The 121896-nt window shown below is 46.4% G+C and overlaps 4 protein-coding genes across 8 annotated transcripts; 1 reads left to right on the forward strand and 3 right to left on the reverse strand.

Moving 5' to 3' along the window:
• Positions 1-18510: 18510 nt before the first annotated feature.
• LOC146208476 (frizzled-4-like) lies at positions 18511-21064 on the reverse strand. The gene has a single exon (XM_084594022.1). The coding sequence runs from the start codon at positions 20781-20783 to the stop codon at positions 19044-19046; it is 1740 nt and encodes a 579-aa protein (XP_084450148.1). The 5' UTR covers positions 20784-21064; the 3' UTR covers positions 18511-19043.
• Positions 21065-38853: 17789 nt separating this feature from the next.
• Positions 38854-102806, reverse strand: LOC146208477 (ralBP1-associated Eps domain-containing protein 1-like). 4 transcript variants are annotated; one of them, XM_084594051.1, is made up of 22 exons: positions 102532-102805; positions 101961-102182; positions 97463-97586; positions 95233-95277; positions 94088-94188; positions 93409-93523; positions 92925-93110; positions 92726-92789; positions 92279-92427; positions 81380-81504; positions 73023-73079; positions 69137-69230; positions 63453-63512; positions 55353-55431; positions 53724-53872; positions 53299-53363; positions 52158-52268; positions 51814-51856; positions 51571-51614; positions 47510-47524; positions 45602-45717; positions 38854-42835 (listed from the first exon to the last, which is right to left on the reverse strand). In XM_084594051.1, exons 2-22 carry the CDS (start codon positions 102114-102116, stop codon positions 42664-42666), a joined length of 2070 nt encoding a protein of 689 aa, XP_084450177.1. In that variant the 5' UTR covers positions 102117-102182; positions 102532-102805; the 3' UTR covers positions 38854-42663. The 4 variants fall into 4 exon arrangements, with proteins under 4 accessions (XP_084450177.1, XP_084450161.1, XP_084450185.1 ...); XM_084594035.1 differs by having other exon boundaries at positions 72987-73079; positions 102532-102803; XM_084594059.1 differs by lacking the exon at positions 73023-73079 and having other exon boundaries at positions 102532-102806.
• On the reverse strand, positions 74618-77975 carry LOC146208478 (uncharacterized). The gene is made up of 2 exons (XM_084587281.1): positions 76342-77975; positions 74618-76305 (listed from the first exon to the last, which is right to left on the reverse strand). The coding sequence occupies exons 1-2, from the start codon at positions 77167-77169 to the stop codon at positions 75295-75297; spliced, it is 1839 nt and encodes a 612-aa protein (XP_084443407.1). The 5' UTR covers positions 77170-77975; the 3' UTR covers positions 74618-75294.
• A 76-nt stretch (positions 102807-102882) lies between the features above and the next one.
• Caf1-55 (chromatin assembly factor 1 p55 subunit) lies at positions 102883-121604 on the forward strand. 2 transcript variants are annotated; one of them, XM_084594073.1, is made up of 13 exons: positions 102883-103071; positions 103788-103917; positions 107353-107403; positions 107514-107608; positions 107997-108170; positions 111584-111638; positions 111836-111896; positions 111966-112058; positions 112156-112223; positions 112823-112949; positions 113439-113651; positions 115442-115552; positions 116928-117029. In XM_084594073.1, the coding sequence occupies exons 1-13, from the start codon at positions 103053-103055 to the stop codon at positions 117012-117014; spliced, it is 1284 nt and encodes a 427-aa protein (XP_084450199.1). In that variant the 5' UTR covers positions 102883-103052; the 3' UTR covers positions 117015-117029. The 2 variants fall into 2 exon arrangements, with proteins under 2 accessions (XP_084450199.1, XP_084450209.1); XM_084594083.1 differs by lacking the exon at positions 116928-117029 and adding an exon at positions 121330-121604 and having other exon boundaries at positions 102884-103071.
• Positions 121605-121896: the final 292 nt, after the last annotated feature.

Consider the following 121896-nt stretch of genomic DNA (forward strand, 5'->3'; position numbering starts at 1 on the left):
CGCAACTTCATGACGTCATCAGATTTTAATTACGAAAACCAGTTTTTACTCATTTTCGTAATGACATATATACGCAAAACATTAACATTTTATGTAGCTCGTTTCCATCAATTAATCCCTCGGCTGTTGTGATCACGTGACATGGGACCACTTCCGGAGGCCACATTTTCCTGGCCACTTCCGGCACCAGATCTGGCCCCTCGGAAGTCATCACATATTCTAATCTCACGCTCCCATATCTCAAAGGCGAAGACCGAGACGTCAGTTTCGTATAACGTCTGCATCACCATCACAACCCAAGCGCCACGACCATGTATCATTCAAGCAATAGATCTAAAATGTCAAAAGTAGATTTGAAATCATAGATTAGAACCAAATTTCTAATAAGTCAAATGATCCCCTTGTTAACGCAAGACTTCATGCTGATAAAATGGTCGCGCAGCCTCGCTATATTGAAGCTGCCTCGATGCATGATTTCGCGGGCTAACTGTTATTTGTGTCTAACCAATACTTTGCATTTCCTGAGTGCATGTGCACAGGTTTTTGAGGAGGCAGTCTCTACAACGAATCTCTAGATTTCTGCAAAATTGCACAAAACTTGTTTTTTCTTCTAGTAGAATTTCGTTCATGTCCCTATACCAATCTGCCCTCTCTATTCGTCCCCACATGTTATTGGCAACGAATTAAACGAGGCCCTTGGTGCCTTCCACAGACACAAAAAGAAGTTTAGCGTTTTACCGTATACCTCTCTTTCCTTTTGGTTGGATGGCTTTCCCTCGTCTCCAAAGACTTTTCAGTTTGTTAGCAATTAGACTTGTTAAAAATTTACGAGGGATTTTAGCGACTAATGTAGTGAAAGGCGAAATCCTGAGTGCCGCACTCTGCTACGCAAATGGCACTAATTAGTAATAAATAATTAATCATCAGGTAATTATTTAGCTATCAAGTAGGTAATAACACAATTAATTATTTATTAATTATCAAATTATATGATAATCGAGTAGTAATTAATTTATTAATTAGTGATTATTTGGTAATTAATTAGTGCTTGATCATTGATTGCCATATGGCCATATAAGGCACGCATTCGCGCATACTGTGGTGGTGCTCTGTGATTGGTCCAGACCTCTATGTCGTCATCCCACCTCGGCCGCCGCCGCAAAAGCGGGACACATTTTTTAATTCAATAAACTTTACTCACTCACTCAAAAGAGATGGAGGCTCCTGTCAGCTCGGCGATGTAGCCACCATAGCTATGTCGTGTCACTCAACCCGGCGACCAGTCACGGGCATGGTCATGTGACCTGCGACAGTCATGACCATGCATGTTTCGCTCACAAAGCCGATGTCAGATTTTATGGAGCGATTCGCTCTGTGTTCCAAGGTTTCGCGAAATATTTGTTGCATCTGATACACGTCACAGGGCTCCTCCATAGGAATTGCGAGATAAGCTCGGTAACTGCATGATTGCATGACACTGGGCAGAGCATGTCATCAGAACGTGTCTGCCCGAACTGTCAATCATTATTAAGAACACTGGTTCTAGAGAGAAGGTAGAGGGTTCGAGTCCCGAAGTATGGTGAATAGTTTGAGTTCCAGTAAAGGTCGTGGGTTCTAGCCCCAAAATTGTTGTGGTTTCAAGTGGTCAAGGGTTTGAGTTCCATTAGAGGTAAGACTGCGTCCCTGAAAAGATCCTGGCTTCAATATACGGTCAAGGCTTCGAGTTCCGGTAAAGATCAACCCTGGGTTCATGTTCCAAGAAAGATCACGGTTCCAAGTCCCTCGCTTGGCAGCATTAAGAGAAATACTTCCGCATTACAGCACTTAAACTGACAAGCGCACAAGTGTAAGGGGCCGAGTAGAATTGGTTCTTTGTGTTTCGTCTTGCTCCCAGTGTGCTGTTATTTGGGTATACGTGTACCCTTGGATTTTTTTTTTTATGCCACATCACCTGGAGAGCTCATATCATGAAGCAGCTCCTTACTAGTGCCTGCAGGACTCTGCTAGTGCCGATGATTTGCGTACGCATACAGCTGCCAGCAACGTTACTTAAAGTTGTAACGTTGGCTGCCAAGGAGCAGGGTAATTGCAGTAAAGTGATTTCTTGCTCCTCAAAAATTAGACACCGGTTTAGATTGAATTATTATACCCAGAAATGGTGAGAACAGGACGCACGCAAAGAGCTAACATGCTCGCTTGGAAATGTCGACTGTTCTTTTTCTACCCCTGTCCCAACTTCGATTTCGACTGCAGCTTTAGTTGTAGTTTCGACTAAACCGTCGACGCTGAGTTCTCCACAAGCTTGAAGCAACGCGAAGGCTGATGCCCTGTCCAGCCAAATGTACGGTAGCCTAGCCCGTCATTCGCAAACACTCAATGGAGGTCAGTGACATCGCTCTCAGACGCCGCCAGAGCTCCGCTCCCGTCAAACCCGGCACCCGGAATCCACAATCGCAGCACGGAAGCTAGGGACGAAATGCGAACGAGCTGCTCTGCCAGCGTAAAAACCGCGTGATGGTCGTGCCACACACGCACCCTATTCAACCACGAGCACGCACTTCTCTTCCTACGGACGGAGAAACCGTCGCTGTCCGCCAAGAGCCTCCTTCTATTCAGCGAACCGTGCCCGCGTTGCCGCGCTAAACCAAACACCCGCTGGAAGTTCTAGCACACACAGCTTCGCCTTCGCGTCAGTCAACGGCCCTACGCTTCCGATTCGCGCGCCGTGGAGAGGAGGAAAGCTTTCAGCAAGCGAGAGGTACGGAAAGAAAGGAGTGGGCGAGAAGCAGCCACAGCCTGTCAAATATTCCCCGCTGAGCAGAGGCTGGCGGCCAGCAGCAAGTTCTTTTCTAACGCAAACGGTTTCACGCCCGATCACGCGCTCGCTCGCTCTCTCTGCGTCCTTCAGTTTTCGCGCGTTACCGAACACGCTCTGCTGCGACGCGTGAGAACGTAGCGCGCGATTTCACTCGCACGAGGATCGCATCTCTCGCGCGACGCGGCCGTCAACACTAGCAGTCATGCGCCTGGAATGGACGCCGGCTCCACCCACGCTCGTCTTTCTGAGTGCATCGCAAACGCGACGCAGTGCCCTGAGTAGCATCGACTACAGATGCTGTTGTTGCGGCCTCGCGGGTGGGTAGAGATTTCAACGGAACGCTTATGACGAGTTCGTTTCTCACCGAGGAAGCGTAAACACACTGTGTTGTTCCTGCAGAGATACTTTTCAGCGTTCTCAGATGATGTTTAGCGTGCTATACTAGCTGCCTTTATGCGAACACTGGCATAAACAGGGCGCACACGACGGCTATGTTTGCAGGTAGCTCTCAAAATCCAGGTTCCTGCTTTTCGTGTCAATGCTTGAACGAAAACTCCGATATCATTTCCGATGTGATTCGATGACAGAATACCATTGGCATCGTGTCCCGTTCCCAAATATTAAGGTGTGACCTCCGCTAAGCGCAGCTCATGCGTCTCACAAAAAAAAACCACACGCCATAGCACGCTCTCGCAATAGGAGAGTACATCGAGTCACGCCACGGTCACCCCCCCCCCCCCCCTCCCCCTTTCCTGTACGTAACAGACCAGCGTACGTATTCCAAGCTTGTGACAAAGTGTCTTTATCTCCCTAACCTGTAGTCATCTGATTGGTGGAAACACCGGAACCGGATGTCACTACGAGTTCCGGTTTTGGTGTTTCCACCAATCCGATGATTCGATGCTACGGAGATAACGACACAAGAGTGTTAAAACAGTTGAAACTGTTCTCGAAGCTTGATAGTTGTGCGATCTGCGTTGGTACGCACTTTGTGCGTGCTTTTCTGCGCATGTACCCTCAGCTCTGATGTGCGTTTGTGGCGAGGTGCCACACTGCTATCCCGAGTGAATATGCCGAAGCTGTGCATGGGACAACCATTGGATATTTGATTAATGGCTAGCAGCAGAGGCCACATGTCTGAAAAAACTGTCCGTCTGAGGCCGCTGAGGAGCGATAACAAAGAAAGAAACCGAACGGAAGTGAACATGCAGGCAACAAGATTCGACCCACTCACTGTTGTGTTGCGAACATAGCACGCATCGCACTAAGCAAAAAAGAAAACCTCTGCGTTGAGGCAGGGTAATTTCCTTGGAAACAGGCGAGCGAGGCGCCGGGAGGAAGCAGTGGGGAGGGCATAACAGAGTAACCGCTACTGCTCGTGCGCAGGCCGCGCACTTAAACGAAAGCAGAGCAGCAAATAATAAAGCCATTAAACAATTCAAGAAAACATGTGAGGCAACCTACGCACCGATAGCATTACCGCTAGATCATTACCTTGGGATGGACCTATCAATTGCTTGTGATTTCTTTTTGTATCGATAAAGCTCAATACGTACGCAATCCGCATATAAAAATATCTAGAACTGCCCAACCTGCTGCGCTTTCCGAGAGTTTCACCTAACTGCAGCCGCACACCCTCAAATAAATGTTAATAAGCATTCAAGAAGCAATGGCGCGGGCATGTATGGACTTAATACGTAAGACGCGATACACTTATCTTTATAGCTCTGTGCCATCTTCCGCATTCATCGATTTAAACAGTCACATGCTCTGCCATTAGAAAGTATGCAATATCGCGAGAATCGGTGCAAGTGCATGCACGTACTGAGCGGCTTCTCCGTCAAGATCAGGCAACGTTCATAATCTATAAACGATGATCAGGTACAGCCCCTGCAACGGGTATTTCTGTTAAGGTCGAAGGTAACATCCCAAGCAGCCCTGATTCCCTAGAAGGCTGCTGTCCTTTTTAAAAGCTTTTTTTCTATGCTCATGGAACGAAATACCGTGCGCGAGAATTGTGCGCGGGATCTGTTCTCGCGCACGCATCGTATCTGTGCGCTGATGAGTCTAACGGGTGTATGAGGAGGGAAATTAGGAACGAAAACGATTGGCGGTGATTGGTAATGAATAAAATTTACACGATAGGTACCAACACAGTTAATGAATCGTAATGACTAAAAATGAATACGGAACGGCCAATATGTCAAACGACGACTTGCACTGACCGCAATTGACTGGAAATGAGTAAATATGCTTAGCTATGAGTGGTAATGGCTACAGTGACTAGGAATGACTCAGCATGATTAAGGAACGACCAATGTCAAACGACGACTAGTAACGACCGCAGCTGGCTGGAAATGAGCAAACATGCTTAGTTATGGGTGGAAATGACTACAATGACTAGACATGACTCAGCGTGACTACGGAACGACCAGCTGCAACTGACTGGAAATTAGTAAATATACTTAGGTATGAAGGTAATGACTATAATGACTAGGCATGGCTACGGAACGACCAATATGTCAAACGACAACTTGAATGACCGCAACTGACTGGAAAGGAGGGAACGAGGCAAACAATGAGAGGCAAATGATAGGAGAGGAAGGGTATAGGCTTTCGCTGTTGTCCTCTTAAAAGAGATCTATAATTTCTTTTACGATCGATTACTCGATGACATCAGCAGATGCAATCAAATATTAATTTCTCGGTAGTCGCAAGCGCTCTCCAAGCGTTCGCTGCAATGCGTGTAACTTAATACCTACCCATTTGTAAGTTCTTTTTCTTTTTTGTTTTGTTTCTTGAGAGTCGTTATTCAGAGCCTACCCTGTACCATCGTTGAACTGAACCCAATCGTACTCTTTCCGCTGCTCCAAGCCAATTAAGATCAGAATAACCGGAGAACCCCCCCCCCCCCCCCCTCTGCCCCCACCCGAGAAGAAATTTTACACAGGAAAATTTCGCCGAACCCAGTTTTTTTTTTTTGTTTGTTTTAACAACACGCAAAAGGTCCAAACAGTGAATGTGGTTCAAATGGAACCGCCCCCCCCCCCCCCTCTCTCTTTCTCTTCCTCGATAAGTGGTCCGCAATTCTTCCAATGCTGCAGTGAGAAGTAAAGAGAGATATGGAGAAAATTGGTGGACAGTTGTGTCTTTGCTCCGTCTAAAGCCTCTCCGGTCTCTACTACGCAAGAGCAGAGCGTTCACAGCTCCGGCTTTGGTCTAATGTTTTGCCAGCAATGTTTTCCACCTGAATACTTAACACACAGCTTAAGCCTGCGTAATGGAGGCCTACGTTGCAAAGGCGCTTTCCGCAATTCGACTCTCGCGCGCTTCTCCAGCCAGCGGATGGATGGCCAGTCTCCAAAAAGTGCACACACAGCGACACGGGCATGCGCGAGAATTCGACAAACGAGCCCCCCCCCCCCCCCCCCCCCCCCCTACTCTCACCAAGAAAAACACTTCTACTCAGAGCTCAATTTTTCGCGAGCAGCGCGGCGACTCACACTCGCGCACGAGGCCACGGAGAATAGCCTGCATATAAGTTATAACGTATACGACCGCCGAATGCCGCTGTCCATCCATCAGGGTCTCCTTCATCGATCCAGAGGTAACGATGCGGGGCACTGCGGCGGAAGAACTGGTGCCAGTCTCCGATACAGCGAAATCTACTTACCTGCCAGATCCTCGCGTGTAAACGCACGCACGCACGCATACAAACACACCCAAATGGAGCGACAAAAACACACGCACGCACCCAGTCCGGCTACCCCCTCAAACAGCAGTCGTCATGGCAAAGCGGGCACGGCTGCCACTGCTGCCCAATTTTCTCATGTGTTTCATTTCACGTAGATGGAAATGGGAGGAAGGTGGGGGCGAAGGAAGGAACGGGCCCCGGGCGACTCCGAACCAAACAAGCCATCGCTGGAGCAGCGGGCGGCGAAGAAAGCGAGCTTCAAAGACGAAAGAAAAAAGAAAAATCGCGCATCACGAGCATCTTCGCACGGATTTGGTAGGTTGGAGGGTGGGCGAGAGAAAAAGTCAGTGCGAGGTAACAAAAAACAAAACGACGTAACCAGAAAGAGGGAAGCCCCGCGGTGACGCGGCTGTGCCGCTCGACATTCGCCCTCCTTCTACCAACTATCCTCCTCTCTCACTAGGATGGCAGTAAACGGAGAGGCATCTCGTTTCTCCTGCACTTCTCTGAGTCCGCGAGCTGTTGTTGCTGCCTCTGCTGATGATGCCTTGCCTCCTGTCGAAAGGAGGAGGATGGAGGGGTGGCGGGGGTTCCCGCTCCCCCCCCCCCCCCCATCACTCGTCCTCCTCCTGCCGCAGCCTCTTTCTTTACATCTCGCCACGGGACGGCCCGTCTGGGAATCACCCCTCCGCGGTGTTTCCGAGAGAGAGAGAGGAGCGCGCGCGCTATGTTTTGGTTTGGAGAGAAGCTCTCAGGGAAGTGGCGCGTCACTCTTCAATGGAAAAGCGCTACCGATAGGTAGATTCAACCTGCTGCTGATGTTGACGATACGTGAAATGCGCCCAGAGGTCATTTGTGATCTGCAGGACAACTGGAACAGTCGAGGGGGAGACTTTCCGATGCTCAATGCTATCGGTTCCGTTTCTCCGCCGCTTAACTTGAATAAATTTTTCTAGGTAGAAAATTACGCTGGCCTACCCGTTTTCGAAGCACTACACTACAGCGAAGAGTCAAATCAACGACGGTCTACTTTTTAAAAAAGGCGGAAGGTTCGACACCTCATTTCCATGTGCCCGCATTTCATCAGTCAAGGGCTGCGAAGAGCTCGATTGCTGCCGGACCTGGAGCTGACGCGATTGCTCTACAGCAACTGTTTTAAGCAGTGATGAGCGAACGGAGAGAGTTCGCCAAACCATGCACTCCAGCCCATGTTACCCTCACAAAGGCATGCGAGATCGGGATGGTACCGAGGAGGCATCCCCCCATCTCCTGGGCGCTGTCTTTTTTGCAGCCGATTACGCACCATCCGGTGGACACGATCCGTGACAGAAAGCAGATCAGCCGCCGCACCACCCTCTTCATTTTCTTCTGGGGCCTGGGTCGTCGCTCCAGTTCCTCGCAAACGTCCTTCCCACTTCTTCGTCCCCCTCCCCCCTCCTTCGACCCACGTTCTCCGCACACCCTCAATCCCCGCCGTCAGTGCGCGCGCCACTCGAAGCCTGCAGCTCGCAGCGAAGGGAGCCTGTCTCGAAGTGGGGTCTCCGCCGCCGTCGAGGTCCGGAGAAGAGAGCGTTCCCGTTTGCTCCTTGGAAGCAAAACAGGCGGCCGGCGGACCTGCTGCCGGTCAGAGGGGGGGGGGGGGCGCAAGAAGGGGAAGAGGGTCCTCTCGAACTTTGAACGACCCTCGTATATCATCCGCTGCCTGCTCTTCCAACTGCTGCCTCTCCTCCCTCCGACGCAGGCCCCACTTCGAGATGCTGTGAGACTGATGGTGCGCCTCTTCTTGCAATGGGCTCTCTTTCTCTGGGACTGCAAGAGAGAGAGAGAGAGAGTCCTCCGCGCACGCCACCGTCGCTGATAAGGCTGCGACTCTTTCTTCGCATTTTACGGCCCGAAAATAATGCGGTCTCTGGTCGCCGAGCGCACCGCTCGCTTTGGTTTTATCTGCTCCTGCTTCTCTCGAGTCTCGCGACAAGTGCTGTGTGGGGACTCTGGCGACGGTTGGGTCATCGTGAGAGGAAGTGCAAACGCTTGGCGTGACGGGAAGTCATTGCGCAAGCGAGTGTATATATTAGCATGACGGCGGAATGCCATATTCGGCGGTCACGCAGTGCTTATGCTGCTTTATGAGTGCGGCTGTGCCAACAACGATTAGGCAGATTCTCCATGTGCACGCAAACTTGTCATGAGCGATTAGGTGACTTTCTGAGGGGCACGAGTTGAAAAATGGTGAGGCAGGGAAAGTAGCACACTTGCAAAGGAGGGGAATTGTAAATAGGCTTTACGCATAGCCACCTGATGTATTAGAGTTAATGTGCGTAAAGGTGGACTCCGAAAGCTCCTTCATTGTTCGGAGCGTTGTGGTAGCAAAAAATAACACACACACACAAAAAAAGAAACTGCAGAATTAACGCCGAGAAGCGCAATACATTCGCCGCTATAACAGCGAGTAAAAGAAAAATCCCACCGGAGCTCTAATATTCCTTATGGCAAAAAAAAAAATAAATAAATAAATAAATAAATAAAATCGAAGGTGCAAGGGAAACCCTTTTTTCATAGATCTATAGAAAGAAACAGAGAGCACGGCGTGCATGTTATCCATTTAGTGCATGAGTCAGAATGATACAATATTAAATATGGCATAATTTTTCCGAAAAGCTGCCGTTTTTAGCAAAAGAAAAACACGATTTATGACATTTTAAATGCGCCCTATACACGGAGGTTTTAATCCAACAACAATATTAATAAATCCAACACACACACAGCAACACCACTTCCACTTATCGACCATCCATGTACTCATTCCGCAAACTATACATTCAATACCCGAGGCCTCTCCGAATAATAAAAACTGACTGCACGCAACGTCAGCCCTCTCCTATTTTCCGCCAATCGTATCTAGGTTTCATTTTTTATTAATTAATTCATTCAAGCACTGGTAAACTGCACTGAACTGTGTTACATTTTGAAGTGTAGTACAAATCACTTACTGCCTGGGCAGTTTATGACACTGAACAGATTTACTCTGTTCAGTGCGACACACGGAATTAACCATAACCTCTGCGGTTTTCTCAGTGTCGAGTACACGAAGCCAGAGAATGAACACTACTAGTGATGCGAGTTGTTCTGATGTGCTTTTTGAGGAACCAACTGGCTATAAAAAAGTGGCTGCAGCTTTACGGTCTGCCACTGCCAGAAGTGCAAAGGCGTTCACTTGCACTTTCAGTGAATTCGCATGGATCAGCACGTGTGGAAAGAAGAAATGGAAATTTTGTGCTTTGCTTTTTCGGAACGTGATAAAGGATTGCTGCCTTACAGTGAATCATACCAGCTAGCTTCTTCTTTGCAATGGCGAAGAACATCACTCGATACGACGGTAATCAATTTTGGGCTTGCATGGATAAAGTGCACAACCGCCGCTTGCAGCATTTGCAAACGAGAGCGAGAGAAATGCACAGGAATAGCTGAATCCATCGTCCCTGCATCTTTCACCGCAACTTTATTCGCAGAGCAATGTACTTTAATTCACATTGAATAAAATAGTATGTAATTTGATCACTTGACGTGAAGGCGATCAACTTCATACTGACGCTGATTATATATCAAGGACTGACAACAGAACACACAGCACAATGTACCTTCGACACTCAAGGCAAAACCCAATACGCGAATGGACACGTAGCCGTCATTATCAGACAACATTAGATCGAAAACCATAAAACTTGAACGCACATAAATAAAAACAAAGCCCAAACAGGTCGTCACATATGTGGTAAATTCTCGTAGCAGGTTGCAGGCCCCTGCAACCTGCTACGGTTCTTTACTCTTATGTTTACCAAAGTTCCTACTTTTTCTTTTTCTTGCTTACCCCTTATTGCGTGATAACATTATGTCTAATGGTGTTCACTATTTTCACTTTAGACCAAGATGCTTAATAACACCACAAGTGAGCTCAGACCTTATTTTATTCAATTTATTTATATTTCTTTCAATAGCGTCATACATTTCATGCTCTTTGACGATTACCTTTTCAGCAAGGAGAGTGATGAAAAAAGAAAAAAGAACAGCATTATCCAAGGATGAGTGAGCGAGAGTTATTTGCTCTGCGCGCCGCGCACGGAGCACGCGTCAAAGCAAAGCCGTTGTTCCGGATCACGTAGCTCCGATAACTCTTCCCCATCGAAACCGAAACGTGCCCCAGTTCCTAACGACTGGCCTAGGAAGTGGCAAGGAGGAAGAGAGAAAAAGGTGAGAGAGACATCCGAGAAACAACTCTCGGGTCGCCATCGGCAACCGCCGGATTTGAACGGCCCGAACCTGTTCTGGCTTTCTTTGTTTATTTTATTATTGCACGGCGATGGCGAATACGTGGGGCTATGCACAGGTGTTAAATTCGAGAACATGGGCCATTGCTGCTTCGCCGCATATTTTACGCCTGGCTTTCTCAGAAGGCGTTCTTCGGCCGTGTGAGCCGATCGAGAAAAAAAAGCACACCCGTTACACGGGCTGGGGCACACACTTGGCAACGAACGGCACGCCAAGGACGTTCGCCGAATCCCGCGGTGTACAGTCTTTCTTTTAAAGCGATACCAGCGCAGCGGAGACTTTTCGTGGTAAACGCCGTTACTGGTTTAAGATATGTTCTGATATGACATATAGTAATTGATATGTACATCTACTTCAGTAAATTAGACGAGGATGGAAAGAGAATAAGAGATCGTGTACGCTTCTTTCCATAACTCACAGAATATGTGTCCGATAATAAATGTCCACGCAGCGTGGCGTTCATTCCCTGCAAAACAAGTCCGAGCTGGCAGACATCTAAAGATCATTTGTCTCCACAAGAAGCCACACGTAAAATATGACCCACCGAACGGAATGTCTTGTAGGTAGGACGTGTGACAACAACAAAAAAGAAGCCCGGATGGATTTCAGTAAAGATTAAAAAAGCCCTGCATGGGAAACACGAAAACAACGAAAAGAAAAGGCGCGAAGCCAGCGAAAGACGGAGAAGCATGACATATCGAGTAAGCATCGGGATCAAAAAACCGTGGAGCGGAAACACCCGGTAAGCAAAGTCAACAAAGACAGCGCGGAGGGCGTGTGCATAAGCCTCCAACAAGGGCTCGAACGCTTGCTTCTTCTGGCGGGATCACGAGGCGCGAACCGGGGCACGTACGCTGCCTCAACCCCCACAGACCGAACCTCCTGCCGGACTTCGAAGAGAGGGAGAGGAAACGGCTGAGATAGACACTATAGGTGCACGGGAAAGGGAGCAGGGAGGAAAGGGGGCTCGGACTCGCGGTCGATCGTAAATCTTCTATCTTTAGGGTTGCAATGTTTTGCAAACGCGAGCACCACTGTACCCCTTCTCCTCCTTTGCGAGCCCTCCTCGACCGTCGGAAGCGGCAGGCAGCTCCTGCTGTGTGTTCACAAACGTGCCCGGTATGTATACGTGCTCGCGCCCCTATCTGGTTTACCGTTGTAGTGTTCTTTTTGCCAAACTACCGTCGTTTTTGTTGGCGAGAGCGCCTGCGTTCCTGAGAGCCTGCGTGGCACTGTGTTAGAGAGAGGCAGAAGAAAGGCGATATGCATGTAAAGCGAGAAAGGAAATCAAGAGCGGCCGGGCGAGAAAAGGAAAGGTGGAGTAATCAGAATACAGGGAAATCGTAGAGGTTCGCGTGGACGGAGCAACACACGCGAAACAATTTGAATGCTCGCGCGGAAGAGGGCCGGGACTTGGATGGTTCAAACTTCAAAACCGACCACTTGGAAGCGGGGCCGAAGTTTTAGCGCCTTATCGAGGCCTGCCTTGGAATCAGCCGGAGAAAACGTGTGCGAATGCTGCTGAGCGGTCACAACTGAGAACTTAACAAGTTCTGGGTGGTGACGACACAGCGGACCGCTGAGCAGCCACCGTCGAGAGCTAAACCCCACAAATTTGTCACCGTGAAAAAGGGAAGGTGTAGACAGCTCACTCGGAAAGGCTAATTGAAAATGGTGACTGAAATTATACTTTTCTGGAAGAGAGACGCTTGAACATGATGTCGGGGGGCAGGCTTTGATCTACGTACTTTAATGTGAGGAGGAGATTGCGAATCGCATTGTACTCCACCACTGTTCAGTTCTTGTAAAGTGAGTTTGCAACGCCCCGGAAGTTGCAGCGCTGATCTGGACGTGCCTTTACGTAATATCTTAATAAGTGAATAAAGTCAACAACAGCCAAGTAGCGTCTTCTGTGCAATGTCTCAAGAGGCGTATTCGAATGCTTCGTACCAAGTAAGCAGCTGCCAATATGCGAAGAGCTCTCGACAAAGCCTGTGAGAAAGGCGCACTGCATGCAGCAAAGAGCGTATATTTGTGTGGTACTTCCCCCTCTCGCGTGAAGGCTGGCTCATTTCCTTATCAGGCGTTTGTTGGGAGCACCTATATGAGGCATTTTAATCTTTTCAATCTCCACAAGGTAAGGAGGGAACACCGTCTTGCTTTTGTACCTTTAAGCCAACTGTGTGTCGTAAGACTCGTGACTGCATCATTATATATATTTTAAAGTAAGTGTGGAGGGCTTTTCACCGAGCCTGCACATACTGGGCCATTGGTTAATAATCTGTTTACTGTTGTGAATGGACAACTTCTACCCAGTAGAAAGGTCTGTGTAACATATAGAGAACACCGACAAATCGCCACAAGCTTGTGTAATTCGTTCCGCCTTCTTGAAGAAAGCACCTTAATTGGAGCGGGTTAATCCTAAAGTGATGACTTTCAAATAGCGCCAAGCTGTACGCGTCTCACAGCGGCCGTATGTAGCCGGCCAGCCAGCTCGGGAGTGTTCTCGTCTACGCGTGAGCGAGTGCTTGCACAGAGGCAGCCCCAAGTAGAGCACGCAGCCCCAGCTGGCAGCTCGTTCTGGCGAACGCCTCTCTTTTCCAGAGGGCCGCTGAATGAGACGGCAACGCGCTCCGTCCCGCTGTCATATACAACACGCAGAAGGAAGGTGGCGGTGCGCGATGCATGTGTGTTTGGCTCGGTGAGACGGGAGAAGCCTTGAATTGCGACCGGCGCTTTCGCGAGGGCAGCAGCCGCCACCCCCCGACACCTTGTCACGGCGCTAAACGTGCTTGCCCTGCTCGCTCGCACACGCGCGTCAGCGGTTGCCGCAAACGAGAGCAGAGAAGAGTAGCGCGCACGTTCAAATCGCCTGAAGCCTTCAGGGGTCTTTAAACTCTTGCCGACGGGCTTGAACGCGAAATGGGAATGTATAGCCTCACGTAAAAATTTCCTGGCCAAATTTCAGTCTGTGCCGTGTTGTGAAGCCGCCTGTGACGCCACCTTGAAGAATTTTTATGGGGTGAAGAACACTACACCGTGGCCACCGGAGGCCCGACTACACCGTCCTGAACTCTCACGGCCTTGACCTTCAGGGGTGTCGTTATTTGCTTGCTACGCTGGATACGGATCAAAAGTCCGCCCACTACGCATGAAGATTTGCAAGGTGCAAAGCCAATTGGTGTGTCCATCAAGTATGGCTGCGGTATACATATGTGTATAGACCGTGAGCGCGCGACTGAGATGCGCAGGAAACCACCAAGAACCGTTTAAGTGTGGCTGACTGTCTAAATATATCCAAATTCGTCCCCGACTATGTTAGCATAGAAACACAAAATTCAGCTGCTGTTACAGGTTCCACTAATTGAGAGTAGATGTATAATACTACAGATATGATTTGTTTGAGGACAAAAGAGACAGAGAAGAAAGTGAGTGTTTGAATTAATTCGACATGGTGCACAGCATAATGTCAAATCGCCTGCATTTGCACGCTACAGTATGCTTACGCCAGAAGCAAGCTGCATACATTCACACCACACGAGTGGCAAAGCGCACGCAGAGTAGCGGAGTTCTTGCGGAAGGTATAACGGTTGTTACGCACAGAAAAAATGGCTCCGCGATGACGTTAGCCGTTCGTCTGTCTATTCTGAAAATTTGTTACGACGATAATTCTCAGATTTTTCAGCATAACGCCCATTCGTTAAACAGCTGCTTTACAGGCGGGCTCTTCAGTTTCTTTTTGTTGTTGTTTCCTGCGCCATTGCTTGCAACGTTGCACAGGCGAGCATGCCAGCAGGTAGCCAGATGATGCGATATATCAGAGGCCGCGAAGTTGCAACCCAAGCTGCAGTTCCGTGGAATCTGAACCGCGAAGCTGACATGGCGGTGGTTAGTTTTCCCCCCTCTCGTTCGTTTATCAAATAGGTTCGTTTATCATCCGAACTCGAGGAAGAGACACCACAACTCTGCCCTCACCGGAGCGGCCTTCTTACAGTGTGCGTCCCGTTTATAACCGCCCTGCAGACCTCCTCCGAGAAGACATTCAAAAGCGGGATCTCGCTCCGGACTCGTTAAAGCGTTGAGAAACGTCACACCCCAGTCGCATGGCGGGCACGTAAGAGTGTATAAAAGTCCGTGCACGCGGTCTCTTGCCGTCGCGACGGAGTGCGCGATTTCCGGAACTCGGCTGTTTGTCTCTTGTCTTATCATTCGCCGTATCGCTCGCTGCGTGCGCGCGTAATTTTTTCCGTAACTCTTTCTCTCCCTTCGCATTTGCTGGCGACTCCGCCATGCTTGCGTGCGTGCTCGCGCAGGTCCCGCAGCAGAAAGGGGGATGGGGGGTGCCTCGTAAAAGCCATACACACAGACTCGGCAAGACAGAGACAGTTAATCAAGAAAACAGCTCGCGCGGGCGCGGGGCTGCTACTAATGAGTTCGCGAGGTTCGAGACTGCAAAAAGAAAAAAAAAAAACACGCAAAAGAAAGAGGAAACACACACGACAGGGACAAAGAGAGAAGCATTTCCTTCACGCTTTGTTTAGGCTGGGGCAACAACAGCTGTTCGTTTTCTCCCCGCAGGCTCGTATGCAGCAGAGGGAGGAGACTGCCACTTGTCAGTCTCTGAGGCTTCCAAATAGGCGCGGAATTGGAGCGGGAGGTATTGAAACAACTAAACAAAAATGAAGAGAACGGAATAGGGAAGACACCGGGCTGTACTTTTAGCAGAGCAAAGATGAAGAGAAAGGAACAGGAAAGACACCAGAATCAGTCTTTCTCACTAGGCCAGGCAGGAGCGCGGAGAAGCGTGTGTATGTCTGGGAGGGTAAGGAGAGGGAGCTGCTCAGACGGCACGTATGTAAAATACAGCGCCACAACTTGTATCAGCCAGCCGTCTGCCAATCGGCTCATTCTCGCCTTGGCCCATTTGCGAGGGCGGAGACGAGGAAAACGTGATGGCAGAATCAGAGAAACAATGAGGCTTTCCGAATCGAGGCAAGCGCCCGAATCTTCGACAGGTACGTGAAGTGCGCGGGCGCGGTGTGAGCGTACAAAAGCAAACAAACAAGAAAAGAATAAGAAAAGTGCCTGTGTCAGGGAGCGAAAAGGGGGCGGTGGGGGGATCGCGCCCTGTACCTGCCAAATCATTAGCGAAACACCCTGAATGCTGTGAGATTTATGCAACAGTTAGCAGCGCGGTGGTGTTCATGAAACAAGCAAACAAAAAGTGAATACTAAGCGTCAACAGGGTACATCGCTGATCGAGGCGTGCAAAAGCACGGATGCAAACACGTCACTGCGGACGGATAAGAGAAGAAGGACGAAGTGATGATGGTTCTAAGCGTCGGCATATGCAACTTCGGCACCCAAACCAACGGGGTCTTTGGGAGGCGCGAACACTCGGCCTGCTCCAGAAGACTGAAACAAAGGGTGGGACGAGGGAGGAGAACGATATGAGGAGGAAGAGCGAGCAAAGGAGCTGTAGGAGGAACGCGTTCGCGCCACAGCGCTTCCTGGCGGAGAAACAAAAACATGCCGCCCTGACTGCGCGCACAAAACAAACAGCTCCGCCGGGCGTGGAAGTCTGGCAGCAGGCACCATCATTCAAAGGCAGAGAGCCGGCCCTGGAAAATCGTGCGGCTGTACATCACGGGCCGTAATGAAGGGACACCTGCCCGCGGCCCTTGCCACCGCTGCTCCTGCTGCTGCTACAAGCGCACACAGGCAAACGAGGGTGGTGAGGAGGAGAAGGCTTTTCCCGTAGCTGTTCTCGGTTCTAGACTCGTCTCGCTCGTTCGCCGGGCCGTGTCTTGAAAATTGCGAGGAAGAGCGATGCCGGGTCTGCCCTCAAGACAGCGGCGAAATGAGCCGGGACATACAACGCGTACAGGACACGGGACAGGGATCCCCCGCCAGTGTACTGTATGGGAGGTTGAGGCCATGTGCAGATGCAGCTATCACACAAATCGAAGATCGTAGTATGGAATAGAAGATGAGGAGTATCGCGCGGCGACATGCTGTGTGTGGCATGTACGCGAAGGAATAAATTCGTTATATGTAGGCAAATGCTACTTCTTTCTGCGTGGACTCTGTTTTTGCCAAAGCCTGTGGGTTGAGTATTCGGTGACACCGGCAACCCTTAGTAGGCTAGCTAAGTCGGGAAAGCCTGCTTGTACAGACTGCATCACCCTTGTGTAGAGCGCTCGAGCACTACTCAGCGGCTACTCATTGAAATCAACGAGAGCAGCTGACTGATTCTGAAGAAAGAGTCGTGTGTAACTTTCCTGCAGGCGTGTCTACCTGATGATGGTCAAACCCTTTGCAATGGTAGGCACAGCCTGGAGGCGGAGGCAGAAGAAAGATTAAAATAAAACATTGGCCCACTCTGCACTAGTGTTGCATAAGCTAGTGCGACGAAATTTAGCTTTGTTGGTAGAACAGTCCCTCATGCTTTCTACACAAGGGTGGCGCGACTGCGTAATAGCACCCTAAAGTGTAGTACCGCTGAACTTATTTCTAGCCCATCGTTACAAAATGCCATGTGGTACTCTTTTATAAGGTAAGCCTCCGCAGGATACACCATAATTCTATCTGCTTGTTGAGTTCGGTCTCACTGAAAAGCCTGTACACTGACACCCATAACAATGTGCGTGCACTCGGTTTTCTAAACTGGGAAAGAACTTCTAGCACGCGCCTAAGGCACCACGTACCCGTGTTATTGCTTTTGTAAGACTTCGCAACACTTGTTTCTTTAGAAAGCGCAGACAGCTGGGCGAACAACGAGCATCTGGCAGGCGCAGTATATGCGGACAGCTAACAAACACAGTCGCATCCGAATTTAGCGAGTGAGAGGGCCAGCGGCTACAAAGCTAAAGCTAAACAAGGCGCTAAAACTGGCACAGCTAAGCGCACGACGCCAAAAACCGCTTTTGGTCTCAGTCGAGGCTGCGTCTCGATGCATCGTGAATGCTAGGCTTACTGTGCACGTCATACACGACAGCTTGCAGTTTTCATCAAGTACCTTCAACAATGCTAACCTCATTTCTTCAGAAAGACCTGTTCATATATGTACTACTATCTTCGACACTACCTTTTTTGTACTGCGTTGGAAATTGATTCCAAAAAAATTTTATCAAGCCGTAAGTTGAAAATTTTCAGATTTAAAACATTGTTAGCGTGCCGTGGAAAACGTAATAAAACGTATGACGCTGCTCTTAAGCCTTGAAATCTGAGCACAAGTAGGCTTGCAGATTTGCTGCGACCTTTAATGCCAATGCATTTGTAAAGTATGCGTCGTGCGTTACGTGCCAATAAGTTGCGCCTTGCGGGAACCACAGAACACTAGACAGATTATAGGCAGAACTTTTCTCTAATATAGAGAAAATAAGAGGCTGATTGATTGATTGAACTTTTGCCTTCCACGAGGCCGAACCGCTTGTTGGTATCACGAAGTTACTGCAGCATTCCCCATCAGCAATGCATGTGTTCCAGATAGCACTGGCGTTGACTCTGCGCAATGCAAGTAGTGGATACATATGATTAAGCACCTAAGACACTAGAAAATAAGTCGTTTCTTGGCGTTAAACGAAAGTAAGCTCCGAGAATATTACTCGAGTAAACATAAACGGCAATCACACTGAATAAAAGATAAAAAAAAACAATGCTTGAGCAATTTTACTCTCTCACTGCATATGGGCGTCCCGAAATTCGAGTCACCATAGTGATGAGAGCAGAAACAGAAGGCCTGTGTTATATCAAACAGAATATATTTCGCTATAGCGAAAACGGTTCTGTACAAATAAATGCTTGAATCGGGCACAGCCCGAGCTTTGTGTGCGTTATGTGCTGTACAAGAATTTAGAACGCAAGTATAGATGTTTGATTTTGAAGACTATGTACAAATGACTATATACACTATGTTCAAGCCTGGTCCGCACGCGACCCTGATGGCTGAAATTCACTGGGAAGGCCGTGACACGGCAAGTTCTAAATGCAATAAGAGGAAGTGTGGGGGGTTCTCGCCGAAGCTGATATGTCCTCGTTCCAGAGTCTCTCGACGAAGCGCAGGCGAGAGGAGTCCGTGGTGATGATGAGTAATCCAAATGGTGTGCTGGGCACATCACATGAAAACAAAGAAAAAAAAACGCACTGGCATGACGATCTCAATGTTCGAGGATGATACGCAGTTCGCGGCGAGTACCACTACCGTCAGACGGTCGTCTCCGAGCCACCTTTGACCCTGAAGACCCTCTTGTGTTTGTCTGCCACTACAGTTCGTTTCAGCATGGGCTTCTGCTGCTGTTGCTGCTGGTAGACGTGTGCGGCGGTGAAGACGACCTTGTGCACGGGCTTGTGTTCCACGTACGGGGTCGTGGCGGTCCTCCGGCAGGCGGTGAGCGAAGCGCGGCTAGACCAGGTCCAGAACCCAGTGGTTATGCCCACAACGAGGGCCATGAAAATGCGCAAAGTGAACACTTCCACGTTAGGCCTAAGAGCCGACGCCGCGGCCTGCCAGGCGTCCCGGTACGAGTACTCGTAGATGTAAGAGGCCAGGACGCAGGTGGCCGGCACCATGTAGAGGACGGCGAAGATGCCCACACGCACCATGATGAGCTCCAGCTTGTCAGACTTTGGCGCATGGCTGAGTGCCACGCTGTCTCGCGAGCGCAGCATGATCACGAAGCCCCAGAGCAGGAGCAGGCAACCGATGCAGAGGTACAGGCCGGACGGAATCACCACGAATCCCAGCAGAGCGACGGTATTCTGGTTGCCCACGAAGCAGGTGCCGGTGAGTTCGTCGGCGTCAACGACCCGCATCACCAGGATGACAATCGTCTGGACGGCCGGCAGGACCCAGGCGAAGAAGTGGAAGGCGGTCATGTGCTTCTGCACGCGCTCATGGCTCCAGCGAAGGCCCGCAGACAGGAACCAGGTGACAGTGAGCACGACCCACCAAGTTGCGCTCGCCATGCCAAAGTAGTAGAGCAGCATGAAGACCACTGTGCAGTTGATATTGTCTAGTCCTTCCTGGATGAGGATGGACACTTCGTGCTGGCTGTCCATGTGACAGGAGACGCTCGAGCGGCCCATTAGAAGGCGCACAAAGTACGCCACGCTGTAGACGTTGTAGCAGCCGCTCAGGTAGATGATGCACCGCTCCGGGTAGTGGAAAAGGCTAGGGTCCATCAAGAAAGTGCCAAGTGTAAAGAGGGTGGAGAAGAAACAGACGCAGGCCCACACCGTGGTCCAGACCTCGGCGAAGTGCTTGTTGTCTTGCGTGAACAAGATGTCCCGGTCGCACAGGTGGGCGCATCGTTGCGTGCTGTTGATGTAGTAGAAGTAGCGCTCGCCGTAGTGGTACGCGTCGCAAAGGCCGCGTTGCTTGGGGCTTTGCGCTACTGGCTTTCGGCTCAGCCGGGGCGGCTTGGGCCGTAATCCCGGTCGGTAACGGTCGCTCTCGTCAGGCGCTGGGCCATCCATGCACATGTGCTTGTGGTTGTTCTGCGGCGGGAACTTGGAACAGTTCAGCGCTGCGGGCCAGGGGAATCCAAACTCCTGGAGCACTGGCTGACACCGGGACCGCACGCTCTCGCACAGCGGACGGCAGGGACCGATGGGCTGCGGGACCTTCTCCGTGCACATTGGGACGTACACGGAGCACAGGAAGAACTTGAGCTGGGAAGCGCAGCCGTACTGGACGAGGGGCTTAAAGGTCTGAAGCTGAAGCTGGGCGTCCTGTTGAAGCTCGTGGCCGACCAGGTTGGGCATGCCGGTGACGTTGTATCCAATATCCTTGCACATTTCGATGCGGATGGGCTCGCATATCCGTCCGGTATCGGTGACCGCGCAACACACGGGCAGAAGCAGGAGGAGCAGCACCACCGCGGCGGGCGCCGCTCGCTGCGAGCAGACGGCCGCCGAACGCCTCGGAGCAGACGACGTCGCCATGACCGCGCCTCGAAGCCAACTACTTGTTGCGATCGCTCGGCTCCTACTGATGAGTCGGACTACGATACCCGCCCGGGGTCCATCACAGTCGACACGCGGCACACGAATGACGGCACTAACGAGAAGACAGTACCTATACGACAGAAGCCCAGGCGCATTCTTCTCGAAACTTGCAGGGTTCCCCGCCGCGTTATCCTCGAGCAAGTACAAAGCTGGGCGGACCAATGAGCGCGTTCCTCACAAGAGGCTGCGAGAGTGGCGCCGCCAGTCTCCGCCTCACCTCCTCTCCACGCGCGCTTTTTCCCTCTCCTTCTGCGTTCGAGATTAACAAGGTGCGTGCGGGCGCGCGCGCCCTTTCCGTCTCGCCATTCCGCCGAAAGATGGCGCCACGTAGTGAACGACCTGCGGGACGCCGAGCGATTGCAGCGCTTGCCCCGGCATTTCCCTCTCACCACCTTGGGGCACGTGCTGCCGGTTTGGCGCGAACGAGCGCCTTCGTATTTTATTATATTTTTTTCTCGCAAAGGGGAGGGAGCGTTGACAGGCGTGGCGGAATGGAGCTGCACGGTGTTTGCACACGTAACAAAGTGGCGGCGCCGCACACAACGACCAACTCTTGTTACCCTGGGGCAGTGTCTGCGTTTAGATCATTTTTTTTTACCTCCTGCGCCGAGCGACGCCCTGTCGGAATGATCATGATGTGATAATCACGTACCTGCTGTAAAATATGCGCTTTGTCATTTCTTAAGCAGCCTGAGAGAAAGAAAAGGAACTAAAAAGGGTGTAATTTCTGTTACAAAGGCATACCAAAATTTTGCGATACAGTTCTGTAGTGTCACGACGTGTGCACGAGAAGCGTCGGGGACACAGCACTCCGAAGAATCTCGTCTACAACATATGCATCGGCTATATGCCTCGAACTTGGCAACCACAGCTTTAGTCAGGGACAATTACGCTTTTTTTCCACCTTTCCACGCCCTTTCTGTGCCTTGGAAGTTCCAGCGCTCATCTAAGATACGGATTAATTGCATAGCAAATAGTCTTGCATTTTTCTTTCAACAGTACTATAGAGCAATTCAGTACAATGCAGATAAATTTTGGAAAGAATGTATGGTACTCTTAAAGAACTCGGCTCGAAACCATTGGTGCTATGCAACATTATATCTCATACATACTCCAGCGCAGACAGCTATAAAAGTAGTTTATGCTTTTTGCATGTTGCTTTCTCTATGAAGTGGTACACCTCTATTATCTCGAGCAGAATCCGGCGCTCGAGGCAGCGGTAAGCTTCCCTCAACCGCTATTAAAATCAAAGGAGGGCACGTCCGCTTCTTATCTGCATCATAAATACATGCTAGTGTTTTAATACTTGCCGCAAAGGCAACATCCAGGATCCACGACTACGTACACGACCGCTTGTGTAATAATCGCTGACAGGGTTCGCGAACTAGCAAGGAGAAATTGCCCAGGAGCACGAAGGGAAGAGGCTAAAAGTCTAAAACAAGCAGACGATATGTAAAGAAAAACTGAGCATAAGCACAGGCATGACGGTTCAAGCCTAGAGTAGTCGACGTTGGAGAGGAGGTGGGATGGAGGAAGAGACTTTGCCGAACTGGGCAGCGCTCGAGTTGAGGCCGGTACAAAACGCCAGACGAATGCAAAGCAAGAGGTGTGTAGCAAGAGAGAAACAAAATATACAAAAAGGACAAATGTGATCGCAACGTTCGGAGGAGAGGAAGGGAGCCTTTATCGCAGGAATAATTTTCCGGAGCAGAACAAATACAGGGAGAAAGCATGTCATCATATCGTCCCTGACACTCTAATTACAGGGCAGCGTCACGTAATGACGGCGCCACGATGGCCGGAGGAGGAAGCAGAGAGGTGGGGCTCTTCTGGTCGGAGCCCGAGAAAATGACGTCGACGGCGAGTTGAGTTCAGACGAGCAGGAGCTGCATCCAGGGAGAGAAAGAATGAGGAGAAGGATGCAACCCCGAACTCAAAAGTAACTGCCGCGACCCACACACACACACAAACGTCTACATACACGCCACCCCGCCGGGGTGGCGCAGTGGTTACGGCGCTCGACTACTGTTCCCAAGGACGCGGGATCGAATCCCGGCCTCGGCGGCAGCTTTTCGATGGAGGCGAAAAGCAAGGCGCCCGTGTGCTGTGCGATGTCAGTGCACGTTAAAGAACCCCAGGTGGTCGAAATTTCCGCAGTCCTCCACTACGGCGTCTCTCATAGCCTGAGTCGCTTTGGGACGTTAAACCCCACAAACAAACCAACCAACACGCAAATCGCGGGCGAAATATGCGGACCCGCATCTTCAATCTGTTTGAACGTGTGCGGCTTGGTGGCGCCATCTATCGGGAAAATGTCGAGGTAGCGAGCAACGTCGTCGTCGACACGATCCGAAATGTCGGCACCTTTGCTAGCACTCTACCCTCACCCCGATTTTGCCCCTCTTTCCTAAAATCTCTTGGTCGCCCTGGGGTACCCTGGGCCTTTCGAAGCCACCATCGGCGCTCTCCACCCACCCGCGACGTTCTGGGAACGGTTACAGGGGATCACCCAAGAAGTTTGCGAGGGAGAAAGATTGAAGGGCACAGGGGGAATGAGCCCCCCTCCAGGCCCCGCATGGCGATACCTGAGCCGGATTCCCCTCTGGCAGCAAGCGTCCTTGTGGGCGCAATCGCATATTGAAATACAGGGAAAAAAAAAAAAAATCTGGTTTAACTCGGTTAATCACGGAATATTGTGCAGTAGCAAGGCGTTTTGACAGGATTATGTTTGCTGTGCCACAATTATTAAACGTTATTTTGCTGTGATAATCAGGCGACCATGCTTCCAGACCACACATTGCATGTGCTTCACAGATATGATCTTAAAGTAATGCTTTCATTAGCGATGACGTTGGATACGAATCACACTTTGTACGAAAGCCTGAGCGTTGCTGCTGCTCACGGTACATCGCGCGCACCTTGTTGAACACAACCAGCGTTCCGTTGAACGCATCGAAGTTCACCGGTGTTCTGAAAAGCGCAGTGTCTGTTACACTTGTTTCTGTAGACATCGCAAGTCCCTTGGAAAGGTCAAAGGTCAAATCGGCTTCAGACATCCTGTTTTTGCGAGAATGCGGGTAGTATTGCTGTAGAGCGCCACTTAGATAAAGACAAAAGGGAAGACATTAATGACAAGCATGTTTTTTTTTTTTTTTTGTATTCGCCTAAGTCGTGCTACACGTTCATCTCAAATTCTCTTTTGCGTACGTGAACTTGGCTACGTACTCGCTTAATCACAAATCCCCTAATTTGTATCCTTATTATCCAATACGTAATTATTAGCATGCAGCCGTAAGCCACCAAACTATATAAAAGAACACCCGACGTGGACGTAAAGCCCTGTATGCTTTGCCTGGGGATAAGCGTGGATATCTTGCTGGATAAAGGATGACGGTGCTGTCTGAGTTGGCGCCCTGCCAGCTCGATCATGCGGCCTCGTGACGTCAAACACGCCGACTAATTACTGCTCGGCCATGTCACTTGCCGGAGGCCCACTCGTGATTTTTTTTTGCTCTCAGTGCTTACGCTGGCGCCGCGACGCCAGATTTTCTAGAGAACAGCGCTTTGAACGCTGCTGTATTAATAAGGTGAGGTTTAGTAGTCACACTTCACGTAGAGGGTGGTCCGCTCTAATTAAGATACTGTACGAACATGGATCAGCGTGGCGGTGTTGCGCGGAATGCCAGCGCATCCTTCGCGGTCGCGCATCAAAGCGAAGACGGGAGCGCGTCGTACTTGCTTTGCAGTGAAGCCAACTAATAGCACTCGAGAGAACCGCTAGTGCGTTGCAGGAAAGCGCACTTCATTAACTGCGGCGCGCGTCGTTAGTTGGGCGTACAGCTGAGCAGCCGCTCTTATCAACGCCATAATCCGAGTTAAATGCATGTTTTGTTTCAGGGCTAGGTTGACTTGGTTTATACGGTTTAACGTCCTAGAGTGACACGTGTTATGCAGGACGCAGGGCACAGGGTAATTCAGACCACTGGGGGACTTTAAAATTCACTGACATTGCGCAGCACACAGGTACTGCATTTCACTTCAATTAACAAAAAAATGAAACGCAAAATGAAACTCTGGTCTGTCGACTGAGTAATCGGGTGCCTTATCTACTGAGCTACGGTGGCGGTTTATTCTAAGGATCTGGCCACGCTGTGCAATTGATGAGGGTAAAAGATCAACAACGTATTGTCTGCGCGCGCAGTCTAACGCGGGTGGCTTGTTTTATGAAAGCAACTGTAATTAGCATGCGTACAAACACCGCGTTGACCACGCTTTTCTTGCTCAGAGTCGTCACATTATTAGTTCAAAGGAGCTCGCGGATCGTTTCATGAGACTTCGAATTCTATCACAGATCTTACGGAAATCGCCAGCATTGGTTATGAGTTTGAAAAGACGTCCTAAAGCGTTTACTCCATTCTGTGATTTCTTTTCTTTGTGTCTGTTATTGCTTTTATAATTAATCATGTTTAACAACAATTGATTTTGTTGCAATTCCATGTGACCAGTCGCAGGACCGCATGCAACCGCAGCGCTGAAAAGCCTTATAAAGCGTTTTGATTTTCTTTGCTGTGCCGCTCACCTCAGACGTTTCGATGCCCTCCCATGACGCTTTACTACTGGCAGCTTATTCGCTTTCTTCTTTTCTGCACAAAGTGGAACTTAGCACAAAGCGAAGGCAGCAAGAACTACAAGGGCGACTTCAATCTAGCAAAATAAATTTGATTGGAAGAAGAAGTCACGTTGTCTCTGAAACCAACGAAAGCGAAGAAGAGGAGAAGCCTAAACGGAGCTAGTCGAGAACAAAATAATAATCTTAAAATTTTGGGTTCCCGTGGGTGCTTTCATACAGTTAGGCATAAAAAAAAAAAAAAAAAACTGATTTCGTTTGCTGTTATCCTTGGCCAGTGGAGCACAGAGGCCACCGCGGACTGCTGTTACAAAAGTGCTGTCTGTCATTTTTTGTTTTATCCTTGTATAGATGGTGAATTCTCGGTCTCTTCGACTCTTCGATGTTTCATACGCACTGGTAATAAAGTACATATTTAGAAAGCACCAAATAAATACTTCACAGTAGCGACAGGAGCTCAGTTATTGCATTGAGTCATTGGTGTTCACCGTCCTGTCACAGAAATATTTGCTCGTCATCCAGCTAGTCCGCAAGTTGGAGCCCTGGACTATGGGCACCGACCATTTAGCTCCTGCTAATTATTATCTTTAATAATGTTTCCTCTCTCTAAGACGGATTAACCGGCTTGTTGGTCATTCATCGTGATAAAACCGCAGCTAGGACACGGACAAGGAAGGAAACAGGCACTGTCTATCTCTTTAACCAAATGGCCAGTCAGCCACAAACCCCGAAACACCTGCTGACGACATTTATAGTAAGATATAATCAAATAAAGGACACCCGTTGCTAACTGTGAACCGTATTACCAGAAGTATCTATTATTTTGCCGAACAGTACACAGATCCAGTTCTTGAGATCTGACAATACCAAGCCAAATGCATTAAAATTCCCGATCTCATAATTGGGTCTGATGGTTGCCTTTTTATTTCGGCAACAAGAAAAGCTCTAACGAACTACTTTCTGGACAGAACACTGACCAAAATATGTCATGAGATTATGGCGGAGATGAAAAGATCTTGCCTCATATAGTACAGATCGAGCAGCTACAAGCAAATAAAGGAGGCTTTACCATTTTAATTTACCATTAAATATCGTATAAAAGCAACTGAGGCGTTATCTAGCGGAGAAGTCCTATTACTTTCAGTGTAGTACCCCACGTGACTACATGTCAGCTGAATATCGCTGATTTTCATAACTGCACACCGTTCTTTTTTCTTCTAGGAGTGCTTGTCATAGTTTATTATATTTTACGCTCTCTCTCTAAAGTGCATCCTTAAATAAAAACCACACCTCCTTTTGCACCGCGAAGTATGCTTTCAGGTTCTGCTTTGCAGGATGCCTTCCATACGCCTCTGAAAAATCGCAGGAGCAGAGGCTACACCAAACGGAAGTCGATTGAAGCAAGCAAAACAGGCCTTTCGGGGTGTCTACGACCAAGTCCTGGTTTCCTCGTCAAGCGGCAACTGATTGTAAGCATCTTTCAAGTCGATAGTGCTGAAGACTTCACCCCCCTTTAGGTTAGCGAAAATATCCCGTATTTTAGGGGTACTACTCCGCAACGCATGCAGCATTTGCGGTCACCTTAAAATCGCCACACAACCGAATGGAACCGTTCTTCTTGATAACGGAAACCAGGGGCGTGGCCCAATCCGCACTGTCGATAGGCGAGAGAATGCAGTCCTTAACAAGTCGATCTATTTCATTAGACACTTGCTCCTGCATTGCACATGGCACAAAACGAGCTTTACAGAAACGCGGTTTCGTATTCTCATGCAACCGCAGATGAGGCTGCGGGGCCGAGCCTTAGACCTGGTGTAAACAGATCACTGAACTCTTCTAACAGAGCGCTAACCGGCGGTTGGTGCGAAAAATCTTGCTCACCAGGGGTTGCATCACTGGCAGTGCTGAGGACGGGTCTTCCGCTATGCTCAAATGGCATGATGATGTCGCGTCCGCACAAGTCCGGGCCAGCGCACTGCAGCACGGTCAGCGTCACTTCTAAAGTCTTTCCCGCGTACGAGACAGAAAGCTTGAGCTGGCCCTTCACGGGGAGCTTGCCCAGAAAGCAGGACAACTGCAAAGACGTCTCGAGAAGCGCAGGCCAGACATGCCGATACTTGCAGTATGTTTTTCACGTAATGATGGAGACCGGCGAGCCTGTGTCTACTTGCATCTTGATCGGAATCCCACTCCAACGGAATGTGCGAATAATGGGCCGGTCAGGTTAACAGATGCAGTGTACAAACTAAGCAGACAAAGCTCGTTGCCATCACTCGATGAGGAATGCTCTTCACAAATAGCCACTCCTGGTTTTTTCAACACGCACATTTTGGCTAGGTACACCCTTTACGTCGGCAGATAAAGCACTCCGCCCGGCGAAACATGCACCTTCCTGGCTTGTGCTCAGTGCTACCGCAACACGGGCAAACGTCATCTGGGCTTGGTTTAGATACCGTGTGTGTACGAGTTTTGTGGAAATATACGGTTGGCCGTAGCTTGCTCCTCGCGGCATTGATATTGCCATGATCTTTTGTATTATCCATGTGGTCCACGTTAAGGGCTGCCATCTCTGCCGCTAATGCTATATCCTCGGCTTCTTTCAGTGTTAGCGATCGAAGCTTTTAACAAGAGTTTCCGCTTAACGCCGGTGTCACGCAAACCGCCAACAAGTCTGTCTCGTAACATCCTGTCCCTTGCATCGCCAAAGTTGCACCTGCAGGCTTGCTTTCGAATTTCGGCAATAAAGTCCTTCATTGTTTCGTCCGGACGCTGGTATGCTGTGAAGAACTTGTAGGACTCCACAATTTCATTGCCATGCGGCGCGAAATGCTTAGTCAGCAGCAGAACCAGCTGCTCGTATACGTGAGCTCTTGAATCTTGACCGGCGCGCAATGCCCCGCTATTATGCCAACTGTTGCTGTACTTAAAGCTGCCGTTAGAAGAGCCCGTCGTTCCTTCGAGTCACCGATTCCGTAAGCTGCACTATAAGACTCCAGACGCACATGGCAGGCTTCCTAACTGTCTTCTTCGTCGAAATCCGGCGGTCCGGCGTGGGCCGCCATGGAGCAGACAGTGTCCGGCTGTGGGCAGCCTCCTCGCCACTGGGTGAATCGACAAGTGGTTGGCGAGGAACGAACAAGCTTTATCACGGTGCAAGACACCGCGAGCTTCATTAAAGGTTAGTAGTATTTATAGCAGTTTGGCTAGCCACGTCACCGCAGCTACTGCCGTTAACATGTGGCTTGGCCGGTATCTCGGTAGATAAGCACGTGTGCATGCTTCCCAACAGTAACAAGATTTTTGCCGCCCCGGTATCTGCTATCTCAATTCCTGAAGCGCCTGAAACTGGGGCGGCGGAAATAAAGACATATAGCGAAGAGAAACCGAGAAGAAATGAAATAGGTAAGCGACAGGGAGAATGGACAGGGTAGGATATAACTTAATATATCTGTAAAAAATAATACACTGTGCTAATGAAGACGACCCGAAAAACAAGGCAAATCAACTTGGTTTCAATGTTCAGCAAAATAACCGTAATGAAAATATTTGCAGCAACTGCTAACAAATATATTAGAAACTGGTTTCATTTAGTTTATGGGGTTTAACATCCCAAAGCGACTCAGGCTGAGGTACACTGTAGTGGAGGGATCTGGAAATTTCGACCACCGGGGGTTCCTTAATGCGCACTGACATCGCACAGCCTACATACGCCTTTGAGTTTTATAGAGGCGATACTTGCGCAAAGGCGTCGGTGCGCTGTGTGCTATACTTTTTAACATCAGGATTCGGGGCATTTGGCGGCACTTTTAAATGCCTTGGAACACTTCTCCGCGCTCCCAGCTGCATGGGTTTGCTCCTCACATTGTGCATTATTTGTAAAGCGAAAGCCTTTCCAGGCTCATGTTGACGTTGCATTCGCCGTATATATGTTCGCCGCGTGAGGAGGGGTAGTAAGAATTAAAGTAAATTGTGATAGCCCCATGTAAAGAGTAAATAGCGATAATAGTAATATATAGCGTAGTGTATACTAACAACTAATAGCGATATTTACTGATAGATAGTGATAATTAGTGATAGTGAAGATTTAGACATAGTGATAGTGACTGGTAGTGACCGACAGTCATAGTGATATTTGGTTATAGGGATGATATATAGTGAGAGTGACAGATAAGGACGAATAGTGATAGTTAATGGCAGTGAACATAGTGATAGTTGGTGATGAGCGCTTAAGTCCTTTAATTTCGAGGTCCAGGTAATTTCAAGGTGAAGTACAGAAATAGGCACGAAACAGAGGTAGAAGATAAAGAGTACAAGAGAAAGAAAAGGAGGAAAACGCTTTCGCCATAGCTAAGTGTAATCCCATAACTTTTGGCCATGAAATAATAAAAACTTCAAGATTACTGCAGTAACCCGTGTTGGAGAAATGCAAAGGCACCCTTATCACTAATTTCCTCGCCACTAATTCTCTTATCACTAATCTACTTTTCAGCTTTATCCCTTATCATTAATCTATTTGACTAATATATTACCACTATTCATGTTATCACAATTTGTGTTTCCATTTTCATTAATTTAACAACGATGCGCTATCACCAGCACATTTTAGCTTCAGGGTTTGGCGACACAACATAGCCCATTAATGCTTTCGCATTAAGGATCGATTGTTCGGTTTACGTAACCCCAGAGTTCACTGATATCCATGGCAAAAAGACAGCACGACACTGTGTTCGTCTTTTCGCCCTCGTTTACCATGAATACTGACCAATTTGCTCAACTTCTCACGTTAATTCACTGGTATCGTTCACTACACGGGCGTCTTGCGTTTCGCCTCATCGGAATGCGGCCGCCGCGGACGGTATCGACCTCGGGTAGCAAGATGTACCGCTTCAGAGATGGCATTGTCGGTCAAGTGAAGCTTTTAAAAGCTTCTAAGATACAAAGATCGCAAAAGGAGACTTCAACGCATGGAAGTAGTATATTGTATGGCTAAGTATAGCCAAAAATGTTTTTTGGAATGAAGTTGTGCAACATTTTCAAATGTTTCCAATTAACGAATGTTTCTTGTTTCTAAGAACCTCCTGTAACATGCGCAATACGGAATTTAACAAACAACAACCACATAGTAGCGATAAAAAAATAAAAAAATTTACAAGATTGCACTTAGCTTCGGTGAAGAGGTAAACAGCGAAAGCATTTTCTTCTTTTTATTCCTTTTGTACCTTTTTCTTTACTACATTTCTTATTGTCTCTATACAATTGACATCTAAATTACCTGGACCACGAAATTAAAGGATCGACTTAAAAAGAAAGTCTACTGCCGGAGACAAGTATAAAAATATTGGCACATTCTGGTAGATCTTATCACTTGGTGGCAGTATCGAGGGAAGAGTTCGCGGTTTAACAAGGGATTTACATTTTAAATTGATCAGGAAAGTCAGGTGGATGGATGGATGGATGGATGGATGGATGGATGGATGGATGGATGGATGGATGGATGGATGGATGGATGGATGGATGGATGGATGGATGGATGGATGGAATATAGGCGCGTCCCCTTTGAAACGGGGTGGTAGCAGTAGCTATCATGCTCATTTTTCTCCATATATCTTAATTATTGATTTAGAATTGTTAACTAAACCATCATTCTATTTTATAAATTTTGCTCCTACATTACTAACATTATGTCACTTCTCTGCTTTTAAGCCACCAATCTTCCAGCCGTTTTTTGCTAGTTTCCACCGCCGGTTTATTCACCCGGCCACTGTTATCTCTAAACCCCAGAGCTTCAGGAACAGTGATTGCGCCTGCATCAACTTCCGGATGGATACCATTGCATTCGAGTATAATATAGTCAATTGTTTCACTGGAGTTTCCACATACAGCACATGCGTCATCTCCATTGTTAAACTTCTTTTTGTAGCTGCGTGTTCTAAGGCACCCTGATCTAGCTTCAAAAAGTAGGGCACTGCCTCTTGAGTTATCAAAGAAATCTTCCTTCCTGATCTGCATTTTCCACTTTCGGTATAATTCCACACTCTGGTTTTTTTTTTTTTTTTTTTTTTTTTTTTTTTTTTAGGTTTTAGCACAAGGTGGCGCCATGCTGTGTCCTTTAGTTGCTACTAACACCTCATCTGTTTGGTGGCTATGTCACAGCGTCATACAGACATATATTTGTGTTCACATCAACTTAAAGCAGCCTACATTTTTCTCTTTCAATAAATTATAGCCACTTTTATTCTTTAAGCTTGCCTAATTTGCTCTTAAAATGAGTTCAAAACAGAAACCACACAACCGAAGATGACGCCATACATGTAGCACCGCTGTCATCAGCAGCCATGCTGTAGGCAAAACAGTTGGTATCTGCTGTAAAGGTCACCGCGGGATTATTTAGTTCATGAATGGAGTGGTCGAAGAATTAGCCATCGCACTTACCTATCTGACAGCGATTTCGGGGTCGCTGTCAGAGATTCGCGCAAGGTCATAAGAATTACGACAAGGGCAGAATATCCTTAGAACCGCGCCGAATAATCAATAACCTGAAGCGCTCATCGGGCAACAAGGTCGATCTAGTTGGTTCCCCGCACGCATAGGGGACGTCTCTCCGCATCTCACCTAAGGCTTTAATCTCACCAGCCTCAACGATGTCGCTCACTCCGTCGCACGAAGTCTCCCGTGTCGGAGAGAGAGCCATAGTGCAAAAGGGGGAAAGACAGGCTGGCGAGCTACCTGACTCGCCGGATCGACATTCCCTCCGCCTAGCATGCCTGGATGCCATTACAAACACATATCCAAACCCGCTACAGTATAACAGCATTTACCCCGAAATATATATGACACCAACACACACAAGGTCTGCAAGACAAACATCCTCACTTAAACATATACTTTGGGAGTGTAAGGCACAACTGACTTGCGCTAATCCCCAAACCTTCTCGTCAAGGTGGCCCGTCGCTCTACGCAGCTCCAGCCTCAACGACCAACTAGGCCGTCCAGCAGGCCCTCGAGGCGGCGAGCATTGAGGAGCGCATGCAGGCGGCGGCGGACACTGTCGTAGACTACACTGCCAGTAGGGGTCTGTCATATGCTTGCCGAAATAATTGGAATTATTCATCTATAACCCAAAGTCACTCCGATGCAAGCGCAGCTGGGAATTTGACATCGCTGTAGAAGGAAAACCAGTTCCAAAGGTAGATCAAATCAGAAACTTAGGACTATTCATTCAGGAAAATGGATATAATGATGGAACAATCAGAAAGCTAGAGGGATTCGCCACGCAAGCCATTGGCTTATTTAGAACGATCGCGTTGAAAGGACGAGGCCAGAATGAAAGAAGCTTGCTTAAACTAACCCAAGCTTACGTAATAAGTCGCGTGATCTATGCCACGCCGTTCTTAAATATCAGGTTGGAGGAGAAGAGGAGATTAGACTCTCTCATTCGACGGTGCATAAAGAGGGCCCTGGGCACATCCACAGAGAAGCTTCTTTCTATGGGAGTGCATAAATAAAGCGGGATGAAATAGCGGAGGCTGTCTGAGTTTCGCAGCTGGAAAGATCAACTGGAATGACCATGGGCAGAACTATACTCGAAATCAGGCCTGCAGACAGATAGGGGACTACGAGAAAAATCAAGCATCCACAGGACTGCCGAGGAAATCTAATCATCCCTCCCCCCCCCCCCCTTCTCTCGTAACATGCATCCCATATTCAATACAGAGAGGAGGGTGAAGAGAGGAGAAGCACTAATCAGACGCTTCGATTCGGTGGACAGCAAGTCGGTTGCGTACGTGGACGTGGCAAGTGGCAAAACGAGGCTGGCGGTGTTCTCAGTGCCCCGGTATCAGCCGCCACCATTAAAAGCCGCAACACGGAAACGGCTGATGAAGTTGCAATAGCGCTCGCTTGCATCGGAACGCAAGCCAATTTCATAAACGGCCATTTGGAATAAACGGGTAGGTCTCGCCGAAAGCGGCAAGGATTCTAGCCAGTAGACGATTAAACAGGAAAGTTCGCTTAATTTGGACCCCTGCACACGCGTCCGTTCCTGGCAAGGAAGCGGCCCACGAGTTAGCCCTAGCTCTCTACTTCCGGGTAACTGTGGAGCCGCCCGACTGCCATACCGCCTCATTTGTGGTTTTGCCGTGGGCACCTAGTGCCAATCGTCCGACGGCTCTCTGATTTATTTCTAATGTCGACTGTACCTCTGATTTTAGGCACAAAACCGCATTTCCGAAAGTAAGCCCGGGCACCATAATTCCTTTCCAAATAACCCCCTAAACCTCATATCTGTTGTATCCCCACAATGCCGTATGCTTCATTATCCCGGTATTTCTTCGCCATTTGGCTTTAAGTGATTGCTCATGCTTTCCAATGTATGCCAATCATTCGTTTACCCATACCCCGAGATAGTTATATTCTGCTCCTCTTGGTATTTTATGGCCTTGTATTTTAAGAGCCTGATCAGTTGAGCCATTGGAAATCATCAGACCCGACTTAACTGCGCTAAAACTGAAGCCTAGAGCGTCCCCTTCGTCTCCGCAATACGTAACTAGAGTTTGCAATTCTTCCTCTCAGCTAGCAGCACAATATCGTCTGCATGCATCAAACCGGGGAGGCGCCGCCTTTCCACCTAATCTATATGACAGGTTAAAAGTTAGGTTACTTTCTTGTATCCTCCGTTCCAGGTTTATCATATAAAGCATGAACCGCAGCGGTGATAGAGGACAACCTTGTCTTAATCCTTTGCATACATTGACAGCTTCCGTACTTCTTACCCTTCTCATGTAATTTCTACTTCGTTATCCCGGTATATTTACTGTAGGAACTCTGTTATCTCATGACCGATACCTTCTTTGTTCCACAGGAGTTCCCTGTTTACGTTGTCGAACGCCCCGTTTATGTCAAGGAAGGCCAAATACAGAAGTCTATTTTCCACTCTAGATATTTCGATGCATTGGGTAAGCACGCAAAGGCTATATCATCTAAGCGCCTACCATTTCTAAAGCCGTTCTGAAGTTCTTTGAGTATATTGTTACTTTCTACCCATGCTTGTACCTTTAATTTCACCGCCTGCATGGCCAACCTGTACATAACAGATGTTACGGTAATCGGCCCGTAGGATTTTGTGTATCCTTTCCCTTTATCAAATTCATTTTACTCTGCACTTATCTAATGTGGCACCCTCTGGGAGTGGTTGAAAATTCGTCCGCTACTGGTTGAAAACGCCCTTGGGAGACACAGCCGCCAGCGAAATGACGGTGGGTGTTCTTGACAGCTACCGCTATCTATCGCATATATCTGTCGCGAACATTAACCACACATGGCCTCCGAGATCGGCTACGGCTGCGCCGATCGGGAGGCCGAGAACTGCGCAAGTGCAGCTGGGGTTGGTGGTTTGTTTTCAACCACGGGAGAGGCGCGCATGCGCGAAGCGGCCTTGTGAGAAAGGCGAATTCGCAAGAGGTAGCCGCATCGAGATCCCAAATCCGACATGGAGGATATATATATTTGAAAATTTTCTTTCCGTGATTGATTGAATGTCCTTTATTGAATGGGAAGGCTCATGGCCATGGATGGGGATAAAGGGGAGTAGACATAATCTTCATTGTTTATTTAGGTCGTCACTCGAATCACATTGCTCTAACCAGGCCACTAAGCGAGCCATACTTGGCAAATATCATCTGTGTGTTTGCATCAGTTTCTAGAAGGGAACGGTAGTTCAGGCGGTAGGGTTCGATCTCGGGGCGTCCAGTAGAAAAAGCAGGGCATTCCCAAAGTAAATGAGATATGCCGCCGCAGGTTAGAGTCGTACAGTGGGGGCACGTAATCATTTTCTCTTTATAATGACGCCAGCGGGCCATAATATGTGGCGTGTAAGCCGCATGGGCGATGAGCTTATTCAAAAAGACTTCTTGACTTGGGGTGAGGTGGGTTCTTCTCGTAAAAGGTGGGTCTGGTGTGGCCACCTGCATGCGATGCTGACTGAGGCTACGAAGACTGGTCCGAGTATAGTGCATAAGGGCAAGAGAAGGGGTGAGTAGCCCGCCCAAGGTCGAATAAGGATGAAGCAAGGGGGGTGGGGAAGTAAATGTGGACATCCCACCTGCCAAGGCAGCCGCGGCGTGTGCCGCCGCATTGCCCCCTGATTCGCCCGAGTGACCTGGGGTCCAGTGAATAGCGACAGTTCTGGTCGCGAGTTGGTGGCGTTTAAGGAGGCGCTGTATAGCCGTAGCTGTTGCATCTTGTGAACCCGGAGTAGCGATTTCCTTGTAAGCTTCAAAGGAATCAGTAAGAATACGTAGTGACCCAGTTCCGGTGCAAGGCACTCCTGACAAGGCTCCCCAAATCGCGAGGAGTTCAGCGTGAAGAGGGGTACCCTGAGGTAGATGGCAGGCATAAGCGCCTGAAAGGGAAGGGTTGTCATCGCATACCCAGGCCATAGATGCGAATTCGCTTGTAATGGATGCGTCGGTGTATATGTCAGTCGTATCGGGGATTCGCTCTTGTCGGTGATGGGCAGCTAGGAGCTCCCGGGGAATGACAAAATCGCGGTTTATAGGTCGGCGATGGACGCGTGTGACTACTGGCATCTCCCAAGGGGGAAGTGATGCATATAGGGCTGGTGTTTTGTCGTTACGCTGTTCATCCCAGGCCAGCAGGCGACGCCCCTGGACAGTGTTCTCTAGACGTATTCGATGACGCGTCTGTGACTCGGTAACGATGGTAGTGAGCGGTGGAAGAGCGGCCAAACGCTCAAGTTCGGCTATAGGAGTGTGCTTAGGTAGACCGGTAATAGTGCGCAGTGTAGCGCGATGAAGGCGTTCGACCTTAGCGAAGTCAGTCTTCGACAGTTGGAGGACCGGTGTACCATAGAGGATTTTTCCGACCGCCGCTGCTCTGGCCATCGCACGGCAGGCATGCTGCCGCGCACCGCCATGCCGGTTGGACAGGCGACGAATAGTATGTAGCAGTGCTGGCCAAAGGCGTTGTAACTGACGAACCCATTTCTGGGGGCTGTTGCAGCTTGATATGGGCAGGCCAAGAATGCGGATTTGCCCATTTGAGGAGGTGATGGTGTTGCCTCCGATGTGAAGATGGATCTGCATACTGGGGTTGGTTTTATGTTTTCCGTCGATACTAATCAATTCTGTTTTATGTGGTGCGAGTTCGAGGCCAATTTTGGTTAGTGTATCTTCAAGACAAAGAAGGGCCGCCTGAAGTTCAGTCTCCATAGAATATTTGTCTACGTAATCCGCTGCCTCAGTCCAGACGGTAATATCATCGGCATATATAGCGAATCTTGCGCTTGTGCTGATTTCCAGATTCTCGGCGACGCGTGTCATGGCCAAGTTGAACAATATGGGTCCGAGAATGGAGCCCTGAGGTACACCCCTATCCAAGTAATAGGTTTTGGGCACCCATCCCGGAGCTTTGCCATGTAGCTGAATGGGTCTAGATGTCAAAAAATTGCGGATCCAGATTTGGGCACGATTACTAGGAAAGCGTTTGGCGAGTTCCTCCAGGATAACCTCATGGCGAACATTGTCAAAAGCTTTGTGTATATCGACAGCCAGGAGATAGTCAGGTAGCGTTTTACGATGAGCTCTATTCAGAACTCTTCGCAAAAGCCAAAGGCAGTCATGCGTTCCAAGGTTAGGGCGGAAGCCGGCTTGAGCTGGATGAAATCCAGGACTGACGTATTCAATGTAGTGACTAATCCGGGTATGCAGCAGGCGCTCGATGAGTTTACAGAGATGTGAAGTCAGTGCAATTGGACGCAAATTACTAGGAAGTCGAGGGTTTTTGCCAGGTTTAGGGATAGGAAGAATAAGAGAAAGCTTGAGGTTATCCGGTACCGTTCCGGTCTCCCAGTAAGAATTAATGATGTCGAGAAGGGCATCCTGGGCTGCCGAGTCGAGATTGCTAAGCTCCTGCCAACTAACTCGGTCGTGCCCGGGTGTGGCGCGAGCTCGGCCTCTTCCGAGGGCTGCTTGCAGTTCTCCCTTTGAGAATGGGCGATCCAGGTCTGGATCAGGGTTTCCGACTGGGAAAATGGAAACTGCTGGTGGAGGCATTAGGCTGGCGTGTGGGAAAAAGGTGCGTAACATAAAAAAATCGCCAAGGTGTTGCCTTTATGTGTGCGATGCTCGGCGGATGAAGCCAGCACTAAAACAACAGCAAAATTATCTAGTTCTTTTGATGGAGGCGAAATAAAATGGCGTCCGTGTGCTATGCACGGGCACGGGCTTGCTACTGGCTGTGCAGCTGAGCCGCCTCTTGATTGATTTATAGGAAGGGAAAGGCGCGGTAACTGTCTCACTTGTTTTTTGTGGACACCTCAACCGCTTCCTGTTGTGGCTGTAGGAAGAAGGAAAAGAAAATGCACGCGCCTGCTACTGGCTCTGTAGCTGAGCCACCTCCGCTGCCTAATAATTTAATTGGTTCACGGGAAGGAAAAGGCGCAGCATCGTCACACTTGCTCCGTGGACACCTGAACCGCGCCGTAAGGGAAGGGAGGAAGGTGGGAGTGAAAGTAGAGAGAGTGAAAGGGGAGCCGTAGTGGAGGGCTATGGAGTAATTTCGACCACCTGGGGATCTTTACCGCGCGCTGACATCGTACAGCATACGGACGCCACTTCGTTTCGCTTCCATCGAAACGCAGCCGCCGTGCGGGCAGAAGACAAAGTAGAGAAATAAGAAAAAGATGGAAAGACGCGCGCCGCAACAGTCGTCGTCCGCCACCTGTGCGGGTGCAATAACGGCCTACAACATATCAAAATTCGGTGGCAGGCTAGCCCCGCCACAAGCGGTGTTAACCTACCAGAGTCAGCCCCATAGGGCCAGCAACAGCCACCCTTCACTACGGCACGCCTTCCTTTCCACTATCGCTCCCACCTTCCCTTACGGCGCGGTTCAGGTGTCCACAGAACAAGTGTGACAGATACCGCGCCTTTCCTTTGAACCAATTTAGTTCTTTCGCGCAATCTATGTGTCTGCTCATATTTTGGTTTGGTTTGTGGGGTTTAACGTCCCAAAGCGACTCAGGCTATGAGTAGAGATTCCTAGTAGAGGACTCGGGAAATTTCGACCACCTGGGGTTTTTTAACATGCACTGACATCGCACAGCACACGGGCGCCTTGCTTTCCGCCTCCATCGAAAAGCGGCCGCCGAGGTCGGGATTCGAACCCGCGTCCTTGGGAACAGTAGTCGAGCGCCGTAACCACTGCGCCACTCATATTTTCTAATGTATAACACATTGTTTCATAGCTGGAACACAACTTAAATTTGGTGTCTACTTAGACGCTCCAATCCTGAAGGGCAAGCTGAGCATCAGGCACTGTACAGCTGTAACACCAGAACAATGCAGCCAAAGGTGCAGCAAATGCATGAACAACTTTTTATTTCCATACCTCAGCTCCACAACCACAAACACAATGACAACTTTTCATTTTTTTTAATACCTCGCGAGATCATAAATGGGCTCTCATTAGCTTTGCTTGGACAAGAATCCACTTTTGGCGTGAAAAAAAGACTACCTGCCGGTATGCAGTAGTATTCATTTGAAACACCAACGAGATCTGCACACTACTGAAGCCGTCTGTAGTATTCTTCGCAGGCAGGCTTAACAACAGATTTCAATAATGCAAGAGCCCCGAGTAAATGAAAAAGTCGTGAGATTGGTAGGCTGTCGCCACTCTCGAGAAAACAGTCGCACCGATGCCCTCCGACTACTTGCGGAGGCATCGTCGCCGTGCGAAAGCTATGAAAAATATCTGCTTCTAAATGGCATCGCCAAAGTGGGTGCTCACAGAGCCTGCATCTTAACATTTGAAGGGCTTCACACATTGTTGCTAGTCTTAGCTAGAGGAAAACTCGGCACCGGTTGTTAACCAATTAGCATTTAGGCGAAACTTTGGCACGGACCTGCAAACATTTCGCGAAATTCCTCGAAAGCAGTCTGTTTCAAGTCACTGCCAAGGTGCACAGTTAATAACCGGGTCGATTTACCTTTCCTCCAACCACTTTATACATGGGCAGTGCCCATTTGCGTGATAACAAGCTGCCGGGGGGGATATGACAACAGGGTAAACATCATGCGCTGCATGCCATATGTAAACGAAAATATTTATACACATTCATACATATGTATATATATATATATATATATATTTATATGTACCACTTTACAACCTATATGCACACCAACACAGTTGCATATATGCCACACAGGATGGAGGCCTGCCTAAGGTTGCTTTCTTCATCATCTTCCACTTCATTCTTTTTTTTTTTGTACAAGCCTAAGTTATGTACATATCACTACTCTCTCCGGGAGCACGCCCCCACCCCTTTGTAAACCTTGTGCACTGGCAAGGAAAACAGTAATAAGGAGATTTAAAATAGGGGGACCCAACAGATTAGAGCGGGGCGACAATGTGCACATGCGGAGTGCTGCAATGGATAGGCGATGTATGCAGTAATCACTATCGGCATGCACACTCGTGCCCCACTATTACCCTATTAGATAGGATCCCCCTATTCTAAAACTATTTTCTGACAAGAGCACTGCCCTTCAAAGTGGCACTTCTCATCAGTCCACCATTGTACAAAGGTGCCAAACGAAAGCAAGCAGGCAGTGGCATGTAAAGCCAGAACCAGCAACCAACGGGGCCCAGACGGGTTGGCATCTCGGGACTCTGCCATTGAAGCAAGTGGATGCAATAGGTGGATCTTCACGACAGTGTCCATGGTTTTGGCCCCCAAAATTAAAAATATTATCGAAGTTTTGCAAGAACGGCTTCTCTTCGATCGTACGATCTTGGCCGAAACATGCAGCATCTCTACTCACTGCCTCGCAGTGCTCTGAAGTTTCCCCGTGCATGGGAGGAGCAGCACGTGCGATACTGCTGCTGTTAGCATAGTACACCAATTACAGTGCACAAACAGCCAAAACATTCAATGATGTCAGTTTCACCCTGGGGGAAAAAAAAAAAAAAAGAAGACGGATAGACTCACGTCAAGCAAGCATTCATACATATTCAGCCCGCCGAGAGCAGTACAGCAGTACAGCAGCAGATGTTTAACTGGTGCTTGCGGGGCTTTACTTTTATAACGAAGAAAGTTAAAAATACAAGACATCCAAGACGCTACTACCACTCTTTCAATAAATAACACATTTAAAATCTGACAGCACAGACCAGCCTGAAAAGTAGAAGTAGAAAGGGCAAATTCAATGACTGAAGGAAAGCTAAGAATACAGCACTGCAAGCCAGAAAACAATGAAAACAGTGCTCCTTCAGAGTCTCTTATCTTTCATAATCAAATCAGCAGCAGAAACGCTATTCGATACAAAGAATGCACACAGATCAAAAGAGCGAGAACATGAAAAGATTAAAAGGAGCCATCCAGCAGCAACTGAACTGACACTAACTGGACAAAACTGAGCTAACTGAACTTGTCATACATTAAAACCTAGTGAAAGTTAACTTTAGAGCTGCTGGCACTATCAGCAGCAAAAGCACTAAGTTCAGTTTGCCCAACCTGTGTGTAAACTGCAAGCCACAGCTCAAAACCACACTACAACAGTCAGAAACTAGCACAAGACCACAATTTGAGGATTCTTGAATCCATATACACCACTAGCTTTTCAACAAGGCTCACTGCCTCAGGTACATAAATATCTGCTTTAGAGTATGCTCAAAAAAAAAAAAATGCACGAGCTTGAGCTGAAAGCTCTAAAACATCAGAGGGGACAGGCGGCGTATGCCATAACTAACATGCTGTGATCCTCCACGGCTATAGACGGTCAAGTGGACAGACAGGACAGGTAAGCCACTCCAATGGAATCACCAGAAATGTACAGGTGAAGCTCAGAACAACAATGCAGTAGTCCGAGAATTATACTGCTCCTCTTTTAGATCTCCTCACCCACTTAGCTTCTACAATCGCAAAGCACTGCATTTGCTTTCACTAAGCTCCTTGAAACTATGAGATGACACACATTTCTCATGCCACACAGGCCAAGCATCACATCAAAATCCCATGCACATCTTGGAAACTACTGCAGTCATATGTAGAGTGATGAAAGGAATTCCGGAAAAAGAAGTAGCCACATTCTAGGCAATATATACAGCATGGTCCAGTACAACAGGGTTTGTGTATAACATTTGAAGATGACTTGCAAAGCATATAAACTGACATCCTCTTTGTCAACGTTCATGAAGTAGGCGTAATGCAAAAGTAACCCTTTATTAATTTTTGAGGGAAAGCCAAATGAAAATGGTGCAAATCAATACAGGGTCCTGTGGGTTGCCACCATGTGTACATCCTAATGGACCATGCTGTACAAATGCTGCACAGAAGCTGAGAATACAGCTTAAAACACTCATTTTGTTCAATGAAGACAGTTCTGTCGATCGTGAGCATATCAGACGAGCATAAACACCTTATACGCATCCCCCAAAACAAACTAGTTTCAAGATGGAGCATAAGCTGTGAAGTGGATTTTTTTCTTTCGCCCCCAAATGCCACATGGCCTACAAATTTTCCTCCTGTGTGATTGCACTCTAGATGCAGTTGTGTCTATTATTGACAAAGATGGCATAGAGCAAAAGAGGGGGGGGGGGGGGGGGGGGATAGTTTTGGAGATGACTGGTGGCAAAACACATACCACATGCACACACAAAAAAAACCTTTTTAGGCCAGCTGCCAACACCACCACTAGCTTGCAGCACACAATGAACACGAACAAACCATAACATGTTACCAGCAAAGGAGCGTAATTACTAAAAAAAAAAAAAGACTATTTTCACTTTTCCTCCCCAAAGAAAGAAAGAGAAAAAAAAAAAAAACCACAAAAAAAGAAGCAAAAAAAAAAAAGAAAAAAAAGGAGAGACCAAAACGACACAAAGACAAGATGCTCACAAAGCCATTGACTGAAGCACACAAGCTCAAAACTAAACGACAACTCCGACCAGCAGCAGCAGGATACAAGTGTTGCTTTTATTCAACCGCGACAGACCAAAGCGTGCTCTGCAGGACTTCGCTGCTGCTTTGCTGGCGTTGACGTCAAATTTTTTTTTTTAATGAAAAACAAAAAAATGATTTTTTTTTTTTGTCAAGCGAAGTAGGCAAACACGCGAGGACAAGGTGAGAGAAGAAACGTGGGCGCGTCCTCGAGTGTATTGCCTGCCTCATCAGCAGGAGAAAGGCTTGAGGTTCTCGAGCTGAATCTCAAGAGAGAGGCGCTCCTCGGTGGCCTCGACAAGCTCCTGGTTGAGCTCGCTGTTGAGGAGCACTAGCATGTTGTTGCGCTCGCGATGGGCCCGCACCGCCTGCTGCAAGCCATACTTCTCGTTCGGAATGGTCCTGGAAAAAAAGAAAGAAAAAAAGAACAACACAGCAGCGATGGAAGCCAGGATCCAAACAGCAGACACTTTATAAATTAATCATAATCATCATCAGCTGGACTACACCCACAGCAGGGCAAAGGCCTCTCCCATTTTCCACCTTCTTAACCCGGTCATGTGCTAGCTAGCTGTATTCACTTGACCCCTGCGAACTCCTTAACCTTAACCACTCATCTGACTTTCTGCCGCCCCTTGCTACGCTTCCCTTCCCTTGGTATCTAATTCGTTACCTTTAGCGACCATAGGCTGTTCTCTCTTCGCACTGCATGCCCTGCCCATGGCCATTTTTCTCGATTTCAACTAGAATGTCATTAGGTCGAGTTTTTTCGGAATAACTGAACACTATTAATTATGCCAAGCAAAAGCAGGTTGCCCTTGGACAAGTTGTGCGAAGCCTCAATAAGATGGGCATTCAAGGACGTGCACCCCTACGTGCGTGCATGAACTCATTGCGATTTTGCTTGTGACAACATATCTTGCTAACAAGCCTACTACTTTCCGTAAGAAATGCACTCAACAAATTTCTGTAGATTTATGGGGGGTGGAATACGTGGAAGTATATAGGGTCAAACTTTATTCTTCGGTCAAAGTACCATAATTACTTGTGTATCACCCACACCAAAAATTGAAAAAAGAAAAAAAAAAAAAGTTTAAAAAGTGGGGATGCTGGGGAGGGGGGTTATCTGCAATTTTTTCCAGGGAGGTAGGGGGGGAGCAGACTTTATGACAATGAGTGGGCTCCTCGTGTAGGCCGCAATCCCCATTGTCATCCACGCTTGTCAAGCCGATAAGGAGCCAACAAAAGGCATAGCCAAATCATCATCCATAGCATAGTCTGTTTATTCTCAATGTCATTGGTCACGCTTTGTTCAGCCAGCGGCTGTTGGGCTTTTTGTCAGGTGCAGTTTCAACACCCAGTCAACCCAGTTTGCACTGTTGGCCTGCTTTGTTTTGGAGCCACGAGTGCGACTCGGCAGACAACCTTTACACCCTCACACCCACGGGATGTAGGCGAAGGCCTGATCTCTGCTCCGCCAGTAGATCGTGGATGTGTGGAAAGCGATACCGACCGACTTGGTGCGTAAGTGCTTCAAAAAAATGTGCCATCAGTAATAGCTTGTATGGTTCCGAGGACAACTACATCTTTGAGAGCGGAGATGAAGCCTCGGATGGTAGCAATGAGAGCGGCGACGATTGAGAATCGGATAACCAGTGAGGTTGTGGCGGTCGTTTGGATAAATATTCTGAAAATGAAATGATCACAGAGTGTGCAGGTGTATCTTTCCATTGCTAATTTTTTTTCCAGATAAAACACGCGAATTATATGTGAGAACTTTTTAAAAAAATTTTTTTGTGGAGTTAAAGTTAGGGGTGCGGGTTACATGCAGGGGCAGGTTATTGTGAATAAATACGGTATCCTGGTAAGTTGGTCTGCTCTCATATTCCGAAGAGAGCATCTTATGAGCAATCTTGCAAAAACATATTCACTGCGAAACCTGCTCGCATAGCCTTTAAAAGCAGAGAATTAGGAGTTTCCTTGTACTCGGGGACGGCAGAGCCACGGAGAGCACCTTCAAAATGGCACCAAAACATTGGAAGCCACTTCTCCACGTCTACGTTCCCTAATAACAACAGCCTGAGTTGCCCTCCTTTTGCTACAAATTTTTTATCAAGCTTTATATAGCATACGTTGACTTATGGCTGTAAGGCCTCCGTTGGGAAGCGAGCCTCCAGAAGGGAGAAGGCACGATACCCTTACCAGAGAAAGAGTGTTGCTGTTCTAGTTTGATGTAATTTGCATTGTAATTGTATATCTCGATTGGACAAGTGGACATGTTAAGCTGTAAACATATTCTCTGCTATCATCATTGTCAAGCACGCCTCCTGATCTTTTTCCAAACCGAATTATGCAACTGGAAGGGTTTAGGAGCCTTCTGTTAAGGGAAATAAATACCTTAAATTCTACACCAGCCTTCTTGCTATTGTAAGGTTCGACCGTCGCACAGTCTGAAATGCCTCACAGAGCCACAGCTACAACTTTTTCAATGGGTATCAGCCATGACCTTTGCCTCCTGCACATGCTGCTTTCTCAGTCGCTTACTGAGTAGCCGGACATTCCCTATGTACTCATGAGGCATGTATACTCCGCCTTTGTGTATACCCTCCGCCCCTCACTCCCACACAGGCGCGCGCGCGCACGCACGCACGCACACGCACACACACTATTTCCTTGATTTCTTTCTTCTTTTTTTTTTTTTTGTATATACAAGCGACGGTAATGTGTGAAAAGTTGATACCCACTCATCTGATCTTAACTTGAACAGAGATGGCTGCTCTGCCCAGCTCCGAACTGCTGCAACCTTTGCTTTCATTGTTGCCAAAGGTATTCACTGATTGCTGAAGGTACCATACAAGTTCCAAACCATTCCTTGCAACACTAGCAGCGAAGTTGACCTTATTTTCTCATATTTGGCTCCTATATTGGATCATATTTGGCTGAAGAGTAGACCAAAGCGCTTAGCAGTAAAAGCAATTGATTTCATTTCCCTTTATCGATTGTAGCCACTGTAAGGGGACAGAATGTGAATAATAAAAACCAATGAACACACTTCAGTTATCCGACCAATTTCAAACATGTCGAAGGGAGACTGTGATGAGCTTCCATCTGGTTTCTTCTAGAATGGGGGAAAACAATAAAAGAGAGAGAGAGATAAGAATGGCTCACTTCATCTCGGAGGCTGCCATGGCGGGAGGTGCGTTGCGACGTTTCTTCTCACTGGTGTCATCAGTCTGGTCGACTAGGAGCATCGCGCTGTCATCTGTGGGAGCGGGACTAGACTCCTGTGCATATGGGAGGCAGAAAGGCCAAGCCTCAGAGACTTCACAGGTGTAACAAAAGCATCATTTGATGCGTTTTTTTTTTATTACGAAAGCATTACTACGACAGCCGAAGCAAGACCTCGGGTGGCCGAAGCTACGCCGTCAAGAGGCGTGAAGAGGCCTCTTCGAGCGTAGCTACAGTCTCCTAAAAAAAAATCAGCCTGCCATGACATCTGACTTCACGTTACACTTATGCCACAGGCAGGAGCTGTCAACTCGGGTCGCTCCTGTCATATGGGAGGGTGGTATCAGAATCAGCCTGCCAGAACTGTTTGCATTCTCGTTACCCCTTCGACACGAATGCACGTCCATACGGTTTGGTTGAAGCGTGACTTTATATGTGGGCTGGTAGTTTATGCTCTCGCATAAACTAAAAGGGTGAGCTAAAAGGTGTGCTCTCGCATAAACCTTAAAGGGTGAGCTTAAGTGTCCCCAATAATGTAGCACCTTACACTGATAGGGCGTGATAGAAGAATAATGTAACAGGCAAAACAAACTTCCGTCGTTGCTTTTGCAATTCAACTAGGGTTAACCAGAGCTAAACCACAACTAATTTTTTTTACATGTGAACAGGGCATGCAAGAGAACCATGATCCCAAGAGTTAAGTGTGCTAACAACGACGCACTACAACTGGATTTCTCCATTCTATCTTAATGAAGGAGGAATAAAACTGCTACTAGCTTACTTTACTAAAAATGACAGCACAGCAGGAAAAAAAAAAAAGGCTCATATAAATGCCACAATTAGTACAAACGACCCTGAGAGCTTGTGCCTGGCACGCATATCCTTCTAATTTCTTTTCTTTTTTTTTACAATGGTTTTACGCAGCCTGACTAGGCAGCATGTAATTGTCCCTACTCTCGACAACACTTCTGCGATTTCGACAGTGCTTCCATGCCAAAATAGCGCTGCACGTGAAAACTGTGCAGATCCCTTCATATCCCCAGAATCAGCTTTTGAACGAAAGCAGATAGAGAATTTAATATGTTCCACTGAAATATCACAAAATTTTCCCATCTCAAGAGAACTGCTGGCATTCCACATTCCTGCTTCCGTGGATTTGAGTTAAAAATTCTCTCACATCGTATCGGGCCTAGACGGTTACTATAAATCCCCATCTCATTCCTAATGCCTACACATCGGTACTGAATACTCACATTTTAAGGAACCTATAGTAAATTCTGACTTTCCTACCATGTAGCATAAAAAACCAGAAGTTATCAACCCACCGTCACGTCATTTTGACCTTTGTCCAAGAGCAGTGTTTAAGCCATAATCTGATTTATTAAGACCAACGTGAGGTTAAGACCAACGTGAGGCAAAGCCACATAGAAGCAGCTTCCTTCTCTAATAGATTTTGGAATTTCCCCACAACACCTTCTGCCTCATGATCTTAAAGTGTAGCACGTCAAATTTTCCCAATAGTGCGCGCAAAGCAAATCATTGACAAAACAACAGAAAATCTCCACTTGTAACTGAAATGTAAAGACAACCATATCTAAGGCGCTCGTTAAGCAAATTTACTGCGATGGAAACGGTTTCTGACAGCAGTGTTTTTATTTAAGACATTCCATAATTCAAACTTTCAGATAATTCAGAAATTATTCCCGACCTCTTGAAGGCTAGGTTAGTGATATTTTACTGTATTAAAAAAAAAAAAAAGTCACAGGGATGAACCTTGCAATGACAGGCTCAAGCATACACACACACAAACACACACGGACACAAACAAGAAGAGTCAACAGTCATTACCAGGTCTTCAAGGAACTGAAAGAGGAAGAGGAAAGAAGGAAGAATTTTGTCAGGGCCCGTGGGCAACACTGAAAAATAGAAAAGTTGACGAAGACTTCTGCCAAAGTAGGCAGCTATTTTCAAGCAAACGCATTAGGTCTCAAGTCACTCCCGGTTAAACCAGTAATAACCGCAAACAGAAAATGTTGAGGCAAGAAATGACACAAGCAATTCTGACCACGAGCAAGCCATGCTTATATGATGTCAAAACAACAATGGCCATGGAAGCAGCAAGCCGTCATGCTCAAAAATACGACTGCTACATGTAGTGTACGGCTGAAACCGTTACACATGCTTTAAGCAGATTTGCAACCTTGAATGACAGTGAAGATTATGGACTCTTAACAAAATTATACACGGTTCCAACCATTTCATCTTTTCTTTTGAACTTCAATACAACGATCACGACTATTAGGAATTAAAACTGAGCTTCAGTGAAAAAAACCCGCGATGCAACGAGGCAACACAGCAAAAGAGATCATCGTTTGATTCGTTGCCTACTGGGGAAGATACACGCTCTCGATGGTACGGAACCGAACTGCAACGCAAAACGGCAATGGCGCTCAGTGTTGCTGGCACAATAGACCTTAAACTATTAGCAAATGCAACAGGAGTCATAGCAATTGCAAGACTTGAAGTGCTTTGCGACAACATGCAAAATAAAACTCATTTACAACACACTGCATCGAACTTAAGTGTTTAACATTAATGCAGTGCTAATAATTTCGGCAGAGCCAAGAGAGACATGCATTTCCGTTTGTGCAAAGGCTTCACATGATGAGTGCCAATGTCGCGTTTACGCGAGTTTTCACATACATGTAACCAGTGGCGTCGCTAGGGTCACTCGCACCCGGTGCGGAGGCGCAGCCCCCCCTTCCAACACACACACACACCCGTATAAGTACCAAACCGCAATTTCCTTTCTACCTCCTCTGTCTTCAGGGTTTGCTTTGAAGTAAAGTTCGCTCTTCACTCAACCACACAGTGCGAGCGAAGTGACATTTTTTTTTCCTTTTTCACACTTAGGCGCAGTGATGTCGTGCCCCACGACTGATAAATCAGCAAAACATCACATCAAAAGCCCAAGCATAATGGGAATTAACAGAAAAACACTCTTTCAGCTTGCTCTGTAACTGAGCCCGTTCCTCAAAACTTTCAATGCCGCGCGTTGTAGTTAGGTCTCAAGCAGAGCGTCTTTCACATGCCACATGCATAGGTGAAAGCCTCGTACTTTGTATGCTCTACATGTAACTTTTCTCCTCTCATTTCCATCAAAAGGTTCAAGCTGACTTTTGCATCCAGACTGCAAAGTTACCAATGCACACTAATGCCATAAAAACAAAATATGCGCGATACGGCCTTGTGGAGCTGGGAGACGGTGAGCGTCTCCAGGCTCATTTTTGTTTTAAGCTTTCAGTTGCGTTTCTCATTTTAACAATGAATTTGCCTTTTTCGGAAAAAAAAAAGTAAGAACTGCATAATGTACTACATGAGTACTCTTAGGTACATTCACTCTCAATTCCCCTTTTAGAGCTCCTGACCTCGCATAAAGGTGCCCATTCTCATTAGTAATTTTTTTTTTCTAGTCAGCGCGTAGTGATGAGACTTGCCATTCCACTGAGCAACAGGCATTCCGTGCCTTTTGGCATTTTGAAAGTATGAGGCAGATGTGTGACTGGACCGAGGAGCGAGAAGGAAACAGGACATAAATGAACAAAAAAGAAGCAAAAACCGCCGGCAGCGGTCCGTGCTTGGGAAAGGCGAATGAACTGCACATACATAAAAAGAGACGATTCGGCCGCAGTTGGGTGTCACGCTCCCGCGCAGGTGTTTCCGATGGGTATCGTGTTAATGCTGGCCTTTCCAGGGTACACGCACGTACACAGGCTCGGTCCAACGTTAAAATAGCGTTAAGTCTCTAGCATATAAGGCATGAGTTTTCAAGTACTCCTAAGAAGAGAATAATTAGTTGTACGAGAAGATCACACTTGCCAGCCAGTGTCTCAGCGCATGGAGGAAGAAAAAAACTGGAAGGGAGCGTCACGGCAGAAAAGTGAAGCCTAGTCATAAAAAATATAATGGAAAGCATCATGGGAAATTAGCCGTCACGTGATACGGCAAGCGGTAGCTGGTGGTTTCGTTTGCGGTTTCGCACGCTTCGCTCTGAAGGAATGCCTTCGCGTGGCCTTCGCTACGCGACGTCTGCGCTAGAAACCTGAAGCGCGCGCTGCGAGCAGGCGAAGGAGAACTTTTGAGTATCCTGTTATGCGCACTCCTTGAGAAACGAAATGTTCGTTCGTCAGGGCATGTGCATGTGCATGTATTGTTCGAGACGAAAATCGTTTGTTTCATTTAGGAAATGCACACCTCAAATACATATTGTTATGCTGAAGCCAGTTCCCCAGGCATATGCATTAAAGTGGCTGCCAGCCGGCCATGCCCTGGGCCCAGCACAGCGTCCTTAACACTATGTCGAATTCGTAGTCTCCTTGACGGAACGGAAGATGAAAAGGCCACCTGCAGTTCTCACCAGTGTGCATATAAACACTGAGTACAATGCAACAATTGTACACAAAGTAACGTGTTACGACGAGACGCACAACTTTCGGTAGTCCACTACAGTAGACTTTCCGCTGGGGCATTCAGTCACAAAAAAATACCATGTACCCTGTGCTATTGAGTCTGGCAACTATGTTGTCTAAATTCCAAAGAATCATTGCGTGCAAGAGAGAGAAGGGAGCGGCGTCAGAGGAGGTTGGCTTGCGGAGGCTGCGCGTGCTCCCTTTTAGTTTTTTCTTCCTCCATGTCTCAGCGGCACCAATGCGCGCCTTTTCACGTCCTCACATAATTAATTTCGCCCCCCGCCCCTTCCTCCCTCTCATTGCCCAGCTGCAAACCTCCTGAGCGCTCCACTCGGTGCGGACCGCACCCCCCTCGTGACGCCACTGCATGTAACCCTGCCTTTATGGCTGTATTGAACAGTTTCTGAATATTTTTAACGAATGCATTTGCACACGTTTATATATATTGTTACGAGCGAGGTTTTATTGGCTGGAGGACGAACGTCGAAAAGCCAGCTGTGTCCACTTGCGAATCCCAGCACGAGCTGCTTCTTTGTCATCCTCATCTTCCCTTGCCTCTAATTCTAGGTGCCCCAGTATCAAATGCAGTTTGCCGTAAATCTGGTGCACTGTGCTAATGACTGCCAAGCTGTGTCCACTTGGATCAGCAACAGCAAGCTTTCATACCACAGCTTGCGCTTTAACACTTTTCAACGGCGCCACAGAAGATACAGCGGCGTCAGCAGTTGGTAACCGGGTGGCTGAAAACCATTAATGCCTTTCACGCCCATTCCAGAACCTGTGGCATGGTTGGCTATTGCCTTCGAGTAAATATCTAGCACTAAAGTCGGCCGTAGTGGTGGAAAGTGTTAAAGGACAATGGCCCTAGTCAAGTCAGCGCCTGCCTCTCGTCAGCTGTTTGGATGCGGTGAGCAGGGCAACGCCTTTTGCTCCGATTAATTTCACGAGACACCACCGTAACGCGGAGCAGCTATCTTGTTGGCCGGCTGCTATTGTGTGCTGGCAGTTTTCTGCAGTCTACAAAAATCCCCAAGTGGCTTCAAAAAGGTGCTAAAAAAGAAAACCTCAGTACAGTTGGCCTCCTTACACAGCAGAACTCATGCCTCTCCTTTATGAAGTTTTGCAGAAATTTCAGATTAGAAATTTTGGCCATATAGCACTATGTTATGAATTTTTTACCTGTTCGCTATGACGAATTTTGAGTACCCCTGCCTGGCATCTAGTTTGCTTGATGACTTTTTTCCAAGTTAAAGGGTCAACAGTAATGTATATTGGCTTTGAGATTAATACTCAACAGTGGGTCCTTCACCAATTCACTATGGCAGGACCCAGGCGTCGGTTTAAATTATCTGTCAGCAGTTAAAAGAGGCCTAACTGTCCAGATTTTAACACAGCGTGAAGACAGAACTCTGGAAAATAATAAAACCTCAAAGTTCATACCTCATCGGAATACTCCGAATCCGATGAATACGGTGACGCCAACACTGTGGAAGAGAAAGAGAAAGAGCCAGTACTCAAGAGGACGAACATTTCTCTCTTTTCTCCCAGAAAATTTAAGAGTGCAAATAACGAACGAGACAACGCAGCTAGATCAAAGCACAAAACGGCAAGAACCGCAAAGCTCCACAGAACGGTTCCAATGAACTTGTATTATCTCTACAAAGCGAGGGACTCCATACTTACCCTGTTCGGCCGAAGGCTTCTTGTAGACCTCAAACGCACCAGGCTGTTGGAGAAGGGAGTGAGAGAGAGAGGCAGGAAAACGGCACTTTAGCTCGCTTGGCAGAAGCAACAAATGGAAACCCCAATGGTGAAGCAACCCAAAGCGATTCTCCCCTTTGACAAAAGCACGGCAAAAAGTAGGAGGTCAATCTCGTGCAGGCATACAGGAGTAGACTACAGTAACGAAAGGGGAGTATTGAAGGCAGCGAGCCTTGCTTTGTGAAGAGACGCGAATGACATGCATCACAAAGAGCACAGGCAGGTAGGTGGGGACGGAGATGGTTTGGGGAGAAAACTTAGATCACCTGAAGCTGCTGAATTGGACCACTCGTAACCTCGCTGCGCGATTCAGCAAAGTGGTCAAAGTCGGCAAAGTCCAGTGCTCGAGGGATGTCTCCCGTGAAGCTCTTTGTTGCCTGAAAGAGCATGCCCCGATTCTGACACACACACGGCATATGCACAATAGGAACACTTGAAGAAGGGCAAAGAAAATGAAGCGAATAAACATTAAAATGGCTGCTCTCACTCTTTCCAAGGAGGAGGCTGCTACCGTTTACAATTAGTGGGCTGGTTTTGGTTTTTGTGTTTAACGTCCCAAAGCGACTAAGGCTATGAGAGACGCTGTAGTGGAGGGCTCCGGAAATTACGACCACCTGTGGTTCTTTAACGTGCACTGACATTGCACAGCATATGGGCGTCTGGCTTTTCGCCTCCATTGAAAAGCGGCCGCGGGGCCGGTTTTCGAACCCACATCCTTGGGCACAGTAGTTCAGTGCCCTAACCACTGCGCCACCCTGGCGAGACTGTTTACAATTAGTGGCAAATTGACTGTTTCTATGGCAATGCCCTGGAGTAGCTCGCTCGATGGATACAAACAGGAACTCAAACCTACTACCTTCACAGCTAAAGTGGCAACGTGAGTGGAGATGTTTGAGCGTGCCAGACGTTACACATGGCAAAAGTGGCAAGGTTCACGCAATACTTACAGCCTCTGGAGCGTCTTCTTCATTTCCTTCCTGAGAATCGCGTCAGAACCAACATGTCACAACCACCACCATTAACATTTAAAAAAAAAGTTATTATTGGCAGTAGCTATATGTGAGAGATAACGCTCAGCAGCTGACAGCACTGCTACTGCTGAATGCCATTTAAAGAAATCCTGAAGCAAGCATAGTTGAAGAAAAGTCTGGTGATGCATAGTCAACAGCTTCACGTGGCAGTAAGTCGTTCAGACACTGAAGACATACCAGCAGCAAGTCTTTGAAGAGAGAGAACTGGAACAATTGCTTCTTTTCCTGCCAAACTTTCCATTTTTATTTTAAGGAATGCAAAATGTCAGTTCTGGACCCCTTCAAACCCAAACGCAGAGGTGTACGGGCCAGAGAGGGCATGGTTTATCTCAGTTTCAGAATGACATACTAGTGGTCAAAAGTCCTGGTAACATACGTTTCCTGGAGAGACCCTTGGAGGAACAGCGGGCGGCGCTCCCAAGTTCTGCGGGTTTGCCTTGCCTGCAACGTATGCAAAAGCAAAAAATATTTGCCACATACACTGGGAAAGCCTTCTTTTATATTTTTTCCTACAAGCAGAAACACACACACAGGTTTTAGGAAAATATTTTTTTCTCCCTCACACACCGCAGTTCAGGCAACAAATTTTTCTGCACTCAAGTTAAAAATCCTAAACATACAAAAAATTGCAAATTAACTAACTGACCTGGAAAATCTCACACCCTTCGCCATTAATATCTTACTGGTATCCATTCACATCCCTATTTCTTCACAAATTAGTGAATTTAATGCATTATCGAGAAAGGCCCACTGACATGCAGTGGGCTCTACGCCGGCTTTGCTTGGATGCAGATGGCTCACCGAGGCGGTTCAGGTCGAGCGAAGAGCTGCGCGTGTGATTGCGCTTCGGCCTGGGGGGCGGAGGAGGAGGTGGCTCCTTCTTGGGGGGCAGCTGGCCCTGGGAGCCCACAGGCACCGCGCCACCACCTGCCGTGGCACCCGAGAAGGAGCTGCAACGTGACGGACACAGGCACGCACCAAAAATACCTTGTTATAATTCAGATTTCAGGAGACCCAGGAAAAAGTCTGAATTATGTCTAAATTGACGAACGGTCTCACCAAGCACGCGTAAAAGTTGTTGGTATCATTTGTTGGTGCCCTTTAACTTCAATATAACAAACAGTGATATTACAAGTTATTGGATGAAATGAAGTAAAATACACGCTTGGTTGGTCTATACATTATTTCTATGGGAATTCTGTCTGTATAATGAAACAAAAAGTATATATAAAATTTGACATCCGATCGGTTATAAGAAAGTAGTTCTTTTGCGTTTTCATGGCTCAAAATATGTGAAGGAGAGGGAAAAATCTTCACAAAACTCAATATTTCGATCGCTTGAAATGCCCACAGCAGAAGTGCGTTCAAACTGCTCGAGCGCTGCAAAAAAAAAAAAAAAAAAAAAAAAAAAAAATCTAGCACCGATGGCAGACCAGCCTGGCAATCTGGCATTTTTCCTACTCGAGTGTTATTTTTGCCCTTTCAACACGAAATGAATTTTGATTCGAAAATTGTGCATTTCTGCACCTGTGCTGCTCGAGTTTATTAGCAGACTTGTTTGCAGTAATTTGCGCACATACTTTTATACTTTTAAAATGAATATCGGATATAACGAACAAATTCTCGCGCCGAATGCTATTTCGCTGTAACCAGCTTCAACTGTATCATAGTGAATTCTTTTGTCCTAAACGGTGGCAAAACAGCACCAAAAGCAGTAAAGGCATTTGTGGCCTGCTCCACAGTGAGACTTGGCGCTAGTGGGTTCTTACAAGCGTCACCTTCACGTGCGAAGCTATTCACAAAGAACCCACCATTGCTGCAACAAAAAAACGACATCAAAGCGACATGGTCCCACAAATGAAGATTTCGCGAATACCGAAGTAGAACATGTATTTCATTTGCTTCCTCTGCCTCGCGCGTAGCAGCAGCAACAGTCCTGTGCACTAAGCTGAGCTAATGCTATAGCTCCAGCATTTCAGGAAGTTGAGGAGCTCCTGTCCCTTGCACCAAACAGCGCCTGTTAGATAGTACGCAATCAAGATGCCTTACCTTCGTCTCAGATCCCTCAGGTTTGCATGAATAGGGAAGAAAATTTTACACGCTTTCAAACTTGTAACTATGGACACAGACCATGATGGCACGTAAACCTACAAGCATTAGTGCATGCATTAATTAAGCATCTGAGAACTGTTTGCTTTTTTTTTTGTCTGATTCTCTGTTCCGTTTTACCCCTACGCTGGCAAGCGCACCAGTAATAACGGGAAAACGAAGCTGAAATTGCAAAGTCAATTCGCATAGCTTCTAGAAATTTTCCAAATCAAGTTTTAAATAACAAGCCCTGTCTCAATTTACGACGGTGTCCAATGCAAATGCTCGCAACGAGAGAGCCAGCAGTATCCCAGATCTAACGAATGTTAATGAGTCGCTCACTTGGCAGCATTGTCTCCGGAGACCTCAGTGGTTACCACGTAGGCAAGTGTCTGCTGGGGAGCAGTAGGCACAGCAGGGCCTGCAAGAAAACGCAGCAGCAGTGTACGGCGAGAGAAACCTAACAAAGCGCATTTATGCATGGACCCAACAAGAGCACAGCTATAATGAGCAGGGTCCTCCAGATACAACCATTCAATACAACCAATTAAGCATGGATTATTGCATGGGTCATACGAACCTCTGTGACCGAATTTGTTGAAAAAGCTTCGAAGGGTTGCATAACCAAGCATTGTACCAAACGTTGGCTTCCCCAACATGACAAACATTGGCCCAATGTTGCAGCAAGTTGGCAATGTACAGGCCCCATGTAGGCCCAAAATTTGTCAATATACTCCCCAATATTGGGCAATTGGAATGCGTTGCAAGGTGCAATTGTAGGAGCGCCACTAGGAGAAGTGCCACTTGTTAGGGTGCGACACGCCGCCCAGTAAGTGAAATGTTTAATTGACAGAAATTTGACAAATACATCCAGCAGTGCTATATTTTAGCATGAAACGCTCACGGGGATTCCTTGACTGCTAGATATAAGCAAATATTTGATATATGTGGGATTGACCATACGTGGTTTTCATTACAGCAAGCTAACTTAAGAGGAGCGGCCATCGCAGCCACTACTACGAGCTCCATCAGAGATAATAAGTTCACAGACTGGCAAGACACTAGGACACCATTTTTTTAGGACACTGTTAGGACACCTTGCCTAACCTAACCATGATCCCTAAAGATATTTATTCTTTCAAGTGGTTGGCAAATAGCTGTAGCAGACACTGTGCTCAGCTACAGCGTAAGGTTCAGTGGAACCACCGCGAAGAAGTGACGTTTGTGCCACTACTGAAACAAGCTTGATTTAGCGACCCTCAGCTTATTTCATCTTTTGCTGTATGGCTTGGATGATGAAAATGGGATTCTGCATCGACTTTTTTGAAGGTGTACCGGTTCTGGAAAAAGTGCTCAAGGCATCAAAGCAGCTCCAACATTGCCGCCGTTGCGTAGCAGCTGCTCCCAAAAGCGTCAGCTCTGAATTTGGCTGCTTATGCTAAGAAACGAAAATGGATGGTTTTTCGAACATAAGCAGACAGCCTGAGTGTGGCATAGCTCGTTTTGCGGCAACAACACACAAAGCCACAATTCCTCCTGCTACTGCGGCCAATTGATGAGTGCTCCGGTGTCTCTAAAGTGACCACAGCTAACATGACAGCCTTTGCTTCAGATGAAATGCAAACCTGCTTTTAACGCTTCAAAAGGGACTTTTATTTTCCATGTACAATAACACCTTCCTTGAGGAGCACCATTAAAAATAATGAAGAAGGTAGTGTCCTGTTGTCATTGCACTTCACTAATTACTACAGTCAAACCTCGTTATAACGAAGTCTCCCTTTGTGCGTAAATTCGTTCGTTATATCCGATATTCGTTGTAAAAGTACACACAAATTCCTACAAAAAAAAATTCTGTTCATAAACCCAAGTAAAGGCTACCCTAAAATGGAAAGCACAGAACTGAAAAAAAAAAAAAAAAAAAAGAAAAAAAGAAAAAAAGGAAAAAAAAAAAAGCATTTTTTTTTCTTTAAAGCCACGCGAAACCTTACCTTTAATTTTGCACTGCCAAGCAAAAATGAGCCCACAAATCGGGATTTAAGCCACGCAGAACTGATTTATTTAAAAAATGACGTAATCTTCATTTGGCGGCACTTCACACTATTCGATTAATAAATTTCTCAACGAAATCGACACTGTGCAGCGCTTTCCCAATGTCAGCTGATTTGACCACAGGTAGGTTCTCAAGGTACCTTCTCAATTTCCTCGCCATATCGGCGGCCTCGGTGCTGCTGAGAGCTCGCTCTTCGCCTTCTTCACTCTCATCGCTGCACGAAGCATCATCTGTAGGAAGCAGCTGATCGACAATTTCTTGGTCGGTCAATTCGGGCGCCACAGCCAAGTTGTCATCGGCAGCAATAAAATCCTTGAAGGTAACATTCGGAACCGCCAGTTGACGCCATGTCGTCTCGTCGAAATTGTCCGCTTCACCTTCAGAATCGTGGGCGTCGTTGGGCTCAGTCTCGCTGGTGGATGGGGCTAGGCCAGCATCAACAAAGCAATTTCTTATTGTCGGCTGTGCCACTTCGTTCCATGCACCGTACAACATGTCCAGCGTAGTTTTGAGGCTTATGGCCGTTGATATGCCCCTGTCTATGTCAAATACGAGCTGCGTAACCAATCGCTTTCGGTAGCAGCATTTTAGTGAGCGAATGATGCCCCTGTCTAATGGCTGCAACACTGAGGTCGAGTTTGGCGGCAAAAAAACTAGGCGGACTGCTTCAAGTGGTACAGACACCTTATGGGCAGAGCAGTTGTCCAATATAAGGAGCATTTTCCTGCGCTGCTCTGCCATGTCTTTGTCGAAGGCCTTCAGCCGTGCTTCAAAGAGTGACGTCATCCACGCCTTTTTGTTCGAGCGATAGTCCGCTTGGACATTCCGGGCGTTGTGCAGGCACCTGGGGCGAGCAGATTTACCAATAACAGTTAGCCGCTTTTTATCTGACCCATCCATGTTGACACAAACAACAACGGTGACGCGGTCTTTGCTTTTCTTGCCTCCTCGGCACAGCTCGTTCTTCGCAACGAGTGACCTTTCCGGGAGCAGCTTAAAAAAAAGTGCAGTCTCGTCCACGTTGTAGACATCGCGCATCTCGTAGCCATCCAGTTGCATGCGGAAGCTTTCTGCCCACTTCTCGCAGTTCTCTACATTGACGGCTGCTTCTTCGCCCGACAAGGTGTGGCAAACAATCTGGTGGCGGTCTTTAAATCGCTGCAGCCAGCCACTGCTTGCATAGAAGTCATCGTGGCCTAAGACGCAAGCGAGACTTCTTGCCTTCATTTGAAGCACGGCACCAGACACAGGCAGGTTGCGCGCTCTAACGTCCTTGAACCATGCGAACGAGGCATCTTCAACATCCTGGTGGTGACAATACCCGACGCGCTTCCTGTCGTTCTTTACGGTGCCTGTAGAGTGCACGTTTTCTATCTTCTGCCTTGCGCTCAGTATGGTTGACAGAGTGCTAGGCGAAACGCCGAAGTCTGCAGCAATCTCTTTCTTCTTGCGCCCGCTGTCGACCGCCCTGAATATTTTTATCTTTGTTTCAAGAGAAACTGCTTTGCGTTTCGGCGCCGCCATGCTGCAAGACGACGGCATGACCTCGAGGAAAATGAGCACACGCGCGGGTCGGCAAAAAGTAGGGGCAGGGGCACGCGGGCGGTGGTTTGATCACGTGCAGGTCACATGCCAGGCAGCCGTTGATGCTAGATTCACTCGCGGTCCCTAGATGGTGTGGCGTGCGAAAGCGCGGGTGATTCAAACACATTTTAGGTGGAGGCGACACGGGCGGTGGTTCGATCACGTGCCGGTCACATGCCAGGCAGCCATTGATGCTAGATTCATTCACAGTCCCTAGATGGCGTGGCGTGCGAAAGTGCGGGTGATTCAAACACATTTTAGGTGGAAGCGATTGATAAAACCAAAATTTAGCGTTTTGAAAAAAATTTTTTTTTTTGCTTCTTTGCGGATTTTGAGTCGTGTGAATACGAAATATGCTTCGTTATAACCAATTTAGTGTCAAATTTTCAGTTTTTCATTTCGTTATACAGATAGAACTCCCATAGAAATAAAGCACAGCCAACCAAACTTTGCTTTTACTTCGTTATATCCGATAATTCGCTGTATCCGTGTTCGTTATAACGAGGTTCGACTGTATTACCATTATTACAGTAAAACCTCCTTATTTCGGATCTCACGGGAGTGAAAAAAAAATATGTTCAAATTATCCGAATGTGGAATTATCGAATGAGCAACAAAAACTGCATGTGAATTTTTTGTTATTGCATACTTTTACTTCGTGAAGAAGTCAGTAATGCTTGTTTGCTTTCTCGCGGAAAGCTGGGCAGTTAGGACCAGTTTGCGGACATGGGATAACCCTTCCAGGGCAAGCGTGTTGCCAGGAGCTTCATAACAGAAGCCCTCTAAAACTGCGAGCACCTCCGCGACTTCTCTAGCAGTACGATGCACCAGGGGCTTCTCACATGGGCCGTTCTCATCAAGCGAGCCCTCATCGTTGGACGCCTCATCCGCCACACCAAAGCCATCACTGATTATCTATCATTGCTTAACTGGCCAGCGACAACAATACAGTCATTGATGGAAGTGTAGTTGGCGAGATTCGCTTTGGTGGGAAGAAGCAGGCCGACGAATGACTCATCGTCGTCATCTTCCTTTGCTACTGGCACTGCAGGCTCTAAGCTTGTGTCAGACTGCACAAATCCACAGTGCCTAAAATAATTGGAGACTACTTCTGCTGGCATGTGTGCCCACACGTGAGCCAGAATATGTATGGCACTCAGAAGCGTGATGATGCACACTTGGTTCCGATCCATGCAAAGAAACATATGCTCTAGCGCTTGCTTACAATATTTTTTTTTTTACATACTGGATAACGCCTTGATCTATAGGTTGAAGTGCGGCAGTAGTGTCAGGAGGCAGAAACACGAGCCGGATCGCCTGCAGGTTGGAGATGTTGCAGTGCGCGGTGCAGTTATCAACAACGAACAGCACCTTGCATTTCTTCGTGCTGAAACATAGGTCGAGGTCCTGGATCCATGCACGGAATATCTCGGACGTCATCCAAGTTTTACGATTTACTCGGTAAAAACATCTAGGCTTCCATGCCTTGCTGATGACCAGAAGTGGTAGGTGCTCCATGCCCGTCATAATGGCTGCCAGCAGCACGGTCACTCACTCCTTGCTTCTTTTTCTGCTGCTGCACGTATCCCCTTTGAATGTGTCGTCTCAAAATGCTATGAAGAGCGCAGTTTCGTCTGCGTTAAAAACGCTGCTCGGGTCGTAGGCTGCCACGTGTTCTTTAAGCTGGATGTTCTGCCAGTCTTTAACCATGTTTTCGTCCACTTCTCCGCTTTCACCGCAGACGGCTTTAAGGGGGGACGCGACCTTTGAAAACCGAAAAATCGCGAAACAGTCGATTTTTGGAAGATTGTATATTCTGGTAGTATGTCTTATAAACTGCCATTTCTGTAATTATCAATGCCCAACTCGCCGTAGAAATACTCGAAATTAATTATTTAACAAGCGGCGGCAGCCGCGGAGCAGCGAGCAAGCGCCGAAAATTCCCTAACTTGGCGCGTGTGCCATTCCTCTCCCGCCGAACTGAGCGCCGCCATCTTGGTCTTGTTTTGTTTGTGAATTCTTGCGCTTTCTTCTGCCACCCTCAGCGGCAGTGACGGCAGCGCGGTCGAGGCGTGGCTTGCTTTCGATTGGGAGTCTCGTGGTGGCTTTCAAGTTTCCCGCGCTCGAATTCAAGGCTGCGATTGGGCAAAGCACGCGCTCCGCGAGAACGCGGGGGATCGGGCGACTACTATTGGCTGCTGCGGCCGCTGACGCGTCGGTCTCCGCCGGCTACCTTCCCGCGTCGTCTGCTACGGCTCTTTGCTTGCCGTCGTTGTTGGCTGTCTTTGTACTTCATGCGTTCTGTTCGCCTTTCACCATTTTTGCTATCGCCGGATTTACGATCTCTCGTAGTGCCCTCTGAACGGTTTCGTGCAACGTGTTAAACGTTGCGTGGTCGCCTCGAGATGCGACACGCATTCAGTGCAGACTTAGCTAGCTGCTCTCTTTTTTTCTTTTCTTTTTTCCCCCGGCGCTTATGCCGCGGAAGATAACCCGGGAAGTCGCTTGTCGCGTTTGGGCCGCTCCTCGCTCCTCCGGCGAGATGCCACGAGAGATAAACCGGGAAACCGCTTGCTACGTCTGCGCCGCCCATCATGCTAGGGCGAAATGCCGTGGGGGAATCGGGAATGCCGATTGCCGTGGCTTGCAGAGCACAGGATCGACGGATCTCAGCATGTGGAAAGTGGTCCGCGGCACCAAGGCGTTCGCTGTAGCCGATCGGCGGAGCGCCACAGCCCTAATGTATATTTTGACGGTCGCACCGGACTTGTTCGTGATAATTGCGAGTGTTCGTCTTAAGTGGGGCCGTTATAAGTGGGCTCGACTGTACCTGAATAAATTTTTGGGGGCAAGGCAAGCCCATGTATTCAAAATATTATGTCTGGAATTTGACATAATTAATTTGGTTAATCAACATAGGTCTAATTGATAACAAAAAATCCAGTTCTGTGCTAATTTTCAGCAAGAAAATTTAGGAAAAGGGCTTTGTCTTGCCCTGAGGAACCTATCTAGGAATCAGCATGACAAATTGCACAATGCCAGTGCCTTTAGCAATTTCTCCAGGCTTGATATAAAGGACCTATTCGAACCAGTTTGGTATGCTTCTGTAACTTGAGAACTAGCGTGCACAATTCTATAAAACTTGGTGGTTTTTCATTTGTTAATGTCATGAGCCTGTCTTGAAAATTTCATCATTATAACTTGAGAAACAAAAAGTTATTGTTCTCTCAACCTTTGAGAGCAGTTTTCTCAGAATCAATTTTTTGCACGGTGTGGCTGCTAGGGAAAGTCATAGCTCAAGAACCGCTTATTGGATTTTCATGAGGTTTTTTTTGTTACGTACCTAAGTAAATTTCTGAGGGCAAGACAATTAGTTTTTTTCAAAATATTTCATGTGTAATTAGGGGCAGTCAATTAAAATATCGTTAAGTAAGTTGTAAATTTTAACACTAAATTTGGGGCTGTACTAAAATTTTTCAGAGAGGAAACTTGGAAAAAGGGAATTGTCTTGCCCTGGGGAAGCTATGCAGGAATGACCATGACAAATTTCACACTGCTAACACATTTTGCAAATTCTCCAGGCCCGCCCCTAGGGACCTATGTAAACTATCTTGATATACTCCTCTAACTTGAGAACCGATGAGCCCAGCTCCATGAAACTTGGTAGTTCTTCAAATGTGTCTACTATGAGCATACCCTGAAAATTTCATTCAAATACCTCAAGAAATAAAAAAGCTGGTGTTCAAGGGTAGCCTCCCCCCTTAAAAGCAAGGCCATGCCTGTATTTAAAAAGTGCAAACCAGCCCTCAGAGGCCTTGAATGAATCAATAATCATTTGGAGGGTGTAGGTCTTGGCTCGTGCCCAGGTCACCGGTCCGCTTAATGGGAGCTTCGCATCACGTGCAGCAGCGATCCACCACAACAATGCATCCTCCAGGGGTGGGTGGACTGCGGTTCGTAAGCACTTCCGACTTGAGTGGAACTTCTCACCTCCAAAGCTTAAATTATCTGTGCTTCATTCTTGATGTACATTCATAGAGTGCTTCTTTTGACACCGAATTGACGCATCACCTGTTCTCTGGAAGTGCTGTCCTTCAAAGCTTTAAGGATCTTCACTTTCGTCGCTAGATCTTTAGCAGAGTACTTTGCACGCTTTTCCGGCACCGCCATCACAACAGAAAGCAGTAGCGCCGGTCGCACTACCAGAGTCCCCGGGCACTATATATTTCACAAACGGACCTGGCACGAAGCACCTCACTCCGATCCCACTATCCAACCTTCCAAGTTCTCGTCACCAAAGAAACTAGAGAAACTGCAGTAGTGAGCGCCACCTTTTGTATGTTAGCGGAATGCAGTCATGGATTGCTAGATGATGGCTGTAGCGACGCGTGCTCCTAAAACCCACTTTTTTTTTAGTGTAGAGTAGCGCCGCCTCCTGCATGTTTATGAAATAGCAGTTTCCGGTGTTTCTGGTCCTTGAGGAATGATGGACGTTGTGATGCGTACTCCGGAAACTAATTTCCGCGGCGGCCTTGGCCTGTCTCCAGTCCGAATTAACTGCTGCGTGCGCAGTTTAGCGCCAAATTAACAAGTGTTTGCTGCCATAGACCTACATACATTTTTGACGATTGGGAGTGAGCAGGACAAATTATCCAAATTAATGGATAATTTTAATGAATCAATGGACAACAACAAACAAATTGTTCAAATCTAGGTAAGCAACCTATTTTTCTCATAAGCATGGCTGCTATAATAGAAGAGAAACAAGTGCTCCACAACATGCTCCATGTAATCATAAGCAAGCTCACCAGAAAGCCTTTTCACAATGTTTTTCGGCGCTCCACCAGACCTGCAGTCACCACAAGCATCTGAAAAACAAGAGACAATAAATCTTTATGGGGGGTACTCTTTTTTCCCCCGTGGTTTTGACGTGGTGTGGCCATTGTACAGGACCAGCATTTTTATAAATAAAGTTATTCTGACGGCGCGGACCCGATTGGCCATTTTTTATGAAGCAACATGCACGTTTACGACGAATTAGCGCAGGCACACTAAATCCTTCCAATAAAGAGTTCATTGAATGTATGGATGATGCAGTATATCTTCGATGATGCGCTCCCAGTTCATATGATTTTTCGTTTCATACACTCAAAATTGTGGGCAGTAAAACCACTCCCAGTTCATATGATTTCCCGTTTCATACACACAAAATTGCGGGCAGTAAAACCGCTCCCAGTTCATACGATTTCCCATTTCATACACTTAAAATTGCGGGCAGCAAAACCACTCCCAGTTCATATGATTTCCCGTTTCATACACTCAAAATTGCGGGCAGTAAAACCACTCCCAGTTCATACGATTTCCCGTTTCATACACCCAAAATTGCGGGCAGTAAAACCGCTCCCAGTTCATACGATTTCCAGTTTCATACACTCAAAATTGCGGGCAGTAAAATATCTCCCATAGAGTTACATCGCTTTTCTCCCAGTTTATTTGATTTAATTAAAATACCGCTAGCCCCAAGGTAAGAGCCATGGCATGGTTAATACGTTCCCGGATAACACGATTTGCCGGTTGCTACGTTCGCACTTTCGACAAACTGAGGTCGTATAATATGTTGTGCTATCAACCAGGCATGTGCTAACGAGCGCCGCGACATAAAAAACTGATCAGCGGCGCTCACCCGCCACAGTTGCTTTCCTGCAGTGCCTGGGTGTATACGGGCGAAGCATCAATAAAAGGAAACAAGTCAACATATGAGGCGCCAGTTTTCGCGGAAGCACGATTTCATGAGGAGAAATGCGGTGGCTTCTCTGTGGTGCCTTAGAGGCACAAGGGTGAACCATTTGATAACTACATCTTTCCACTTGCGTAAGAGCAGGCCCAGTTTAGGGGACGCAGCATGAGCAAAAACAAAATGGGGTGACTAAGCTGGCTTCTAAACACGTCACTGGTGTAAGGAAGCGAAGCTATCCTGGTTCGCCATTGCCTTCTACGAACTGGATTTGTTACTATATCTAAACCGTGCTTAGGAAGATGCAAATACGGACTAAATGATGCGAGCTGTGCATAATTCATGTCTATAAATGCTAATTACACTTTTTTGCTGTGAAAGTCTCAAATACCTTTGCACCTCATTCCAGAATTAAAATTTTCAAAATCAGGTGGTTCGGATCATTTGGCAATTGTGCGAAATGACTTTTGTCAAATTATTTCTCACGAAAAAAGCTTTTCGATGATGTAAGTGCTACTTGAATTTTCTGAGGAAGCAAAACCTGGTATAAGAAAGAATTTTTTGTAATTATTCATGAAATAAGGTACAATGAGAGATATTATTTTAGAACATTTCACTTGCATTGTTCCTTCACGTGAGTTCATGAATGAAGCAATATAACAATTTTTCGCATTTTCTTGGGTCACTAAAAAAACAAATGTTGTATTTTAGGAAATTTCTCACATTAACCTCAATAAATCCTAAATGATTTTTTTTTGCTTTCTGCCTAGTTGCTGCAGTTAATCAGAGCTTTTGGATTATACCAGCTGGGAAAATCCGCTTCAAAAAGTGACTACTATTTGTATGCATTTTTCGAGTGATGACGATGATGAGTTGAGGCTATTCCCCTTGTAACGGGCGGCATATATATCCTAACCGGTTATATAAAAAAGAATAGATAACAAGAGAGAAAAAAAAAAAAAAGGGACAATCATAAAAAAAAAAAAGAAAATAGGCTGGATAGATGGATGGAATATAGGAGCCTCCCCTTTGAAATGGGGTAGTAGCGGTTGCTATCATGCTCGTTTTTCTTCTTCTTATATCTTAATTATTGTTTTAAAAACGTACTGTTGCTCTGCCATTACTGGGCCTTGGGCATCTCTCAAGCCATCGCTGTAGCTTTTCGCCCGAGGCCCATTTCCTGTATATTACTGGAAATAAAATTTTTTTCAATCATTTCATTTATTGAATTTTTGTTTCTACGTTACTAACTTTATGTCATTTTTCTGCTTTTAAGCTACCAATCTTCCAATTGTTTTTTGCTAGCTTCCACCACAGATTCATTCACCCGACCACTGGTATCTCTAAACCCCAGGGTCTCCTGAAAAGTGACTGCGCCTGCATCGACTCCCGGATCGATACCATCACATTCGAGTATAAGATGTTCAATTGTTTCTATGGATTTACCACTTACTGCACATGTGTCATCTTCATGGTTAAATTTCCTTTTGTAGCTGTGTGTTCTAAGGCACCCTGATCTAGCTTCAAAAAGTAAGGCACTGCCTCTTGAGTTATCAAAGAAAGCTTCCTGATCTGCCTTTTCCACTTTCAGTGTACTGTTTCTTTTCCATAGAATTTATCCAATTTTTACCTTGTTGCACCATCTAGAAGCAGGCAATAGAAGCTTTCTGCTATTGCCGTCTACGTTTTGGAAATCAATTTTTCTATTCTTGACCTTAATTAACTATACGCTGTTATATCTCAGAACTTTTGCTACTTCAAGCCTTCAAGTAATTTTATTTTCCAGGTGATCACGCATTTATTGAAAATCTGAAAGCTTGAAACTTAGGCGCAGTTTCCTTAATGGCCGCGGGCACCGCCACTATTTGTATACACTGAATTTTTACCAATCAAAACTGCTGTTCTTTTTTTTTTTCAATATATGGGCCCTATGGGAAGTTTCGCAACTGGTAGTATTGAATAGCTCTGGTGTTAATGGCCGTCAAGAACGTCAAAAGTTTACTGAATATTAAAAGTGCACTGATGCCAGCCTCAGAGCACGTGAGCCACCCACCCCGCAAACAGTCGAGCCAATCCGATCTAATATGACGGCGCACGTGCTTGGCTGCTCAGCCCGCTGATCGCTTTCGCTCTGGTTTATGCCGGCGCGGTTATTCCTGCTTTTTGTCGAGTACTACTCTCACGCCATACTTCCGCATATGTTATTGAGTACCCACCTAACATGCGTATTGGCTCTCTTATTGTGGCAGCTCAGCCATGCGCTGGCGTCAAAGTAATATATCGCTCCTCACCTTGCGGTGCGACCGCGCGCTGGCGAGACAGCACGGAAAAAAAAATTAAAATAATCTGCATGAATAACACACTTGCTCTGTGCCAGCTTAAAATGAAAATGCACTGCAGAATATATTGTGCGATTTTCCCAGACTTCGTGACATCTTTGATGGTTTCCCCGACATTTCACCGATTTTTCCTGGTGCATAAAATTTCCCTGACAATTCCCAGTTGCTGGACACCCTGAAACAGCACCCGCGTCAGTAAATCTTTCTCAGCAAAACTATTTCGTCGAAAGGACTTTCATACACTTGCCAACCCACCCAAGCTTTTTCAGAAAAATTCCTGGCAATCGGTTTTGAGGCCTCGGAACGCTTTTCACGGTATGACCCAACAATAAGGGTGCACATTCGAATGCACTATTTTGAAGACTGACATTAAGGGGAGACGCGGGTCTTAAAACGGTCGAAAATGGTCAAAAAGTCGATTTTGGGAAAAACTCATTTTCGGAAGGTTTATCCTTTCGAGCATCTACAGTAAAATTATTAACGCTGAATTCGGTCGGGAAATGCGATAAAATCGGCTTTCAAAACACCACGGCAGCGACGAAATGGCCCCGAAAAGAGAGACTTTGTTCGAACTTCCCGCGCGCGCCGCCGGCGTTGCAGCCGGCCGATCGCCGCCATCTTGGGCTTGTTTTGAAGCTGGTTTCTTTGTGCGCAATTTGAGCTATCTCAAAATGGCGTCGCTCAAGCCGAGCGGCGGTTCGGGCCGGTTTCCCGAAGGCCGTTTTCGGGTCGCTGATTGGCTCGCACGCGGCGCGCTTCGCGCGCGCGCCGTTCTGCGCCTCCCATTGGCTGGTGTGACCGTCTACGTCATTTTTTTTTCTTTCTCTTGCGTTCGCCGCTGTGGCTGTCGCTTCGTGCGCGTCTGATTTTGCGCTCGTGTTTCTCTACACGCCGTGTTTCCGCCTTGTGCCGGGAGTTTCTCTTTGCGATCGAGATGCCGGGAGACAGTCGATTGAAACCGAGCACGCAACGAGCTTTTGGAAGCCGGAAGAAACGTCCGTGGAACAAAAAACAGCAGGCAGCGGCCACCAGTGCGTCGCCGGGGCCTGCAGTGCCGGACTCGTTGGATCCGCCGGGTACATCAAGCACGCTGCCCGATGACGGCACCGCGGGACCAAGTTGCAGCACGAATCGTATCTCGGATCGTGGTACACTTCGTGTTGATGCTGTGTACTATTCGTCGACCGAGCAGGCGCAGCGTGTTGAGCGATCGGCGCAAACAAAGTCCGTTCTGTCGGAAAAGTCGGCAACCCAGCGCAAGTTTGACCTTCTTGGCGTCAGTGTGGATTACCAGACAGCTGATGCCGGTACCCAGTTCGTGATTGTGGACTTGAAGGTTTTGAACAATTTTTTCGCGCAAGCGAAGTGCGGAACCTGCGGCGCAGGAAGTCTGCGTTTGAGCAAGGCAACAGATAAGGAGTACGGCCTTGCTGTAAAGCTTCTGCTTGTCTGCGAAAACTGCGATTTCGAACAGAAGCAGTTCTCTTCCCCAAGAATAAGCGAAGCAGTTCCCTTCCCCAACTGTTTGCCTGGTGGAGCTCTCGTCTCCTTGGCTCCAGTCCTCACTTTCACCTCAAAAAAAAAAAAAAAAAAAAAAAAAAAAGAGAAAAAGAAAAAGTCAACCCCTAACTTTTGAAAGTAACCTCTATAATTTCATCACACTTACACATTCGACATTTTTTTTTTTAATGTTTCCTTGGATGGAATAAGACACTTTTTGTTTTGTTTTGTAGGGAAACTGATAGGGAACATCTGAGTAACATCCGTTGTCGAAGATTCTTCCCAATATTTTCTGCACTCAGTGTCAAAACTTCAAATGAGTTTTTCTCAGCTTCATGTTTTTTGGTGACATGACTAGCCTTACGGAACTTTTCATTGGGTTTTTGTGGTGCAATTTTAATAAATCTTATACCGTTGAATTCAGAAAGGTTTGAACTGTGGAGCTATGCTATTTTTATATTGCTAAGTTGAACATATCAAATTTATTGAACAATAATGTCAGCTAATTATATTTTCGAATTGTGGGGCATCTACATAATTGACTATTTTTATACTGTGATGTACATCAATGATAATATAAATAGCATAGCTCCACATGGCAGGTCTTTGGCTACAACTACATTTTAATCGGAACGAAAAAATATTGAGGGAAACTGTCCTAACGACCCGTAAGAAATTACCAAATTAGGCTTTGGTTATTTCCCAATAACATTAGAACTAATTGAGATAGAGTAAAACTAATTACATTTTTGAAAACAGGAGGAAGAAATACATATACACACCCAATTTCGTTATTATATCTCTAAAAATAAAAATTTTCATTTTAAGACCAGTGTCTCCCCTTAAATGACAAAAATGTGGCGTGAGTAACACAAGCTAACATGCACGGCAAGGATAATCCAAGCAAGGATAACTCCACCTGTAGGTAGGCCTGCCTTGTCCTGATCGTTATAGGGGAGGGCATGGCCGTCGGGCGACACACGGCGAGCCACAGGATGAAGAATCCTGGGATCCTGCAAGCACGCACCAAAGGTCAGAAGAAAAATGGGGGACTAAGAAAGACAAGGTACCACCCGCAACACTTGTCAGCACTCTTCCCCACCACCCAGACAATTGGGGAGGCCTTAGCCAACTACTACGGTAAGATGATCAAGCAAGCCCTGTACTCCTTCAAAACCAGACAAAGAGTGTTATTGCCTAGCCTAATACCGTATTTACTCGCATAATGCTTGCACTTGCGTAATGCTTGCAACCCCTACAATGGCCATCCAAGATTGCATTTTTTTCCTCGCATAATCATAGCACCACCAATATTACCACCGCGAGAGTCGTCTGCTAGTAGTAGCAAGCACCATCTTTGGAGCGCTACTTGAACCTAGCTGGCCTAGTTGGGTGCACGCACTGCCAGGCGGCGATAGAGGTGCTCAGGTAGATCATCATCATCATTATAGGTTATGCTCGTAGTCGTCGTTGCCACTTTGAGAGGTGTCTCCGTGGCACTCTGTGTCTCGTCATTGTTGCTTCGCTACATCTGTGTTACTTGCTTTGTTCCACTGTCTACCATGTTGTTGGTGCCGCATCGCATTGGGGTAGTACACAGCTATACAGCTGTTTTTAACACTTTCCTGTGCACACCTATTCCCATCAATCGCCCGTCATCGATGGTTTCACGATTCAAATTTTCCCGCTTTCGAAGCGCTCCTGACAAGTGGCATCATCCAATAGGAAATAGAGGAACCCTTCTTTCAGTTTTGCTTTTGATTTCATTTTTCCGCCCTGCCGCACCCATCTATCCAGATGGTCGCCAGTATAAAGTGATCGGAGCTCTTTGTTTACATCATGGCGTTGACGTCGCGCGTTCCTGCTGCGCGGAAATGGCGCGGTTCCGCGCCGATTCCGCGCCTCTGAGAGCTCGTTTTTGGATGCGAACGGCAGCAGTGATGACTCGGAAGACAAATTCAGCTCTTCAGACTTTGGCACTGACAGCAAAACTATATCAAACCGACCCAGAACATCGACAGCCATGCCTCGATAAGTTTCGCATCCACTCCCCAAAAATTTCTGCTTTTGCTGGGCGTTGATTGGAAGAGATCACTGTTCTGAAGGTCACAACTGTTATCTGCAGGGTGACACCTTTTGGGCAATATTACTTGCCGCTGGCAGCGCAGGGAGTAGTGTTTTCCACTAGAGGACAGCCAGGGGTCAACTCAGACTACTGTTTTCTTTCCTAACTCAGGGAATACTGTACACAGAAAGCTAGAATTTGCCACAATATTGCATTGGTCCCTGTTGTAAAAAACTTATATTTTGAAAACTTTTTTTGTTTTATTTGTATCAAGAAACATTAACGCTTTTGTCTGTTTATATTTTTTTTTAACTAAACTTTTCTGCTGATATTTTTTTTCATCACTTAAAAAATATGTTGATCGTCGTCACTAATACCATTGTTAAGAGGAATTCTTCCTCTGCAATCTGATACTAGACACCAAGCAAAGAAAAAAAATAATATTAATGACACCACCCCAAAACCGCCCCTTTTCCCGAGGACAGGAAAGTGTTAAGCTGAAAACTATCGAGTATGCGCTAGAGCATGGCAATCACACTGCCCATAAACACTTTGGCATCAACGAGTTCTGCGTAGCACGCTACTGGAGACAGTGATTGCAGTATCGACACGGACTGGGGTCAAGTCTCTAATCGAGAGTAGAACTGTACGGTCAACTGTGAACATTATACCATGGAACGCGGGGAATGATGATGGGGCTGCGTGCAGCAAATAAAGTGCTTTAGCAATTCGAGCTTTTGGCGACCCTGTCAAGTGCTGCTTGAAAGTAATAAAACAGCTGAGGAAGCTATAGATCTAACTGCTTGGTTCTTGACCAAAGGTTTACTAATCCAACCACAGCCTCAGCGGCCTCACTTTGATGAAGGCAGAATACAAAAGACTGGTTATTCCAGAGCCCTAACCTAAAAAGCTTCCGATTATAAAAGTCCTTAACGTGACATAACATTACTTATTTAATACAGCAGCAGCTCTGGAAGTGAGTGAGGCTTTCAAGCTGGTTGTGTTCGGCTGCCATTCCTCACCCACGCTCTCGAACTGCTGTGCTTCTTTCAAAGCCCTTACTTGGTTAAAGAAGTTGATGGTATTAGAAACTATAAGTAGAGAGTGCATTTAAACTTGACACTTAAAGAAACAGAAAAATGCCCACTGTCCCAGTAACAGCACATGCAAGCACAGTTCAGCCAAAACAATTGACTTGCAGACTCAATACTCCAAGCATGTACTAAAGCGCTTCAATCAACGCTAGCACTGTTCGAGACTACCACCACTACAGCACCTCATTGACGATAACTTGGCAAGCATACAATAAAAAATAAAATAAACAAAAACCACACCATGACAAAACAAAAAAAAAAGTAAAACAAGGGGTGCTTAAATTCATGTAACCATGGCAACCTGTTGCATACAGAGATGTCCCATGTTAAGCAGAAAAATAACACAAGCTGCCTGCAAAAACTACACAGGCACAACAGACAAGAACAGCACAATGCAACACAATGAAATGAATCTCACCTAATACCTCAAAGAAAAATAGTCTCTGAAGCAAACTTGGCTGCATTCTAGAGATTTGTTTCTTTGAATCAGTCAGCTAAACACCTTCTTTCAAATGAAATGCTGCTCCTACCCGGTGAGTGAAAAAACATTAGTAGAGAGCTAAGTTAGCTGGCATTTAGCACGCTGGCTTCACCGCGTTAAAACAGCTTCTGTTTAAGTGTGACTAACCTGAAAGCTGCTGTTAAAGTGCTCAAGCTGGACAGACACTTTTTGTCCCCTTTCACTCCATTCTTATTCATACCATTTAGGAGGTCTGAACACCCTCGCCTTTAGTTGCTTCACATTTGTTACACTCCTGCCTACAACCACTATTCATGAATAAACGGGACGGGTTATTGGCCATAAATGTACTGCTAGGGGTGCCGTAGTGGAGGGCTCCGGAAACACCCTCGCCTTTAGTTGCTTCACATGTGTTACACTCCTGTCTACAAACACTGTTCATGAATAAACTGGGATGGGTTATTGGCCATAAATGTACTGCTAGGGGTGCCATAGTGGAGGGCTCTGGAAATTTCGACCACCTGGGGTTCTTTAACGTGCAGTGACATTGCACAGCACAAAATAATCTTTTGCACTTCTGCATGAATCAAGAGCATTGACATGCTCATGTGTGACCATATCAGCAATATTACCACCTGGTGTCATCAAGGTGGCACCTGGACATGATGAAGTTTTGAAAAAGGAGAAGAGGACTTGCACACTCTCGGAGCTGGAACAGGTCCCAGCGTTAACTCGCCCTTATTGCAGCGAGACGCTCTTCAAACCCGTTCCAGCTCCGAGAGCGCGCGAGTCCTCTTCTTCCTTTCATAACTACTTCATCATCTTCAGACGTCACCTGATGACATCCCCCAGGTGGCAATATTACCCTGCAAGCACACACTACAGGCAAGACATGCGCAAAAGCGCACCAAGACATATTCCTTCTTTTCTTTTTTTTTTTTTTTACATACGTTGGCATCTATGCCCAGATTCATTCTATCACAATAAAATCAGCCAGGTTTGCTCAGAAAAAATAAATAAATAAATAAATAAGTAAAAGGGGGCATGCACTACACTATGCTTGCACCCACAACACTGCACAGGCAAGCCACGTGTATGTGGTGGCCAAAGATAAGAAAATGCTGATAAGAAGCACAGAAGAAGCAGCAACCTGTTCAACAGAGGCCGTGGAGAAATCGAAATTCACCGGCTTCATGCTGGGAGATGACACAGTGCTAGTAGGGGAGTCGCTGAACTTGGTCCACTGTCAGAGGAGGAGGGGGGTTTCGGGGTAGGGGGGAAGGGACGAAGTGAGAGCACACTCGGGTCTGGCGGCCATGCTTGTCAACTCACAACAAGCGCCACGCAACTGCGCCTGAATGCAGCGGTTAATCCGTGCTAGCACGCCAACCACACTGCCAGTTATGGAGAAGAGTTTAAATGCTTCCCCTGCTCTCCATCTACTGGCTAGTTCATAGTTAATGGCACTCTCAGTGGCAGATTGCGACCGATACCGGGTCACGTCTTTAGTATTGTAGCTTTAGTTTGTCTTTCGTTTGTAGCAAGGAATCCCTGCTAAAAGAGAAAATGGGCAAGTCAGTAGGCATTGAACCTTTAGATGTTGCCCAAAGAGTTTCATTTACATCTGGCAAAAAATAAAAACAAAATAAAGAGCTACCAATTTGAGCAAGCCTGATAGCACACAAGGAACCGTAAAGTGCCCCTCACATTAAATTCCACAGCAAATAGCCAGCACATTAGGCGGGGAAGCATTTACACCCATTTCCATTACCAAAGGCAACATTCAGTGAACTCGGGCAACATTAGGGATTAAAACACTGTAAAGTAAGTCGAGGATGCATGGCTCCCTAAGCAGATCACGAAGTAAGCCGGTATATATCAGCAGTGCTAATATTATACACAACTGCAATGCTCCTCCGACGCATGGCAGTCATTCCATAATGGAGTGCAGCTTTCTAGGCGGTTCTGTCCAGAACGCACAGCACTAGTTTACAGGCTCCTTAATCAAGCCCCTCATCATATTTAAGTAGGGAAATAAGTCCATATATGCAAGTTCCTTAATTAAATTGCAGAGCTTATGGAACCTGTGGCACACACTGCACATGCCTGCTTTTATGCACAAAGTTAAATATTAAGCCCAAAGCACACAATTAGGTAGCAGGCAGCAGCACAATTGCAGCAGACATCCAATCAAACTTATGGTGACGAGGCACTAAATTTAGCAACCACTTTTAAAAAAATTCTTCCTTAAATGGACCTTGCAACACCTCTAATTTTTAAAGTTGCAAAATCTGCCGAGTATTTAAAGCCACCAACATTAAATCCTCTGCTTGTAAAGTCTCTCAAAGGTGATTTGGTTTGGTATACGGTTGCAGTCCAATTAGCTTGTGACTGACTCTCACTGAATGCAAACGTAGTGAGAACAATGAACGACAGTGAACAGTTTACGGGCAAGTGCAGCTAACCCGCATTTTTTCCACATCCGTTTTACACACATGTGCGCCTCTCTTCTTCTGACCTCTCTGAAGCTTCACTCGGTGACAGGTGGCGACAGCTATCAAACGCGCACCTGTCATTTTGCATTCACAGTTGGTGTCTCGTCGAAGCGGACTGTGGAATCCATGTTGTTCTTTTGAATGAGTTTTCCAGCTAGCAGACTCATTTTTCATAAATTCTTCGAAAGCAGTACAATTTGTAAAAAAAAGAGAGAGAGAGAGAGAGAGAGAGAAAGAAAGAAAGAAAGAAGAAGAAGAAGAGGAAGACTGATTCAAGGTGGGGACCTGATGCACGGCTGCCACCTTTGTTACAGGTACGCACCAGCAATGAAACCTTAAGGGGAGATGCTACTCGAAGAGACTTTTTTTTTAATAAGGGCTCTAGAGCAATGAAATTTTCTGTGCCTATAGAGTTTTTCTTGCTCTTTCCGAAACACCAATTAGTTTTTCTGTAGCCTCAATAGTTCTTATTCAGTATCCCTGAAAAGTGGAAAACAATGGGGTTATTGTGCATACTTCTTTACATATAAATGTTTGCAAAGGAACATTGAAAGATAGCTTATTCTACTGTACAATAACTGTAGAACACCGAAAACTAGCCAGGATTTTCTCGTAGGAGCAGCCAGTATTAAAAAAAAAAATTGTAAAGTTACAGTGCTTCAAATCCATATGCTTCCAATTAGTTAGCTCCAATTAGCATAATGATATCTAAAGTATATTGTGATTACGAATAGATACCGGTGTGCAGTATATTCTAAAGAACAAGTGTGCCAAGTTTCGTTGTAATAACTCTGATAGAAGTGTGGAAAAATGTGTGCACAAACATTGAAAATTCCCAAAAACTGCAAAAGGAGAAAACAGCAATTGAAAGTTTGAAACCTGTGTATTTACTGAAAAACAACTGAACGCGCTTGAAACTTTCCCAAGATGAGAAATGACCTGTCCTGCTAATGTCCAACACCACTAGAACTGGCCAGCACTGTATGTAACACCCTCACGGTCCTTGCGACTTGAGTCTTCAGCACGAGCCCTTTTTGCCATACTGCGACGGTTGGCTCGTGCCTCAGCAGTCTGGCGGGCGGACATCTTTTTTATCCGCCTCTCATTTCTGGAGTCGGTGAGCAAGAGGAGCTGGTAACCTGGTAGCACACCAAGCTCCTCTAACACTCGCTCAAAACTTGCATGCCCTTCATTGAACCACAGCACTGCAAGTGCTGTGGCCATCTCAACAACCGTCCGTGATGTGAACTTGGTTTTCGGGCACAGCAGCCAGATTCTGCTGTTGAGGGATTCTGCCGCATTCTGTGTCTTGCCTTGGATGCAGCGGGCCAAGAGCTTCACATCTGTCAGCCGCTTGTAAATTGGCAGCACTGCCTTCCCCTGGGCTTTCGTGAGGAGAGGTGTGTGTTTTGGTGCTGGCTGGCCGAGGGCTTCAGCTCGCCTGTGCTTGCACCGCGACTCGGGTCCCTCAGGGCAAAACTTGTGGCTGCTAGCCCCATCACTTGAGCAAGAGTGGCAATAACTTGCCCATATGGCAGAATACATCTTCTGAGTGCTACCTCGATTGCTGGTTACAGCTATCTTGTAGTACGTCTGTAACTTCATCACAGCTGAGTCCTTCAATTTTTCTCCTCGTGGTAGTGGTGTTTTTAACTGGCGGAGGGAACTTCCAAGACGTTTGGCGACATGATTTGTACAGTCCTCCTTTTCAATGTTTAGGGGAGCATAAATCAGTGCATCACAAACGGCAATGTAAGCTTTACTGTCTCCATCACTTAGAAACTTAGTGAAGTGGAGGGGCGTTTCGTAGGTGAGAGTTTGCTGCCAAATCCTACGTGCTGCCTCTGCTTCCATGGCATGTGAGGAACAGTCAACATTTTTTTCACATACCGGGCCATGGAAAGCCTGCCAGATTTCCTCCTCACTGGGCAGCTCTTTGTGTCGGCTACACCCGTGGCAATAATTTGAGAGTACCTCAAAATCAAGGCAGTGGCAATAATTTGAGAGTACCTCAAAATCAAGGCAGAGTCCCGTATCTAGAGAGACCACAGTGCCCACTCCATTGTGGCTTTTATGCCCTCTTTTCTGCCATGTTCCATCATACGTGACTGCTACCTCCGTGCCACCAACTTCATTTTTCGTTATTTCTCTGGCCTTCCCCGGGTTTCTAACAACAGCATTCATGGCAGCTGCATGAACCTTCTTTGTGATGGCAGTAAAGGATTTGTGGTGCATCGGCTTCGGGAGGCCTATGATGACACAAAAACGCACCAGCTGCTCATACCCAGCTCCTATTGCGCGGGCAGCTACCACTGCCTTCACGTTTGTGGCGAAACCATCGCGCGAGCTCCCGCAATCGAAGCCTTGGTTCACACTGGTATCAGCGTTTGCTGTAACTCGCCTTGACGTGTATGATGACGAGAGAACAGTCGCAGGGCACTCAGCGTTCTCGCAGTGGAGTTCAAGGAAGGATGACAGTCCCTTGCGTTTGCGCACCGGTTCCCGCACAGCGAGTTGACATTCGCGACATTTTGGGCAGGCCGCACCGCTCACTACTGCCGTCAGCGCAGCAATGTCGCACATCACAACACTCGCAGAGCCGTTGTCGCTTCTTCTTTCCTCTTTTTCAAAGAATGCGATCTTCTTTTCGAAAGCGCTGACAAAATTGAACGCGGTGACGAGCTCGTCAGATGGGCTGTCGTCGTTAGGCCTAGCAGGTCGGGGATCGGCGACGCTTCCTGCGAAAGTCGTCCTCCGCTTCGCCTTGCGCCTACCTTTAAACTTGTGCTTTGTGCTGTACTTCCGGTCGCGAAAACTGCGCTTCTTCGGACTGGCCATTTCGCAAAACAAAGCTGCAGAAAAAGAGATATAACAACGAGCGACGGGATTGCGGCCTCGCGCGATGATGACCTGTCGGCAGACTTCACCACAAAACTCCGCGCCGCTGCCGGCGGCGACCAATGGCGGCCCCGAGATCGCCCCACGTGACAGCAAAGATGCTTGGAAGGGCCTGCGGAATTCTTGTTTCTTTTTTTTTTCTTTCCAAGATACGAAACTGGCGGCCGTTGCAGAAGCGAGACTACGGCTAAGCTACCTCCACAAGCGATTGCAATGGCGTGCGGTGAAGCATCCCCGAGATCTCAAGGCTCAAAGATAGCCAAATTTCGCGCATTTCTGCGGATGTTTGAGCTACCGTGACCAATTTGAAAACATTTTTTACTAACTTCTAGCGCGGACTTCACTTTGATTCTTGTAGACAAGGAAGCAGAATGTTTAAAGGTTACAAAACAATCAAAATCAAAAAGTCGAAAATTTTGGGTAAAAACGCGATTTTTCGACCCGCACCTGTTAATTTCAACACAAAGAGTGTGGAAAGAATATGGACTATACAAACACAACAGCGCAACCATAATAATACTAAAAAATAGGTCTATCATCTCTGCACAGCACCCCGTTTTGTTACAAGCACACACAGAGATCACTCCCTGGAACTTTGCATCCGTAGGAAAGCGATCAACGGCATATTCCAGTTGGCAATCCGGAGCTTGCTTTTTTCAGTCCGCAGCCGAAAAGCATGCTTCAATGGTCAATCTGGATTTGAATTCACAGTTTTCGTTGTCGAGACCTTAGACTTCCCGTTTCTTCATGGTTTCATAGCCCTTCTTCAGATTGCCAAATGAAACACTCCATAAAACAATTGCTCAGGTTAATAACAAAGAATTAAAAATAAAATACTATAAAGTCTAAGTTATACAAATTGGATTGATGTGAATATCGGAATGATACAAATTCACGAAATTCCTCGGCCAGAGTGCAGTGTGTACAACGTGTAAAATTTTGTATGTTCCGAACACTCTTCCACGGCACTATGGATGATACGAAGACATGAACTGCGACGGCAACCTTGAGCACTACGCACATCATTGACTCCGCGCTTGCGAGCCGCGCTATATGAAAGCATCACGAGCGGTTTGCGGCGATGCATAGTCCGCACGGACCACACATCACTGGCTCTGCGAGCTATTTGCAGAGTCGCGCAGCCCGCATGTCGCCATCTCGTGTAGTGCTGCACGCAACGCGAGAAGTACAAGGAGGCAGGCGGACCGCACATCAACGCCATCGCGACTGTTGCCGCGAAAAGTATGCAGTGGCAAGCAGCCATGAATAGTGGTTGGCGGTGCATGCAGCAGGCGCGCATGAGCAGTCTGCAGTGCTACGCGGCCAGCATGTCGGCAACAACGCGATTGCCTGTCGCGATGTGTGCGCTGCAAGTGGTGGTGCGCTGTGGTGCGCAACCATAATACAGTGAAAGCTTGCTAATTCAAACTCGAAGGGGCCGAGAATATTGTTCAAAGAAAATTGTTCGCGGAGTTCGAATTAACAGTCGGGCACTGGAATGAGCGCCATTGTGGCCCACCATGCTGGCCAAGCCCATATGTTGACTCATTACCACAGTAAAGGGGGCTAGGCGCTACTGCACGTTTACGGAGGGAGATTCCGATAATTTTTGCAATCGAGCCGCAGCGGCGAATGAACGGGACTAATCTGTCAGTCACGTGCCGCAAACTAGAACCGGAATGCATTCGTGTGAGTAGCGAGCTTCAAAACATGTTTGTTTACACGGAAAAATAAGCGGTAATGTGCGTCTGGTTGCGTTTCTTATGCCACAGCTCCACAAGCATCGACGGCAGCTTGCCCAAAAGTTCCAGCGCAGGATCCGAATTCTCATCGGCGGAGAAGTATCGTGTTACGAGATCGAGCGCCGACGCTACTTCACATGCACTAGGTGGCACCGGACCGTTGCCTTCGTCGGACTCTCCAACGCTTTCAGCCATGTTCACCACCATCGGTGAGCCTTGTAGAGCCCACGCAGCCACGATTATATCCTCATCACTCAAGGGCAACTTCAATGGAGACACCCTCCGACAAAGCCGCGTAGCCACTCGAGCACGACGGAGTCATCATCAGACGAAGCCTCCGCTACCTCCGTGCTGCATGCTTCTGGGGCGTCATCGAAGCCACACTTGCGGAAACAGTTTTTGATAGTTTCCGGCTTGACGGTATTCCACGATGATGCCAGCATGCGGACAGCTCCAAGCAAATCGATGTCGTACGACTTGTCACTGTCCAAACAAAGAAGAAGTCTCTCTAGGAGGTGGCGCCTGTAAAGTGTTTTTAAGTTCTGAATAACTCCAAGATCCGTAGGCTGGAGCACAGAAGTCGTGTTCTTTGGCAAAAATGCCAAGCGGATTGCTTTCAGTCCACTCATGTCACAATGAGCTGTACAGTTGTCCACGAATATGAGAACATTCCTGTTCTGTGCAGCCAATTTCCTGTCTAGCTTGCGCAGCCAGTCAGTGAAAATTTCCCGTGTCATCCACGACTTTGTTTGCGGTGTAATCAACAGGAAGCATCTTGATGCCTTTAAAACAGGCTTCTCTGCCTTGCCGATCACCAGCAAGCGGCACCGTTCCGTGCTCGTCGCATTTGTGCACATCATGACAGAGATTCTCCCTTTGCTTTTCTTTCTGACAGCACAAGTGTCGCCTTTGTAAGTGACGGTCTTGTTGGGGAGCAAACTTGAAGTACAGCGCCGTCTCGTCAGCATTAAATACATCGCTGAGCACATAATCAGCGAGGAGTTCCTTCAGTTCGCTGGAGACCCACTGTCCACACATTTCCTTGCAGACTTCGGCTGACTCCCCACAAACGTTTTTAAATGTCAGCCCGTGACGTGCCTTGAATCACGACAGCCAGCCTTCCGACGCGGCGAACTCGCTGATGCCCATTTGGCTGGCAAAGATTGCAGCCTTCGTAGCAATTATAGGCCCACTAACGGAATGTTCCGGCTGCGAACTTCCTTTATCCATGCCATTACGGCACTCTCCACTTCGGGATGGGCCGACGTCCATTGCCTTTTGCGAGAGGGCTCCATAACTTCTTTATGAAAAGCAGTACTGACCAGTTCGTTGTTCTTGAGATACGTTGATAGCGTGCTCTTCTTGATGTCATACTTTTTGGCTATATCCGTCTTGGATAGGACACCAAGTTCCACCTCATTCAAAATCTTCATTTTCGTCTTGAGGTCCTTTGCTGTATATATACCGCGGTTTACCATGGCTGTCACGATAGACGAGTCGTCGCTGGCAAAGCGGTGAGGCAACAAAAACGGTAAAACTTGATGGACCGCCGCGGCACGAACAAATGCACACCTCGGACAACTGCGTTGTGCACACAATGTGACCGAAGGAAAAAGAAGAGGCTTGTCAAAGGCGCACCCAGCGACCACGGTGCAGCTAAAACCTGCAACAACTTGCACAGGACCGTTGGTGTGCTGGAGCCTGGCGGCACCCGGGAGGGAAAACCTGCTACGGCATGCACCGGAATGCTCGCTGTGCCTGTCAAGTGCGCACCTCGTCTCTGCCGCGCGGGCAGATCTGAATAATTTTGTTGCTTTGAGTCTTTAGTAATCTTTCTGCGCACTGTACACTGTATGGGCAGACTGCTGTCTATGAGGAGGAGCTGTGTAAGCCACGGGCTCCTAGTTCGAATTAACCGTTGTGGATATTGGCATGTTCGAATTATCGGACGTTTTCTCCTATTGAAATACATAGGGCCATGCCGGGACCCGAGCGTCAGTTCGAATTAACTGTAAGTTCGAATTAACGAACTTTTACTCGTTCTCAGCTGCGAACAGGCCTGCATGGCTGCCTTTCCCACGCTTCTGCATAATTATTTTCTTTCGTTTTGATGATACGAATGTTTTCCCGACCCCGTGAGGTTCGTATCACCCAGGTTCTACTGCAAAATTAGTAGCCCAGGAACACAGCTGTAAGAACACCATGCCCTGGCATAAAACACTGATTGCCGATAACCTCACTCACCACACAATGGCTAGCTAGCACAAGCAACTTTCAAGAGACGAGCATTCACACAACATGCAGCTCGCTCATCGCCAATGGAAACTGGTAAAGAAAGATAAAAGGAGAAGAGAGAGAAAGAGAGAGAGAGAGGGAGAATCAGAGAGCAGGGTGAAAAGCGGGCTCACTTCTTTGTTCGGTGGGGAGAGAGGCTCTTTTGAAGGTGGTGGCGTGTGGCCCTTGGGACTGGCCACGCGGACAGGCTGGGTGACAGGGGGATGCGGTGGCATCTGGAAGGCAGCTGCGTCCACCACTGCGACCAGAACAAACGGAGGACACATGCAGCCTTGGTTTCCGGAGCTACGCACAAAGTGCACCGGCTTGACGGACTGTGCACAGCTCGGCCAACCAATAAACTGTGAAACTTTTGCCGACTTTGCATGCGAAGGAATGCCGCTCAAATGCTTCAATGTTTTCGAACTACCGTATTTGCACGACTGCTAGTTGATATGTGACTCAGAATCGAAATCAAAGCATAGCACTGCCAGTTAAAGGAAAGGCAAAATAGATATCAGGGGAGCTATGATGTGGTTGCAATTTTATTGTGTGCACACTGGACAATTGTGCCTAATTGTTCAAACGAGTTTTTATTTTATTTTATTTATTTATTCTTTTACTGCACACACCACGCTCACAGGAGTGTCGGTTGTTAATGGAAGGGACGCTGCTCCGGTAACAACTGTAGTGGCACCTTTGGGGAGTACAAGAGCCGATGGAAAAGCAGACTCCGCTCGTGCATTCCTCAGCTTTGTTGGGGGGTCTGACTAACTGTTGCCCACCAACAATCATTATTGCGTGCTGGTTCTAATAAGCCCTTAGCACTCATTAAGGGCAACATTGAATCACATTGAATCAGCATCATCATCAGCCATCATGCAAGGTGAAGGCTTCTCCCATATTCCAATTAACCTGGTCCTGTGCTAGCTGCATCCACTTGACCCCTGTGAACTTCTTAACTTCATTCATTCACCTGATTTTCTGCTGCCCCTGCTATGCTTTCCTTCCCTTGGAATCCAATTTGTTACCCTTAGCGACTATCGGTTAGCCTCTCTTCGCACTACGTGTCCTGCTCATGCCCATTTTGTTTCTTCTTTATTTCCACTAGAATGTCAGTAACTCAAGTCATTTCTCTGACCCATTCTGCACACTTCCTATCTCTTAACATTACCCCTCCGTTTTCCGTTCCATAGCTCTCTACGCTGTCCTCAACTTTAGTAGAACCCTTTTCGCTAGCCTTCAATGGGGCCATCATTGCTATTGATTCCCCGCTGCATCACCTCAGTTATGAATGGCCATTCTTCTTTGTGGACGACTAACTGCTCTAACGAACCTGTTGTATTACCACGTGGTCTAAAACTTGCCAACTTTGACGAAGACACATTTAAATCAGTGGCCGTGCTCAGCACAGACAATTCCCAGCCTACCGCATGCTCAGAAGAAGATGAGACAAAATTTCTTGCCATGATTAACAAATCCCTGCCAACAAGTGACCGTCACAGTTAAGTGGAAGTTCTGGCGAAACATACTGCGGCTTTCGATTTCTCTCGGGACTCGCCACCACGGATTCCCATTTCCCGTACTCGGCACCGAATCAATACAGGAACTGCTGATCCAATCCGCCAGAAGCCTTATCGTGTATCCCCAACAGAGTGCCAAACAATCGAAGAACAAGTTCGTGACATGCTGCATAAGGGCATCATTCAGGAATCGTCTAGTCCGTGGGCTGCCCCTGTGATTCTAGTCAAAAAGAAAGATGGCACATGGCGATTTTGTGTTGATTATCGACGTCTGAATACTGTTACCAAGAAGGATGTGTATCCCCTGCCACGTATTGATGACGCCATTGATTGCTTACATTCAGCCTATTTTTCCTCAGTTGACCTGCGATCAGGCTATTGGCAGATCCCCATGCACCCGGAAGATAAAGAAAAGACGACATTCATCACCCCAGATGGGCTGTATGAATTTAATGTGATGCCGTTTGGATTATGTAACGCTCCAGCCACGTTCGAAAGATTCATGGATACAGTTCTGCGCGGGCTGAAGTGGCACATTTGTATGTGTTATTTGGATGATGTAGTGATATTCGGGAAAACTTTTCATGAACACAACAGTCGATTAGAGGTTGTCTTGGAGTGTATTGAGAAAGCTGATCTGGTACTCAATTCCAAGAAATGTCGTTTTGGAGAACGCCAGACTGTGGTACTTGGACATCTCATAGACAAGGATGGAATCAGGCCTGATCCGAAAAAGATCAAAGCTGTCACTTGTTTTAAACCGCCGAAATCGTTAAAACAGCTCAGGAGTTTTTTGGGGCTTTGCTCCTATTTTCGGCGTTTTGTTCCGAAGTTTGCTGATCTAGCATATCCCCTTACTTGTCTTCTGCAAAAAGATGTGCCTTTCAAGTGGACTGCCGATTGTGACTCCGCCTTTCGTCAGTTAAAGTTTATTTTGACATCAGGACCAGTACTACGCCACTTCTGCCCATCAGCTCCAACAGAACTTCACACCGACGCCAGCGCAGTTGGAATTGGTGCTGTGCTCATACAGCGCCACAATGGCGATGAACATGTCGTTGCGTATGCAAGCCGTTCTTTGAGCAAGGCTGAGCGTAATTACACGGTAACTGAACAGGAATGCTTAGCTGTTGTATTCGGTGTGCAACGGTTTAGGTCATATCTTTATGGATGTGCATTTAAAATTGTGACGGACCATCATTCCTTATGTTGGCTTGTAAACCTTCGTGACCCCTGTGGACGCCTTGCACGGTGGGCTTTGCGCCTTCAAGAATTCAATTTTACTGTGTCTTTTAAGAGTCGTCGTAAGCACGGTGATGCTGACTGCTTGTCACGGTTGCCACTTGAAACTACTGATTGCGACAATGAGGTCTTGGATGAATATATAGCTGCTATCTCTACAAGTTTCCCTGATGTTGGTGAATTCAAGATTGCGCGGCGGCACGACAACGAGTTGGCGCCGCTTTTTGAGGCAGCAAAATCCCAGAACCCTACGACCCCATTCTGCATTCGTGACGGTGTACTATACAGGAAGAACTACTCGTCAGTAGGTGCGCGGCTTCTTCTGGTAGTTCCTACAAGTCTTAGGTGTCAGGTTCTTTGGGTAATGCACGACGATGCCACAGCTGGACACTTGGGTTTCGCAAGGACATTGCACAGGGCTAAGGAACATTTTTATTGGCCGAAGATGCGTCGAACTACTCAACGTTATGTGGCCAGCTGCCTCCAGTGCCAGCGTTTCAAGCACCCAACCTGCTCACCGCCGGGTCATCTTCAGCCTATAACGCCACCACGAACCCCATTCGAACAGGCGGGAATTGATCTTCTAGGACCGTTTCCCCGTTCCTCCAACAGAAACCGCTGGGTCATAGTGTGCGTAGACTACCTTACGCGGGACTGTGAAACTGCTGCTATACCGTCAGCCACTGCTTCTGATGTCTCGGCGTTCCTCCTACGGTCCATCATTCTTCGACATGGGCCTCCTCCTGTGTTAATAAGCGATCGTGGCCGACAGTTTACGGCAGAAGTTGTAGAAGAACTTCTTCGCCTCTGCTCATCCCATTTTCGCCATTCAACTCCTTACCACCCACAAACAAACGGTCTTACCGAACGCACCGATCGGACGCTTAGCAATATGCTTGCAATGTATGTCGACTCCCGCCACAAAAACTGGGATGAAGTCCTTCCGTTTATAACATACGCATTTAACACTGCTAAGCACGAAACGGCAGGCTACAGTCCGTTTTTTCTTCTCTATGCACGACCTCCACGAAGCACTTTGGACACGTTTCTGCCTTTCTCACTCCCTGCTGAAACTTCACTAGCGCATACTCTCTCTTTGGCTGAAGAAGCTCGCCGACTCGCTAGACTTCGCACTCTAGCCTCCCAGGAACGCTACAAGCAACGCTACGACAAGAGTCATCAAGATGTTAATTATGTCCCTGGTGACTTGGTGTGGCTTTGGATGCCGTTGCGTAAGCGCGGCTTGTGCCAGAAACTGTTGCACCACTATACTGGCCCTTTCGTTGTATTGGAACGCCTCAGCGCAGTAAACTTTGTAGTCTCTCGCATGACCACCCAAGGGCGTCGTTCTCTGAAGACTCAAGTAGTCCACGTGGCCCGCATGAAGCCCTTCTATCAACGTGACAAACCTTGACTCGCCCGGCGGGCATTGTCTGCGAAGGGGGAAGTGTCACGAACTTCCCGCGGTCCTTATTGAAGGAAGATGAGGTTTGGCGGGATAAGCAGAAGAGGAGGAAGCTGGTTCTGCCCAGCTCTTGTGTGCTATTCTCTAGCGCAGCCTAAGATCTGTCTAAATAAACGTCGTAACACTATTATTCTGTGGTTCGAAGTATGGACTTTTTTCAGAGCTGGAAGCCATGCTTGCGGCATTTGTCCCTGAAAAAAGTCGCCTCCAGTGACATTCAGCATGGTCACGCAACAAGCCCGGACCTTCACTTCGGAAGCATCTCGCCCAGAACGAGGACAGGCTTCGGAGCCAGCAGGGTCAGGGTACTGACGTTTATGAGGAGGACTGGTTTCCTTCGGCGTTGGTATACCGATGCGTGCCAGTACCTGTCTGCACCACATAAAGAGAAAGTCCTCGCTTTTGCTTTAATTTATGCACACTATCAAGGGTGTTGGAAGTAGAATGACCCCATAATGGCAAAAGTATCCGCAACTGTAAACAGCGTGCAGCTATGAGATTTGTTTGTAGGCTGAGCTACGTGGAAGACAATGTCACTGTGGGCTAGTGGCAAAGCCCCAAAAACAAAATTATGCTCAGCTGAATATTGTACTGGCCTGTCAATAATCAATGTCCGGAAGGATAGACCCGATAACTCGCGCGGTGGGGGTGTATTGCTCGCCACTAAACGGGATCTGCATTGTTCATTTGTTAACCTCCCTTCCCAACTGGAAATGATTTGGCTTCGATGCACTACTACACAGTGGCGTCCGTGTGCTGTGCGATGTCAGCGCACGTTAAAGATCCCCAGGTGGTCGAAATTACTCCGTAGCCCTCCACTACGGCCCCCCTTTCTCTCTATCCACTTTCACCCCCACCTTCATCCCTTCCCTTACGGCGCGGTTCAGGTGTCCACAGAGCAAGTGTGACAGATACTGCGCCTTTCCCTTCCTATGAACCAACAAACCAAACCTCATTGGTATTTGTTACCGCCCTCCTAATGCTGACAGTTCTTTCACCCCCTTATTTCATGATGCCTTAAATGTGTTAACTAAAACATATCCACTTAGCCCTACCCTTCTCTTCGGTGATTTTAATTTTCCCACAATAGATTGGTCTAATCCCGCCGCTACATTATCGAAAAGCAGCCCGGCTAGAGATTTCTTAAACACGTGTATGACTTTTGGTTTAACTCAACTCGTCACTGATCCCACACGCGTTACTGACCACTCGTCCAATGTTCTAGATCTCGTATTAACAACGCATCCTGATAATTTTACTCCTATCACCTTGTTGCGCGGTCTCAGCGATCATTTGACGATACATACTTCTTTTTATTGCAACATACTAAAGAAACAGAAAAATAATAAAACACTTATGCTTTATGATAAAGGAGACTATGCCAGTATGAACCGTGAATTATCAGATTACTTCGACACCTTCGCTGCTCACTTTCCACTACATTCTCTCGAGTCAAACTGGCTACTTTTCAAAACAGAGATGCATCGGCTTATAAGTCTTCACATTCCAACCATTACTATATCAGAAAGAATAACATCACCATGGTTTAATGTATCACTCAAACGACTCAATAATAAGAAAAAACGCCTGTTCTGGTCGGCCAAGCTGTCTAACACCCCTGCCACACGGCAAATTTAATGTCATTTCCATCGAATGACATTTGTTCAAAATGACATTTGTTTGCTGCCACACAAGGAAATGTAATGACATTCGATGAAAACGACATTAGGCACCGAATGAGTTTGAGGAACTCATTCGAATGCGACTAACGAGGGCATGTGTTATCTCAACACCAGAGACTCAGCGAGAATATATAGCCAAAATAAACTGCAAACGTGCCGCAGGCATTATAGTACTACGGTGCATTTACAATTTTGTAGCTAGTCAATAAATTATGTGAAACATGCCAAATAGCATCGCGAAAAAAAAAAAATTGAACCCTCGCTACCAGCCAATCAGCCACCGTACTCAGCGCGAGCGGCAATGGCCGCGGCTGCGCAGTCCATGGGCGCAGGCACAGTGGTTTTCTTTCGCCACCGTCAGAAAACGTCAAAATCTGCTGGCCTTAAATAATACGCGGTTGGATAAAGGAACCTCCAAAATAACCTTTACTGAGGATCGGTGATAAGTAACCAGAGCGATTTTCTACTCGCAGCCCCGTAGCAGCCGCAGCGCCGGTGTGAGGCAGCTCATCCGATCTCGTGCTGTACGTAGTACGTAGCTCCAATGCTAATGCGTCGCCGAAATTACACCTTCCGTTTACCGTCAGAAAATTTATGACACCATTGAAATTACAGTAAGCAGCTCCATGAATAGGCAACTGACTATTCCCAACGCCCCGTCCGCTGTGGCTTCGATGCGAAACCGTTTAGGCCTATACGACGACCAGGGCGTAGCGCACAGCTAGAGCGCCGTCGTCCACCGCTCTCGCGGGCAGCACAGTTTCGGTAAGGACATGGGATCCGGCGCAGCAAGTGATGCTATTTTGTTGTCTGCTTTCTTGATGAGGCTGGGGTCCGGCATTTTTCGACGGGCATTTATGCCCAGCAAACGATCTTGCGATGACGAGACTCGACGGGGCTGTGGTGCGCTACGCCGTCGGGCGATACTCGAAAATTCAATAAAAGCGTCGTCGGTCAATACACTAGCCACTGCCTATTTTACGTGTTGCACTTGGAGTGTGCAAAATGTACGTTGTTGAAACAATGCGTCCGCTTTTCACACCCAGGCACCGACGCGTGCACGTTCCCTACCCTTTCGTAAACAAACGCAACCGACGCAGTCGCTAACTTCGTAATGGGTAGTCGTAATCAACAGGTTAGTTACGAGTCATGCAAGGTATAAATATGACTTTAAAGACTGCTTTCGTTCACAGCGCTCATCATTCTCTCAAAGGCGCACCAACATTTGTGTATCTATCGTAACTGCCATCATTTGCAAATGACATTAGCTTTGGTCATGTAGCAGCGCGTCGAAAAAATGACATTAAACTGAATGAATGTCATTCGGTGGAAATGACATTAATTTTCCCGTGTGGCATGGGTATAACTCTTCTTCCACATGGCAGAAGTATCATGCTGTCGCAAAAGAATACGACAAGCTAACCGCTCAGAATAAACGGAAGTTTTTTTCCACTACTTTACCATCTATGCTGCAGACTAACCCAAAACGATTTTGAAAAACCATTAGCCCTAATCAATGTAATGAGATTTCACTCAACAGTAGCTCTGGATCTCCTATTCCCGACACTGAGGTTGCAGATGTTCTTAACACAGTATTCAGTTCGGTCTTTACTAATGAACCCCTAGACAATCTTCCAGATCCATCATATTTTACGCACCCGCTCATGCAAAACATCACATTTCATCCCGTCGGCATAGTCAAGCTAACTGAGTCACTGAAGAACTCGTCATCTACTGGAGTGGACGGTGTCAACGCCAAAGTGCTAAAAAATACTAAACATACGTGTAGCCTGTTCTTATCGCTCATATTCCAGGAATCCCTGAACACCGGTTCGATTCCACGCGACTGGCAGGTGGGCAAGGTCATCCCGGTCTTCAAGAAAGGAAGCCGATCATCACCGAGTAACTACCACCCGATTTCCATAACAAGCGTTTCTTGTAAAATAATGGAGCATGTTTTATACTCGCATATTGCTACCTTCCTATCGTCCACTCATTTTTTTCACTCAAGCCAGCATGGTTTTCGCAAGAATCATTCCTGTGACACCCAACTGGCACTCTTCCTGCACGACTTACATTTAAACCTTGATCGTAATATCCCGACTGATGCAGTGTTTTTAGACTTCGAAAAAGCTTTCGATAAGGTTCCCCATGGTCGTCTCTTACTAAAGTTATCGCGCCTTAATATTCATCCATGTGTTCTGAACTGGATTCGAGGGTTTTTATCTAACCGTCAGCAGTTCGTATATGCCAATTCACACTCTTCATCCTTAACACCTGTGCTCTCAGGGGTACCTCAAGGAACGGTACTCGGCCCCTCCTTTTCTTGATATATATTATTGACCTACCGTGTAACATTTCTTCTCATATCCGACTCTTTGCCGATGACTGTGTCGTTTACCGAAGCATTACTAACTCCACCGCCCATCTCGCATTACAAACTGACCTTATTCGCATACAGGACTGGTGTAAAACATGGCTCATGTCATTAAATATTTTTAAAACCGTGTTAATGTCCATTCACCGTCGTCGTAATTACGTAGCGCCTAATTATAATATTAATAACCTGCAGATTGGAACATCAGAATCATTCAAATATCTTGGTGTGCATATCTCGCGTGACCTAACTTGGACCTGTCATATTAATCACATAATAAATTCTGCTAATTGTGCTCTAGGTTATTTACGCCGTAACCTTTCACTCGCTCCTCCCCCTATTAAACAGCTTGCTTTTCAAACCTTTGCGCGTCCCAAGCTTGAGTATGCTAATGCTATTTTTGATCCGCACCACGTTAATCTTACTAACGCCCTCGAATTGGTTCAGAACCGCGCAACACGATTCATTCTATCAAATTATTCCTACCACTCAAGCATCTCAGCACTAAAAGCTCGAATCAACTTGCCCCCCCTAGCCTCGCGCCGTAAGATAGCACGTCTTAACCTTTTTCATAAATTTTTCCATTCTTTGCCTCTTGATAACCCCAACATAAAAAGAGCCCATCGCATCGCCCGGTTCAGCCACAGTAACGCAGTGTATCCCCTAAAGCCCATACTGTGACATTTCAGCAGTCATTTTTTCAGCGTACTGCACGAGACTGGAATGACCTGCCCACCGAAGTTGCCATTATCATCAACCCACTAGAATTCAAGCGGAACGTTGCCAACCTTTCATCTTAACATTTTTTACCATTGTTTGCCAGATACCGTCCACTCCCTTATGTAATGTCTCAACCGAGACCTTTGAGGAAATAAATAAATAAATAAATAAATAAATGCGTCAATCACTGCGCACATGTCAGAAGGCCACAGAAAACAATTTAATATGCAGATCAAACCCGCAGACATATATATGGACAATCTTTTGCTCAGCAGGTCAGACGCCAACACGATGCCATATCGGGAGCCCCGCTGCATTAGCTGATGTTAGCCACGGGGCAGCAGAAAAGACAAGCTTCTGGCCCCACTGACTTGCGCGAGAATTTAGCGGGCGGCCAACGAAGATTCAGAACGTCTAATTTTCCAAATTTACAGATACAATTAACGAGGTTTTACTTCAGTCGAATGATATCCCCTTGCGTGGCTTCCGAGGCCACAAGAATTACTAAAAAATAACATTCCCAAATTCCGTTAACGAAGTATGGGACTTCGCCGGATGACGACGTGCCATGGGACCAAGACCTTACTGTATTTGGACGATTCTAATGCACATCTTATTTTCCGAAGCAAAAGCTTTTAAAAATACATTTGAGTTACAATCGGGCCCAAAACTAAAATTTCAAAAACTGAAAGAAGGTCAATAAACCATGGCTAGGCATTATGGTCGCCATTTTTTAACCTATCATTCGTTCCACTAGGATATTCTACTGGTGTACCCATAAGCTGTGTGCATTCATCTGCAGTGTCAAGATGAAAAAGCACCGCTTTCATTACAAGGCATCACTTAAGTGCAAAGTAATCCTCTTGGCAGAAGCAGAAGAGAACCGGGTAGCATCCCGTGTATTGTGTGCCCCAGAGACTAGTGTTCGCGAGTGGCGAAAATGAAGGGACCGCATTTTTAAGTGCAAAGCTTCACGGAAGGGCTTCAATGGCACACAGCGTGGTCATTTTTCTGAACTGGAAGATTCACCTGCGAACTACAATTATATAACCGCTTGGGCACATCGGAAACGATCTAAATTTCTATTATGGAATGTGCTATGGACATGCCCTCTTTCTAGAGCGTAGCTCATATGCCCCCGTTCAGCGGTCGAGCCACGTTGCCACTGTCGGAGCGAAAGAGTCACAAGCCAAGAGAGAGTCGCACTGGAGAGATTTTCTCGTAAGAGAAATTCTCTCTGGCTCGTAAGAAAAATAGTTAAAACAGGAGTTGTCGGGCTATTTGGTGATTGCCTGCAGAAGCCGTGAAAAAAAAAAAAGCTAAAAAACATGACGTACAAGAGAAGGACACACAGAACAGGACCGATTTATTTGGGGGCCAAATCTTTAAATAGAGAAAAGACGGTGCAAGTGTACAGGGTGCATACGTGTGCACGCACCTCATACTGTAAAAGACAGAATCCAAAAATGCTAATACTTTTCCTTTCCTTACGTTTCGGCATGCGAGAGCACAACTAGTCCAGCCTCTTCAGTGCTGAGGACACCATCCGTACTGCGTACCTATTGGCCACTTCCTTCAGGCCGCACACGATTTTGTGCATGCATGTACCCTCCGCACCTGCGCCACTTTTTTTTCTCTATTCAGGGGTTCAGCCCCTGGATAAATCAGTTTATAGTTAGCGCTAGTCCTGTTCTACGTGTCCTTCTCCTGTGTGTCATACGTTTCAGCACATTTTACCATGGCTTCTGCAGGCAATAAAGAGCTTTTTCCCTTCTTCTGAGGAATTCTCTGTTCCCTGAGAAAAAAAAAAAAGGCAACCATGCAAAAAGAGAATTTGTCACAGCCTACTTCGCTCGTTACTGTCCTTCCTATGCACACTTGACTTGCTGCTTGTAATGCAAAGAAAGTAACATTGACGAAGCAAGTTGTAATCCTTTGCCACTCTGTGCGTTTCTTTCTCTCATCCCCATTACCTCTATTTTGTTAGATGCACGTCTCAAGCTTGCTGGAATAACCCCTCTCACCATCGGGGCCCTTGGCCAGCCGGGGCACCAGGCACGGGGGCAGTGTGTCCGGAAGCTCGATGCTGTTACGACGCAGCACCACCAGATGCATAGCCGTGCAGAACTCCTCAATGCTGAGAGCCCCATCCTTGTCCACATCCGACAGTTGCCTACAAGGAGCAACGTCACAAGATAAGTTGCATATATATATATATATATATATATATATATATATATATATAATTGCTTTCAAATACTTCCTGGCATGTACTATATATAAAAACAAATCAACAGCTTTCGCAAAGCTACTGCTGCCCCCGTCTGGGCCATTATGCTATTACTTGAAACTGCTAGGAAAAACTAACACTATCAGTATACTGAAAACGTTTCCTTCTTGAATGATGTACCACTCTTTAAACAAGTATGAAGAGAGAAAGATTCGCAACGATAGCACCGGAGCTGACATACCATATCTTGGACAACTCATGAACAGGGAGCTTTGACTTCTCAAAGAACTCCTTGGCAACAGCACCTGAACGAGAGAAAAGGAGTGCAGGAATGACGTCAACACAACTGGTCCAGCGTGCGCCACAGGTTTCGTCCATAACCACGACAGTCTAGAGTGAAAGACTCGAGCGCATTTAATTACAGAGAGAGGGTGCAGTACCGGTGATCTTGCCGCGCAGGTCGGGCTGCATGCTCTGGAACTGGTTGGTGTAGTAGTCGCGCTGGTCCTGGGCAATGCTCCAGATGTCGTGCTCCTCGTCGCTCGAGTGCCGGTCGCTGCTGTCTTCCTCGTTGCCCAACAGCTGACGGTGCTCCTCAAAGTGGCTCCAGTTCAGCTGCCCATCACCTGGGTGACACCACGACCCTCGGTCACAGACCGACCGTGACCTGTCTGGATGGCTTCGCTGGGTGATCTAAACTAATATGGAGACCTCCCCTGTGGCACCTCTGACTGCCCACAGGTTGCACGGGATGTTGAACCCCAATTTTAAAATTGACCTATTTGACCGCACCCGACCAGATGGAACAATCGCCATCTCAATATTCCGAACGATTGGCACCTCCTTCAACCTTTAAAAATGTTTGCGTCGTTTTCACGCGACAGAAGTGCGGTTTGCAACAGAAGAAACAAAGCTGGGACTTACCTGTCTGGTTGAATTTGGTCCAGGTCTTGTCGGTGCCCGTGTGGATGTCGGGGGAGGAGTCCCGTGACTCCCTTGGGGGTACCTGGGGGTAGCTTGCTGTGGCCTGGCCATACGGCTGCATTGAGTGCGGCCATTCACGGCATCATCCCACCAACAAGAAAAGACGCTAGACACTAGCTAAAATTAGTACAGTAAGAGCTCGTTATTTCGAACTTCAAGGGACCAGCAAAAATGTTGATTTATCCGAAACTTCATATTATTGTTCAAATTAGTGAGCGCACAATGAATGCTTGTTGGGACTGAGCTAGCAAATCGAATTATCCAGATATCCAAGTCAGCCTGGGTTGAATTAATGGGCTTTTACTGTACAGCATGCTTTCTTGGTGAATTTACGTTTTGTTTGAATGCCAGCACCAATAGTACTACAAAATTGGCCAGAACTCTGAACCAGTGCCTTACATCTTATCACTCCAAATTTCGCCCAGCTATTCCCCCAACACTTTTTGCCAAAAGCTTCAATTCCAGTTCCCACAGGCTGTTATATCAGGAGATATCATACAAAGCCTCATATGCCTGATAATTTGTTGCACTAAAAAAACCAGAGGTATATTTAACTGCAACTGGTGCTCAAACAGTGTTACTAAGTGAACAAACAACCAAGCAAGCACCGGACAAGAACCTGATGTTGTGGAGACAGCTCGATGTCTTTCAGGCTGGGCTGCCTCCCAGCCTTGCTGTGGCTTTTTGATGGTGGCGGGGGCAGCTGAGTTGGGTGGCCCGCTGGACGCGTAAAAGGAAACATGCTAACATTAGTACCAACACATCCTAGGCCTGTTCCTTAATGCAGTCTTAAGCTGCATGACTGTCGCAAACACATCATGGCTATGGCCCCGAGCCTTAGAAAAACCAAGCATCTAGATATAGCGAGCAGGCAGCTGCCTAATGCTCCCATTCAGAGACGTGCTATGTAAACTATCAACATTTGAGCTGGATAATTTGGTTGTCCACAGATAAGTTCTGGAAACACAGCTAGTCATAGCGTATGGGAAAAAACACAAGAAAGAAAATACAACTGTCACATGACTACAGTGCTGCTCTGGCCGGCATGGTCTCAAGGACACCTGGGCTCACATTTAAAAAAAAAGTTGACTCAAGAGTGATCAGCGCCAGCCAGAATCCTTTCTCACGTAACATCCCCTATGTCTCGTCTTCCCTGCAGGTCACAAAGAGAGATACTAGTAATAGCACGTATATAAGTTACAGGAAATAACAGTCTTACTCCACGCTGGAGAGCATCTTTAAATCACGCTGGCCACTGGCTGCTCTGCATGCCCGAAAGCTAACTTCTAAGACATAAAGACATTTTGCATACTTGTGCCTTTTTTGCACCCTCCTCCTTGCATGTGAGCAGAAGAGCTATGCACCCCTTTTACCGTCCGCAAGTGATACCTCCACAGATGCACCCCCTGTGCACGTGAGGGTGGTTCCATATGGTTATAATGGGAATGCCCGAAGCTGCAAACTCACAACCGAGGCATTCTTGCACTTTTACCCTGAAGGACACCTTGCCTGTGCAAGAACCTTTACCACGGAGGAAAAATCGGAAAGCAATAAAGATGACTAAATAGTATACAGCATTGTACCCTTTGCTTTTCCGACACTATTAAGCATGAGCAATGAGTAGTTCTGAAAAAGAAAATTTGCTGTGTTTTGTATTTTGCTTGCTTCTTTTAATGTCATAATGTGTGTTCAAAAAGCCGTTCCCTAACTATCCCCCAGTGACAGAAGTCAAGAAAGCATAACTACTAGCATAGATTAACTCACCATGATCGTTGGGCCTGTGGAACCTTGGAAGCGGAACTTCTACACCTGAAAGGTACCAAGACAACTTCTGTACAAGTTAGAGTTTCGAGAAATGCTTGCTGTCAACAATGCGGCCAGAGAATCCTCGCTCTGGCCGCCTATTGAGACGTCACTTTGCAATTGCAGACTGAAAATGCACAATTCAAATTTCCTGCGCCCCGTGCAACTGCTACCGAGGAGGAAAGCAGAGAGAATCCTCGCTCTGGCTGTCTATTGAGACGTTACTTTGAGGAACCGGAGGCATTCAGAGCCACACGAGGGGGCTTTCAGCGTGCGTTGTTACTTCGTCTTGCGTGCATTGTGAATGTACAAAACATGTAAACTTAGTCTTGTGCGCCCGATACAACACTGCTCTGCGTGTGTTTAGATGCATGAGCAGCTTTGGCCGTGACAATGTCTTCCATCGTTTCTCGCAACGTCAGGAGCTCGTGGCGCAATGGGGCACTGCTGAGAAGAGAGATAAATTCAAGCCAACCAAAGAAAACGTTACTTGAAGCATTTTCGAGGCTGTGACTATGTGCAGTTTGTTCCTAATGCGATTCCTAAAGGGCTTTGTAAAAAAGGCATGGCTGAACCATGACAGAGCTTCTTCATTTCCTCGCACAAAAAAAAATCATGCGAGTTACCATTCCAAAGAACCGTGTTTGTTAAAGAAGGAAAAAAGCAGTAAGGGTTCCTTCTGGTTTTAGTTCCATTACTTTCTGATGGTTCAGGTCTCATCTGTACGTGATTTGTAGCGTTAAGAGTTGATTGTGATCTGTTCACTGAGTGCAATCTCGCAATGGGACAGGCCAACAACATCGGCATGCGCATGGTTGTACTTGCGTGTCTCATTTTCTAGCGTATAGATGCGCGGAGGCTTCTGCGCTAAACATCGCACAACTCATTAGCCGCAGGTGCCGATGATCCTTTGCGAGATCCTATCCCATACGGCACGTGCCTGACATGCTTGTAGAACACCTACGGGAGCGTTATTAGAAGATCAGGAGTGTACCGCTCAGCTGAGTATGGGCGCATGCAGTGAGCAAGGTATGGTTCGATGCGTTCAAGCAAGTTATCATCGAAGTCGTTATGTGAGCCTCGTGATTTTGTACCCATTGCTGCCTCATCATTTTACATAGTCTTTCTTGTCTTGTTCTGGGATGCAAATTAAATTAAATTAAACCAATGAAGCTCTTGTAAGAAAACACAATTCAGAACGTGCTTTTTTTTTTTCATGAAGGTATGGGTGCGGCGGAGCTACAGCTTGACTTTAAACATACGCCAGCCGTCAATTCACCAAGCTTATATTGTGAGCGTGCAATAAAAGGCAAAGGTTCTCTTCGTCTGCTGAATGTCCATGACTCAAGCAGCATTCTGCGCGGGTTTAACTTGGTCTTCAGCATAATAGCTCCGTCAATGCCTCGCATGCATCACAGAGCTTGGCAACCGCGCTTCGGTGGCAGCTGTGTACTGCTTCACCTTTTCCATAATATTTTTTGTTTCCTCAAGGTACAACGCCTGGCACTGAAAGCAGGATTTGGTACACCACGCGCCGTGGGCCCTTTTTGCACAACTTTTCGAATGGGGCAGGAGGCCCGAGACGGAGGTAGTCGGCTAGTGATTGCTTGTTGCCCTTCCTTCCCAGGAATACCAAGAAAATGCGCAGCAAGGTTTCGCTGAGGGTCTTGTAGTTTATGCTAATAATGAAGCGCACTACTTTTGAAAATGCCTTACTCTATACCACAGCAAGCTTTCAAGCAAGGCCTCCGCTCCCCAGAATAGAAGTGCTGCATCGTTTGTGGGCACATCTTGTATGGATACACGCAGTGAAACTCCCGATGGTCATTCGAGTGGAAATGGTCTGCCATAATGACTTTCACAACGCCGCAGGGAGCTGCGATCAGCACGAAGTGCAACGACGAAGCTGCATCGGCAGCTTCCCCGGTTCTCAAAATATCGTCATGTGACGTTTCTCACAGGCGGCGGCGCAACCTATGGTGAGCCCCGTTGCGAGAGCTCCGTATTTCTGCTTTTTTTTCCTGCCCGGTTTCAATCTGATATTAGAGTTCGCAGCATGAAAAAACTGCAGGTTTCAGCTGAGTGAGTGAATTTTATGGAATCCTGCCTAAGATCCTTTTCAGGCCATGTTCAGCCAAGACAAAAACATGCGAAATGACCCCTCCCGTCTTGACAAAGAAGCTTTGCTCACCCGAAGAGAAGGTGTCCATCTTGAGAGGAAGGCCTGCCTGTGCGGCTGCTATCAGCTTCATGGCCAGGTAGAATTGGGGACGCCCAAAGTGGCCCAGGCGCTTCGCCCCACACAGCTCGGTGATCTGCACAAACAGATCGGCCAAGCTGCCCCTCATCAAGACAGCAGTTGCCAGTGGGATTGCTCTCTTGTGGTGACTCACGTGGGCCGCAGGAAGATAATGAGAGCAAAAAGTCTGCACATTTTTAAGGTGAAAGGTTTTTTTGCTCATCAGTAGCATGCCCAGAAAGTGACTGTCTGTGGAATGCATGACCAAAAGAGAGATCCAAAGCCAATATAATGCAATCCACATAAAAAAAAAAAAGAAAAACAGTCCAGTCACGATTACTTCTCTATAATGGCTTTATGATATTGCAGATATTGCACATTAGTCACAGCCCAAATCCAAGGCACAGCCAAAAATCCAATCCAGATTCCACATAAGCCAACCGAAGCCAGCGCAAGACGCACCTGTGTGCACCCCTTGAAGCATTTTTTTTTCTTTGTAAGGACACAATTTTATTGCATTCCATTTGAGTGCAAGGTGATAAACTTAGGTAAAATTGGAACAAATGTCCTAACCTGCATGCAATAACCATTACTCAAAGATACGGCACAAGGGTATAGAAAAGCTCCCTTATGTGCTAAAGAAGGCAAGGGAAACAAACGCTGTGTCTCAGAGTAAAAAAGTAACAATAAAAAAAAAAAGAAACTAATTAAAGAAAAAGTTTATGATTAAAAGCACAAGGTAAATGTAGGTATCTTTGCAGCAGCTGGCCTCATGAGTGAACTGCAATGACGTGACAGAGATGACAAGTCCGATTAGTGTGACAGGAAAAGAAAGCTTCCATTCCTGAATCCAACTGTTTTGGCCAAATGCGCTTACTGCGGCCAGGAAATCATCATCATAGCCACAGAGAGCCAAACAGTCTATCCTTGCTAAAATTAGACTTGTATGAGATTGTGTGGAGTTGTCTGCAGCGTCCCCCCTTCAAGTCAACACTTAAGCAGCCGAGAAGTACTGCAAGCAGCCGCCATGCTGTGTTTTCATCCACCCATAACGTGCCTTATCACTCTGAAGTGCACCAAACACGAACACGGCGATACAGCTGGCAATGAGGCCCAAATTGCAGCTGACTGGACGAAGCTGAAAAGCACATATACAGCAAAGCAATTTGTAATTAACTGGTGTGTTCATACAAGGCGCGGTACCAGCCCAAGAGCTATACCAATGTGACTAAACCCTATTCTGATTGTCAGATCGGCTCAGTGAGCTCAGGCTCAGTTATGAAATTTCACCTGAATGGTGAAATATACTTCAGATGAATATATATATATATATATATATATATATATATATTTTTTTTTTTTTTTTCTGGAGGAGTACTGCATGGCACTACGTTTTTAATCGTTGTCCTCTTGCACATGAGGCAGATGCTATACCTGTATCTAGCTCAAGCTGTACCTTACTGGTACTCACCTACAAGGCAGAAACGTAAAGACTAACGACAAGAATTCAACATAAATTGAGGAAAATTCAGTGAGCTATGGAAACAAAAAGCACAACGTTAAGAGACAGGAAGCAAGCAGAGTGGGTCAGAGAACAAATGTGAGTTAAAGGCACTCAGTAAATAAATAACCGATTACAAGTATTATGCCCCCCCCCCCACGCAGTTCATGACTTCGCCGAATGTGCCAAATAAAGCTATCGCTGTGAAGGATAAGGGCTCTAAAGTAATGTTGCGCAAGTTGTCCATGCAAGCATTGAAAGTTTCCTTTATAGCAGCAATCGATAAACAAACAGGCGTGCGACTGCCTTGTGCGGGATGGCGCATAGCTACTCAGACATTCAGCAAACCAACTGCTTAATGATCGTAGTAAACTGTCAGTAAGACCCTTAGTCGAAAGCTTCCAGGTCAGTGGGAGGATAAGCTTTTCCCTTACTCACATCCCACTGTTCAAGGGACCCATGCCTTTAAAGCACATAAGGGTATAACCAGAGCTACAGCATTCACCTGGGTTCATACATCTACCATGCATTCCCTGGCCTGGGAATTTGATTTTAACAGCTTAATGCAATATGGCTGTCATATATGTTACCAACACGACAAATACTGTGCCAAGAGTGCAAGGCAGAGCAGATGCTTGCTAATTCCACAGAGGTGTTTGCAGTAACTTTACCTCTGTCCTGCTAAGTGCCAGATCTGAAGATTAACAAGGGGTTAAAACTGATCTAGGTAGTTGGTTCCAAGTTTATAGTTTTTGTGACAGATAGAAGGGCAAAACAACGCAGAAATAAATAACGAGACATTTGCATATCACCTAGCCTGTCACATGATCCCCACCACAAGCAGTAAATCTCCAACCTAGTTTCTTCTTTTTTCCCATGCATCTATTTCACATATTTAGCCTATACATACCTACCCTCATAAAATTAGAGGAATTAAAAGCTGCTACTAAATGAGCCGGGACATTTGCAAAGAAATGAATGGAATGGAGCACAAAAAACGTAATTTTGACTGTAATGTCCCATTCTCCATCATACGCAGTGGTTTTGTCAGCACAAAGCAACATTAAAAAAAAAAAAGAAATGAAATGACAATGTGGGTGATTCAGTTTAGTATGTTCGCTGCTTCAAAAGAATACTGGTGGCTCTATCTATCCTGACATACAATGCACAAAACTGAATGCACATAATGCAGTGCTTCTACAGCAAAATTTTAAAGCCTCTTAAGCTTACAATAGTAAGTACAAGAATAATAAAAAAGCAGTCTAAAAAAAATGGTCCACATGCAAGACACAGGGCCTATATGGATAAACTATGTCTGCCTTGAGTAAGGTTTACAGTTGCCTGTACATCTCTTCAAGCAATCCAAGGTTAAACCTGTCCCAATGATAAACCACACACGGAAGTTGCGGACTCTTAATGCTTTTAAACATTCCATTTTTTTACTAGGGTACATCTGCTTTCATTACTGTCACTGATATTTTATCTGGTTTGCTGTAACTGTAATTCATAACATCAAACAGCAACAGACAATAAAATGCCACTTTTGTTGTTCATGAGACTTTTTAATTTCAGCCGGCATCTAATCATATTTATCTATGATCGTTTTTCTTTGTGTTTAAGGTAAACTAATTCGCTATTATAGTCCCAAAATGTGATGCCTTTCATGGTTAATTTCAGTAGTCAATATGCAGCTCTTATTTCAACGTTTGTTTTACAATCATTTGCTCCCTATCTAGCGAACTACCCAGCAATGTGAAATTAACAACTTAAACTTAGTGGTTCATTATTAGTAAAATAACTTTTGAAATTTTCTTTTTTGTTTGTTTGTTTTTGCTCCTACTGAACAAATCCTTTTCCTTAAAAAAGCTGCACAGAGCTAAACATTACCTTATAAAGACTTATTTCTCATTAAGGGCAAAGAGAACAGAAAGGACACAAAGGATCTTGTTTTGCTACATGGCCATGGAGAGAAATTACACTGCGAATGAAATTCATGCTCTTAACTTACACATTAAAAACGCAATGATAAAAATGACCGTCATAGTGGCTTCTAAACTGCCAATTTACAAGGGTTTAAGCTTGCCTCCCCGTCCACATAAGGATGTGATAGAGAATGTTATATTTCAGGGGCTGTAAACATTGAACTGCAGACATTCACCAATGTCTCTTATCCTTTGAGCTTGCGAAGAACAGAAGCACGCCCCTTAACCTCCGTGCATATGTCCTGTAAGTTCTGTATAATAAAACTGTTCCTGCACGTCAAGGAACGGAACCACTTGAATTTACTGTCGGTGAAACCAGTTTGCCTTTGCACTTTCAGTTCAGAAAAACGGTTCACGTTAACAGGATATTTGCTTTCCTACCTCACGACACACAGATGTGGCTCACATTATAAGCAACACATTAGAAAACTGCTCCAAGCCACTGGTTATTAAAACGAAACGCTACGAGTGCGCAATGATTGGTTCCATGTCGTGCATTCAAGTGGAACCGAACCACCTCAAATTAGCATGGTTAAAAAAAAAAAAGGGGGGGGGGGGGGAGTGAGGGGAAGAGCCTGACCCCGATAGACATACGCACCAGAGACTTGCCTGCAACGCAGTTACCAGTGTGTAACTTTCTGGTCGGCGGAGACGAAGTAGAGGCAAACGTCAGCGCGAAACACAAGACTTGACGTAGCGCCGACGTCTGTCAATGCTGGCGCGGAGGGAAAGGTATCCGGTGTATAGTCTTACAATGCAAGGGTAGAACCGACCCGGCAGAAAGACAGTACTGGGCTGATATTCCATCCGTATGAACTGTATTCCGGGATGTATCGAAACGAGGAGATAAATACAGGCGGCGATCGCGCTTGATTAGGCGAACTGAACGCGCAGGTCATTGACCAAACAAGAATTTTCAATGACGAACTGAACAGAAACGAAATAAGGGCACTGCAGTCATACTCACCTGCTGCAGTGTTTCTGTAGGTAGCTGCGTCGCCAGTAGTAGTTCGGATGCTTTAGTACCAGAGATTTTTTCTTGTCCGTCAACGTCGTAAGCCGAGAACAGATCGCCGAAATAGCGCTGCTCGGCGTCGGTAAGTTTCAGCCCTGGGCTCTCCATCGCAGCTGACAGCTAACGTGTTATTAACGGCACAAGTACGCGATTAAAGACTTGCTGTCAGCATCCCTGAAAAGGATAGAGATGGGGATACGACGAATCATAACCGGTTACATCCAACCAGGAGAAAAAAAAAAACATCCTGAACAGCAAACGACCAGACTCTCTGCTTACATCTCGCCGCTACCCGTTTGAGTGCCAACACCTCATTCGTGAAGATACGACCTCAAAACTATACACGTAATGCTATAAGGGAACCGTTTCCTGAAGGCGATTTCGAGTCAAACACTCATATGGCATGACAAAAATAGTAGGCCTAGATATCCGGTCCCTGCCGGCTATTTGGGCTGCTGTGCAAGCTATCGCGAGACGCGAAGCACTACACACCGCGAGGCTGACTCAAAAAGAACATTCATACCTCGCCTGCCGTGGAGTTCGTCACCAGTTAGCCTTCCTTCCGAATTTCACGACGTAAAACGAGCACCGCGCGACTAACCCATCCTTCGTCGTCTACCATGCCCACTTCGGACGACATTCGCTGTAGTAAAAATTCATTTGTATTTTTTTAGTCACAGTTGTCGTAGAAACAAGAAATTTAAAACGAAAATAAACAATTCAGACGAAGCCAATGCGTCAATTATCTATTTTTTTACGCACATGTGATTAATAACTGGACTGATGAGCTAATAATGGCTAAAATCAACCAATCACGTAATTCATTTCTTGACCGGTTGGCGGATTTGGCGCGAGAGCCGCCGCAGCCGCTGGCTCTGCGCATGTCTGCCCTGCCGGCTTTGTTAGCTTTGTCTCGCCTCAGGTCGTCGGCGCTGTGGGCGCTCATTGAAAAGTTGTCTAAAATAACTCGTTGGGGAAATTAGGACCATTGATCAGCAACTGTAGAGCAATTCGTTTCGTCCAGCAGCACCTCAAGGCACAAAAATGGCAGACAAGGACGCCGGTAAGCTGAAAAATGCGTAAATGTCGCATGCTCGTGCTGCGGTTGTCCAGCATGGCTAGAATGGCTGAACCGGGCGATGTGTAAATTGAAAGCGAATTTACATATGCGGAATAGTATGTTAATTATCTGTGGACTGAGGCGTTGGTATTGGCTAGCATGTCTTAGGTTTTCGCAGAGTTTTAAATCATGTCAAAAGCATTGTAGAGCTTGGCGTGTCAACATTAGTATGGGGGTTCCGGCACCGATTAATTTGCGCGGTATTTGGTGTCGCTGGGTGATACTCTCACCCGCCATATTTTAAAGTCGCCTGGAGTTACTGATGTTGCTTGTCTTCGATACTATAGAGCTATTGCTAGTCACTGAACTGTAGTTTTCTTTTTATTCCTTGAACTGAAATCTCGCTCCGTGCTTGCCCCCTGTGGCAGCATTGTCGCGAGGCAAAGCTTTCGATGCCACTGCACCCATTTTGTGCGGCATTTTTTTTCCATAGCAGTTTCTAGTTACGCATGATTTCCCCATGAACACTATGAAAGAACAGCAGAGAACGTAGTCGTAACAGCCGAAACCAGTGTACCGTATATACGTTTTCGGGTTATATTTCTCGAAGTTGCTTCTAAGGTTGTATTGTCACCCGGTCTCTTACCTAATCTGAATTTGTAATAGTGAGCTGAGTTTTTTAATTCGTACTTTGGTGCTGGACCTTCTTTGCCCTTCAGTGGAAGAGAGGGTGATCAATGAGGAGTACAAGATATGGAAGAAGAACACTCCTTTTCTCTATGACCTCGTAATGACGCACGCTCTGGAGTGGCCCAGCCTGACGGCTCAATGGCTCCCAGACGTAACTCGGTAGGTGCCTCCTGTTTGTTGCTGCATTAGTGGCTCTTGATGCAGGAATGCACTCTGCGGCTTGCAGACGAGATTTTCTGTCACTTCTAAATTGTTTGCACCGTAGAGCTTGCTTGAGTGAAGAGAAAAAGTACCCATGTGTTGATTGTACTTAAATCGAAATGTGTGAAATGCAGTTTTAGAAATCTGGTTTTAACAGGAAAGGGTCAGTACTGTCAACATGCTCGCCACTGCTAGCCGGTTATAGAACTTGCTGTCAGATGAGATAAATAGTAGTAAGCAGGGCAGTTTGCATTTCTAGCTATTACTTCAGTGCCTGCACGCCTCTACCGACTGGGACGGTCCACTTTGTTGCCATACATTGGCTGCTGGTACTGCAGTTCAATGTTATACCTGCTTAAGGCACTTGGCTAAGCAGATTTCTTCACTGCATGCAAGGATACTTAAAACCGTGCATAAGTATTTTGAAAAAGCACCACGATCTTGCTACCATGATGGTTAAGCAGCACTTCTATCTCGCTGTCATCAAAACCAGCTTGTGATGCCTTCCAATCTAGCACAGTCTATAGGGCAAAATGCTCGTGGCGCACCACCTTTTAGAAATCAACTTCTATTTGTGTCTTTATCTAATAGTCCTATAGTTAAATTTGTTGAGATTGGGGACCATCTGCAAACGAACGGACTGACTGAACGTCTCCATAGAACACTACAGACATGATTTCCATGTACGTCGATGTTGAACATCGCACGTGGGATGAAGGTCTTTCATATGCAACTTTTGCATACAACACAACTGAACAGGAAATGACGCGTCTTGCTCCATTTTAGCTAGTCTACGGTCGTCCCATCGCCACAATATTGGACGCATGCTACCCATAGGTCACGGCGACGATGCCACTAACGCCTGTGCGGACGTCGACATATTTTTGTAGCAAGCCGAAAAAGCGTACCAGCTCGCACGGGGCCGTATTCAACATCAACAACACCGCGGTGCCAGTCGGTACAACCACCGGCACCGAGACATTCGCTATGAGCCTGGCGATCTTGTATGGGTCTGGACACCAGTGCGCCGTTGAGGACTCTCTGAGAAGCTACTTCGCCGTTACTTTGGCCCATACGAGGTCATTCGGCGTCTTAGTAACGTCAACTATGAAGTTGTTCCTCGGGGTCAACAATCCTCAATACGGCGGTCCTCAAGTGCTGAAACTGCTCACGCTGTGCGGATGAAACCTTACTATGAGAGGCAGTGATCTTTTGCGCGTGTGCAGCTTTGTGTTTCCTGCTTCTCCTGTGTGCATCTAGTTTGAGGACACTCCCAGCGTCAAAACACTGCTTTCGAAGACAGGGAGGAAATGTGTGGTAGTGTGTGGAACTGATTTGTTCAGTGTTCGCTGCCTTGTACTCGTTACAGTATTTTTAATTGCTGGTGATTTGAACACTAAGGCTGGCAAGGAAGCTAAGTTAAACATTGAGTGACCTTTGATCGCACAAGAATGCTCCATTAAATAAAAAAATGCCAAGTCGTCTGTAAGAAATAATATCGCTGAAAAAAGATAAATGTGGCCTTAAATAAATGGCTGGAAAAAAAAATTGGCAGATTTTTCAAGTAAAAATTGATGTTTAACCCCTTGGTCATAGTAGAAAGAACAATTTGGACTTTATAATCCAACAATTTTTCTCTGTTAACTTGCTAGCTTTGGTGGTCAGTAGCTGAGACCAAGGACGCGGGATCAAATCCTGACCTCAGTTGCAGCTTTTGATGGGGGGGGGGGGGGGTCCCTGCAGTGGCAGTGCAGCTTAAGAGCTCTTCCTTTATGGCATCTATCGTAGCCTATGTGTAAAGATAGTCCCTCATAGACTGCAGATGCCTTTGGGCACAGTTCGTTTGTTTTTATTGGAATTGGTGGTTTTCTAGGGGAGCTATTCACTGATAGGGTCAGATAATAACATTTGTGCTCACTTTAGCATGAAGGCATAGGTTAACTCTTTTTTACTACTGGAAAAGGGGCAACTTCAGGGCAATGTGGGTAAGAAAATTTATTCACCAGTAAGTTTAAAATAAACACATTTTAAAATCATAGTTAATAGAGCTGTCTTGAAAGCATGAAAAAAAAAAAAAAGCAAGGTACATATTGTTTCAGAAAAAAAAAATTCCTTGGCAAAATTCTAGAGGCTTCTACAAAATTTCTCAAAGATGTTGATTCAGTGCAGGCTCAGTTCGGTGTATGGGGTTTAACATCCCAAAGCGACTCAGGCTATTAGCGACTCTATAGTAAATGTCTCTGGTAATTTCAGCCTCCTGGGGTTCTTTAACGTGCACTCACATCCCATAGCACACAGGCGCCTTGCTTTTCCCTCCACCAAAAAGCGGCCAGTATTCGATCCAGCATTCTTGGGCACGAATAGTCAAGTGCCTTAATCACGGCAGGGTGCAAAGCGATTAAATACGTTTAGTTAGAAAACAGGATAACCAATAATTTATGCGTCACTATGTCAGAAGCGAGTATACAGAATTACAGAAATATTCATGTTACTCTGCATTGCAGCGCCAAGAGAGAAAACCTGGTCTGGTATGCTGATAAGCAAGGTCACGGATAGTCTGTGTTAAGTGGAGCAGTCACCTCTGTTTGAACTAAAAACGGACAAATGGACATCATCCTGTCACACAAAGCTATTACTTACATCTACTGAATACAGGGAGCATGCGCCGAATATTGATGAGAACACCACTGTTAGTGTGGAGGGTTGGTGCAAGAAGAGGACACCACCTTTGGATCGTGATTGCCATGATCGTTTTATGTTGGCAGGTTTCTAAGCTAGTTCAATACACCCTCAAGGCTAACTAAAAAATCCAAGCTGAAAACTGAACTGCTGTTCTTTTTGCTGTATAGTGAGTGGCGTGAGAGAAACAACTCTTACTGACATTCTAGTGGAAATTAAGAAGAAGAAATTGGAAATTGGCATGGGCAGGAAATGTAGTGCGAAGAGTGGATAACCGATGGTCGCTTAGGGTAACGAACTGGATTCCAAGGTAAGGAAAGCGTAGCAGGGGGCGGCAGAAAGTTAGGTGGGCGGATGAGGTTAAGATGTTCGCAGGGGCCAAGTGGATGCAGCTAGCACAGAGTCGGGTTAATTGGAGAAATATGGGAAAGGCCTTCACCCTGCAGTGAGTAATATCATGCTGATGATGATGAGTGGCGTTGTAATGGTTTAAGAAGATCAAAATCGACTTATTGTCTTTTCTTTATTGCTGGTGTATTTGTAACGTAGTCATCTTAGATGCATATGCTATGTTTCTCTAGGTGCTGAAGTGTTTGTCACTCGGCACTTCACTGTTTACCAATGATGGTCGATTTTTTGTGATGTCGTGGACGCCTAAGACTGCGTTTCCCGGCACAAAGCTCTTCATACAACATTTCCATTCCTCTTTTCCAGCCCTGAGGGAAGGGACTACAGCATTCACAGGCTAATCTTGGGGACACACACGTAAGGCCTTTCACTTTTAAGTCACTGAACGACCCGATTTTATAGACTAGCACTGCTAAGCTTGCAAGTGTCATGCATTCCACATGTATCCTGTCCTCTTTTTTTATCAGATCTGATGAACAGAACCACCTGCTCATAGCAAGCGTACAATTGCCAAGTGAGGATGCTCAATTTGATGCAACTCACTACGATAGCGAGAAAGGAGGTAAGGCATCCCCAGAACTTGACTTTTGTGGCACGTAGCATGCTGGTATTTGGAAAGAAGTGTTTGCTGGCAGTTATGATGTTCACTAAAACCATTGGATTTTCATCATTGATTCAAACTCAAATGAGATCTCCTATCAGACTGTAGAACCGTTCACCTTTGTGTCTTGAGAGGGCGAAGTTCTTTTATAATTCCAGCTTAACGAATGCAGTGTTCTCATGTTTGGAGTAGTTCTCCCACTAGACACATTGTTGCTGCTACTAATAATGTTCTAGGCATGCAGAACTGCCAGCAAAAGATTGTAGTTTAGCCTCACTGTTTTCTGCATCCCATTAATTGTGCTTGCATTACTTCACAAGCTCTCTTTCCTTTCTCGCCCATCCAACAGAGTTTGGTGGTTTTGGATCGGTCAGTGGGAAGATTGATATTGAAATCAAGATCAACCACGAGGGGGAAGTCAACAGGGCGCGCTTCATGCCGCAGAATCCGTGCATCATCGCCACAAAGACCCCCTCGAGCGATGTGTTAATCTTCGACTACACTAAGCACCCCTCGAAGCCTGGTAGGTACCCTGCAGCGCTCTGCTGAATAAGCCTCTACTTCCTCTTCAGATATTTTTTACACATATGGCTTGGAGTGTTATTTAGTTTTGTCTTAGCTCCATGCATTGTGTACTTGTAATTGCCAGCATCACCATCAATAGCCGCCCTAGCAGCATTAATGTCATAAGCTAAGCTGCAAATCAAAGCTAATTTTAAGCGCAAATTAGTATCTCCCGATATTTAGTAGCCATCTGCAGCAGCAAGTTTTAGTCATGTTTGTGAGTGCAAATACAGTCAAATCTTGGTGTAACGAATCACATGTGGTAGCGAAAAATCGTTCATTATTTTGAAATATTGCTGTAATGAAGAACTTGCAGTTAATAAGCCAGTGGTCAAACCTAACAATGAAAAAGACCTACCTTGGCAGTAGACACGCGAGCAGGCGCACAATCTCAAACGGAAATGTTGCACTCATTTCAAGCCTCTTTATTTTAAGAAATCAATTGCTTTCTTCTGCCGTGTGCAGCACACATGAGAGATTAAAAATGGTCATACGCCTTCCACTTTGCGCCACACTTCATCGAGTTCGTCATTGTGATGAACGATGAAATGAGGACTTTGTTCATGCGCATAAAAACAGAGTTCGATATGATCTCATCTTCAGGGTTCAGTGCCTTGAAGTTCGACAGTCCTGTCTTGGTCTGTCAATGGTCAATGCTCCTATGCCAAGTTGTCTGCAGAGACTGATTTGCTGTTTCCCTGCGTCGATTTTCCACAATATGTCCACGTTTTCCTGAAGTGAATGGTACGAACGACCGACCAGCAAATGACCCACAATGAAGAAAAATGGCAGGCAGCTAGGCTTTTGGCTGCTGCGTAATAAACCATAGCTTTGTGGTGGCGCTAGGAGCTGGCACTAGATATGCTGCTGATTGATGATGGTCTTCGAGGCATACACACAGAGACAGAAGTTCCTGTTTGACGCGAGAGTTGCGGCACTGTTAATTATACTTCACCCCGCCGGGGTGGCGCAGTGGTTACGACGCTCGACTGCTGTTCCCAAGGACGCGGGATCGAATCCCGGCCTCGGCGGCAGCTTTTCGATGGAGGCGAAAAGCAAGGCGTCCGTGTGCTGTGCGATGTCAGCGCACGTTAAAGAACCCCAGGTGGTCGAAATTTCCGGAGTCCTCCACTACGGCGTCTCTCATAGCCTGAGTTGCTTTGGGACGTTAAACCCCACAAACAAACAAACGAACAATTATACTTCGTTTCACAAGCTGTTTGCAGCCTTACAAAAGTTTTTTTTTTTTTTGTGTACTTTTTAGGTGCTATGTTCTTTCTTAGCTCTCCTTAAGGGGGGACACGGGTCTTGCGGACCAAAAAATCGCGAAAAAATCACTTTTTAGAAAATGTGATTTGCGAAATCAGTAGCTCTTTATCTACCTATCTGCTAAGTTTTTCATCTCTAGGGTTTGTATTTTAGCCACAATGCCAATTTATATAATCGATGTCGCCCAAATTTGGGCCGAAAACGACCCCCGAAACAACCATTTTCCGCGAGGCGTAGCTCCCATTTTGTGCGCGGCACCGTAGCCATCTTGGTCTCATTCGAAAGAGCCGCCTTTCGTCTTCAAATTGCCGCCTCTGCTGTTTACATTCGCCCATTGGTCGCATAAAAAATAGCAAAAAAGAAAACGTGGCATTTGCAATCCCATTGGCTTTCGGGGTGCACGTGACGATAAGGCGTCCCCGCATTGGTGGAGCTGGCTGACGGCGTCTGCTCGGCGCGCCCGAGCCGCGGGGAGACGGCGGAGACGTGACGCCGGCCGCGCTTGGTTCCGAACCGCGAGGTGCGTTCATGGCAAGAATTTGTGAAAAAAGTGAAAAAAATAGTTGAATAATCATCTCAAGTGATGCCCTGCCCCGGCTGTGCGCGCTCAGGCCGACGGAAATCGTGCGCCGAACGATCGTGTGTACGAGCCTGAAGTAGGCCTAGTGTGTTCCCCAGCACGGGGGACTGCTACTGCCAGCGGTCGCACCCGCCGCGACAGTGATAACGCAGGCCGCAGATGAGCAGAAAGATAAGCTCAAAACAGGAAAAGCTTGAACTCGCGCCAACTCCAGCAACGAAGCGGTAGACGGATTGTGTTCGTAGCGATGACGGCAGCGCGGCGGACAGTCCGCTTGGCGATGCGGAGTTCACGATCGTCAAAACAGTTTGCCGAGATTGGCGAAGCGTAAAACATACGGCGGCGATATTGGCATTTAAAAAAGTGAACGGGGATAAGGAATCGCCGTCAAACTTATTCTCCAATGCGTAAACTGCGGGACACGTCGTCTTCGTAGAGCTCGCCGCGCGTTTGCGCCGATCGGACCTCGTTCATAGTCCTTAGGGAATTCACTTGCTTCCAGTGCAATGCAGAGCACTGGGAAGCAGCAAACAGCTCCAGATTACATTTCTTTTCCGCAATAAACGTTCCTCACCGCGGTCTTGATGCGAGGACGTAGCAAAACGACGTACGTAAAAAAAAAAAAAAAAAAAAAAAAAAAAAAAAAAAAAAAAAACACGAAAGAGTGACAACTGAATGTGCTGCAACTGCAAATCAAAATGAAAGAGGCGACACTTGGACGTTGGAAAGCAAAGAGACTACATTCCTGGAGGTTTATAGCCATTTTAAATTGTAAACGTGTGCATTGCACCAGTGAATGTCTGAGAACAGAGAGGAAGCGTGCTTCCTCTGCAGCTTTTCAGACTGCAGCAAAACGAAAGCAGAAGGGCAAACCCAATGCAGATTACTGTCCAGGAGCCTTCTAGGCCACAGTGGCCTGCATTTCTACAGTTTTTGTTTGATTAAATTAGTGTTTGACATTGCAATTCGTTTTTTCCATTTTTCTCAAAATGAAAATTTTGCCTACCCTTCTATTTTGCGGGTGGCATTGTGACTCTCCTACTCGTTAGATTGTAATGATTTTTTTTTTACTGGCTCGTGAGTGTTAAAGGAACACAATAAAGCTATTATACAAGGTCTCAACTGCATGAAAAATTTTTAAACATAAGAAGATGTAGAAAGGGGGTGGTTGCACTTGTGAAGCTGAAACTTAAAACTTCCATAACTTTGGCTTGTAGTAAGGCAGGAGCGCAAAACTTGCTTTATTGTGTTCCTTAGACATTCAGGAACAGATCCATGTGCATTTTAGCAATTTCCCTTCTGTAGATATTTTTACAAGCTTCCCGCAAGTCTGGAACAGCAAAGTTGCTGTAACTACTCAGCAAATTTATGTAGAAGAAAACTAACAACATATTTGAAACCAGCACAAGAATTTACATAAACCCTGCAAATTTCATACTGACAGGACAAATATTAAGAAAATTTTGCTCAAGACCCATGTCCCCCCTTAATCCTCTTTAGTCACTATGCTTTTCTCTTCCCAGATCCCGCCGGTGAATGTAGTCCTGATCTCAGACTTCGCGGTCATCAGAAGGAAGGGTAAGTAGGGGTCTTATTGTTGCCAAGGTTACCAGCCTAATTGGAATCGTAGCTGCTGCATTTGACAGTGGCATACTATTTTTTGCTTATTAGTAAATTCTCTGCTTAGATTTTTGCGTGGCACAGGTGCCAAACTAATTGGATCATTACATGCATGCTGCAGCATCAGCCTTCACCTCCCTGTCTCATCGTTGCAGATACGGTCTTTCTTGGAACCCTAATCTCAACGGCCACCTCCTAAGTGCCTCAGATGACCACGTGAGTTTTGCTTGCAAACATGGTGGCTATTAAGTTTGTTCTTTTTGTTGAATTTGTTTCTCATTGCAGACCATTTGTCTCTGGGACATCAATGCTACTCCAAAAGAGAATAAAGTGGTTGACGCTAAAACCATCTTCACTGGACACACCGCCGTTGTTGAAGTGAGTGGCTCGTGACTGACTTTCCTCCTTTGCGCAAAAAAAAAAAGTCTTTGTGACTTCGCCCTAATGCTCTTTTGTTTTTTTCCATTTATTTTAGGATGTAGCATGGCACCTTCTCCACGAGAGCCTTTTTGGATCTGTAGCTGATGACCAGAAACTGATGATGTGAGTATCTTCGGCCACTGCGTGCTTGTTTGTCCTGCGTAGTAAAATCTCGTTAAACTTCAGAGAACTAGGGGAAAACAGTTGTTCTAATTATCAGCCGGTAAAATTAACACTGCAGACGATGTCACAGTTTGGCTAATCTGACAGTTTTGGCGTAGGGTCAACTGATGTGATCAAAGAGCTCTGAAATCTTTGCTATAATCTTTGCTATAACCAAATTTTACAAGCACACGGTGCCCTGTCTGACAAAAATTAAAACTGTGGGACGTTTTCGAAGATTGTTGGCAAAGTTGCTCAGCAGGCCGTTTTTTGAAACATTGACTTGAACTGCCTTTCTGCAGTGTCGCTGATGAGAGAGGAGGGGAACTTGACTTGTGACCGGAAAAGGTTAACCTACGAGATCATTTTGTTTTCAGGTGACATATCAGGTTCTCCAGCCAGTTGTTACATAGTATCAGCAAGAGTTTGTCGTCGCTAATGAGCTTCAGTGATCTGACTTTGCCCCTGAAGCAGCATGACAGATTAAATTTGGTAATGTGTGTGAATCTGAGCTTGAATACTACAGACTGTGAATGGTACGTTTGATGTCTGCCTTCCAGCTGGGACACCCGCTCCAACAACACCAACAAGCCAAGCCACACTGTGGATGCCCACACAGCAGAGGTCAACTGCCTCTCCTTCAACCCATACAGCGAGTTCATTCTGGCCACGGGCTCAGCCGACAAGGTGAGCAATGCGATCTTCCACAGATGACGCTGTGTTGTGCTATGTGTTGCTAGAAATGGTGGCTTGATCGCATTCTTCTTTTCTTTTTCTTTAACACTGTTCTTGCAGTCTCCGTTGAAAGAGCACAACATACCGTTTTTTCCAACATGGATCTTGCCCAGCTTGTCAGCTGCTCTTACCCTTATATCGTGCCTTTCAGGTCACTGGCCTTTGGCCCTTGCAACACGCCCTCGTTTATAAGTGCCAAAGCCATGTTCTGGTCCTGTTTTGATTGCAAGGCTTGGGTGTCTTCTAAGGCAATGTAGTGGGTTCCATGGGAAAGCAAACATAGCTAATAATGGCTAAGAATCTTCAGGTGGATCAGATTAGCAGTTAGCTGTGATAAGGTGGCTGCAGCTCGTGCACGACAGTAAAAGGCTTTTTGTTTTGCCAATGCGCGTTGTACGTATTGAGCGAGGGTGACTTCTTTGTGTTGGTTTTTCTTTGCAGACGGTGGCGCTGTGGGACCTGCGCAACCTGAAACTGAAACTGCACTCGTTTGAGTCGCACAAGGACGAAATCTTCCAGGTGCAGTGGTCGCCTCATAACGAGACGATCCTGGCCTCGAGCGGCACCGATCGGCGCCTCCATGTCTGGGACCTCAGCAAGATCGGCGAGGAGCAGTCAGCTGAAGACGCCGAGGATGGTCCACCGGAGCTCCTGGTGAGGAGGGGCCTCTCCTGTACTGTAATGTCAATGTGTCATGGTGTTTATTTCTTTTAGCGTGCTCAAAGCTGATGCATCTTGCTGACGCATGCTTCATTGACAGCAGCCTTATTGGACTGTGGCTAAAGCTCTGACCAAAAAATGACAAATGGTTCTGAAATTAAAAAATATATATATCTGATGCATCTAACAGCAGTCTTTTTAATCAGAAGGAGTCACATAGTGGCAAACGCCAATGCAGTAGAATTTCAACTAATAAGAATCCCATGGGGTCCCAGAAAAAAATCAAGTTGTTGAAAACTAGCATCATTCATTCACAGAAGCACGATGAAGCCGCTGTTCGTGCAGAAATGCAATTGATCAACAGTTGACTCTTCACTACTTGCAGTGCGTACAGCTTGTTTGGCAGTTCGGATATCTGAAGTGTGGGGTTCAGCAACATCACATTTTCCTAAGTGTCCAGGTGGTACAAATCTACCCAGTATTGACAATGACTAGCCCAACATAGTGGCAGTACCAACGCATTACAATATTGGGCCGATACTGGGACAGTGGTTTGTGCTGGCCGGGTGGGAGTTCCGGTGGTGCTCGACCACTGGCATATAATATGTCTCTACTCCTCATAACTTGTAACATTGGTGATGTGTGTGCAGTAGTTATTCTACGAAGGTGTGGTTGCGTCTCACATGTTCATATCATCTGTGGTGGTGTGTGTGAATGTCTGAAGCATCTCAATTATTGTACACTATTAGCCTTAGCTAGGAACTCATGAATTTGTGTCAGCTTTGGTTGTTTTGTTGAGATTCTACTGTATATTAGTTTCACTGCTCAACGTCACTCCAGCTTCTTTTTTTTTTTGTGCGATTTTCGATTTGGGATTAAAATTACAACTAGTTGCCGATCTATGTTTCGGATTTGACGGGAACCAGGAAATTGCCCAAAGAGTTGAAACAATAGGGAAAATCGCTTTGCCATGAAATATTGACCTCAAAGGCCTTGAACTTTGCTGCTCCTCATGTTTCGTTAGCAAGCGCCGATATTAGATTGTATATGTGCCAAAGGCACGCTTTCAATATTTCCGCACAACTACGCTCTCCCAAACAAAGACTGTGTGACACGGTGTGAAAGTGCCACAATGCATGCCTCACAACTGCGTGAGAGCAGAGACTGTCACAAAGGGTAACAATGGAAACCAACGAGGAGCGTATGAAAGTGAGCGCCTCTTTGAGTCCTGACTGCCCTTACACCCCTCCATCTGACCCGCACGCGTTTTGCTGTAAGTGCCTTAAATGGCAATGCAGAGCGTGTAGCTCGAGTGGCAACAATACGAAACAGTTAGCCAAACCTATTCAAGCCAGTCTGATTGACTGATCAAATCGAAGGGGCTGCTTTTTAGGACGGCAAAGGCCTACAGTCAAATCTCGATATAACAAGTCATGTAGGCCCACCAAAAATTGTTCCTTATATTTTGTGTATTCTTTAGATCAGCTACTTGTTATTTTGGTAAGCTGAGGATGTCGGACTGATGAAATAACCCACTCTGAGCGAACAGCACACAGCTTGCATCATGTGGAAGGTATTTAATGGTTATTTATGGTTTCATGAGTTCAATGGAATACTAGGTTCTGGCAAAGGGACGCATGCCACAAAAGGCTTGTATTGCTGCATTCATTGCAGCTATTATTTGAACAGAACCTCCTCCCTTCTTTTTTTCTTCTGGTCATCTACCTGTGCTTTCTGGCTGATCTGTTGTCATTGTTGATCACCGCTTCTTCTTGTGCTTGCAGTTTATTCACGGAGGCCACACAGCCAAGATTTCGGACTTCTCGTGGAATCCCAATGAACCGTGGGTCATCTGTTCCGTGTCGGAAGATAACATCATGCAAGTTTGGCAAATGGTAAGAAGTCCTTTCCCTCTCTCTTAATGCATCGCAGTCGTGGAGGGAGCAACAAATCTTCCCCTCATTTCATATAGAGTGTTTTAGAAAAGGGCACTGGAATTTAAAACAAGAAAACTGCTCTTCACCCGTGGCTCAGTTGAACACATCGCAACTTCAAGAAAAAGCGGGCAGAGGATGCTGGGATTGTGGCGTTTTCGGAGCTGTTAAAATGTCGCAGGCAGAGAGAATTATAGCATTATGCTTTAGCTAGTGCTATCTGCTTTAACAGGAAACAAAATCTGCGAGTAAATTTTTTTCTTCTTCTTTTTGTAAACATTAGTGGCAAAAAAAGTTGCGCAAATTTTACGGGGCACTGCCCGGAATGGGAGATGATAGCGGAACTCCTTACCGGTAAATGTCATGACAGCAGTGTGTGTCTGGAATCATAATCAAGATAGAGATGAGTGCTTGCAATGGTGTGATCCATTGCACGTGCGACCCACGGTCGTCAGTTGTTGTGGCGGTTCTCTCCTAGGCCACTTTTCGTGGGCTTTACTGACAAAAGCATTTTGGAAACCAATTTTCCATTTGTAAGAGTATGAAGTTACTGTGCCAGTGATGAGAAAACTAACCTTTTTGCCGCATGAATTATTTTCGGTCGGCAAAATAGTGAGCATCATTTAGCAGCCTTAGTTTCCAGGTGTGGCCGCGACATATTTTCGTGCAGCATGTATGATACACCATGCAGTTAGAGAAAACATTGTATTGCACTTTGAAGCCTTCTAACTGAACTTTTATCATAGAGCGGTAATAAATTTCGAGAGGTCCAACCAGACTTGCTTGATAAAATTCATGACTAACACTTTTGGTATCTACATTATTGGTGCCATGCTGTTGGTTGCCTTGATGGGTGTTCTTATTTCATAGCTGATTCGCAAAACTCATTCAGCTTCTCTTTTTCTTTTTCTTTCTCTTTTTCTCCATCTGATATCCCTGTCAACGTGACCTCAAAAATTGGCTGGCGTAAAATCATGCTTTTCTAATTTGAATTTATCGTTGGTCTTCTTAGTCTTGCACGACAATGCATGTAAGGTAACAGTCGTAGACAAACTTTGTTTTGCATCCCTCTCTTTCTCTTGTTTCTTTTGCCCCGTATTGCGGCCTCCTTTTCGCCTATTACCACTCGCTACTTCAGGAACGACTTGATTATCGGTTCCTTTTTTCATTTACGCAAAATTTCTCGCTTAGTTGCTCTTGTCGCCATCGCTTTTTCTTTCTTCCTCCTACTAACAGGAGCTTGAAGTCATTTGTGTCCTCAGTAAGTATGGCAGCAGCATTGCTGTTACCACCTGCCAAATGAGTGTGGGACCTTACTTCCGGTTCTGTTTTACAGTGGGCTCGAGTCCTATCACAGCTTTATATGCAAGGAGTGGCTAATGAACAACGGCAAGTAATTTTCTTAAACCACAGATGTACCTGAAGTCATTTGACTGCACGGAACTCGCTTTCTACGGCTGAAGTTACCGTATTTACTCTCTATGCTCACACTTTTTCGTGGAAAATTGATGCGAAGTTAGGGGGTGTGATAATTATGCAGGGAAAGTTTTCGAGCAGATGTTTTGGAGCGCTAAAAGCCAATTTAAATAGGTGTGAATCAGGATTCTTAGGCCAGCCATTGTAAACTATAACTAAAACATTACTTTCAAGCACAACTCACTTTTGTTATAAAAGTGCAGGGTCGCCAAAAGCACGAAATACTAAACCGCTTTATTTGCCACACGCAGCCTCACCGTCACTCCCCGTGCTTTGTGGTATAATGTTCACAGCAGGCCATACAGTTCTACTCTTGATCAGTCCATAACGACACTGCAATCACAGTCTCCAGTGATTGCAGTAACGTAAGCAGAACTCGACGCCAAAGTGCCATTTGGCAGCACGGTTGCCATGCTGTAGCGCATACTCGATAGCTTTCAGCTTTACGAGGGGACACGGGTCTTTGGGACAACAAAAATCGCGAATAATCACTTTTTAGAAAATGTGATTTTCGAAGTCACTATGCCAATTTATGTAATACATTTTGCCCGAATTTGGGCCGAAAACTGCCCCAAAACAACTGTTTTCCGTAGTTTCCATTTCGTGCACGGCAACGTAGCCATCTTTGTCTCATTCGAAAGAGCCGCCTTTCATCTTCAAATTGTCACCTCTGCTGTTCCCATTCGCCCATTGGTCGCATAAAAAATAGCAAAGAAAAAAACATGGCGTTTGCAATCCCATTGGCTTTCGGGGTGAATGTGACGGCAGGGCGTCATCGCATTGGTGGAGCTGGCTGGCGGCGTCTGCTCGGCATGCCGGAACCGCAGGGAGACAGTGAAGACGTGACACCGGCGACGCTTGGTTCCGAACCACGAGGTGCATTCACGTCAAGAATTTGGGAAAAGGGGAAAAAAAATTGGTTATTAATTATCTCAAGCGATGCCCTGCCCCTGCGGTTTGCGCTCAGGTCGACGAAAGTTGTGCACCGAACGATCAAGCGGACGAGCCTGAAGTAGGCCTAGCGTGTTCCCCGGCACGGGAGACTGCTACTGTCAGCGGTCGTACCCGTCACGACACAGTGATATTGCAGCCCTCAGATGGGCAGAAAGACGCTCAAAACAGAAAAGGCTTGAACTCCAGTAATGAAGCGGCGGTTGGATTGTTTTCGTGGCGATGACGGCAGCGCGGTGGACAGTCCGCTTGGTGAGGCGGAGTTCACGATCGTCAGATGTGAACAGTTTGCCGAGACTGCCAACATGTAAAACATAAGGCTGCAATATTCACGTTGGAAAAGGTAAGCTTGAATAAGAAACTGCCGTCAAAGTGCATAAACTGCGGGGGCACGTCTTCATAGAGCTCGCTGCACGTGTGCGCTGATTGGATCGTATTCATAGTCCATAGTGAATGTGCTTGCTTCCCATGTAGTGCAGAGCACTGGAAGCAGCAAACAGCTCCAAATGACATTTTTTCCCACAATGAACGTCCCTCACCGCGGTCTTGATGTGAGAACTCTGCAATAGGACGGCAAAAAAAAAAATTGCTGCCTTCATGTGACTCGTGCAACCGAAGAAGTGACAACTGAACGTGCTGCAAATGAGAGAGTCGACATTTGGACGTTGGAATGCAAAGACTACATACCAAGAGGTTTCTAGCCATTTTAAATTGTAAATGTGTGCATTACACCAGTAAATGTCCGTTAAATAATCCCCTGTTTCTTCTTTGCTCTTTTTCTCAAAACATGCATTGTCTACCACTTGCAGTTTTGCGGCCTCAGTATCTCGGGGCTCAAAGCTCATGGAGCTGAAATTTTTTTTTTTTGCAATGGGAAGCTGAATGTATGCTGTGTGAAATGTTGGTAAGATTTTTTGTTTCTGAAAGTTAAAGTTAATTATTTTGATGAGTTTACTCCCACTTGGTACATTGAACTTAATAAGACAGCAAGAAATGAATGCTAATTAACATACCTGGAAACTGCTCCCAACATTTCATTCTTTACTCTTCTGGCCTTAAATGAAGTTTTTAACAACCCATTATTTCACAATTTAGGCCTTAAGCAACAGAAGCTTATTATTATCTTGCAAACTAAATGGCCCACAGGAATTAGAATTAGGTAAATATGGTATTAAAGAAACCCTCCCGAAGTTTTAATTACGTGGCTCCAGACAGGGCACACTGCGATAATAAATGAGCAAGGCTTCTTTTCTTGCCATTCAGAACACTCTACATTAATTAACAACTTAAAGTCGATTAAGCACTTGAGACAAAGCTGCTAAAAACGCCGTTCTCACTTTGGTTAAATCTCAGATGCAGACAACCATTGTGCAGGTCTGAAACAGTTACAATTGCTGTGATGCAATAGGTTTTTCGCCGTTTTTTACCCCATTTTATAATTCGAGCTTTCGGTTAACTCTGACATTTTTTCTGGTCCTGAATTAACAAAGGTTGACTGTATTCAGCAGCGATATGGCAGTTCCATCTGGGTTCTTGCAGGCCCTTCCTGTACAAAACACTAGTATACAGAATACTGTGTAAAATTTATACAGGATTTTTCAGTGTGGCATACACTTCTGTGCAATTCTAGTTCAACTCTTTCCTGCCCGCGCCTATTGCCATCGATAGCCCGCTATCGAGCTATCGATGGTTTCACAATTCGAATTTTCCCACTTTGGAAGCGCTCAACAAGTGGCGTCATCCAGTGGGAAATAGAATAACTGTTCTTTCAGTTTTGCTTTTGGTTTTATTTATCTGCTGTGCCGCGCCCGTCCAGATGGTCTCCGGAGTCTTATGATCCGCACTGCTTGTTTACGTCATGGCGTTGACGTCTACGCTCCTGCTGCGCGGGAACGGCGCAGTTCCGCGGAATCTGACGCATCAGAGAGCTTGTTTTTGGATGCAAACAGGAGCAGTGATGACTTGGAAAACGAATTCAGCTCTGCAGACTTTAGCACTGGCAGCGAAACTACATCAAACTGGCCCGGAACGTCAAAAGCCGTGCCTTGATAACTTTCGCATTCGCCCCCAAAAATTCAATTTTTGCTGCGCGCTGATTGGGAGAGATCACTGTTCTGAAGGTCACAGCTGTTATCTGCAGGGTGACAACACCTTTTGCTGAAATGTATTGCTGAAATGTATTGCTGAAATGTCAACCTACATTTTGGTGCTTTTTTTATTATTATTATTATTATTATTATTATTTTTTTTTTTTTTTTTTTTCAAATGAGTGGTACAAGTTCAGGGATGTTCATCTACACGGCAGTGTATGTGTGTTTTGATGCTTGTAAAGCTTCTGCCTTGATTCTGCTTCTCCTAGACCTAAATTAGACATTTGGTTTGTTGATTGACATGAATGTACTCTGGAAAACCAGGTGGCTCTACTGGGTTTGTTTTAACCACAGCCTATCTTGCATATGCTGAACTGTGTGGATGTGACAAAACAGTGTAAAGGCACGTTAAGTGCTATTCTAAGCTTCTTACTATTCTTTCAGGGTTTGGTAAGTAGACTGTGTCTATTTATACTACTTTGCAGCAATATCAGCATATGCCGTAAGCAGAGGTTTGATTGGTTGATCAGTGATTTCAGTCCAGATGGCGCCACTAGGGTTTACGTGCACTGAATTGAATATGCGAATGTGTCAAGCAGCGTATTTTAAACTTCTTACTGTTGTTTAAGAATTTGGTAAGTAGACAGCATCTGTTTATACTATTTTGAACAGTATCTACATATGCCGTGCGCAGATGGCGTGGCATGGAAGAACACGAGTAGCACTCTCTTGTGGTTGGCTAAGTGGTCCCTAACTTCCAAAGTGCTGAACATTAGTTGTGGGATGCAGTATGGAAAGTGGATCAAAGGGAAGGCAAGGGAATGTGTCTGTCTGTAATTGTATGCAATAGCATTTACAGTCGTGAGCAAACATGGTGTACAACATGCAGTGGGTGTCGCATTTCGGGAAAACTGCGTTCCAGCAACAGCACTTTGGGATGGAGACCATTGTGGCGGTTCCCTATTTTACCGACATGCATGTATCGCGGTCGCTATGTGGTGTTTCGATGCAGTTGCCCAAGCTCCGCCATTGGCCGAGTGTTTTATACCACTTTTGCTAACGACTGTATTTCAGCATACCACATCCGTCCTTGTTTTAGGGTTTCCCACACATTCCAGCACCACTTTGCGCATGCATTTTTTTTTTTTTTTTGTTGGCAGGCACTTTTTTTTCCCTCTTGCAATTGTTTTGTGTCAACAGCTTGTCTGCTTCTCATTGCAGGCAGAGAACATCTACAATGATGAAGAGCAGGAGACCCCTGCTACGGAGCTGGAAGCATCTGCATCTTAGGACAGAACGGCTGCGGTAACACAGCACTGGCCAGCTAGACCAGTGTTTCTGCTACCATCAGTGTTTATCTATAAAACTCATAATCATACCCACACTATTATTCAAGTCTGTCTTCTCATGCAGAAGGTCGCACCTTTATATAAAGGTGACATTTAGTTTGATGCATGGTCTCCCTGTCATAATTTCTTTTTTTTTTATTATTATTATTTTTTTTTTTTTTTTCAATTGTACTTTTCTGCTCTTTTTCCCTGGACTTGGAACTGTGCGGAGATGGGCGTTTACTTTAAGGTCATAAAGTACCAAAATTGGCAGGGTATTCTGGTCGCACAGCTTTTTTTTTTTTTTTTTTAGCCCAACCCCTTTTAAACAAAACAAACTTTATTTATGGTTTTTTGTGCATGTGGTTGCATCTAAATCGAAATAAAATTTGTATCTGGAAGTCTTTCTGTCTTCTTTTATTTTTTTTTTGCTGAACAGCCTTTTTGCTTTCTTTTCTGT

The sequence above is a fragment of the Amblyomma maculatum genome, chromosome 1, assembly GCF_055883805.1.
Source record: "Amblyomma maculatum isolate TAMU_Amacu chromosome 1, ASM5588380v1, whole genome shotgun sequence".
Taxonomy (NCBI): domain Eukaryota; kingdom Metazoa; phylum Arthropoda; class Arachnida; order Ixodida; family Ixodidae; genus Amblyomma; species Amblyomma maculatum.

What these genes read in the sequence shown, in the direction of transcription:
- LOC146208476 (XM_084594022.1), bottom strand. Translation starts at nt 20,783, where the DNA reads ATGGCGACGTCGTCTGCTCCGAGGCGTTCGGCGGCCGTCTGCTCGCAG.
- LOC146208478 (XM_084587281.1), bottom strand. Translation starts at nt 77,169, where the DNA reads ATGGCCAGTCCGAAGAAGCGCAGTTTTCGCGACCGGAAGTACAGCACA. An exon ending in GACTCTGCCTTGATTTTGAG is followed by an intron (nt 76,306 to 76,341) that starts GTACTCTCAAAT and finishes CTTGATTTTGAG; the next exon opens with GTACTCTCAAATTATTGCCA.
- LOC146208477 (XM_084594035.1), bottom strand. Translation starts at nt 102,116, where the DNA reads ATGGAGAGCCCAGGGCTGAAACTTACCGACGCCGAGCAGCGCTATTTC. An exon ending in GATGGACACCTTCTCTTCGG is followed by an intron (nt 95,278 to 97,462) that starts GTGAGCAAAGCT and finishes GGTACCTTTCAG; the next exon opens with GTGTAGAAGTTCCGCTTCCA. An exon ending in TCCGGAGACAATGCTGCCAA is followed by an intron (nt 53,873 to 55,352) that starts GTGAGCGACTCA and finishes GTCACGTTGCAG; the next exon opens with CTCCTTCTCGGGTGCCACGG.
- Caf1-55 (XM_084594073.1), top strand. An exon ending in CTAATCTTGGGGACACACAC is followed by an intron (nt 107,404 to 107,513) that starts GTAAGGCCTTTC and finishes TTTTTTTATCAG; the next exon opens with ATCTGATGAACAGAACCACC. An exon ending in CGCGGTCATCAGAAGGAAGG is followed by an intron (nt 111,639 to 111,835) that starts GTAAGTAGGGGT and finishes TCATCGTTGCAG; the next exon opens with ATACGGTCTTTCTTGGAACC.